This window comes from Thalassophryne amazonica, chromosome 18 (assembly GCF_902500255.1).
Source record: "Thalassophryne amazonica chromosome 18, fThaAma1.1, whole genome shotgun sequence".
In the NCBI taxonomy this organism is placed as follows: Eukaryota; Metazoa; Chordata; class Actinopteri; order Batrachoidiformes; family Batrachoididae; genus Thalassophryne; species Thalassophryne amazonica.
In genome coordinates, this window is record NC_047120.1 from 69583353 (window position 1) to 69693355 (window position 110003).

General features: G+C 41.3%; 6 protein-coding genes across 7 annotated transcripts; all 6 read right to left on the bottom strand.

Annotated features, from left to right (window-relative positions):
• Positions 1–3386: 3386 nt before the first annotated feature.
• On the bottom strand, positions 3387–23059 carry wdr45b (WD repeat domain 45B). 2 transcript variants are annotated; one of them, XM_034193171.1, is made up of 10 exons: positions 22863–23059; positions 19623–19718; positions 18953–19054; positions 10357–10444; positions 9999–10093; positions 9633–9823; positions 9445–9530; positions 4173–4274; positions 3938–4059; positions 3387–3706 (listed from the first exon to the last, which is right to left on the bottom strand). In XM_034193171.1, the coding sequence occupies exons 1-10, from the start codon at positions 22927–22929 to the stop codon at positions 3600–3602; spliced, it is 1056 nt and encodes a 351-aa protein (XP_034049062.1). In that variant the 5' UTR covers positions 22930–23059; the 3' UTR covers positions 3387–3599. The 2 variants fall into 2 exon arrangements, with proteins under 2 accessions (XP_034049062.1, XP_034049063.1); XM_034193172.1 differs by having other exon boundaries at positions 19644–19718; positions 22863–23058.
• A 2530-nt stretch (positions 23060–25589) lies between these two features.
• Positions 25590–47119, bottom strand: LOC117531064 (zinc finger protein 569-like). The gene is made up of 7 exons (XM_034194089.1): positions 46963–47119; positions 40372–40574; positions 33331–33432; positions 33116–33208; positions 29982–30092; positions 29498–29621; positions 25590–28350 (listed from the first exon to the last, which is right to left on the bottom strand). The coding sequence occupies exons 1-7, from the start codon at positions 46988–46990 to the stop codon at positions 26285–26287; spliced, it is 2727 nt and encodes a 908-aa protein (XP_034049980.1). The 5' UTR covers positions 46991–47119; the 3' UTR covers positions 25590–26284.
• Positions 47120–49084: 1965 nt separating this feature from the next.
• LOC117531351 lies at positions 49085–56765 on the bottom strand. The gene is made up of 7 exons (XM_034194427.1): positions 56354–56765; positions 54709–54911; positions 54061–54162; positions 53775–53867; positions 52866–52977; positions 52666–52780; positions 49085–51068 (listed from the first exon to the last, which is right to left on the bottom strand). The coding sequence occupies exons 5-7, from the start codon at positions 52920–52922 to the stop codon at positions 50449–50451; spliced, it is 792 nt and encodes a 263-aa protein (XP_034050318.1). The 5' UTR covers positions 52923–52977; positions 53775–53867; positions 54061–54162; positions 54709–54911; positions 56354–56765; the 3' UTR covers positions 49085–50448.
• Positions 56766–57674: 909 nt separating this feature from the next.
• kdelr2b (KDEL endoplasmic reticulum protein retention receptor 2b) lies at positions 57675–66918 on the bottom strand. Its single transcript, XM_034194182.1, is given in 6 exon segments — positions 57675–58370; positions 58499–58751; positions 61307–61465; positions 61659–61759; positions 66622–66642; positions 66645–66918. Coding segments are annotated over 6 exon segments (636 nt in total). The 5' UTR covers positions 66712–66918; the 3' UTR covers positions 57675–58335.
• A 3964-nt stretch (positions 66919–70882) lies between these two features.
• On the bottom strand, positions 70883–77752 carry mettl9 (methyltransferase like 9). Its single transcript, XM_034193877.1, is given in 9 exon segments — positions 70883–71724; positions 71726–71769; positions 71860–71920; positions 71923–71976; positions 71978–72027; positions 72030–72046; positions 73276–73485; positions 73558–73748; positions 77576–77752. Coding segments are annotated over 9 exon segments (987 nt in total). The 3' UTR covers positions 70883–71541.
• Positions 77753–84616: 6864 nt separating this feature from the next.
• Positions 84617–97916, bottom strand: LOC117530918 (sulfotransferase 2B1-like). Its single transcript, XM_034193878.1, has 6 exons — positions 97473–97916; positions 92248–92459; positions 88677–88803; positions 87329–87423; positions 86773–86953; positions 84617–85782 (listed from the first exon to the last, which is right to left on the bottom strand). Exons 1-6 carry the CDS (start codon positions 97609–97611, stop codon positions 85673–85675), a joined length of 864 nt encoding a protein of 287 aa, XP_034049769.1. The 5' UTR covers positions 97612–97916; the 3' UTR covers positions 84617–85672.
• Between the last annotated feature and the right edge of the window lie 12087 nt (positions 97917–110003).

A 110003-nucleotide genomic window follows, 5' to 3' on the forward strand; every position in this document is an offset into this window, starting at 1 on the left:
GCGGAGTTTGGAGGAGAATAAATGCCACTCAAAGCGTAGCTGTTATGACAGTTGTCGTAAAGCGGGACTGGGTGGTTGCTACGGTGACACTGTGTGGCTCCTGTGCAAAGCTTAGCTAAACGTAGCATGTGAACGTTCAAGTTTTTAAAAGAAGAATTTTGCAGCATGTCTGTGTCACGGATTGACATCAGACAGAGCGAAGAGGGCGAGAAAGACGGTTTGAAAAATTTTGAAAAATTCTGATAAGGACAAGAATCCGTGGAATTGTTGGTGGCTTCATGAACACACCTGAAAGATAAACGGGAAAAGTGAACTGGTAAGACTTTTTTTCTCTCTGGAAAATAAACATTGTGCTGTTCAAACAGGATTTCAGAAAAGATTGTGCTTTTTTTTTCGTTCATTAATCTAGACTTTCACTGAAAAAAAAGGACTGGCTTTGAATGAATTTACGCTACATGAATTTACACAAGGGCAGCACGGTGGCTTAGTGGTTAGCACTGTTGCCTCACAGCGAGAAGGTCGTGGGTTCAATTCCCGTGGCCTTCCTCCGGGTGCTCCGGTTTCCTCCCACTTCCAAAGACTTGCGCGTTAGGTGGATTGGAATCTTTAAATTGTCCGTAGGTGTATGTGTGTGTGTGTCTGTTTGTTTGTGGCCCTGCGACAGACTGGCGTCCTGTCCTTGGCGTCCTGTCCTGGGTGTACCCCGCCTCGCGGTAGAAGATGACTGACTGAATTTACACAACAATGTAAATTAGTCTTTATTAATGTAGACTTTTTTCATTGGACAAAAGACATTGTGGCTTTGAGTGGATTTACAGGAATTTACACAAGAATGTGTGGATTTTTAAAATATTCTACAATCTTTAGCTGTGGTTTTTGACATGGTTTAACAGTCTTTTCAGTCTTCATGAATTTCACGTAGTTTATTTGTTAATGCATAATTTGGTTTACAATAAAAAGGAAAATCAAAGCAGGTCCAACTTCCACATCATATTCTGTTATTTCAACATGATCATTGCTGTATGAAAATGTATCAGTAAATGAAAATTTAATTTGGTTTCTGGGGCCCCACAATTTTCATTTCACAGCCCTGGAGATCTGAACACGTCATTTTTGAACCGTTCACTAATACTGACACCAAAGTTACACTGGTGACTAAAGCGTATTTTACACCAAAATGTGGTCAAGGTTGTTTAAAGCGGCATTTCTCCTTTAATTCGAGTTGTCTTACGTTTCTCCAGTGATTTTTTTTTTTTTTTTTTTTTTTTTTTAAACAAGCAGGAACTGCGGATTAAATAACCTCTTAAGTTTGCTGTTTGAGTGACACACCAGTTACACAACTTTAGATGAATACATCTAAAGTTATCTTGGTTGAACTCAAACTGAAAGCACATCTCTACAACTTGATAGAAATTAATTAAAATATAAAACCCGGTTTCTTGATGAAGTGGTGCAGAGAAGGATTTTCTTAAAAAGAGGACCTGAATGTTCAGCTACAATTTGCCAGAAAGTACATTGATGAAAACCTAGATTTGATGTTTTGGTGAAAGAAACTTTTGTATTTCTTCATAATTGATGTAAATAAAGTCCAAGACATATTCAGTCACTTGGAAATATTTCCATTCTTTGACTTGTCTGAAGAAAATGGGTTTTAGAGATTTGCTTTGAGTTTGAGGAAGATAAGTTTTTATTCTTTGGTTTTTGTATTTCTGTGAAATGGCAAACAAATTAAAATGTGTGAAATACCAAGTGTTCTAATACTTTTGGAGGGCACAGTATCCTAATCTTATGAGTGCAAAATGTGGTATTATACTGTTTTGAGCATATGTTGTTGGTCTTTAAATCCATCATTCAGCCATCTTTTAGCTTATGGTATGAAATTCTCGTGGTTTACTCTGTCTTAGGGTCAGTCTGGTCATTTCCATTTTTGACTTAAGGTCTCAGCTTCTCAAAATGAAGAAACTGATTCAGACCTTTTAGGATTTGAAGCTGCTCAGGCAAAGATCATAGACGTTAAACCTACGTCTGTAGACATAATGGCAGAAAAATTATTTCCTATTGTTGAACATGGTCTGACAACACAGAAAGGACCGGGTGGGAAGGGAGCCCACATCCTTCTTCCTGTGAGGCAGCAGTGCTAACCGCTCAACACCCTACCCCTCTGCCTAAATTTCAGAATCTCTGAAAACTTGTTTTTTCTTCCTGAAAATCAGCATTATGACCAGAACATTTTTAATACACAACAAAAATATAAACAACACTTCAGATTTTGCTCACATTTTGTATGAGATGAACTCAAAGATCTAAAACTTTTTCCACATACACAATATCACCATTTCCCTCAAATATTGTTCACAAACCAGTCTAAATCTGTGATAGTGAGCACTTCTCCTTTGCTGAGATAATCCATCCCACCTCACAGGTGTGCCATATCAAGATGCTGATTAGACACCATGATTAGTGCACAGGTGTGCCTTAGACTGCCCACAATAAAAGGCCACTCTGAAAGGTGCAGTTTTATCACACAGCACAATGCCACAGATGTCGCAAGATTTGAGGGAGCGTGCAATTGGCATGCTGACAGCAGGAATGTCAACCAGAGCTGTTGCTCGTGTATTGAATGTTCATTTCTCTACCATAAGCCGTCTCCAAAGGCGTTTCAGAGAATTTGGCAGTACATCCAACCAGCATCACAACTGCAGACCACGTGTGCGGGGGGAGGGCAGAAGGAAATGTTATCAAAAAAAAAAAAAAAAAAAAGTTTTCTAAATTAAAACAAACAGCCTATAAAATAATTGAAAGGTTTTCAGAATTGTGTTAAACTGGGAAAAGTAAACAGGAAGTACAGACAAAAATCAGTTTAGATAATTTGATATAGTTTATGTGACCTCATTACATATTTTCTGAAATCTCATCCTGAGCGGGTCTTTGACTCCTTTCTTTTCGGGCGCAAACATTGAACTCAAAACTCTTAAAGTGAAAAGAATATTGCACAAAGCAGAAAAAACAAAACTGGTATGATTCTGTACATCAATTTCAAGCTTCAGTCTTCTGTAGTGGGGGGGAGGGGGGTCCTTTTCCATTTATTTATTTGGTCAAAATCACTTATTTAAAAAAAAAAAAAAGGGAGAAGACGGCTGCTCTTCTTGGTTTAGGGATTTTGTCAGACTGGGGGCGGTGCTAGTTTGTTGTTACTTTCAAGTAAACAAAAATAAGATGTGGTTCTGATCCAGGATTATCTGAGCAAACACTGAATATGGTTTTAAAGTACAAAATACACATGTATCCATGATGACACGACTGTGGTTCAGAGACACTGCGACATGTTAAATGGTGTTAGTAAAGGGAAAAAAAAAAACGTGAAAAAGCAAAATCAGTGTGATGAAAAAAAAAAAATTCCTTTGTAAATTCCACTGAAAATGACATCTTCAGCAGACGAACTCTCCGTCTTCACGATGCGCAGGAAGTTGGTGCTGCGACGTTTCACTGTGCTTCTTCACTCGTCCGACGCTCTGAAAGAGTCCGTCCAGGCAAAATGAAATGCAGCGCGGAACCCAAAAACAAAAAAAGTCATGACAAGTCTGTACAGGGGTCAAAGGTTATATTTTGTCATCTGTCATCTCCAGGAACTGGGCGTAGACGTCTCTGGAACACTCCCCTTTCTGGTTGAACAGGAACTTGTAGTAGCTGCCGTCGGCACAAATGGCTGCAAAGAAAACAAGAGTCATCAGGAGAAGACACACAACACCCCCGCGTCCCTACAAATCTGTAATCGACTGCTATCTGGGGATCACCCAAGTACACCCTAATACTAAACATGAATGGTTCTTATTAGGATTATTGCGAATAAAAATTCTGAAATTGTTTGTAATGACAAAGAAAACCATCACTGTCCAAATAGTTAAGGACCTGGGTGACAGTGCGAGAATGATGGTACCTATGACGGCGTTGGGTTCCGTTCCAAAGGCACAGACACAAGGTGATCCTGACGGGACCTGGAACTTGGAAAAGCTCCACTTGGAGCTGAAGTATTTGGGAAGAAAGCTGGCAGACGCCAAGCTGCAGAGGACAAACGAGAAGGAGGTGGCAAAGGAATGAGAGAGTTTCTTCATCTAATGTGTACCCCCCACCCAAAAAAAAAAAAAAAAAACCAACTTTAAAATGTGACTCACCTTGACTGTTTGTTCCTTTTGGGGTCTTCTGCTGCAAAGATGTGCACCGTCCCATGATCACTGGACACGCAGATGAGGGACGCGTCCTGGTTGAAATTGATGCTATATGTGACACGGGGGGGGGGGGGGGGGGGGGGAGGAGACCAACTCTTTAATAAACCATAAAACTACCCCCTGCAAACTCCAACGCGGATTGACTCTAGAGTGCCACCGGAGCAACAATAAAAAATTAGAAATTATTAAGAAATTAATATAGTTTTTTCCATATTTAGAAAAACAAAACATAAAACAGCAGACTGGTGAACACCAGAATAAACCACAGGCTGTACTGGGTGAAAGTCCTGTCATAATGCAGGGGATGTGTTTAAGGAAGAAGAAGAAAAAGAAAAGAAAAATAAATTATTTATATACAGTGCATCAGCGCTTCACTTTTCCCACATTGTTATGTTACAGTCTTACTCCAACAGTGCATAAAAACAAATTCAAAAGCTGATAATGCAGAAAAAAAAAAATGCAATTTATACTCTGGAAAATCCAGTATATAACAATTTCAGCTCTGCAGGACAAACAGGTGACTTCTGGTGAATTTTTAAAGTGTAATATGATTTTTCATATTAAAAAAAAATGAAAAACAAAACTCTTTTTCAAACATTTCACATACAGAAGTACTTTGAATAGTTAAAGAAAAATATTTATTTATTAACCTTTATTTAACCAGGACATCATTGTGAAGTTTGGTGGCTACTGATAACTTGAGGCAATTTTTTATATTACACACTTTGTTTTTATGTACAAAACATTGGCACAGACTCATAATTCAATGTATTTATTTCACACCAAATCACAACAGAGGTCTCCCCAAGGTGCTTCACAAGAGCAACTGAACTGAGTGAAATTTTAAAAGAGTTAATTTCTGCTTTAACCCTCTGGGAGTGGAATGAAGCGCCCTCACATTAAAAGTCACATGACCTAATTAAGTGGATGTAGCACAAAATCTGCTCCACTCAGTGTCTGTCTGAATATGTGTTGAAAGTGGAGACTTCAACCTCCACAGCACTTTTTAAATTTTGTTAAAAGGCCAAGTATAACTTGAATTATGATTAATAATTTATGCATGTTTTTTGGGGGATAATATTCTCATATTTGCTGCGCGTTTTCCAGACAGCCGCAGCAGAAATGACCGATTTCCTACACATTCTGCTGCAGGAGGGAGAGGTGTTACAATTGGTGGAAAACTCAAGAAGAAAAAAAAATTTTTTCTTTATCACTGGTGGTTTCAAATTGCGGTTTCATGCAGAGCGAAAAGGAAGTAATCAGTTTTGAAAGCTGTGTTATTCGCCGTGCTTGGAGTGTGTGTGGTGTAGTTATTATTTTTTTTTATTTAGTGCCTCAAAATACAACCCCTGGCAAAGATTATGGAATCACCGGCCTTGGAGGATGTTCATGCAGTTGTTTAATTTTGTAGAAAAAAAACAGATCACAGACATGACACAAATCTAAAGTCAATTCAAATGGCAACTTTCTGGCTTTAAGAAACATTATAAGAAATCAAGGAAAAAAATTGTGGCAGTCAGTAACAGTTACTTTTTTTAGACCAAGCAGAGGGAAAAAAAAAATATGGAATCACTCAATTCTGAGGGAAAAAAATTATGGAATCATGAAAAACAAAAGAACGCTCCAACACATCACTAGTATTTTGTTGCACCACCTCTGGCTTTTATAACAGCTTGCAGTCTCTGAGGCATGGACTTAATGAGTGACAAACAGTACTCTTCATCAATCTGGCTCCAACTTTCTCTGATTGCTGTTGCCAGATCAGCTTTGCAGGTTGGAGCCTTGTCATGGACCATTTTCTTCAACTTCCACCAAACATTTTCAATTGGATTAAGATCCGGACTATTTGCAGGCCATGACATTGACCCTTTGTGTCTTTTTGCAAGGAATGTTTTCACAGTTTTTGCTCTATGGCAAGATGCATTATCATCTTGAAAAATGATTTCATCATCCTCAAACATCCTTTCAATTGATGGGAAAAGAAAAGTGTCCAAAATATCAACGTAAACTTGTGCATTTATTGATGATGTAATGACAGCCATCTCCCCAGTGCCTTTACCTGACATGCAGCCCCATATCATCAATGACTGTGGAAATTTACATGTTCTCTTCAGGCAGTCATCTTTATAAATCTCATTGGAACAGCACCAAACAAAAGCTTCAGCATCATCACCTTGCCCAATGCAGATTCGAGATTCATCACTGAATATGACTTTCATCCAGTCATCCACAGTCCAGGATTGCTTTTCCTTAGCCCATTGTAACCTTGTTTTTTTCTGTTTAGGTGTTGATGGCTTTCGTTTAGCTTTTCTGTATGTAAATCCCATTTCCTTTAGGCGGTTTCTTACAGTTCGGTCACAGACGTTGACTCCAGTTTCCTCCCATTCGTTCCTCATTTGTTTTGTTGTGCATTTTCGATTTTTGAGACATATTGCTTTAAGTTTTCTGTCGTGACGCTTTGATGTCTTCCTTGGTCTACCAGTATGTTTGCCTTTAACAACCTTCCCATGTTTGTATTTGGTCCAGAGTTTAGACACAGCTGACTGTGAACAACCAACATCTTTTGCAACATTGCGTGATGATTTACCCTCTTTTAAGAGTTTGATAATCCTGTTTCTTAAAGCCAGAAAGTTGCCATTTGAAATGACTAGTTTTGTGTCATGTCTGTGATCTGCTTTTTTTTCTACAAAATTAAACAACTGAATGAACATCCGCCGAGGCCGGTGATTCCATAATTTTTGCCAGGGGTTGTAATCAGGTGTCTGCAACAGAGTGTCAAGTCTCTCTCTTTTTTGAGCTACAACCAAGAACAGAAGAGAACATGTAAATTTCCACAGTCATTGATGATATGGGGCTGCATGTCAGGTAAAGGCACTGGGGAGATGGCTGTCATTACATCATCAATAAATGCACAAGTTTACGTTGATATTTTGGACACTTTTCTTTTCCCATCAATTGAAAGGATGTTTGGGGATGATGAAATCATTTTTCAAGATGATAATGCATTTTGCCATAGAGCAAAAACTGTGAAAACATTCCTTGCAAAAAGACACATAGGGTCAATGTCATGGCCTGCAAATAGTCCGGATCTTAATCCAATTGAAAATGTTTGGTGGAAGTTGAAGAAAATGGTCCATGACAAGGCTCCAACCTGCAAAGCTGAAAAGGCAACAGCAATCAGAGAAGGTTGGAGCCAGATTGATGAAGAGTACTGTTTGTCACTCATTAAGTCCATGCCTCAGAGACTGCAAGCTGTTATAAAAGTCAGAGGTGGTGCAACAAAATACTAGTGATGTGTTGGAGCTTTCTTTTGTTTTTCATGATTCCATAATGTTTTCCTCAGAATTGAGTGATTCCATATTTTTTTCCTCTGCTTGGTCTAAAAAAGTAACCGTTACTGACTGCCACAATTTTTTTTCCTGATTTCTTAGTGTTTCTTAAAGCCAGAAAGTTGCCATTTGAAATTACTTTAGTTTTGTGTCATGTCTGTGATCTGCTTTTTTTCCTACAAAATTAAACAACTAAATGAACATCCTCCGAGGAGGGTGATTTCATAATTTTTGCCAGGGGTTGTACATAAAGACGATATCAGCACGGAGCGCGTCATCTGAGTGTGATCCAGAGTGTGATCAATCTGAGAATGAAGTGGACTTATTCTGGTCTGGACGAACCAGAGCAGGTGGATTCACCAATCTGTGCGCACAGATTTGCACAGTGAATCAGACTGCGCGCTTCTCTTCCATCTTCTCCAGGACTCATACGTTTTTGCTCCAGCGCAAGAGTCCTGGAGTTATTTATGCTACATTTTTACATATATTTTTGAAGTTTCCAATCTATACATTCTAAGTTACGAAAATGGTTCATTAAATATTTCTGGTTTTCAGAGTAAAAAAAAACTAACTTTTTTTCTGATTCAAAATGAATGCTTCGGGGTGAATTTAGGGTCACTGTTTTAATGCAGTATGTCAGAATGAAAGAAAAACTGTTAAGTCACAAGGTGAGGTTGTGCTGAAAAAAATGGCACAAACAAGGCAAAGTAAACATTTTTTTAAGGTAAATTATGAAGGTAAAACCAAAAGTAGTCAAAAACACCCAAAAATAGCCAAGACTCCAGAGGGTTAAAGAGAACGTTTGTGCATTTTTGATCACATTGGATTAAATGTATATTAATTTTGAAACATGCAGAGTGATGGACTTGAGATTAGAACACATGTACCAGTGGGCCAATGTTCTGACAGAATTGAGAGGCTGTACAGGGGGTCAGCTTGTTCATTTTGAGGGGGTTGATTTTTGATAGTTTTGGTGTAAGAAGTCACACCCACTTTAGTCAAGATTATCAAAAATGTAAAGATTGACTCACATGACCTAAGATCATGCACGTTAAATTTCTTGCAGAAATGATCACTTTTCCATTTGTGCCCCCCCCCCAGGCATTCCCCCAAGTGAACAACTGGTACCAGATTTCATGTTTGGGTGATTCTTTAACTACGGGCACTATTGGCCTTGTAAATGTAATTTCCACCACACCATTGCCTTATAATATAAAGCGCCTTGGGGCAACTGTTTGTTGTGATTTGGCGCTATATACATGTGCTCTTATGTCACTGTTTATCTCCATAGGAACTACCCAAACAATCTTTCATACAAACTGTTTAAAGGGACATTACAGTGTTGTGGTGGAAATTACGGCAATAGTGTGGGACAACTACATTTTGTTTAAAAAAAAATCACAACAGTTGTATGACATTGAATACCCCAATTATGTTTTGATTATTTTACTGATATTTTATTCAGAGATATTTTAAAACATTAGAAAAAACGTTTCTTTCTTCATTCATTTTTATCATTGAAGATCAAAAGTCTGGGTGTGGGACAAGCACAAAACGGCGTATATTTGCATATAATGATGCTGAAAAAAGGTGAAAAAGTCATCATAGACTACTAGAACAAATTTCTTAACACACTTTCACTGTAAAGATAACTATAAAAGTGTGAAATTTCCCCTTTTTTCTGTTTTTCATACAATATGATCAAAGGACATAAGTGCACGTAGTCTAAGAATCACCCGTTCATGTCTTCGTTATGTTCATTAGTGTTACTGATTTCCTGTTGGAAACCTTCAGGATGTTCTCCTTTACAACATGCTCACTAAACATCACAGCCTCATCATTTAAACACAAACCTTAGCAAGCAGACCAGTGGGTTCTGAAACACTCACCAGTAAATGTTGGCACCTTGAGAGCCTCGTCGCAGCTCCTGTATGAGCTGACCCGTCGAGGTGTCGAATATTCTAATGAGAGTCCCCTAATGAGAAACGGCGGATTTCAGATGCAATGTAGCAACATCCAAAACAAAGAAACTAATGGCAGAATAATTAGTTATCAGCTGAGCCCAGGCGTAACGTACTTTCTCTGAGGCAGTGGCTATCCTCGTTCCCTGCAAGTTTAGAGCGATGCAGCACAGCGCCCCCTCGTGGGCAGGTATGTCAACGGGCGGCTTCTCTGTGTTGGCAAGGTCCACGATCTGCACATGGCCAGAATGAGTCCCAGGGAATGCTAAGAGAGAGTTGTTGCTGTTGGGGCACAGCACACACAGCCCTGTGAAGGAAGAGGTCAAAGTTCAAGAGCCTTACAGACAGAAAACCAACATACAAAAACTGAAAAACATTTTGAGAAACCAGGTGGACGGATAACGATTATTTTACGATTTAACCAGCTTAGTGTGAACGATCTGAGGGGACACTCCACACTGTGTGCGCACTGACTGACTGACCTTTTGGGTTGTAGCACGTCTCAAACACGTGCAGCTGATGTGGGTTGTGAGTAAAAGTGAACACTTTGATCATGGAGTCCAGAACCACCACGATCCTGAGCACAAAGGAGAACCAGGAGACTAAAGTCCAAGCCCAGTAACGTCTGACATGTTCAGTGATTAAAAAAAAAGGAAGGGGGGGAGCTATGTCTGTACCTGAAGAGGGTGCTCTAACTGCAGCACATTACACAACACTTGCTGGGCAACAAATGTAAATGAAAATCACACAACAGGCTAGTATGTGAAAGATGTTTTAAATTCTGCTCCCCTCCAACATTATTATTATTATTATTATTTTTTTTTTTAAATGGACACACACCTGTCACGTCGCAGCTTCACCGCTTTGACTTCGGTGGAGAATTCAATCTCAATAACAGTCTTCTTCTTCAGATCGTCCCAAATCATGACTGCAAAGAACAGAACAAAAAGGTGATCACATCTGTGACAACAACACAGGCTCCGGGCAGTTTGTGGCTTGTGTGATCTTCATAAACCACAGACACCCAATCTGGGGCCCGTGGGCCATTTCTGGCCCACCTGTTGCATCCACCATGGATATTGAGAAGTTCTCTGCAAATTAAGAAATTACCATCAAGCCATAAAAATACATCTGTGTACATAATGAAAAGAACCAACATTTATTTGGACCAATGGCCCAAAATCCAGATTAATTTATGGACCTTTAAAGGAAATAATCTTGGGACTGATGCAGATGTTGACAGTCACACACAAGTGCAGCAGGTGAAAAGAGCGCTAGACATAAATCAAAACTAAACAGTGTCAAAAACGCTATTAAAAACAAGAATGTAAAGATCCCAGCTGGGCTCGATTATGAAGAACTTTTGAGAAGCAAAAACAGAATTAAGTTTATGGCTGCACCAAAAAAAAAAAAAAAAAGTTAACATATGAACTGAAACTAAGCTATGGAACAGAAGTGTGGACCTGATGACTTTCACACCACAAAGTCACAACATGCACAAGCCAAGAAGTGGCCCTTGCAAACCCAACACAATCAACGAGTCAGCACTGCTGTCGGGAAGAGTCATTTACATTCACAGCATACAGTGGTCCAGATGTGAGGCAGAAATCCAGAAAAGGACAGCAGATGTGGCTTATGGTTTTGATTTATAAACCAAATTAATCCAGATATTTTATTTACATTAATGTCAACTGTCATTTGTACTAGACCCCGACAGATATATCGGCCAGCCGATATAAGCCCTTTTCAAAGTACTCACTATTGGCCAAAATTTGCCAATTGAACGCCGATAATTTCTCATAAACAAAACAGTTACTGAAATAATGTTTGTGTCGGCAATGTAAAATGTCCTTGCACCATTTGTCCAGCAGATGGAGCTCTGACCCCATTTAACTGAGAGCTGCTTACACCCCTGCTTAAATGTGTTCATCACCGGCCCCCATAGTTCGCCATCACACTGCACTAATCAGTTGACAAAAGCATACAAGTAAGTTTATAAGGATGTTGTTTGTAATAACTTTGTGATTACATTCACCCCACATTTCTCCCATTTCAGTTCAACTCAGTTTGATTAACTCAGTTTATGTAGTAATGTGTCAAATGTGCTTCACTCAATCAATCAATTTTTTTTATATAGCGCCAAATCACAACAAACAGTTGCCCCAAGGCGCTTTATATTGTAAGGCAAGGCCATACAATAATTATGTAAAACCCCAACGGTCAAAACGACCCCCTGTGAGCAAGCACTTGGCTACAGTGGGAAGGAAAAACTCCCTTTTAACAGGAAGAAACCTCCAGCAGAACCAGGCTCAGGGAGGGGCAGTCTTCTGCTGGGACTGGTTGGGGCTGAGGGAGAGAACCAGGAAAAAGACATGCTGTGGAGGGGAGCAGAGATCGATCACTAATGATTAAATGCAGAGTGGTGCATACAGAGCAAAAAGAGAAAGAAACAGTGCGTCATGGGAACCCCCCAGCAGTCTACGTCTATAGCAGCATAACTAAGGGATGGTTCAGGGTCACCTGATCCAGCCCTAACTATAAGCTTTAGCAAAAAGGAAAGTTTTAAGCCTAATCTTAAAAGTAGAGAGCGTGTCTGTCTCCCTGATCTGAATTGGGAGCTGGTTCCACAGGAGAGGAGCCTGAAAGCTGAAGGCTCTGCCTCCCATTCTACTCTTACAAACCCTAGGAACTACAAGTAAGCCTGCAGTCTGAGAGCGAAGCGCTCTATTGGGGTGATATGGTACTACGAGGTCCCTAAGATAAGATGGGACCTGATTATTCAAAACCTTATAAGTAAGAAGAAGAATTTTAAATTCTATTCTAGAATTAACAGGAAGCCAATGAAGAGAGGCCAATATGGGTGAGATATGCTCTCTCCTTCTAGTCCCCGTCAGTACTCTAGCTGCAGCATTTTGAATTAACTGAAGGCTTTTTAGGGAACTTTTAGGACAACCTGATAATAATGAATTACAATAGTCCAGCCTAGAGGAAATAAATGCATGAATTAGTTTTTCAGCATCACTCTGAGACAAGACCTTTCTGATTTTAGAGATATTGCGTAAATGCAAAAAAGCAGTCCTACATATTTGTTTAATATGCGCTTTGAATGACATATCCTGATCAAAAATGACTCCAAGATTTCTCACAGTATTACTAGAGGTCAGGGTAATGCCATCCAGAGTAAGGATCTGGTTAGACACCATGTTTCTAAGATTTGTGGGGCCAAGTACAATAACTTCAGTTTTATCTGAGTTTAAAAGCAGGAAATTAGAGGTCATCCATGTCTTTATGTCTGTACGACAATCCTGCAGTTTAGCTAATTGGTGTGTGTCCTCTGGCTTCATGGATAGATAAAGCTGGGTATCAACTGCGTAACAATGAAAATTTAAGCAATACCGTCTAATAATACTGCCTAAGGGAAGCATATATAAAGTGAATAAAATTGGTCCTAGCACAGAACCTTGTGGAACTCCATAATTAACTTTAGTCTGTGAAGAAGATTCCCCATTTACATGAACAAATTGTAATCTATTAGACAAATATGATTCAAACCACCGCAGCGCAGTGCCTTTAATACCTATGGCATGCTCTAATCTCTGTAATAAAATTTTATTGTCAACAGTATCAAAAGCAGCACTGAGGTCTAACAGAACAAGCACAGAGATGAGTCCACTGTCCGAGGCCATAAGAAGATCATTTGTAACCTTCACTAATGCTGTTTCTGTACTATGATGAATTCTAAAACCTGACTGAAACTCTTCAAATAGACCATTCCTCTGCAGATGATCAGTTAGCTGTTTTACAACTACCCTTTCAAGAATTTTTGAGAGAAAAGGAAGGTTGGAGATTGGCCTATAATTAGCTAAGATAGCTGGGTCAAGTGATGGCTTTTTAAGTAATGGTTTAATTACTGCCACCTTAAAAGCCTGTGGTACATAGCCAACTAACAAAGATAGATTGATCATATTTAAGATCGAAGCATTAAATAATGGTAGGGCTTCCTTGAGCAGCCTGGTAGGAATGGGGTCTAATAAACATGTTGATGGTTTGGATGAAGTAACTAATGAAAATAACTCAGACAGAACAATCGGAGAGAAAGAGTCTAACCAAATACCGGCATCACTGAAAGCAGCCAAAGATAACGATACGTCTTTGGGATGGTTATGAGTAATTTTTTCTCTAATAGTTTAAATTTTGTTAGCAAAGAAAGTCATGAAGTCATTACTAGTTAAAGTTAATGGAATACTCAGCTCAATAGAGCTCTGACTCTTTGTCAGCCTGGCTACAGTGCTGAAAAGAAACCTGGGGTTGTTCTTATTTTCTTCAATTAGTGATGAGTAGAAAGATGTCCTAGCTTTACGGAGGGCTTTTTTATAGAGCAACAGACTCTTTTTCCAGGCTAAGTGAAGATCTTCTAAATTAGTGAGACGCCATTTCCTCTCCAACTTACGGGTTATCTGCTTTAAGCTACGAGTTTGTGAGTTATACCACGGAGTCAGACACTTCTGATTTAAAGCTCTCTTTTTCAGAGGAGCTACAGCATCCAAAGTTGTCTTCAATGAGGATGTAAAACTATTGACGAGATACTCTATCTCCCTTACAGAGTTTAGGTAGCTACTCTGCACTGTGTTGTTATATGGCATTAGAGAACATAAGGAATCATATCCTTAAACCTAGTTACAGCGCTTTCTGAAAGACTTCTACTGTAATGAAACTTATTCCCTACTGCTGGGTAGTCCATCAGAGTAAATGTAAATGTTATTAAGAAATGATCAGACAGAAGGGAGTTTTCAGGGAATACTGTTAAGTCTTCTATTTCCATACCATAAGTCAGAACAAGATCTAAGATATGATTAAAGTGGTGGGTGGACTCATTTACTTTTTGAGCAAAGCCAATAGAGTCTAATAATAGATTAAATGCAGTGTTGAGGCTGTCATTCTCAGCATCTGTGTGGATGTTAAAATCGCCCACTATAATTATCTTATCTGAGCTAAGCACTAAGTCAGACAAAAGGTCTGAAAATTCACAGAGAAACTCACAGTAACGACCAGGTGGACGATAGATAATAACAAATAAAACTGGTTTTTGGGACTTCCAATTTGGATGGACAAGACTAAGAGACAAGCTTTCAAATGAATTAAAGCTCTGTCTGGGTTTTTGATTAATTAATAAGCTGGAATGGAAGATTGCTGCTAATCCTCCGCCCCGGCCCGTGCTACGAGCATTCTGACAGTTAGTGTGACTCGGGGGTGTTGACTCATTTAAACTAACATATTCATCCTGCTGTAACCAGGTTTCTGTTAGGCAGAATAAATCAATATGTTGATCAATTATTATATCATTTACCAACAGGGACTTAGAAGAGAGAGACCTAATGTTTAATAGACCACATTTAACTGTTTTAGTCTGTGGTGCAGTTGAAGGTACTATATTATTTTTTCTTTTTGAATTTTTATGCTTAAATAGATTTTTGCTGGTTATTGGTAGTCTGGGAGCAGGCACCGTCTCTACGGGCATGGGGTAATGAGGGGATGGCAGGGGGAGAGAAGCTGCAGAGAGGTGTGTAAGACTACAACTCTGCTTCCTGGTCCCAACCCTGGATAGTCACGGTTTGGAGGATTTAAGAAAATTGGCCAGATTTCTAGAAATGAGAGCTGCTCCATCCAAAGTGGGATGGATGCCGTCTCTCCTAACAAGACCAGGTTTTCCCCAGAAGCTTTGCCAATTATCTATGAAGCCCACCTCATTTTTTGGACACCACTCAGACAGACAGCAATTCAAGGAGAACATGCGGCTAAACATGTCACTCCCGGTCCGATTGGGGAGGGGCCCAGAGAAAACTACAGAGTCCGACATTGTTTTTGCAAAGTTACACACCGATTTAATGTTAATTTTAGTGACCTCCAATTGGCGTAACCGGGTGTCATTACTGCCGACGTGAATTACAATCTTACCAAATTTACGCTTAGCCTTAGCCAGCAGTTTCAAATTTCCTTCAATGTCGCCTGCTCTGGCCCCCGGAAGACAATTGACTATGGTTGCTGGTGTCGCTAACTTCACATTTCTCAAAACAGAGTCGCCAATAACCAGATTTGATCCTCGGCGGGTGTGTCGTTGAGTGGGGAAAAACGGTTAGAAATGTGAACGGGTTGGCGGTGTACACGGGGCTTCTGTTTAGGGCTACGCTTCCTCCTCACAGTCACCCAGTCAGCCTGCTTTCCCGGCTGCTCGGGATCTGCCAGGGGGGAACTAACGGCGGCTAAGCTACCTTGGTCCGCACCGACTACAGGGGCCTGGCTAGCTGTAGAATTTTCCACGGTGCGGAGCCGAGTCTCCAATTCGCCCAGCCTGGCCTCCAAAGCTACGAATAAGCTACACTTATTACAAGTACCGTTACTGCTAAAGGAGGCCGAGGAATAACTAAACATTTCACACCCAGAGCAGAAAAGTGCGGGAGAGACAGGAGAAGCCGCCATGCTAAATCGGCTAAGAGCTAGTAGCTACGCTAAGCTAGCGGATTCCTAAAAACACGCAAAGTGAATAATGTGTAAATAATTTAGAGGTGATTCAGCAGAAGGAGTGCTTTAGTTAAGGCACGTAAAGATTACACTGGGAAACAAATCGTAATCTAGATAACTAGATCAATCTAACTGCGCAGATTAAACAGCTAACAGATACAGAAAAACACCGCTGTGCGAACAGGAAGTGATACAATACCGCAGTGAGAGCCAACCACCAGTAGAGGCAAGCAAGAGGATAGGGAGGATTAGATAGCGTCGGTCACGCTTTTTATTAAGCCCACGTTGTGTAGACCTTATTTCTAGCATGAAAAACTTTTGTTTACTGCTAAGAGGTTGAAACATTCAGATTTATTGGTCGTCTGGAAGGGTTCTGGGAATTACTGCCGTTCGCCATTAACTCTCTGGGGCTGATGCCGTCATATACAATGGCTGGGACCAAGCTTTACTAAATTGTAAATAACTTTTTAATGATATGAGATAGAAACTTAACTTTTCAGCAAAAAAAAAAAAAAAAAAAGTATCTCCGCGGACTTTCGATCCACCTTCTTGGTACTCCTCATAGAAGATGTGTGATGACATGCACAATGTGATTGTCCAATCGGAATTGGTTCTCCGTCACATGGTTTTCCAAAATCCAATCGTAGGGCAGATTTACATCACGTGATATGGCAAAGATCATTTTCAGGGGTGATATCTTACTAGTTGGCCCATTTGAATAGCCCCCTAACTGCTCCAATTACATTTTTGCATTTTTTTGAACTTGAAAATTCTTCTCCGTTATAAAGTTAATCAATATGAAGACAAAGCTTCAGCTTTTAGCTCATACCTTTTTTGTTAAGGGTCCAAAAAAAGAACATTTTATTCATTAAAAAAATATAATAATATCGGCTGATTTATCGGCTATCGGCAAATCAGCCGATTTAGCGATTGTCTGCATTTTTTTCATCCAAATATTGTTATCGGCATCGGCCTCAAAAAAATCCATATCGGTCGGGCTCTAATTTTTACAAAGGGAAAATATAACATCTTTTAATTTTAAAATAATGCGCCAATTCTGAAGGTTTGAACATACACAGATGCCAAAAGGCATTATGGGAAAACGAGCCTCTGCCCATCACTGGTTGGTTGATTTATTTCTATGTACAAACCAACACACACGTTACTGTAATGTGTGTTGGTTTATACAAATAAATGTAAAAACCAACACACATTACTGTAACGTGTGTTGGTTTTTACAAATGTATATTTGTAAAATGTCTTTTTTTCATTTGTAAAAAAAAAAACAAAAAAAAAAGGCATTTGCAAAACTGAAAATTGTGTTTGTTAAGAATGATTCAGCACAATGACCGTGCGATATTTGGGTGGGTGCTATTCACACCGCCATCCAGTAGATGGGTCAAAATGCATAGAACAGTGCCATCTACTACCCAAATATCGCACGCGCTGAATCATACTTAAACACAATTTTCAGTTTTACAAATGCCTTTTTTTTTTACAAATGAAAAAAAGGACATATTTTACAAATACACATTTATTTGTAAAAACCAACACACATTACAGTAACTTGTGTGATGGTTTTTCCATATAATAAACCAACCAATCAGTGATGGGCAGAGGCTCAATGCCTTTTGGCATCTGTGTGTGTTAATGTTCAGAATTAGCACATTATTTTTAAATTAAAAGTTTTGTGTTATATTTTCACTTTGTAGAAATGACAGAGTTGACATTAATGTCAATAAACTATCCGGATCAATTTGGTTTATAAATCAAAACCATAAGTCAAACCTGCTTCGCTTTTCATGACTTCTGCCACACAGCTGGGGTACTGTATGTTGAAGGTAAATTACTTTTTTGTAGCAGCCTGGCAGCCAGGCCCCTTCTGCTGGGGTACAGTTGAACTCAGCTCCTCATAGCTGTAAACCACGTAGCAGACAGGAACCAACATGTATGATTTTAGGGTTTACAAATGTTTTTGACCATTATTAACTATGCCAGCAAAACGTTAGTGGACTAAGTTAGCAGAGTTAAATTTAGCGGAAGCTAATTGGTCCGGTGATGGTTTTTGAAGTTAGCTGAAAAGCTAATCCGCTAACAAAAAAGTTAGCTTTGCTAATTAGCGGAATTGTGCCCACCACTGCATTAGCCAACTACAGTTTTTAGCCTGCTACAGAGGAGGCTAATCTTATTTTAGCCCACAAAACTTCAGTCTCTTACCTCAAAAATACTGGCTATCATGTACCACCACATGATAGAGCAGGAAATGAGGAGAGCCTTGCGGTGGAGCGGGTGTTCCAGGACCGAAATAATCCATTGGAGATGTTTACGTTCGCAGAACTTCAACAGCGATAGCGCTTATGTCTGCCTACAATCCTCTTCCTCATGGACCTCATAGCTCCAGCCATCAACCACCAAACGAGGAGGAACAACGCCCTGCTAGCCCTTATTCAGGATTTGATTGTGCTGAGGTTTTATGCCTGTGGGACCTTTCAGCAGGTTATCAGCGACACCATCCACATCTCCAAATCGACTGTGTGCTGAACTCTGCCATGGTTATACCAGACAACCAACCCGGAACTAAACAAAACTTGCACACATTGGAGGCATTTCTTGGCGACGGCACTCGCGAGGCCGCTTGTGCCCATGAAAATCACCAACTAACATTGGATGGCTAATCTAGAAGTTTAGCCGTCTATGTGAAACTGAGATTAGATGGCTAATGTTGTCGCCTAGCCTTAGTCGACTAAGTACGTTTAGTAGATTAAAAATTCGACTGCATTATGAAACCAATCCCGTGTCCGATTGAATTTCATCTTTGCATTTTGAAGATATGGCCACTGACACATGACCATTACGACAGCCAGTTTCTACTTCGTGGCAAGTGTCAAAGGCTGATGTCTCTGGAGCCGTAACACACCTTTGTTGGTCGGGTACTTGGGTTTCTTTCCTCCTCCCACGAGTGCGAGATAGTTACATCTGAACAGCATCTCCACGTGGCCGACTCCACCCTCCGAAAACTCTAAAAGTCAGAGACAGTAGGGGCTATATTATTGATTTCGACAACAGCTGAAAGCAACAGTGACGTTTTCAGGGAAACAGACAAATCATCTTGTACATTAAAAAAAACCTAAACACTGTTTTGAGACCAGCCTGTCAGTGTTGACAGGCCATCTGATGAGGTCAGACTGTGATGACACTCTTGAACTGACCAGGATAAAAAAAAAAGGGATCTTTTAATTTATCCAGTTTTAAGGCCTTTTTCCCCTCTACAGCAAGCATCAGGTCAGCAGCAGAGACACATTTCATGCCCTCATCAGAAAGAAATACAAAGATGAAAGATGGCACATCATAAACACCTGGCAACAAGTGTCTGTATCAACAATTGATGTTTTTGCGGAGTCGCTGTGAAGGAGGAGGTCATGTGACAAGTCACTTTTTCAGGCTTCTTTTGGAGGAAGTTCCCTTTTATATTCCCATCAGGTGTACCGCTGTCACAGTACTTTGTTCCTGTGAGCAGCAGACCTGACTGGTTTCAGGATCAATATTCCTTGAGGTAAAATGTTTCACAAAAATATAAATGTAAATACCCAACAGAGCTCGTCCTGTACCTTGCTTCTCTTTCTCCTTCAACGGATCAGTATTGTACACACGAAACCCATTCTCCATTCCACACGCAAAGCATCCTGGGGACACAAAAAGGTCAAACAAACAGCAATCAGAAACTGGAAAAGAAATAAACTGCCAACCTTCACTTACATTTCATAAGCCTGGCAGGCCGCCGGGCCAGGAACCCCCACCAGGCCACAAACATTTAGTTAGTAACGCCAATGAAAAATGCAGCCAAACATGTATTAACTTGGATGTGAATAATTTTTTCAGCTCACCTAGAGTTAAAAACGTATATAACTCTTGTGATTCTTAATGTGGTGACCTGAGTGACAGTTTATGGGAAGCAAGTCTGCAGTTCTGCAGTGCAGGAATGAGGGTTACTAAGTGGTTCCCCGTGGGGCCACATAAGGCCCAGTCTCCGTTGTGTGGACATGATTTACCAGGGTGTCTGGAATTCAGCTTTGAAGAAAAAAGTAAAAAGTGGGTGCACATGCACCGTGAGATCTGTCAGTGATAAGTTGGGGGGGGATTCTAACAATAATACACACATGAAATTTTGTTTATACCCAAATATACTGTTTGCACTCAAGCAGTTATTGGTACAGCTAGTGAAACTCAAACTGATTGATCCTTGTCTTTTGGTATTCTTTAAAATGAAAAATACTTGTGCATTGGTCTGTGACAACTCATTTTTCTTCTGTTTTTAAACCACAAATGCAGGACTGTGGAATGAGTACATAAATAGTGGGCACATCCCTTAACTGTAGCTTTAGCATTTGTTAGCGCCTCACATTTTTCTCATTTATCAGTGAGTACCATCGGCCCTGAAAATGGTAAATGGACTGCATTTATATAGTGCTTTTCCATCTGCATCAGACGCTCAAAGCACTTTACACATTCACCCCGATGTCAGGCTGCTGCCATACAAGGTGCCCACTACACACCGGGAGAAACTAGGGGATTAAGGACCTTGCCCAAGGGCCCTTAGTGATTTTCCGGTCAGGCTGGGAAAACAATTCTATTCTAAGAATTCTGAAAAACAATTCTAGGGGAAACACAAACAAACGCATGCAGGCTCATTGACTCATCCTATTCCATCAGCTCCCCCCACTAAGATATGTGAAAAATGTATCACAGGGCTTACAACACACACACACACACACACACACACACACACACACACACACACACACACACACACACACACACACACACACACACACACACACACACACACACACACACACACACACACACACACACTTTATCTTCAAGCTATCAAACTTTGCATTTGGACTGACAAAGTCTAAAATCCAACACCACAAAACTGCTACCATACACAACAAAAAAAATCATTAAGTATAATGAAATTTTTAAAAAGTTTATGAAAGATAAGATTCTTGTCTTAAATTAAACAAAATACTCTTAATAGCAGAATAACATTTTGCTCAGTTGAACTTCAGTCTTGTAACATTACAACATTGTTGCCATTCAGTGAGTGTGTTATTATTACAGTGTGACTTTTTTTTTTTCTTGCACCCCAACAAAGTGTTACTTCAAAAAATTCTAAAACAGAATCACAACGGGGTAAGTGAACTTTTACATTGATCTGAATTTGACGAGGTACATAGTCACACCATTACCAAAACAAGGCCAGTGGCAAAAGTGTTGCAAACCAACACGGTGCATTACCGTCACCAACTCTCTGGGTGTGGAGCATTAATGATTCTGACGTACGCTATATTAATAAGGAATTGTGGAGATGAGGGAGGGTGTCGCAGACCAAACAGTCCTCCACTAAAAATTGGTCTGCCCTGCCTCCACTGCACATGCGTCATTTCAGAGCTCTGAGACAGAGTCTCTTCACCCAAAGCAATCAAATTGATTAATGGGCTTATTAACAATCAGATGACAAGTTAAACCTCTTAAATCATTCTAAAGTCAGTTTTAAGCAGAAACGAGGTGATACTTGGTGACGCTTTGAAAAAAATGATGTACAATGAACGCATCAGCTAGCAGCTCGTGTAGCTGCGGCGCTCTGATCATTCGTCTTTTATGATTAAATAATGCTGAATTTATGTGGAAATGATTGTTGTACAAAGGCTTCAGATATCTGTTGCTGAAATAGATGATGACTGGAGGCAGTTTGAATTAAAAATGACGTGATAATCCATGAACAGCAGCTGATGACGCATGTGTAGTGAAGCCAGGGCGGACGGACAAGGGCTGATTACATTGAACTATATTCTCTTGAATACATACCCCTGTTCAAGGCACGCTCCACGCATGGACAACACACATTTCTTTGAGCTGAAATCTCATTTCCTCAACAAAGCGTGCAACACTCTGTAGGAGCATCGTCCAATTCCCGTGCATCAGCTTTGCAGATCCTCAACTGTCAGTTGCCATCAGCCGTCGTCCCTCCCTGGCTGAGGCATGTGTTCCGAGCGCTGGTCTAGTTATAATTTTCCAATTTAGTCTCACAGTAATGGAGTTTTATCCTTAAGATATTGCTCATTTAATCAAGTGAGAGTTGTTCCGTGATTGTACTTGTATTTCTTTAAATAGGTAGCTATCCTTAGTTTTACATTTGCGACTGTATTCCAATCAGAACATGACAATTTCCACTCGATTTTTAAAGTTCTTCGGCGTAGATTTTATTTGAACAGGGGCGACTTCTTGTTGTACAAAGCACTTAAAAGTTGTGTCATGTGAGTAACTGAGACACAGTAATATTAAGAACAGAGACGGGATCATTTATCAATACGCTTTAACATTTTTATTCTTGTCGAGTCCAGTGAGGCTATCGTTATCTTAGCCGCTACCTAGCTAAACAGTTATTTTAGCACCCTAACGTTGCGTAGTAATTAAAAAACGCCACAGACACTACAGCATTACTGTGACTAATTCACATATTACAGCACAATCTAATGTCATGTTTAATAACTCGCGTCATTTTGCCAGCGTGATCTCAAAAACCAGTATGTCTGCTAACGTAGCTTGCTAACCAGCTAAGTTGCATGGCTAACCTTTCTAGACTGACAAATCATTCCGTCAACATTTAACACTTCCAACCCTGCGAAATACAAGTTTGTTGTGTTGTAATAGTACTGGTTTATTTATTTTGTCCTCAAAAGACCACTTTAGTTGGACTTACCCAAGTTAGCTTAACATGTACGACGCTGCCAGTTCTTAGTTTGGATTAGTACGTTTCTTACCGTGATCCTGATTAAATCCAGCATAAAGGAGGCCGTTCCCGTGCGGATTAGACGGTAGTAAATTCATTATTTGGCCAAATAATGTTAAATGAATCCAAGAAGAGCTGGCCGAAGAGCTGCGCTGCTAACCACCAACAAGCATTTCTTCAAGAGTCTCCACAACCAAAAAAACAAAACAAAAACAGCCTCCACTTCCTGTTCCAGCCTCACGAGCTTCAGCAAATTATGCGCGCGCACACACGCACGCACGCACGCACACCACACACACACACACACACACACACACACACACACACACACACACACACACACACACACACACACACACACACACACACACACACACACACACATTTACTCCTGTGGTTAACACATAATGAAGTTTGTCAGACAGGTTTGTCATCTCCAGCCTTTAAGAGTCCTAAGTAGAGGTGGACGGATCGATCCTAATATTGATACCAACGCTGGTATTGATATTGAACGATCCTCGTGTAAAAAGATCAATACTCAAGCTTTTTTCTCTCCTGCACGCACTGACTGCTGCGCACGCAGATTCATCAGTCTACTTTCTGTCTGTAAGAGCAGCGCTGTGCTGTGTCACATAACACGGAGCTGTGCACCCTTGTATTCTGGTTTGTCAGCTCTCTACCTCAGGAGATTTTAAGTTGTGTTGAGTGATATTTTTTAAACAAAAATGTTTATTGTGTCCTGTGACAGACTGGCATCCTGTCCTGGATGTACCCCGCTTCACGCCCTATGACTGCTGGGATAGGCTCCTCCTCCCGCAACCCTTGATTGGACTAAGCAGTAGAAGATGGATGGATGGATGTTGATTGTGATAAAGTATTTTGTTGTCACGTACAATGTTTGGCAAAATTCTATTGTAGGTCTTTTGGATCCTTTGGCTCTATGAAGCTTAAAATATGAAAAGTATCGGTATCAGCGATACTGGGCCTGTATTTACTTGGTATCAGATCAATACCAAAATTCCAAGTATCACCCACCTCTAGTTCTAAGTCGCGGGTTTTTTACTTTTTTTGGGGGGGGCCCTGTGACTTAAATCAGTTTGTTATTAATGATAATAATAATTACAGTATATCAGACTTTCACAGAAATCAAAGCACTCAACAAAATAAACTCCAATAAAAGAATAAATGCCAATAATATGCATGTATGCATCACTCCGCATTTAATCATTAGTGATCGATCTCTGCCCCCCTCCACAGCATGTCTTTTTCCTGGTTCTTTCCCTCAGCCCCAACCAGTCTCAGCAGAAGACTGCCCCTCCCTGAGCCTGGTTCTGCTGGAGGTTTCTTCCTGTTAAGAGGGAGTTTTTCCTTCCCACTGTTGCCAAGTGCTTGCTCACAGGGGGTCGTTTTGACCGTTGGGGTTTTTCATAATTATTGTATGGCCTTGCCTTACAATATAAAGCGCCTTGGGGCAACTGTTTGTTGTGATTTGGCGCTATATAAAAAAAAAGTTGAGTTGAGTTAATAAGTAGTACACTTCAACAATGCACAAAAATCCCAAACTGAGCTGACAAAAAAGGAGTGACGTACATGGATTTCTCCCCACTGGAGAGGTCTTTCTGTAACAGGTCCGACTTGTATATATGTATTTTTCCTGTAAGAGGTTTGTTTTAACGGGTGCGACTTATACTGCAGTAAGATCATGGGCTTCATGTTCCTGTTTGCATGTCACAGATTTCATGCTGCACAGCTACATTTTGGCCCCTGTGACTGTTGCAAAATGCCGTTAAAACTCCAGTTGGATGATGTCAGTCTGATTAGTGTCTAGAACACATCGGCTTACAGGACTTAGCTCGACGCACTGGCAGGTACTGACACCCCAGTGGCAGATTTTGTATTGTTAAAAGTGACATTATCTGAATGTATTTGCATCAATTGCGCAAACTAATAATGTAGGTTATGCAACATATATGTAAGGTTAATAAAGTTATTAATATATATATATATATATATATACACACACCCTGCCATTTTGTCCGGGGTCACCACAGCGGATAGAGATCTGCACTGATATTTGGCACAAGTTTTACGCCAGATACCCTTTCTGACGGAACTCCAGTGCAACCTGGAGAAACACACAGCCGCTGGTGTTCCAAAGAGGTCTCCTATCCAAGTATTTTTTTTTGTTGTTTTTTAAATATCTTGATCCACACCAACTTTTAATTGTATCATCAAAATGTTTGGGACCTTTTGTTTGAATGTTTACAAAGTTTAGTGTTATAACTTTAGATACACACCAATCCATTTCAGCATTCTATTGCTCAAGATTTCCATGAGTGTGCAAGTTTCAGCTTCCAGACTTCCTGCATTTCAGAGAAAGTCGTTTATTAGGCAGCTAAGACTTTGTGTGTGTTGCTCCCAGTAGCATGCAAAGACCTTTTACAGGTGGCACAATATTTTTTTTTTTTTTTAAATTGTAGAACACTGGCTCTGCCAGTCTGCATTACAGTTTCTGCTGTTGGATCACTGTGTGTTTACATGAAGAAAACCAAACACCCAGAGTGCAAATAATTAAAGTTTGTTTGACAAGTCAGTGTCTCATGCTGCCTGGAAGAACCTGTTTGCTAATGAAGATCCAACATTAAGTTTTTAATTTTTTTTTTTTTTCTCAAATCACACAAATGACGTCAGTGTTGAAACAAAATCACATTCGGAACCAGATGCTCTATTTATTTCAGGGAAAAATGAATCCACAGAGTTTTTTTAATATCATTTATATACATACAAATATGTAGAACTACAATAAACATTTTGTAAAAAATACAAGATACAATGTTATAGTGCACTGTACAATGTCACTGTTCCCAACATTCCTTAAGGGAACCTTCCTTCAGGACACATGCCCTTTCAAAAATGCATTTTTTCTTCAAAAAAAAAAAAAAAAAAAAAACGAACAACTGTTCTGCACATTAGAGACTTTATTAGGGAGCCTTGAAGTAGCTGGTAAACTTGTTCCACATGAGTTCTGCCGGCAAACGTGCACTCAGCTTTACCACAGCACACCTTTTCCGTACGGCGTATAACAGACTGTAGTGACGACAGGTAAACTTTTGGACACAGCACGCCCCGGCTATTGCAGTAAATTGTTTATCTCATACATTATTGCCTGCAATTACAACTGTCATCTACCTGATGACAAACACCAGCTCTTCATGGATAAAAAAAAAATAAATATAAAAAAAAAAATAAATAGTTAAGTCTAAGCACAGTCTGGTCACAAACATCAATGCCTGTAATGTTACATCCTGCATGTTTGAAAAGGGCTTTGGTTTCACATTTCCAAATTGTCATCCGCCCCAACTGTAACGTCAAACGCAGAGAGGTCTTCTTCTGAACTCGGCCAACAGCGGGGCGGTGAACTGAAACCTTCTAAGGGAATAAATATTAACAGATCTATGCATGAACAAGCCTTTTGTGCCTTTTCAGGCCATGGAAGCTTGAAAAACCTTTGCTGCACACAGCACAGACATATGGCCTCTCACCGGTGTGCGTGCGCATATGCAGGGTGAGAAAGCAGGACTGCACAAAGCCCTTTTCACAGATGGTGCACTTAAACGGCCGCTCGCCAGTGTGGTATCGCCGGTGGATCTTCAGCTCGGAAGCAGACCTGAAAGACTTGTCACAGTTGTCGCACTGGAACGGCCGCTCACCCGTGTGAATCAGCGTATGTCGCACCAACGCGTCTTTGCCGAAGAATCCCTTTCCACAGTACTCGCATGGGAAGCGGAAGCCCTTGTGATGGAAGTTGTCGTGTTTCAGGAGGCACCTCCTGGAAGTGAAGGTCTTTCCGCACTGGCTGCAGGCGAACGTCGGGGAGGGTTTCTCGATGACTGGCATGCCGGACTGATGCACACGTTCCACATGTCGGGTTAGAGTCACGCCATGCCTGAACTTCTTGCCGCATTCCCAGCATAGGTACGGATAGGCTTTAGTGTGCTTTTTCTGATGCTCCACCAGATCAGAGTACGACCTGAACCTCTTGGAGCAATGAATGCACTGAAAGGGCTGGTAGCCGGTGTGTTTCCACTCGTGTCTAATGAAACGCTTCAAACTGTGAAAAACCATTTTACAGTAAGTGCAGATGAACGGCTCGGTGGGATTATGAACGTCGAGATAGTGCTTGTGAAGAGATCTAAACACGGGGAAATTCTGCTCGCAACGGTTGCACTGAAAGGGCGTGTGCGACTCCTTATGCATCGCCAACGCTTCGGAGTCACGGACCAGTTTCATACACACCTCACAGTACAGCGGGTTGTGCGTTTGTTTGTGGGACTCCAACGTTGACTTGTACTTGAAGGCCTTGTCGCATTCGTCGCACTTGAAACAGTGCTTGACATCCTCCGGTTTCTCTGGATCAACCTGCTGCTCATTGTAACAAATGTTCCTCAAGTGATACCGAAAAGTCTGTTTGCACTTGAACTCGACGCTGCAGTGAGGACAGTAGAAGGGACCATCCAGCAAACCCTTGTTGCCTTCAGGGCTCAGCTGTTCAGAGTCTTTTGAAGATCCTTTATCTGCAGAGGTGTAATCTGGGTCCTCTGCACTGTCATCTAACGGCATCTCTTCATTGGCTGCCTCATCAGCAATCTCACCGGAAGATAAGTCACCCTCCGCTGATGTCAACTCGTGCTCCTTTGCTTCCTTGTCGCTTGTTGCCTTCTCCAGATTCTGCAACGGACATTTGTGTTGTCTTAAGGAGCGCAGGCTCTTGTAGAACCGCAGACACTCCGGACACTGGTAGGGCAGCTGGACTGAATGCTGTGTCATGTGCTGCAGCAGGAAATCAGCATCGCTCACCACCGTGCCACACTCTTTACATGTTCTGGCTTCGACGTCATTGCTGGTGGAACTCTGTGACCTGAGAAACCTTTTGGGGCCGCTGCTACCGCTACCACCACCCTGCATCTTCACTGACTTCCGCCACTGCGACAGGTATCGCTTCATCTTGAGACCCCGGTTCTTTCGCACCGGTCTGCCCTGCAGGAGGCCGTACTCTGAAGCGGCATGCCGGCCCCTCACTCTGCTTTGCATGTGAAAATCTTCATTCATGGGTTGTTTCCTTTTCCTGCCACGTTTCTTTGGCTTGATCGCCACCCCGTCGATATTGGTCACCTGGCCGTCCTGTCCAATAAGCATCATCCCAGCGCTTTCGTGGTGGTGACTGTCTGCCACTTCACCCTCACTGGCCTCAGCACCTTCAGTGGTCGATGTCACAATCACAGCATCAACTTCTGATTTTATGTCGCTGCCCAGACTAAACTGCTGGTTTTGTGCACATTCCTCAGACTTTCCGGGCACCTTCACGAACATTTCTTTGTTCTCAGACTCCACCTCCATTTCTGTGCAGATTGCATACATGAGGCCACTGTCAGTGTCAGTTTGTTCGCCGACGATCACAACTCTTTCCACAGGAGGGAGACAGAGGGCCGACAGGATGCCACTCTCAACAATGTACGAATCTGAAAACAAAGAAAAATACTTCAACTGGCAAACAGAACTCCTTTCAGATTTTTTAAAAAATAATAATGAGTGCAGCTGATGCAAGTGTTTGCTTTAACAAATGAAATGCATCCCTATAAAGAAGTGGAATCTCATGATGCTTGTTAGGGTCCTTCATGCCTGCATCCCTTTTATTCATGTAATGATACAAACCCACCCAATAACAGAATCAACACGAGCACACAGTCTGCACAAACCCACGGCACCGGGGGCAAACATGATCATCAGATCATTACCAAAGTAGTTATTACACTCAAGATTTATTATTATTATTTCAAAACAAAGTCCACTGCAGTGGCCTTTTCACCCCAAACTCAATAGAGGGTATGCAGTTACATCATCAAACCATGTGCCTTCTGCACTGAAACCAACCATACTAACCACTTGGCCACCACCCCTACTTTTCATACCAAAGTAACTTTCTTGAATGATTGTCATTGTTTTATCATAAATGTAGGAGGATTGTGCGTTTACTGACATTCATTCACACAGCACTGGTTCAGCTTTAACAACTTAATACAACAGCCTCACGGAGCTCAGACAGGCTTAAAACAAACAGATAAAACTGTCTGACTCACTACTTTTGGATTTTAAAACTGTTTGATTCATGTTGTCACAATGTGGACTGTTTCGTTATCCACCTTGTGAGATCCAAAAACGCAGTTCACGATCGAACACAGCTAGATGTCGCTTCGTTTACCATTCAGCATGGTGGGACACTGCTGGCTTCTGCATTTGATGACGTCACGTGCATACCCCTCTATAGTCCTCTTGGGGTCAATATAGCTAACACACACATCAAATCTGTTGAAAATCAGGCAGTTGAAAAAGCAGCAATTGCGCTCACATGACTGTATAAAGATATGAATGCCAGTACCGGCAAGCATTTACTAATAGACGCCAATATTTTCCCATCTAACAGCTTATTGAAGGACTGCACAACAAGAAGTTCAGCTATTTCATTCTGCGTTTATATCAGACATTTCTGATCAGGTTTAGGATGTCAATCATTCTGATTATAAACAGATTGATTGAGGAGCAGGCAAACTTAGCTACTGAATAATTTATATCCTGTGATTGGGGTCATTATGATTCTGAAAATCTCACCGGCATCCTCCAGCTGGCCCACGACCCTTGGAGAGTCCAGCAGCATTTTGAGCTCGTCGGGTTGAGCCACAGTCTCCATGTATTCATTCAGAACAGACGAGGCGTCACTGAGCAGAGAGGCAACCTGACAACAACAACATGAAGCAACAGGCGTTTGAGTCATAAATTCTCCAAACATTAATTTTCCTAATGTACCCAAAGAAGCAGAGGAAAAAAATCCTTTTATTTCTGACATCCAATGGATAAAAGTGCTCTGAAATCAAAACATCTCACCTATAAACACACACACACAAAAGCTCAGAATTAAACTGACATCCAAGTCATGGCAACACTAGTGACATCAAAATATCAGACCTTTAACGTGGCTTTTCCAATATTTTGACTAATTTCAAACAACACTATGGGATCATATTGGAGACAAGTTCACACCACCTGAAAAGTCTAATAAACAGTCTGTTTTTCTGGAGCCACACCTGGAGCATACCTGATGGAGAGTTTGGGTGGGAAACACCTTTTCTAGTCTGGACAGAAACAGCCACATCAGTGTCTGGATGGCTTTGTCATATGTGGGGCCAAAGTCTGCTGGGAAAACATCCTGGAACACAAAAAGGAGAAGAAAGTTCATAAATAGAAGTCTTTCAGAAAGCGCTGTAACTAGGTTTAAGGATATGATTCCTTCTTTATGTTCTCTAATGCCATATACCAACACAGTGCAGAGTAGCTACCTAAACTCTGTAAGGGAGATAGAGTATCTCGTCAATAGTTTTACATCCTCATTGAAGACAACTTTGGATGCTGTAGCTCCTCTGAAAAAGAGAGCTTTAAATCAGAAGTGTCTGACTCCGTGGTATAACTCACAAACTCGTAGCTTAAAGCAGATAACCCGTAAGTTGGAGAGGAAATGGCGTCTCACTAATTTAGAAGATCTTCACTTAGCCTGGAAAAAGAGTCTGTTGCTCTATAAAAAAGCCCTTCGTAAAGCTAGGACATCTTTCTACTCATCACTAATTGAAGAAAATAAGAACAACCCCAGGTTTCTTTTCAGCACTGTAGCCAGGCTGACAAAGAGTCAGAGCTCTATTGAGCTGAGTATTCCATTAACTTTAACTAGTAATGACTTCATGACTTTCTTTGCTAACAAAATTTTAACTATTAGAGAAAAAATTACTCATAACCATCCCAAAGACGTATCGTTATCTTTGGCTGCTTTCAGTGATGCCGGTATTTGGTTAGACTCTTTCTCTCCGATTGTTCTGTCTGAGTTATTCTCATTAGTTACTTCATCCAAACCATCAACATGTTTATTAGACCCCATTCCTACCAGGCTGCTCAAGGAAGCCCTACCATTATTTAATGCTTCGATCTTAAATATGATCAATCTATCTTTGTTAGTTGGCTATGTACCACAGGCTTTTAAGGTGGCAGTAATTAAACCATTACTTAAAAAGCCATCACTTGACCCAGCTATCTTAGCTAATTATAGGCCAATCTCCAACCTTCCTTTTCTCTCAAAAATTCTTGAAAGGGTAGTTGTAAAACAGCTAACTGATCATCTGCAGAGGAATGGTCTATTTGAAGAGTTTCAGTCAGGTTTTAGAATTCATCATAGTACAGAAACAGCATTAGTGAAGGTTACAAATGATCTTCTTATGGCCTCGGACAGTGGACTCATCTCTGTGCTTGTTCTGTTAGATCTCAGTGCTGCTTTTGATACTGTTGACCATAAAATTTTATTACAGAGATTAGAGCATGCCATAGGTATTAAAGGCACTGCGCTGCGGTGGTTTGAATCATATTTGTCTAATAGATTACAATTTGTTCATGTAAATGGGGAATCTTCTTCACAGACTAAAGTTAATTATGGAGTTCCACAAGGTTCTGTGCTAGGACCAATTTATTCACTTTATACATGCTTCCCTTAGGCAGTATTATTAGACGGTATTGCTTAAATTTTCATTGTTACGCAGATGATACCCAGCTTTATCTATCCATGAAGCCAGAGGACACACACCAATTAGCTAAACTGCAGGATTGTCTTACAGACATAAAGACATGGATGACCTCTAATTTCCTGCTTTTAAACTCAGATAAAACTGAAGTTATTGTACTTGGCCCCACAAATCTTAGAAACATGGTGTCTAACCAGATCCTTACTCTGGATGGCATTACCCTGACCTCTAGTAATACTGTGAGAAATCTTGGAGTCATTTTTGATCAGGATATGTCATTCAAAGTGCATATTAAACAAATATGTAGGACTGCTTTTTTGCATTTACGCAATATCTCTAAAATCAGAAAGGTCTTGTCTCAGAGTGATTGCTGAAAAACTAATTCATGCATTTATTTCCTCTAGGCTGGACTATTGTAATTCATTATTATCAGGTTGTCCTAAAAGTTCCCTAAAAAGCCTTCAGTTAATTCAAAATGCTGCAGCTAGAGTACTGACGGGGACTAGAAGGAGAGAGCATATCTCACCCATATTGGCCTCTCTTCATTGGCTTCCTGTTAATTCTAGAATAGAATTTAAATTCTTCTTCTTACTTATAAGGTTTGAATAATCAGGTCCCATCTTATCTTAGGGACCTCGTAGTACCATATTACCCCAATAGAGCGCTTCGCTCTCAGACTGCAGGCTTACTTGTAGTTCCTAGGGTTTGTAAGAGTAGAATGGGAGGCAGAGCCTTCAGCTTTCAGGCTCCTCTCCTGTGGAACCAGCTCCCAATTCAGATCAGGGAGACAGACACCCTCTCTACTTTTAAGATTAGGCTTAAAACTTTCCTTTTTGCTAAAGCTTATAGTTAGGGCTGGATCAGGTGACCCTGAACCATCCCTTAGTTATGCTGCTATAGACGTAGACTGCTGGGGGGTTCCCATGATGCACTGTTCTTTTTCTTTTTGCTCTGTATGCACCACTCTGCATTTAATCATTAGTGATCGATCTCTGCTCCCCTCCACAGCATGTCTTTTTCCTGGTTCTCTCCCTCAGCCCCAACCAGTCCCAGCAGAAGACTGCCCCTCCCTGAGCCTGGTTCTGCTGGAGGTTTCTTCCTGTTAAAAGGGAGTTTTTCCTTCCCACTGTAGCCAAGTGCTTGCTCACAGGGGGTCGTTTTGACCGTTGGGGTTTTACATAATTATTGTATGGCCTTGCCTTACAATATAAAGCGCCTTGGGGCAACTGTTTGTTGTGATTTGGCGCTATATAAAAAAAATTGATTGATTGATTGAAATACAAAACATCGAAATCCCTTAGCTGTCCATACAAATAATCAAGGTTCATGCGGTTTTGTAGAGATGACTTTCTGTGATGATATATCAGGGGTGGGCAACTTGTTCCAGAAAGGGCCAAGCGGGTGCAGATTTTCTTTGCAGCCACTGAGTCCACCAGGTGATTTCACTGATTAATATCACTTTGAGTAGATGGAATCAGTTGCCCACCCCTGAAGCTGGTATGATGGACAGGAAGTGTGTTAAACACAAACATGCCACTCTGCAGGAGGACACTTTAAAAGATGTGCAGTCTACAGCTACAACATCAACTCAGAAACGATTACAAATTAATCAGAACTATGCAAACACACCTGCAGGAAAATGTACAAAACTCACACAGCCAGCGTGTACCTGGAAAAAGTTTTTTCTCTCTTCGGGATCTCTCAGCAGAGTTTGTACAAGGTTCAAAAAATGTGAGTCAGATGCTTCTTGATCTGCATCAGTCTGTAGCAGAAATGTCAGAGGTCATTTTATGACAGTAAAAATCAGTAATAAAATCTGAGCAGCAGACTGAAAAAAAAAAAAAAAAAAAAATACTAAATCCCAATGAATATAAATAATTCTACCTCCACGTTCCACAGAGCTCTGAGGCTCTGCAATCGATCAAGATGAGGTTGAATAATCTGGAGGTTGGCGGTGTCCTCAGAACGACACAGCTCCAGGATCAGCTGGAAGAAAAGATGAAGAAATAAAACAATGTTAGGATTTAATAATAAAATAAAAAAGAAGCTCAGAGCGGGCCATGTCTACTCCTCGTATTCAGTTTGAAACTAAACATGAAGACAGATTTCTCCTGAAACCAATTCCTTTATGTCCATTCATGTTGCGAACGTAAAGAGGTAAAAAAAAAAGAAAAAAAAAGAAGAGCATTTTCAGGTTGCTTCCCCCATGAGATAAGCACATCTGATGCAACTTTGCAATGACTTGACTTGCTAATAAAGGGTGTGGCTGTCTTAAGTACACCTTACATACTGTACTCAGCTTCATGACTTAAAGTTTGTCCAAACTGTCCATGTGTTCATCCCAGGACACTGCTTTTCCACACATCTGAGTAATCAGTGGACATCAGATCCATAAACTACTAAATTGTTAGTTTTCCATCATTTTGAACTGCTCTCCTTTAGTTCAGTGCACTGTCACACATGTAACAGAGCAGTGTTCTCCAAGCACTGGGCCATGGACCAGCACTGGGATGCACAGAAAGAATAAAAAACAGTTTTAAAAAATTCTATTTATTTTATTGACATTACTCTGCAGGGCATTAAATTTTGGAAAAATGATCACCTCCGTCCATGTCTCTATCATGCATTTGGAGCAATCACAGTTTTTACTCATGCAAAGGCAAACCCACAAGCTAACCCGACCAAACAACGAGTAAAATAAAACAAACAGTGCTAGAGAGCTTCTTTGAAAAGGAGGAAAGACGCAATAATGAGACAGCAGAAGACTCCAAAACTGTCAACAACAAAAGCCGGGTCACACACACAGTTGATGTTAAAATTCTAAAATTGCAATCCACAAATAAGAGTTGACAGCAGCTTTGCCATTTTTAAGTCCAGTTTGCAGCAACAGATTAAAATAATAATAATAACGATAGTCAACAGCTGTCTCAGCTCACTCCAATTACTTTTTAGTTTGAAAGAGGAGCATTTGAAATCTTCAAGCCTGGTTGACACTGACTTTGGGGCAGTGGCACAACATTCGGGGAACCCCTGACACAGCATTTCCAAAAAAACCATATTCATTAGTTGTTTTTTTTTTCTCCCCGCCACATAGTGCAGCAGATAACAGAGCAGGGGGGGGGCCCAAGTTCAGTCGAGAGCCACCTTCCTGACACTCTTAGTTGTCTCCCTGCTCCAACACGCCTGAATCCCATGAAAGACTCATTAGCAGACTTTTAATGAGCCTTTCATTGGATTCAGGTGTGTTGGAGCAGGGAGACAACTAAGAGTGCCAGGAAGGTGGCTCCAGAGGACCGAACTTGGCCACCCCTGATATAGAGGAATCCTTAAAATGGTGATACAAATGCCAAAGTTGGCTCAAATACTCCTTAAACGTTAAAAACTGAGTATCCACTTGAATTTTCAATAGGCGGTGGCCGGGTAGGGGTCAATTGAAGAATTACTTTGGGGTCAAAATTTAAAAATGTTCCAATCTTATTGAAATATATACCACATTATTTGTCTGAACATAAATATTCCAAAAAGGTATAATTTGGACTATCTATGACTGAATGTTATGGGGTAAAAACAGCAAGAATGGTGACAAAGGTCAGCTTTAGTTTGTACAGGAGTCAGAAGTTAAAGTGGCTCCAAATATTGTAAAATGTGATGCAAATTATTGGTTGAGGTAACAGGGTTTCAAAAAGGAATAATTTGCACCATGTGTCATGCTTAGTTATCATTTTACAGGCTAACATATGTCACATAGAGTCCTATGGACATCGACATTGTTTGACATTTACTTTGCAAAACAGTCAAAACTATATACAATTATAGACTTTTGATGAGGTGTACCCGTGATTATCCTGACCAGGTCCGCAGAATCACGGGTACACCGAAATTAAAAGTCTATAACTGTTTTATTATATAGGAAACAAGAAAATTGGGAGTTTGTCAAACATACTAAAACTGACAAATCAATCTCAAGTTTCAGCTCTTTATTATTACTGTCATACTGCACCAACAGGTCCAAAATACTTCATGAGCACAATCTCTAAAGCCCCTTTCACACCGGGGCTGCCTCGAGCTTCCTGTGGTGTCATGACGACGCAGGAACATCTGCATCAGGTGCGCGCAGCAGTGGGCAGACAGAAGGTGAGAACACAGCCTGCAGGTTCTCTGCACAGAGGAATCAGAGTGCAGTTTGGCTGCAGACAGACTGTGCACTCTGATTTGTCTTCTAGTTTATATTTGTGCTGAGCTACAGGTCTGCACTCTGAGTTCTGCTGTAGTTTATCTTTCCTACTTTGACCGCGAGATGCGCGTTAGAGCATGACACGGGAGTGGATTTTCACTCCCGTCCCATCCCGCTCCCGTATGTCTCGCGCTGTGATGATCAATCAGGGACTGAATATGTAGTGACGTGGAGATGTCTGGAGTTTGACTGAAGATGTGAACATGTCCTGTATCTGGTAGCAGCCTGTGAGCAGGATTTATGTCTCTTTTGTCCTTTATTTCACAATTATGACAGAGTTTTTGGAGCGAGCAGCAGCACCACAGCAAGCAGCGGAGTTTCTTTCTCTTCTTATTTTACATGCGTGCGCGAGCAAATCGTCTGTGGAGAATATTTTATTAATTAACTACACAGATGTATAATAAAGCAAATGGTGACTGGTTTCTAAACACAATTATGACAGAGTTTTTTTTTTGAGAAAGAGCAAGGAGCAGCCCTGCAGCAAGCAGTGGAGTTTCTTTCTTTCTTCTTTTTTGTACGTGTGCGCGCGAGCGAATCGTCTGTGGAGAATATTTATTAATTAACTACACAGATGTATAATAAAGCAAATGGTGACTGGTTTCTAAACACAATTACGACAGAGTTTTTTTTTAGAAAGAGCAAGGAGCAGCCCTGCAGCAAGCAGTGGAGTTTCTTTCTTTCTTCTTTTTTGTACGTGCGCGTGCGAGCGAATTGTCTGTGGAGAATATTTTATTAATTAACTACACAGATGTATAATAAAACAAATGGTGACTGGTTTCTAAACACAATTATGACAGAGTTTTTTGGTGGAAGAGCGAGCTGCAGCAAGCAGCGGGGTTTCTTTTTTTGTTTGTTTTTATTGTTTACCTTTGAGAAATTGGTGAGAACTGAAATTATTAATCAAGTAGGTGCCAACTTGGACCCTATGCAATTTGCCTATAGGCCAAATAGAGGGGGTCGAGGATGCCACAGTCACTTAATGAACTTACTTTTCAGACACCTTAAAGGGAAAGGTGCACATGCCAGACTTTTATTCATTGACTTTTCTTCTGCTTTTAACACAATTCAGCCCCACATTTTAGCCTCAAGACTTTTAGAACATTTTAATCTAAGTTGCAATCTTGTGGGCTGGATTCTGAGCTTCCTCACTAACAGGACACAAAAAGTTAGAGTAAATGGGGTCTTGTCTGATCAGACCCAGTCCTCCACCGGGACACCACAAGGTAGTGCTATCTCTCCACTTTTGTATATTTTATACACTGATCTCTGCAGAAGTTGGAGGGATAGGAGAACTATTCTTAAGTATGCAGATGACACTGTTATTGTCAGCTTGCTACAGGACAGTGAGGTTGGCCACGGTCCTGTTGTTGATGATTTCTTGGATTGGTGTGAGAAGTCTTTTCTACAGATGAATGTATTGAAGACTAAAGATATGGGCATTGACTTTAGGAAGGGTGTCCACAAACATGGAGTAACTCTCCTAAAAGGTCAGGCTGTAGAAACTGTGAGCACCTATAAATATCTGGGTACTGTTATTGATGACAAACTCACTTTTGAGTCAAATTGTGAAGTGGTGTGTAAAAAAGGTCACCAGTGCTTGTTCTGTTTTAGAAAACTGGCATCCTTTCACATTGACAAATCACTGTTAACTATGTTTTATCGTTGTTATATCGAATCTGTTTTATCTTTTTGTTTGGTGTCATGGTTTGGAAATTTGTCAGTTAAAAACAAAAACAGTCTGAATCAGATTGTAAAATGGGCAGGCAAAATTATTGGAGGAGAGTCACAGCTGTATCCAACCTCTCTGTACATGAGGCAGGTCCAGAGATTGGTTGAGGCAGTTCTAAAGGACGCCTCACATCCTCTTTTTGAGCAGTTTGAACTGCTCCCTTCAGGATGGAGGTATAAAGCTCCTTTCTGCAGAACTAAGCACTACAAGAGCACTTTTATTCCTGCTGCTATTAGTGTTCTTAACAGATGACTTTGAAAGTATATTTAATTAATTTATCTGCTATTTTGCATTGAGATGGCACACGCTTTGTGACTTTCTTCTGGGTGCAATGCTATTGGCCTGTACTTGCACTGCTCATTGTATTTTATATTTTTATTTTATTATACTTATGGTATTTTTTTATCGGTATTTATGTGTTATGTGATTGTTATGAATGGAGTGACTCACTGCCAAACCAAATTTACCTTTTGGTACAAATAAGTAACCTTGACCTTGACATGTGCGCGCGTGAACGGGACAGTTGGTCCTCAAGTTGGGTCCTGCAGAGGCGGAAGGACCGCTGAAAGCAGCCGTCATCCAGACACAGCTCCTGGAGCAAATAATGATACTCTCTGTATTGGGAGCTTTTCACAACAACTCACTCCGTGTGATCAAGGTCCGTCATGTTAACTTGACGGACAACCGGAGCCGGTGAGCGGAATGGAAGCTCCTCCTATTTGATGACGCACCGGGGCGAATTTTCGCAGCAAAAGCAGAGTGACACACCGGGCGAAGGAGGCGCGCCCGTCGCCACGCGACCCCTGCGAATTTGTAGCATCTGATCGCGCCCGGTGTGAACGCGTTTTGGTTGTTTTAAATAGATGAAAATCATCATCTATTTTTGGCATTCCCGCTCCTGCCTGCTCCCGTTCATTTTTATTCCCGTCCCATCCCAATCACGGGATTGATAAAATTTTGACTCCCATCCCGCAGGAATCACGTGACCCACGGGAATTCCCGAAAAATGTCATCCTCTAATGCGCGGGAGAGATGCGCATGAACAAACTGTCTGTGAGAATGTGGAGATGTCTGGAGTTATACTTGATGTGGACATGTCCTGTCAATCAGTCTGTGAGCAGGACTTTTATGGACTGTATTTAAACACATTTGTGAGAGAAGACCGAGCCGCTGCAGCCAGCAGCATTTTTTTTTTCTGTGCCCTTAGTTTTTACTGCATTGTGTACACGGCGTAGTCATGACGACGCACAACACAACTTGAAGCGGGCCAAAGTAGGCGTTGTATCGCGTTATCTGATTGGTCGTTATCGATAGAAGGCGTCGCTCGATTGGCTAGCACTACGCTGCACGCGAGTAGGGCTGTCACAATTATTACAATATTCGTCAATCGATTATTTTTCATATTTGCGATTATTTTTCATATTCGCAATTACCGTGAATTATTTATTTTATCCACAAAGCATAAAACAACTCAGAATCTGACGTCATTGTGCTGCAGCCTCGCTCTCGTCTTAAGGCGGGACAATAACATGGAGGCTGAAGAGCGATCTGTCCTGCCGTTTGGATAAGACGGCCGATTAAAATAGTGGCCATCTTCTTCAAAAGCCGTCTAAAATGCGGAGCTGTCGGTGTGTGTGTCTGTGTGCGCGCGCACACGGAGTCAACAGGCTGCATACTGGGAGGGAGGGGGTGCGTGAGGGAGATTACTGAATGCAGGCGCGACATGTCACAGTCTGAGAACCATCAGTGCGCGCGGAACAGAGAGAGGATTTTAACCCGAGTGAACAAGTAAAAAAAAAAAAACAAAAAAAACAAAACGTGAAGCTGCTTTTACTTCTCTCTGAACTCTCTAAAGGTGTGATTCTGCCGTTACCGTCCTGTTCACACCATGTGCGCGTCGTATGCTGAATTTATGAAATCATGAGATGAAATAAACGGTCAAATAGCTTTAAAAACATATTTAAAAAATGAGAATATATGAATGAACTGAGCCACAAAAAACAAAAACCCCTGACATGGAGAAGCTGTGGTGATGTTCAGATGCACAGATCACAAAAAGCAGGTGAGAACTCTGAACTTTAACAGCTGTTATTTTCCAAAGGTATTTATTTGTTCAATCTTGAGCTTAATGCAGTGTTTAAGCACAAAATGTGACTGATGAGGAGAAACAATTTCAGAAATGCAACAGAAACAACCACAAATCGAAAAAGTTGGAACTGTATGTAAAATGAAGATAAAAATAAAAATGTTGCACCATTCCCAGTTTCTCCACTCACAGAAGCCAAACATTCTTCCAGAGTTGTGTAATTATACTACAATAGTAGAATATAAAGGGGAAAAAAAAATAGACAATATATTCGTCAATCGCAATTATTTGTCTGACAATTAATCGTCTCCAGAAATTCCTAATCGTGACAGCCCTACACACGAGGTGTACTCTGCTTTACCAGCCGTCAACTCGGCATGTGGTACAGCTCAGAAAGTGGCGAATGGGACAATCAGAAGTTGGCAAAATCACGTACCATATAATAACTCTATTCCTATTAGTTAATAGTTTGCACCACTTTTTTTTTTACCAAAATTGGAGCAACTTTAACTTCTGACCCCTGTACAAACTGAAATTGACCTTTGTCACCATTCTTAATGTTTTTACCCCATTAACATTCAATCATAGATAGTCCAAACTATACCTTTTTGGAATCTTTGTGATCAGACACATAAAGTAGTATAGCTTTCAATATGACTAGAACATTTTTAAATTGTGACCTGTGTATAATTCTTCAACTGACCCCTACCTGGCCGCATATTGAAAATTCAAGTGGATACTCAGTTTTTTTCAAAAGACTCATGTCTAAGGATTATGTGTGCCAATGTTGGTGCTTGTTTCCAGAAATGAACAATTGTTACAGTTATCTATTCCACTAACAGGTCTGAACACAAAAGGCCTCCTACTTTTCCTTACCCGCGCTCTGAGGCCCAAAACGAGCTCAGCCCTCTGCCTCACAGATAAGAGTTGAGGAATGATCTCTGTGACCATGAAGACAAACTCCTCCAGCAGCCCATAATCCAACACGATTTTCTCCACAACAGTCTGCCAGATGGCAGCAGAAACCAGGCGAATTGGGGAGACCAGCAGCCGCAGACAGGAGAGAGGAAGAGAAGAACCTGAACACACACACACAAGTTTTTTAGCCTCCTCTTTTTTGATCAACATTGCCAAAACAGATCTGATACAGATCTTGCACGGGATGCCCATCCTGACACTCCACATTAGATAAAAAATGGGCACACCAAACTATCTGACATAATTCAAAGAAATTCCATCTGCTGGAATGTAATGTTTGGAAGCTTGTCCAAATCTGTGCTCAGGAGGATAGATTCCATTTGCTGCCTTTATTTTCCCTTCATACTTTTCCTTAGCATCCTTGTTCAACTTGTTTGGGTATAGAATCTTGCAATTGTTCTCATGGTCTGAAAGTCCTTCAGGTGCCTTTTGGCAAACTCCAGGCGGGCTGCCACGTGACTTTTACCGAGGAGCGGCTTCTGCCTGGCAGACATGGGGCAATTACATTGAAACTGTAATAATTATTAATTATTTTTTTTTTGCAATTCTATGATTACAGTTGGAAAGATAGATTACAATTACATTATGATTATATTTCAACAATTACAATTAAATTACAATTACTAACAAAAGAATAAAGTCAATTTCTTCTTAAATATGTTTATTGACAGAAATGCATCAACTTCTTATTGTGTTTCCTAAACAGTCGTTCCTGCAAACATGCACCAAGTGACACTGGACAGATGCCCCACTGAAGCAGAGGTAGGTGGAACTGTCCTAATGCCTAATGTCCTAATGCCAGAAAAGATTTGAAAATTACAAGTTCTTTTTGCATTTCTCAAACATGTCTCTTGAAGGCTGTATCAATTTGCAAGTGTGGCGAGGCCAGACTTACCAAGATGGGAAGTTTTATCTGGTGAGGCTTCCAGTAGACAAGAATGTCTAAAGGCCACCTGACACTTGCACGACTTTGATGCACGCACTGTGTCCTGCAGGAGAGTAAACTCGCCGTTAAATGGTGTAGACTGAACATGAGAGGGATGCCAGAACGCGCAATAGCGCAAAGAGAATTTTGAAATGTTCAAAAAAATCTTTCATGCATAAATGCCATTTATGAAATGTGAAGTGGTAGTGAACGCTGCACACCAACGCTATGTGCAGCTCGTCGAGTAAAGAAGTGAACAGTGTGAGTGGTTGCATCAGCGCACCGCATTACAGTGCAACTCGTCTGAATGATTATAACGAGATGTTAAATCTCTCGTAAACATACTTTTACAGCTGCATACAAGAAGGAACCTCGTTCAGCGCGCACACGAGCAAAGCATGCATCTGGAGTGCTCCTCTGTGATTCCGGAAGTGATTAGAGCATTTTTCAACAGCTAACTCAGACAGAAAATGATTAATCTGCTACAAAATAATTATTTTATGCACACAGCATTTAGCACACAATGCAGGGCAGCCAGTGGAACAAAGCAGGTGGGATCATCACGAAGTGCATGCAAGTGCGCGGATCAAAGTCGTGCAAGTGTCAGGGCACATTAAGGATCAGGGCTGCAGAGGCTCACTAAGAAAGCAGGACTTTCTAACAAAGAAATTCTCTTCGTGCATGTCTGCCCTTTGTTTTGGCTATTGATAAGGGGAGGTGATGTTCTCGTGGTTAAGCGCTGGGCTTGAGACCAGAGGATCCTCGGTTCAAATCCCATCTTGACCAGAAAATCACTAAGGGCCCTTGGAAAAGGTCCTTAAGCCCCTAGTTGCTCCTGGTGTGTAGTGAGCACCTTGTATGGCAGCAACCTGACATCAGGGTGAATGTGAGGCATTATTGTAAAGCGCTTTGAGCGTCTGATGCAGATGGAAAAGTGCTGTATAAATGCAGTCCATTTACCATAAGAAAATGTTCCATCAATTCATAGTCAAAGCAGTTGTGAGGGATGCTTGGAGGGGCATTTGTTTTATTGTTCTGGACAGGTGTTAATGTTCATAAATGTAAAGATGCCCTGACACTTGCACCACTTTGATCCGTGTACTTGCACAAGCTCTGCCGTGCAGGAGAGTAAACTCGCCTCAAACTCATCATAAGCCATTGAAAACGGTGCAGTTTTGTGCACGTGTGCAAAGAAAATTTTGAAATGTTCAAAATCTTCATCACGCATTAATTATGTGAGCTTCAAGTGAACATTGCGCAAACAATTCAAAAACACTGCGCGAGTGCGAGTGATTATGTAGGACTGCTTTTTTGCATTTACACAATATCTAAAATTAGAAAGGTCTTGTCTCAGAGTGATGCTGAAAAACTAATTCATGCATTTATTTCCTCTAGGCTGGACTATTGTAATTCATTATTATCAGGTTGTCCTAAAAGTTCCCTGAAAAGCCTTCAGTTAATTCAAAATGCTGCAGCTAAAGTACTGACAGGGACTAGAAGGAGAGAGCATATCTCACCCATATTGGCTTCTCTTTCATTGGCTTCCTGTTAATTCTAGAATAGAATTTAAAATTCTTCTTCTTACTTATAAGGTTTTGAATAATCAGGTCCCATCTTATCTTAAGGACCTCATAGTACCATATCACCCCAATAGAGTGCTTCGCTCTCAGACTGCAGGCTTACTTGTAGTTCCTAGGGTTTGTAAGAGTAGAATGGGAGGCAGAGCCTTCAGCTTTCAGGCTCCTCTCCTGTGGAACCAGCTCCCACTTCAGATCAGGGAGACAGACACCCTCTCTACTTTTAAGATTAGGCTTAAAACTTTCCTTTTTGCTGAAGCTTATAGTTAGGGCTGGATCAGGTGACCCTGAACCATCCCTTAGTTATGCTGCTATAGACTTAGACTGCTGGGGGGTTCCCATGATGCACTGAGTGTTTCTTTCTCTTTTTGCTCTGTATGCACCACTCTGCATTTAATCATTAGTGATTGATCTCTGCTCTCTTCCACAGCATGTCTTTTTCCTGATTCTCTCCCTCAGCCCCAACCAGTCCCAGAGGAATGGTCTATTTGAAGAGTTTCAGTCAGGTTTTAGAATTCATCATAGTACAGAAACAGCATTAGTGAAGGTTACAAATGATCTTCTTATGGCCTCAGACAGTGGACTCATCTCTGTGCTTGTCCTGTTAGACCTCAGTACTGCCCCTCCCTGAGCCTGGTTCTGCTGGAGGTTTCTTCCTGTTAAAAGGGAGTTTTTCCTTCCCACTGTCGCCAAGTGCTTGCTCACAGGGGGTCGTTTTGACCGTTGGGGTTTTTCTGTAATTATTGTATGGCTTTTGCCTTACAATATAAAGCACCTTGGGGCAACTGTTTGTTGTGATTTGGCGCTATATAAATAAAATTGATTTGATTTGATTGCGTCAGCGCATCGCATCAGAGTGCAGCTCACCTGAACAATTATAACGAGATGTTAAATCTATCATAAACATACTTTTTCAGCTACTCACAAGAAGGAAAGAATATGCAACTTTTTTACCAAGCTAATTATAATATAAACATTACAAATAATTACCTTTTTACACTGTTCCGAATGCGTTCACCACCTCATTAAGCGCACGTGCACGAGAGAGACAGAGAAAAGCAGCAGCTAGAGCAGTCCTCTGTGATTCTGGAAGCGATTAGAGGTGTTTTCAACAGCCAACTCAGAGAGAAAATGATTAATTTGCTACAAAAAAATTATTTTATATACACAGTGTCCAGTGCACCACGCAGGGCATCCAGTGGAACAAAGCTGGGAACACAGCGGGTGGAGATTGTCACGACGAAGTGCGTGCAAGTGCGCGAATCTAAGTCGTACAAGTGTCAGAGCACCTTAAGATACTCATATGTTTTTAAGTTGGAGGCTACATGCATTCCTATTACGATGATAATCAGAGCTTATAGTCGGTCTGCCATGCACTATTGTGTGACCAGTGAAATGTCACACAATCAACTTGCATACTGTTGGTACTAATGGAAAGGAAATCCTCTCAACAAATTTGTTGTTGAACTATTTAAGATAATCAATTTTATTTTAGCGTAACCTTGACATAATTCTCACAATTCCATTTTTTTCTCCAAAGATTACAATTAAATTAATTCAGGGAGGCGATGGTCTTGTGGTTAAATGTTGGACTTCAGACCATAGGATCCTCGCATCAAAACCCAACCAGACAGGAAAATCACCAAGGGCTCAATTCTATACTAGGGTCCTTATTCACGCAGTTGCTTCCAGTGTGTAGTGAGTGCCTTGCATGTCAGCAAGTGTATTTGTGTGAATGGGTGAATGTGAGGCATCATTGTAAAGCGCTTGGAGCTTCTGATGCAGATGTTTCTGTGTAGGTGCTATATAAATGCAGTCTATTTACTAGTTTTACCCATTTTGGAATAAGGCTGTTAACATAAAATGTGGAAAAAGTGAAGTGCTGTGAATACCTTCTGGATGCACTGAACCTAAAACACTGAAAGGAAAAAAAAAACCCTCACTATGCAAGCCTGGGATCATTTCAGAATAAAATATACGAGGACAATTACTTCTGCATTAATGTGTTTATCCCTTTAATGTTGCAGCAGCAACATGTGGAACTAACTATTATCAGCAATAGGCTGCTCCTCCCAGAAGTAGGACCAGCATTACCAAGAACTCCTTTGTCCCACAAGTCATCGAGCTGTACAACTCAGAACTCGGGGAGAGGAGTAGCAGGAGGCGAGGATAGGGAGGACAGGATGAGATGAGAGTGGGATAGAGTATGCTGTATAAAGCTCTGTCATTACAGTGCAATCTTTTTGTTTATTCAGTTTGTACTGTTTTAGCATTTTTTTATTTTAACTGTTCTTATTGATGCTGTGCTACAAACAGAATATTAATTTACCTGAGAGACCTTGCCCAAGGTTCTAACTATCTTTGTGGTTTTTTTTTTTGCACATACACTGCTGTTTGGCTTTTTCTTTTCATCGCTGAGCAAAAAGGTCTTATTGATAACACTTATTTTATTTTGTATTATTCATATTAATCCACAAAGTAACCAATAACTAAAGTTGTCAGACAACTGCAGTTAAGTAAATGGAGTACAATACTAGGGTTCATAGTGAAGTCACCCCAATGAGAACTCACCCCAGGTAAAGTCATCCCAGTCGGGGTGAACTCACCCCACTCTCGTACCGCAATATTTCAATTCTGATATGCTCATGTAATAAATTATTTATACACACCAGTGGCATAATATACTGTTCTTACTCAAGTTTTGTTACCAAGATGATGTTTTTAGGTAGAAGAATGTAATTGCCAGGTAAAAAGCCCACTGATGGGAGAAGCAGGGAGCGCTGCCCAGGCCTATACATCACACTGGCAGGTCCCAAATTTTAAACTAGTCATTCTTAATTATAAAAAAAAAAAAAAAAAGCATGGATAGCTGGAGTGGTGTGACTTCACTGAAAAAAGTGGGAGGACTTCCCTTGGACTGGGGCGACTTAACCTAGGGCGGGTTCTGTATAGTGACTTCTCTCGCTACCCAAAACTTGCCTCTAAGATAAACAGTGCACAAGTATAAAGTAGCAGAACATACAAGTATACACAAATACCTGAAATACTGTGCTTTGGTAAAGGACAAGAATAAATGCACTTAGTTCCCACCAAAAAAATACACAGAGGAAAACAATGTAGTCAATGTTGCCAGGTCCACCCTTTTCCTGTGGAATTGGGTTACTTTTGAAGCGTTTCCTGGTGTAAAACTACTGTATGCAAATTATACGGTTGCCCGTTGAGTGTTTTCAAGACCGTCCTTTTTTTGTTATAATATTGGCCTATTTTCGTTTTGGGGTGGGGGGAGGTGGGGGGCGCTGTTGTTGAGTCGGTTTTTATCAAAGAAACCTGGCAACCCTTCTTGTGGTTAACGTACGATGACTGTGTTGGCTCTCAGTTGTCCAGGTGGTTTCCATAGTAGAGAAGCTTGAATCTTCGACTGGACTGGGTTGCTTGACGCGAGGACGTTTCGCTTCAAATCGCAGAAGCTTCCTCAGCTAAAACTCTTGTTCTGCTGGTCTGACTTCTGTCTTGACTCTTGTAAAGAAGAATAATCAAGAAGTCACAATGTGACTTCTTGATTATTCTTCTTTGTCACATTGTGACGCCTTGATTATTCTTCTTTACAAGAGTCAAGACAGAAGTCAGACCAGCAGAACAAGAGTTTTAGCTGAGGAAGCTTCTGCGATTTGAAGCGAAACGTCCTCGCGTCAAGCAACCCAGTCCAGTCGAAGATTCAAGCTTCTCTACTAACTTACGATGACGTTAAGGCTAAGCTAACGTTAACGCGCATCCTGAAACTTCACGCTTTTCAGTTCAAAATCGTGCAGTTAGCTACGCAAAGTCCATTATAGAACATGGGGATATGTCCCTACGGGTCAATAAGGCCTTTGAAATGTGTCAGGTTGTGGATTATTTTATTATTAATAAACAAAATCAGTTATACTCCCCGCGCGCGCAACACGGTGCGGCCTAAGCTAATAAACCACAAAATGCTCCAACACTTACCAGGTAACTGTGAAACACATCCGTCCATCGTTTTAATAATCAATTCGTTTTATTTACAGTGCGGGAAAAATAAGAAAAAAAATAACTCGATCAAAGTCAGACGTATATATTTAAGTTTACATCTCAGAGAGCAACTGGACGGACGATGTCTTCTTCCCACAAATTACAGGCGACTCATGTGCGGGAAAGCAAATTTACGCGCATTACTGCCACCGCATGGACGGGAGGCTGGATTTAAACGTCAAAAATTTACGACGGATTTATATGTAATTTTCTGTGGACAAAATTATTCAAAATCTGCTGGAAGGATTTCCTTCAAACGTGGTACGAATATTCATTTAATATAAATGTAGAAGTGATAGTCATGCAGTCAAAAACATGTTTACTTACACATTTCCATCGTGGGGTGTAGAGACCACAGGGTATGCGTCACCCCTCTATGTCTTTCATTTAATTTTATTGCACATTGATTGAATTTAATTTCACAAAATTTTCCTTTTAGTCTGGATGTTTGAAGATTACTTTAGTGTTTTTGCCATTATGTCTTCATTTGACCCAAATTGCTGTCTAATGTGTCCAAATCTGATCCTTGCTGCTGTATCTTCCCCTTTTGTTCCCATTTTCTCTGAATACTGTTTATATTCTGCTTCTTACTGCGTATATTTTTCTCCCCCCCTCAACCATTTCTTCCCTTCTATTAAGATTTAAAAAATATTACAAATGGATTTAATTTCTGTGAACTAATAAAAAAATTCTTTATTGCAGAATTGAAATAAAAGCCAATTACTACCTTTGACACATATATCTGAACAGCAAAAAGATCAGAGTATGATTGTGTGTGTTGTTCTTGCTGTAGGGGCTGGTGAGGTTCAACCTGACCTCAACCTTTGTTGTGATTTGGCGTTGTGTAAATTAAATGAATTTACATGATTCTTGTACATTTATTGTTCATAAAAATAAAACAATAGAATGGGAAATAATTACATATAATTTTAAACTGTTTTTGAATATTAACAGATATAAAACATTCTAAAAGACGTTGAGCACAGCAGTAATAAGATTTACTGTAATCCTCTTACTAATGCAGTTTGATGGACACATTAGCAGTAATAGAGATTTAATTTCATAAGATTTTCTGCTACAGATGTTCTAAAGCTTTAATATAATTACTGGTAAACAAATTGCTGATTCAGTCATTTATCTGCTCTACGCCAGAGAAGATGCAGACAGAAACAAGTTTTCTGAGCGATTTTTCCACATAAATGTCCACCAGGTGGAGATATTGCTCCATTTCAAGAAAACCTTGATCACAGGCTGCTGTGGGATGATGATGATGAACCTGTTGCTTATAGTAGTAGATGTAAAGAAGCATTCCAAGATCATTTACTGCCGACAACAGCTCACACATACCTCTGTCACAATTAGAGATAAATCTTTGCAGGATTATGGAAAAAAACTACACCAATTTTTTTTTTTCAAAAGTTGTTGAAAAGTCAGAGTACAGACCAAAGAAGAAAGCATTAACCTTTGGAGCTGATTTTAACATTTTGAGAGAGGACATTGCAGGGAGTTTAATAACTGGAAAACAAAGAACTTTAAAGTTGAATTTATTAAGTTTTTCCTCAGTGTCAGATGTTTGCACTTCAACACCCAGTGGACATGTTTGTTTACATGCTTTTTATTTTTAATACAGAGACTGAGAAACGATCCAGTTTGAGGTGTTAGCACTCAAGTTTGAAAGTGGATAATTTTGGACTTTTAGTCATATAAGGGAACCAGGGATGGTGGATAAACAGTTAAGCACACTTGTTTGCACTGTGGAAGGTTCCCAGGCTCACGTCCACCTCTACTCCATGTAATGTGGAGTTGTGTCAGGAAAAGCATCCAGCATAAAACTTGTGCCTATTTGACATGTAGCTCCACCTTAGACCTGCTGTGGTGCCCCTGCATGGAGAAACAAGGGAGCAGCTGAAGGGACTTCTTTTTTCAAATCAGGCAATCCAAAAAAATTGACATTGTCCTCTGGGAAATCACACCTTGCTTTTTTTTAAATTATAATTTTTCCCCCATTTTCATTAGTTTCAAATTAATGAAATACAAAACATTCAATAACAAACAATAATACAGACCTTAAAAAAGACATTTTATTCTGACTCTACATCACACACAGCAAGTCACCAAGATTAGCTACTAATAAAACACACACCATGTAAAATGTTGCTCAAATGTACATTTTCGTTACTTACATTTTCTAAATGAATGCACAAGTCTTTTGTGTCTTCTCATGCTGTGGAGCCACAGGAAGGCTTTTCCACAGATGTGGCACACGTACGGCATCTCACCCGAGTGCACTCTCACGTGCAGTCTGAGCAAACATCTGTATATAAAACCCTTCCCACAGACGTCACACCTAAATGGGCGCTCAGCGTTATGGTGCCACCTTGCATGTTTCTTCGCTTCTGTAGTTGTCCGGAATTTTTTGCCACATTCGGGCATCACGCACTGGAAAGGTCTCTCTCCAGTGTGGATCAGTTTGTGGCGCCCAATCGACGATGCCGACAGCATCTTGCCACAGTACGTGCACGGGTGGCGGAACAGCTGGTTGTAGTGTTTGGTCCTCTGGTGTTTTTTCAGAGATCCTTTCTCCTTGAAGGATTTCTCGCACTCAGAGCAGGAAAACTTCTTCTCATCGCGATACTTGCCATGGATGAAGTTCAAATGCCGTAACAGTTGGAATTTTGGGAGAAGGCCTTCCCGCATTCAGCGCAAAGGTACGGTTTCTCTTTGGTGTGAACTCTTTGATGGGAAATGAGATCATTGTCACCCCTGAATCGCTCGCCGCACTGAGCACACCGGAACGGCCGATTGCCCGTGTGCTTCCACTCATGTCCGATAAACATTTGCAGTTTGGTGAAACTTTTCGGACAGTGGTTGCACTTAAAGGGCCTGCTGACTTCATGGATGTTCTCGTAATGTTTCCGCAGGGGTTTAAAAACACTGAAGCTTGCCTCGCAGCGGGTGCACTGAAACAAAGTGTGACAAGCTTTGTGCCTGGCTAATGTCGCTGCGTCTCGCAGCACTTTCCGACAGACGCTACAGTACAGTTCGTTGTGGGTGCGTCTGTGTGAATCCAGTGACACTTTGTACCTGAAGGCCTTCTCGCATTGTCACACTTGTGAAGGTTCCTGGCTTCCTCCGGCTTCTCTGGATCGACCTGCATCTGGTGTATTCAAAGCAACTTCTTTTCAATGCAACCTGAGAGAGTTTAAGAGTTTGAATCTGCTGTCGCAGCGAGGGCAAGTGTAGTCGTCGTGGGGAAAGTGGATCTTCATGTGCTTGGTCACATTCTTCACCTGCTCCTTGCAGATGCAGCACAAACCCCTCAGGGTCTGAGGCTTTTTCCGAGGCATCAGGTTGACGTTTGAAGAGTTCTCCGCTCTGTCGGCTGACCCGTCTTTAACTTTGAAACAATCTGGGATGGAAAACTCACTTTAGACAACTTGCCTTTTCGGAACTGCGACCAGGTGAAACACAGTCGTCATCCGAGTGGTTCGACGACAAGTCGTTTTCACCGCCATCCACGTGGTAAGACCACAAATCATCGTCGCTGCAAGAGTCGATCGGTGCTAACTCATTGTACTCACTGTTTTCAGACACCTCTGGAGGAACAGAACTGTCATCAGTCACACCTGATGTCTGAAGATCACGTTTCTGTTCCACAATCATCACTTGTGTCTTTGAGCTGCTCTTATGACAAACAGGTTGAGACGGTGCCAACGAGGGAAGCCTGTTGAGCTGAACTTGGCATTCTTTCAAAGGATGAAATGCCTCATCGAGCTGATCTGTAACTTCACCAAGAAAGATCTGCGTCCCGTCCTCTCCTTGAATACAGACGATTTTGTCCACCGTTATTTCTCGTTCTGGATCCTCTTTGATTCTGTCCACTTGCAGCTGTTCCGTGTTGGCTGTTTGCAACAACTGGATTTCTGATGCACATAAAGTCGCACCGCGCGAGAAGCCGACTGATGACTGCGTTGTCACGGTCATCTTTTTCCCTGAGGGAAGCTTAAGAGCTGAAATAATGCAGTCGCTGTGCAATGAGCCATCTGAAAAAAGAAAAAAAAAAATAGTGTGAAAAATAAATTACTAAAAGAACAAATTTAGACAAAGATGCTTAAAAAAACAAACAAGGTTCATTTTAATTAACTATTACTTCATACTCCCATCAGAGGGTCCAGGACACTCCACGTAAAATTCTGCATGACGTGGAGGCGGGCCGATCCACGAGCACGGCCAATACCGTGCACATCGGAATGCCAGTTTTGATAAAATGTTTACTTTCGTCACAAATAACTCACCACATTCCATCCAATTTCTGTCCTTTCTCATTCATTAAATGTATTCCATGTAATTTAATTTAATTCAGATGGGCCAACTTTATTTAAAAAGGGGTGGGCTGATGCTTGGCCCTGGGCCCTCTGACAGGCAAATAAGGCATTTTAATTTGTCAGAAAAGAAAAAACAGTCAAAATTACAGCTCCAGAGTCTCAGTAACAACAACAACAGCAGCAATACAATATTATTGTAATTTGAAAGTGAAATATAGTCATTCATATTTTGGTTGTGAGAAGCCTCCAGAAGATATAATTTCATTCATTTATTTATCTACTGACCGATAGTAAGTCCCTTCGGCTGCTCCCTTGTTTGCACTCGGGGTCGCCACAGCAAATCCAAGGTGGATCTGCATGTTGAATTGGCACAGGTTTTACGCCAGATACCCTTCCTGACGTAACTCCACATTATATGGAGAAATGTAGCAGGGGTGGGATTTGAACCCGGGGCCTTCTGAACCAAGCGCATTAACGACTTGGCCACCAAGAAATAAAAAATTTTCCTCAGGGGAGACCCCTCGATCAAGCCCTGTGACGCTTGAATTATTTTAAAATTTTTTTTCCACAACAATAAGTTATGCTTGTCAGGAGAAATTCTGTCCTTCAGGCAAACATCCGTATCTTAAAACTCAAGAATCGTAAAAATCTCAAAATCACAATTTTTTAGACATTAATACTGGAAGGTCAAAGCCGTGCTTGACTAAAAATTACATATTTCTGACATTTATAAGTTCCTTTTTGTTTTACTGATTTTGGGTTTCACAAGAAGGAAATGTACCAGAAGCCCTGAAATGCTGACATTGCCCATCAGATGGCAACAAAAGCTTGCTCAAATGTGCCGCAAGGTCTCGATTGTTAATTCCTTGGAGAAGTTAAATTTTTGGTAAAAATAAGATGAGCTAGCTGAGCTGACAGACCTCCCCCTACTCCCAAAATCAACTTAAGAGTTGTCTCCCTGAACTTATGGACAACTTACTTGTATTCATATGATCTAAACTAAATTACTTGGCAAGCTTATATGTACACTGGCACATTTACTGTCCCAAACTGTCACCCCCCCCCCCCCCCCCCCCAAAAAAAAAACCACGACCACCACAAATACACTTCCATCCTGTGGGGAAAAGTATTATGATTCCACCTCACATTTTCTGCTGTTACTCCGACCCTTTTTGATGAAAAGTTGTTGAAAGCTTAGTTATTAATTTTCCAAAATAATGTAAATGTCAAACATCCAGCTGCATAGTTGGACTGCAGTTCAAACATTTCCTTATCATGTGGGTGTACAGATACTTTTTGATCTCAGTAGAAATACCTTTGTGACCAAGTTTTCCTTTTTGATACTGCAGCAACGTTCTGAGATCCTTCGACTGAGACATAGGCTCCAAACATTCCTCCAGAACACACGACATGTCAAACTTGGAAGCAATCTGCAAGAATTGGGAAGTAAAAGTTTTCTGAATGGGAAAAGAAGCACTCCAGCATTTCTCGTGATCAGTGTTTTCCTTTATTTACCTGTTGGAAACTCGGAATAGGAAGAAACATTTCAAATCTGGACAGAAAGAGACACATCAGGTGTGAAGAGCCTCCGTCATACGTAGGACCAAATTCTTTCAAGGAAAACGTTCTGAAAAACAAGAAGAAAATTATGGGATGTTTCTGAAAATGAGCAGCAACAAGGTCGTGGGAGGAGGAGGAGAAGTCGTAAGTCCTATAGACCCTGACACCCATTAGAATCTACAGCTTCCCCTGGTTGGGTCTCCAGTCTGACACAGGTTACTTCCACAGCCCAGGCTGGTACCCGTAGCTGGTTGGACTGGGACAACGTAGTTGAGCTGTCTCTTCTAAGAACACAGACAAGGTAGTGTGGCTGGGAATGGAACCCAGGTCTACATGTTGATAGTCCAAATCCTATCCCATTGAGCACTTGGGCTTTGAAGTTACTGAGGAATAGAAACGTTGAACAACTCCAAGACACAAGAACAGCCCACATAAGGAACATGTTTCAAAACACTTTGCATTGGCATCAAGGTCGGTATCCTGCTGGTTTCACCAGAATACATTTGACTGTCTCAGGCTGATTAAATATGAGGCAGTGTTCCCCCTATAACAGTACATGCCTGCTGGGCTGCCAGGCCAAAGAGAAAAAGAACACTGACAAAATAATGCAAATATCTGAAACCAATAATCATCTGCTGCACCCGCAGCACTGAGGCTGTTCAACCAAATGACAGGTAAAAGTTCAGAGCTCCAGTTTTTTCCTGTTCTATCAGATTCCATGTGACTCAAACACCTTTCAATAACATTTTGTATATTTGCCAACTCACGTTAAAGTTATTTCCACAGGAAAACAACTAAACAATATAAAATATTAGCATTTGGTACGTCAATAAAAGACATGCAGATTACACAGCCAAAATTTACCTGGAAAAAGTTTTCTTTCTCGTCAGGATCTTTCAGCAGATTTCGTACAAGGTCCAAAAATTTTGAGTCAGATGATGTTTCATCTGGATCCGCCTGCAACAAAACAAGTCACTCTTAGAGTTAATTTAATTAAAGAAAAAAGTAATATAGCAACAAATGACTCATACAGAGAGGGAGAGAAAGAGAAAAGCCAAACACTAACACACAATGAACCAAACAGGATATCAACAAGTGTAAAAACCCCAAAGGAAACCATTAGCGCATCTTGGTTCTGGTTTAGACCTACCTCCTTGTTCCACAGAGACATGAGGTCCAGCATACGATCAAGATGAGGCTGAATAATCTGGAGGTTGGCAGTGTCCTCAGAGCGACACAGCTCCAGGATCAGCTGTTAATAGAAACAAAAAAAGCGGATTCATGACAAAATTTGGCCTCTCAGATTCTGCCCAGAAGGCACAGTTTGCACAAAGGTCAAATGTGGAGAGGGATGTGGCTTTGTGCTGTCTGTGGAGACCTGACAGATGAGGTGTAGTTGTGTTGTGGTGCCAACTGTCCAAACATTCAACAAGCAAAGTTCCCAACATGCCACAACCAGGATTAAAGCTCCGTCCATCCCCCTGTTGTTAGGATCTGAATACATCAGGATGTTTTGTGTGTCAAAGTGCAAGTATAAAACCCACCTCAGGCCATCAATCTGGATCTCCACTTTGGTCCTCCTGGGTGTTCCTCAGTCTTTATTGAATAAAATGTGGGACCCATTTTACTGCTCAATCGGTGTCTCATGGCCTGTTATTTAACCACAGCACCATGACAATCTACACACCATCTATCAACACACCTTAAAATTAAAGTAATATTTCCAGAAAAAAAAAACGGCCTTTAAAATCTGACCGCCACTTTCTGGTACCATAAAGGTTCTCCTGGTGATCCTCACCCGTGCTCTGAGACCCAGAATGAGCTCAGCCCTCTGCCTGCTGGAGAGAAGTTCAGGAACCATCTCTGTGACCACGAAGACAAACTCCTCCAGCGAACCGTAATCCAGCACCACTTTCTGCTGGATTGTCTGCCAGATAGCGGCAGAGACTAGACGAATCGGTGAGACCAGAAGGCGGAGACAGGAGAGGGGAAGACGGGAACCTGAGAGTGAGCAGGTAATAATAATAAAAATATATTAAAAACATCAGAAGTATAATGGACACATGACATAACATGGAGACTACAGTGCCATTCATTAAAAATGGAGCATTTGTATATTTGAAGTGAAGCAGAGCATCAATATATTTCTGAAACATGCCACCACACTGTAAAGACTGTAAAAAAGCAGCAGGGCTGGTAAAAAAAAAAAAAAAAAAAGGGGGGCTGTTCTTCTAAAAAAAAAAAAAAAAAAAAAAAAAAAATCATAATTTTTTTTCCTATTTAAATAGACTTGTATTCATTTAAATCAACTTTTTTCATTTTTATTTATTTCACTCTTCTAAATGAGTCTATACAAATAATATCATTAGTTATTGACATGTTAAAACATAAAGGTGCACATACAAGATGTACAAGTACCATTAATTAATGGTACTGATTTCATATTTTAGTGATGTTTTATATATATATATATATATATATATATTATAATATATATATATGCGTGTACGGCTGTATCCGCTGTGGCGACCCCGGACAAAGAACCGGTGTTCTGTTGAGATGAGGTGCGTCGTCCGAGATGAGGTTCCTCGTGTAACTGCACATGTGCGCACTGAACATTACTTGACAAAGTTTGCTTATTTTGATGGGCAAGTAAATGTATAAATTGTTCATCCGAACCGTAGTACTGTATAAAAGCTACTCACTATAAATGATAAGTATTTTTACCTGGAGTTAGCTTATTTCAACAGGCAAATATACATATAACATACATTTATGCTCCTAACATAAAATACAGAAAATGTTTTACTTACTAGGCTATAATACACTGAATACAATTAATAAAAAAAACTGAGAAAAAACTAAATGCACAGCTGCACGTCAAGCGAGTTACATCATCACCACATGTGCAGTTGTGCGAGGCACCTCATCTCGACAGGTGACGTCTTCAAGTCCGGGGTAAAGCGATGTGCGCCTGCGCAGTACCTGCAACGCACCTCACCTCGACGTTCACCTCATCTTGACGGGACACACCGGGAGCAGCCGAATGAACCGACAATATATATATATATATTTTTTTATTTTTTTAATCAAAAATTATATATATTATTTTGGATTTTTTTTTACAGTGATTAAATCAGCCGATTTAATCATACCAGTCCTGAGAAGCAGGGCAGCACCAACTCATTATTTTCAAATTCGTATAATTGATTATTTTCTCAAACAACTGATTGGTTGTTATGGCAAATAAAAATGTCAGAAAACGATTTAAAAAACTAGGAAAGTGTGGCGAACTAAAGAGACTATCGTTCTCGTTCACTGAAAACTTCGTTCAGAAAGACCCGATCGTTCACGACGACCAGCAGAGCGGCTAAGCTAACGTTTTGTCAGAAACCAGAACGCGAGATGTTCAGGAGTTTCTGTGGGTCTCTTCAACCACTCACCAGCGCGTCGGTCAGTCGGCTGCTGGTGTGTTTGACTCCTATCCAGCTGTTTGGAGCGTTTCCGGAGCTTCTTCTGGCTCTTCTCCGCGGCTCAGCAGCACCACGCGGTGTTGGTTCTTAATGTCGGTGTAAGTTCGCTGTAGATCCTCCTCGGAATGATATCGACACTTTGCATATTCTGCAGGCAGCAGTAGTTGAATTTACTTCGTTGAAATTGAGTCCAAACTGCACTTCGCTTTCTCCTGGACATGTTTGCGCTCTAAAGTTACGTGTCACAGTCAAACCCGTCCGCTCGAATCGTTCGTTTGTCTAAAAAGGTTCCGAACTGAATGAAACAAACCGGAATATCTCATATCCGTCAGCGGCGAGAAATAAAGGTTTTTCCGAATTAAATGCTTACGAAAAGTGCTTCAATGCTTAATTTCATCTGTAAGCATCCCTTGCAGAAGGAAAGGAGATGAAGTCCTACAATTCCTTCCGGTACTTCGCAGGCGATGTCACAATAAAATCCCGCTCTAAAGCGCTTTAAAAACAATGTTTTTCAGTTTTATTTCAGAATTTTAATTTTACTTATGTCAAAATCTCGTTGAAAATATGAGGGAAAAGTGGGCGTGGTAACCTCATAGCATGCAAATGCACATCTGCTAATTTTCAAAATAAGGTTTAGTTTACAGGTGGTCATGTACAAGGGTTCAAATCTACGAAGCAACCTGCATACAACAGGAAAAGAGACAAATTTGAAACTTAAAATGTATTTGTGAAAAGTGAGGGAGAGCCAGTGAGGCGCTACTGAGGTGACACAGGCTGCCACGTCACAAACTTTTAGCAACAGCACTCAGACCAGTTTTCTTTACATTTTTAATTTATTTTTTGGTGGCAATACCTGCAAAAAAAAAAAAAAAAAAAAAAAAAGACTCAAAGGAGGGAAAGAAAAAAATGCTTAGCATGAAAACAGAAAATACCATTTGGAATATTTAGGATTTGTGCCACAGTATTTGTAGGACTGTGTTCATCCAAAGATTATTTTCTAACATTATTTGCACTTATATAAAACTATGCAGTTACAGACAATTCTACAGCCTCTGTTGGAAAGTGTAGATAAAAAATAAATACATCTGCACCTAAAATAAAATGAAACCTGGTAACTCTGGCAATAACTCAGTTCAGCGCATCACCTTTAAATCTGCTGGTTTCAAACATGGAACAGAAACTGTTTGAATGAACAGTGACCAATAATTAATATACAAGTGATTTGCTGCCATCCCTCCGCCGTGACTGACATCAAGTGCAATAGTCTGTTCAATTGAGCACAATTTGATTAGACAGCTTTTCCTTATGTCATCTATATAAATTTTATACTCCAACAAGGCTGGGAACACTTTAAAGATGGGAATGCACAAGGTGTCAACCAGACAATGAAACATGAACATTTGCTCACCAAAATTAGACAAAAGTCTACAAATTTAATTCAAGAAAAGGGAAAAAAAAAGCACATTTATTATTTAGATTGTGAATACTCTTACAAACTGTTGTGTCAATAATATCCTGCCACAAAAAGTCCGCTTCGGTATCGTACAACACCAAATTAGAAGCAATTTTACATCCTCTGCTCTTTTTCATTAATGTGTCAAATCTTCAGGATGCACATTTTGATGTAGAAAACTTTTCTTGCTTTTTCCCCCCTCTTCCTTTATACAGCATAGTAATAATAATTAAAACAAACAAAAAAACTTTAAGGCAAGATGCATCAAACAGAAATCTGAAGGCCTTGGACAAGCCTCTGCAGATGTTCTGAGGTTTGGACCAGAAGAAGGTGCAGCAAGCAGGTCTCACTCGCTCTCTGTCTCAGGCATCTTACACTGGCAGAGTGTGGAGGAGGAGGAGGCGGTGTTGGTGGGGAGTGAGGGGGTCAAGGTTTCCACTGTTGCGCCTCCTCCCCTCAGTTTCCCCGTACTCGAGTTTGCAAAAATCCTCAGTGGCACTTAAGCAGGCAGACTCAGTTTCTTTCCTTTCAGTACTGTAGAGAGACAAGACGTTTAAAACCAGTCATGAGAGCGAGGACGTGGGACTTGTGTCACATACTGCAATACTGGATACTTGCTCATTAATATATAGAAGCACCTTCATGAGATGAAACAGACTCACCTTTTGTTACATACAAATAGAAGAAGTCGCAGTAGAGGATGGTCTGTACCACCCCGGCCACGATGGCAATCATGTCAAAAAATCCCTCAAAGTAGAACCTCCATATCCAGTTGATGAGGTAGAGGGCTCTGTAGAGTCCCAGGAAGAACAGGTAGTGGGTGGTGATGGTCTCTGCTTCGCCGGTCTTGCTGATCATGAAAAGCTGAGGCAGGATGGCCACCGACTCCAAGTAGATGGAGAACGTCCACAGGATCTGAACCAATGACAAAAATGAGATGAGCTCGCTGACATGTCTTTAAAAAAAAAAAAAAAAAAAAAATCACCTGTCGTACATATTACACATTGGGCCTCATGTATCAACGTCGCGTACGGCGATATTTGAGCGTATATGGGGTGTACACCAAAACGGCTGCGCTACTTGGCATTTATCAATGTGGTTGTTGGCGTATGCTGCGCTGAAAATATACACCAGGTTGAGAGGTGGTGTAAATTATACACCAAAAAGAACCAGCACTGGAATCCACATAAAAATGAAAATGATCAACATGATAAACAGTGCCATTATACAAATCAATGCATATGTTACATAAATAACACTTTCCTGATTATACTACATAATAATTAATACAAATCCCGCTTTTGCGGGATTGTTGGTCTATGGAGCACGATCCGTGGCCACAGCGCTGACCGCAAAGAAAGCACTGCTCGCCTTTTTCTCCAGACTTCGAGCCTGGAGCCAGAGCAGCGCTGAGCCTAACTTTATGTGGAGTCATTGTTTTAGACAATGAAATTGATAATAACTGTAGTTTCGTCATTCCCTTCGCCCGTGCTGCAATCAGGTTTTGTTTTCTCCATTCGTTTGTTAACATAAAATAAATAAAGAAATAAATTTAAAAAATAAAGAAATCTGAAAAATAAGGTGTGTCTTATTGAGCTAGCAAATATCCACATGTCAAGAATTATTGACGTGAAAAGAGAATAACACTTTTTTGATTATACTACAAAACAATTAATATGACGGCCGCTTTTGACGCTCTATTGGCACGCGTCGTGATTGGTGAAGTTCGTTTTCTTTGCCGTCTTCCTGGCTTCCATGTCGTGAAATGAGGGTGTGTCTGAAGTGGAGTCTGAATATTTATGGGCGTGTTCATTATAATTACGATTGTTTGCACCCGCCGCATTTATCAAGGTCACGTCAGGCGTACGGCGGAAATAGGCAGGTGCACACTGCTTGATAGATGTCACGGCAACTTTGGTGTACTTCAAATTTACATCGGAAATTTGAAGATACTGACAGGCTGTATTTAATAAATAAATAACAAGTGCTCTGACAGCACAATATCCCCCGCTAGCAAACCCTGCTTTGGTACAAGTGCTTGCTACATTCTGATAAGATTTCAAGGTATATGATAGTTGATTTCAGAATGCAGACACCAGCTCATGAAACTGACAGTGTCTAGGTTTGTTAATCAAGGTCATAACTCTGCCAAAGTGTGTCACTCTTGTACAATATGAAAATATGCATATGACCAACCAGTAACAAGGAATTGCACCAAGTTTCATAAAATTCCTCCTAAAAAAGGTGAGGGGAGTTATTTCAGAAGGCTTACACCCTTTTGGGACAGATGGACAGAAATCATCATGACATATCAAACTCAACGACAGTTGATAGTAAATTGGGCAGAACTGACAGCAGGTAACACCACTAATTCTACAGTATCATTGTGATTCACAATCATTTACTTTAAAAGGTGATATAACTGACATTTTAAAACCTTATAAAATAGAACCCAACTATTTTCTATGTAAAGATGTAGTCGCTTAATTGAGTCCTGCACAAAGAATGAAGCAACACTCCCTCTGTGTGTGCTGTAATATAAGCTTTTCTGTTCCTTATTCTTATAGCAGAACAGTGCGCATTTAGTGGACGCAGGCTCTGCCCTTTAAAACTAGCATTTCCCCGTATATTTACACAAACAGCAATGCCCGCCCACAAAGCACCATGCACGCAAGATGGCAGATAACAGTGACGTCACATCCTTCCTGTCTCTGATATCACTTGTTATTCCAGTTTACTTGATATGAATCCACAATATTGCCATGATGTTGTGAATTTCATCTACAGAATTGTTCCTTCAAGTCTCCAAGTGAGCGGGACATAAAATTCCAGGCATGAGAATTCCCTATATGTGGATAACAGGAAACCTGCCACAATTACAAGGAATTGCAACTTTCTGGTGCTGGATGAGACAGCCATTTTTATAGGTCATCATAGCCCATCAGCATAACGGTAGCAATAATCTTGTAGCATGTCTTCTCAAATGGCCACACTTGGACAACGTTGCAGTAACGACTGTTACGGATAAGCTGACTGACCAAAACCTAATTCCATTTGATAAAGCACCAGTAGAACATTACAGGAGTCCCCCCCCCCCCCCCCCCCCCCCATCACCTGCAGAGCCACAGGGGAATTATTCCACATTTGTTTATTTAGTCATCTAATCAGTTTGAATTTAAAACCAGAACCAGAAGACTGTTTACAGGACGACACTTCACGCAATTAACAAGCAGCTGAAGTAAAACATTACAACAAGTATCTCCAGATGATTTATATCTGGTATCAGATCAATAATATCTTCTATTTAGCTGTCAGACTCGGTATCAGACTGAAGCTGCAGGACACGTCTGATCACAACACTGGGACATACGTATGTGGATTTCAGGACTCAATAGGGGCCTGGTTTACATGCATATGAGTATCAGGTCTGAGTGGAATTATCAGAATGCCCTTTTTGCTGAATCTCTGACCTCCAGGGGAGAGAAGTCATGGTTAACCAGAAAAGCCAGACCGCCAACAGGAACCACCAGGAACTCCACTCTGAACGTGTCATGGTTTCCATCGTATGTGGCCTTGAACTTTGCATAGATCAAGTACACAGTGGCGTAAGCACATCCAATGTAGATAATCTGAAAGACAAAGACACACACACACAAAGTGAAACCCTTTTAGCTCAACACAAACACATCCAGCAGCTTGCTTCACAACTTCTAACCTTTTAGTAAATTGAGGTGTGTCAGTACTCATTAAGTCTGAACAATGTGTCTTTACTGCATGCTCAAATAACACTGCAGGAGGTGGAACAAAGTCCGAGAGCTTCACCTTCATGATGGTGTTGTAGACGGAAATGAAGGAAGTGAGCAGGTCCAGGTAGCGAGTGGTGAACACCAAAGCAAACAGAACCTGACTCTTTCCAGAAATACCTGAAGGACAACAAGAGAGACAACCGACATTTATTTTATTAAAATAAACAAAAAATGTTCGTATTAAATGTGGGGACATTAAAAGTTAGAATTCATTCACAAAACACAACCTGACATATAAACTACATTCACAACCAGAGAGCTTTGTGTGTGTGTGTGTGTGTGTGTGTGTGTGTGTGTGTGTGTGTGTGTGTGTGTGTGTGTGTGTGTGTGTGTGTGTTATCCCATCAATTGAAAGGATGTTTGGGGATGATGAAATCATTTATCAAGATGATAATGCATCTTGCCATAGAGCAAAAACTGTGAAAACATTCCTTGCAAAAAGACACATAGGGTCAATGTCATGGCCTGCAAACAGTCCGGATCTTAATCCAATTGAAAATCTTTGGTGGAAGTTGAAGAAAATGGTCCATGACAAGGCTCCAACCTGCAAAGCTGATCTGGCAACAGCAATCAGAGAAAGTTGGAGCCAGATTGATGAAGAGTACTGTTTGTCACTCATTAAGTCCATGCCTCAGAGACTGCAAGCTGTTAAAAAAGCCAGAGGTGGTGCAACAAAATACTAGTGATGTGTTGGAGCGTTCTTTTGTTTTTCATGATTCCATAATTTTTTCCTTAGAATTGAGTGATTCCATATTTTTTTCCCTCTGCTTGGTCTAAAAAAGTAAATGTTACTGACTGCCACAATTTTTTTTCCTGATTTCTTATAGTGTTTCTTAAAGCCAGAAAGTTGCTATTTGAAATGACTTTAGTTTTGTGTCATGTCTGTGATCTGCTTTTCTTCTACAAAATTAAACAACTGAATGAACATCCTCCGAGGCCGGTGATTCCATAATTTTTGCCAGGGGATGCATCTTCTGTTTATTCCATTAGTTCTTGTGGCTAATCCATCAACAGATAAAGCACCGCAACCAGACTGGAAAAAAAAAACAATTAACTGGGAATTGAAATTAATCAGTTACAGACCTTGAATAATGCACCGTTTTAACTTGCAAACCGGTGATTTCCTTGTTATACAGTCTCATTTATTTTTAAGACTGTGTAATATTACAAAATCCTGCAGCTCATCAAGCAATTGGCAGAGTAATTCAGCTGAGTGCCGCTCCACAGGACCATCGTGGGTACCCACATACTGTGAGGGCTTTCCGGACAAGTTGTTGTTCTTTAGCCCTGTCTGGAAGCCCTCACAGTATGTGGGTACCCACGATGGTCCCTGGACAAAGTGCAGAAGTCCCAGAGAACAAAGAGACCAGATAGACAGGAGATGGAGACAAGAAGAAGAGGAGTGTCTCTCCCTTATTTAGCAGGAGTAGGGGAAAAACTACAGAGGATCTTCAGACAGCACAAAATCCCAGTTTACTTTAAACCGGTTAACACCTTGAGACAGAAATTAGTTCACCCTAAGGACAGGATCCCTAGTTACAAACAGAGTAATGTAGTGTACTCTATCAGATGTCAGGAAAACTGTAACGAACACTACATAGGTGAGACTAAGCAACCTTTACACAAAAGGCTATACCAGCACCGCAGAGAGAGCTCCAGTGGACCTCAGTCTGCAGTTCATCTCCACCTTAAAGACACTAACCACATTTGAGGACAAGGAAGTTAAAACATTAGCCAGAGAGAAGAAATGGTTGGAGAGGGTCAAGGAGGCATTCTTTGTGAAATGTTTGAAACCCAGCCTTAACCAGGGAGGGGGTCTGAGACACGCTTTATCCCCTGTTTACAATGGGGTACTCAGGTCAAAGGAGTTTCAGTCTTTTGTTCATGGCAATGAGTCATTCACGTCATCAGCAGAGTCGTCAAGGGAGCCATCAGGAGAGGGACAGCTGCCCTGTCATTAGGAGGGTGCTAACTAGAGCACAATAGGTGCTAATTAGAGCTATTGTTTAGTCACTAGCCTATAGCAATCTGCCTCTCGGTAGGAGGGGTCTGGTTAGGTTTAAAACTCCAGCTTTTGTGACTTCTTGATTATTCTTCTCTACAAGAGTCAAGACAGAAGTCAGACCACCAGAGCAAGAATTTTAGCTGAGGAAGCTTCTGTGATTTGAAGCGAAACGTCCTTGCGTCAAGCAACCCAGTCCAGTCGAAGATTCAAGCTTCTCTACTATCTTTTCCAGATCATTTTCACAGAACATTGTTTATCTCTGCTGTGCAGAATTTGTCATTGCTTTTTGGCACTTGGTTTCTGACTGATAACTGGAAGGCAAACAGGCATAAAACTGGAACCTCCATCCAATTTTGGTGGTGTAGGTAAATCCATAACAGAAAAAAGACTGGCTGAGGCACTTTTGATTAAGAAGATATAATGAAAAATATATATATTTAAATAGGATTTTCCATGTTAAATTTAAATGGCCACAAAATCTTTAATCTGGATCAGATCTGGATCAAACTTTGTCAGTCGATAAAGAATACCATCCTACGTAACACTCTCAAATATGAAAGAAACTTGATCTGTTTTGACAAAGTTCTGCATTTTTGGATATTTGTTCAATGTTAAAGGATAGGAATTTTCGCGGCACAAATCCCTGACTTTGACCTTCAGGGATTCAGCTAAGAAATATAATTAAAAACTCCCAGCAGTGCTGACTCAGTACTGTGACGGGATTTAAAACCAGAATGAAACAACTCCAGGGTGTCCTGATGATTTCAAAATGAACTCAAATCCCTGACTTTGACCTTTCCTACTTTGACCTTCAAAATTGAATCAGTTGTTGCCTATCAGGATATGAATCTACAGTAAAAACGTCATAAGGGTATATGGAAAAACTGTGGGTTCCAGGCTGTTCACAAACAAACGGGGGTGAAAGCCTCAAATTTTATTGGCGAAGGTAATAAATTAATTAATTAATTAAAAATGCCCCACATACAACCAAAATATCCTCCCTGAAAGGGTATTTTTGGAATTAAACTTTGATAAACCAGCAGGATTGTTAGGTTCATCTTACAGAACAATATCAGAACTCTCTCTCAGCAACGGCGCTGCACCATCATGCAGATTTTCAAATTTAGTGTGTTCCCTGTTTTCAGGGCAATGTCTTATTTTTTGCATTGTTACAAGTTTCTGCACTTTCTCAGACTATAAGCATTGGCTTGCCAGCAAAATCCTCAGTCAGTGGAGGGCCTGAATGTGCATGTGAACGCAGCCTGTGAAAAATTGGGCTGTGGAGTGCAGCTTCTCTGCAGCAGCCACACTGATGAATCCGCTGTTCACCCTGTTGATAAATAGATGAAAACTCTGATCAAATCCAAATAAAGTCTTTTTTTCCTGAGTAGTTGAACTTCCTTCGCTGAAGTGTGCATCCTGTTGCTTCTCTGCAAAGTGGAGAGTAGCCAGTGGAACCAACATAACAATACATAGGACTTATGTTATTTGAAGTGGCTATGGATACAGTACCATATTCAGTGAATTCGTACAGGATCCATAAGTTATTGTGAAATAAAGTGGGCCATCATCATGTTGGAGCTGTACCAGAGACAACTGACAAATTTCGAGCTTAAAAATTTGGTTTGGGTTGAGGTTCAGGTTTGCATGAACCGTGACGCTGGGTAGGTTAAATAGCAAAGGGTGCAGTGCGAATGGCAATTCACAGTTGCATATGGCACCATATCAACAGCAATGGCCTGTTATATTTTGGTTTTGATATTTGCTTGATGAACATTTCCTGTTTCTTTTAAGAATCATTCTCCATCTAAAGCTGTCCATCATCTACTTCCATGGATTTATAGCCAAACTCATATCACCTAACAACTCGTAGCACTTTCACAAGCCATTTCCACGATAAGGAATTAAAGTATTTCCAAATGTCATCTTCCAAAACAAGGCCTTCTTATGTGATTAACAGTTTTCTTCAGGCTCTGATAATGAATCCGGGTGAAAGGATGCAACAGGAAAGATTAAAAGACTATTTACTCGGTGTGCTGCCAGCAGGTCTGCTTCACATGATGCAAACGTTAATTTTTGTTCATTTAGAAAAATGTACAACATAAATGAAAATACAGGATCTAACAGCTTTCTTCCAGTTCACAGGGATTTGTTTAGGATGGAAATGAGAGACATTAACAGTGTCAGGTTTGGACAGAAACATTAAAATGCCTGTCGGGTTACCAGCTTTGCCTGGTTAGCTAATCAGAGATTTGTTGATTTTCCCCATTTTTACTACTGTAATATCATATCTTTGGGTTTTTGAAAAGGCAACTTTGGACTGTTGGCAGATGACATTCACAACATTTAACAGGCAGCTGTTCACTGAGCATCGATTTACTAATGGTTTGCATACAGATCGTCCACTTTAATCTGCAGGTGACTGTTTTGGCAGTGATATTACCCCAACCTTTGATCAGAGCAACACTGAGGTTCCAGGGTTCAAATACATGACAGTAACAATAAACAGGATTCCCTTCTGATTTTCTGCATCTCCACTTGCAAACTGTCAATTTATGAGAGCTGTTAGCTGCCACGTCAGAGTTCACACACACTGAGCTGACGTTTCACACACAAACCACAAAGAGATCAAAGTGAAAGAAGCTCAGTTTCTGATAAGAAGTGAAAAGTCAAAAATAAAAAGAGACTTAAAACTGCTGTGACCATCTGCAGGGGACCTGATCTGCACACACAGACTTCACTTCTACTAATTCAGACTGTGTTATTTTTACCAGGTTATAAAGAGAATATAAAGTCCCAGCAGCAGGAGAAAAACCTCACGACTTGCTGAGGTTGGCAGCTAACGCTAGCCAGGCAGCTAGCTAACGTTAACATAGAACTAGCTCCACCAGAAGTTCCACAGCATACCTGGACACATCCAGGAGCAAGACAAAGAACAAAATAAACTTTACTTTGCTATAAGTCGTCCACTAACCGGCGCAGGACCTCGTTTTCATATTTTTAGCAGCAGGATGATGATGGCTGCTAGGTGGGAGAGGTCGCCGGTTAGCCTGAAAATGTTCATGTTTACGGGCTCTCCTGCAAAAGCAGATCCGCTCACAAGTCGGCAAACAGCTCGCTCGTCTCCGGCGAGTGTCGATTGATGCTCCAGCGGCGTCCAGTGGCACCGTGACCACGGAATTTGCCTGATTCTGGGATCAGAAAATCGGAAAATGGCGAGTAAGCGCGACGTGGCTTGGGGACGTGGCCAAGACAACAGCGCCCAATGCAGGCCGGGAAACGCACATCGATTCAGCCAATCAGAGCCCACGGAGCTCTGATTTACATAATTTATGTGGGCTCGTGCTGCGTTCAGGTTTATGGAAAGGAATGTAAATTCGAGGTTTCACTTTCAGCTCCGTTAAATGACCACAGAACAAGAAAAGTCCGCCAGTTTTTAGTAGGGAATGGAAAAAGAGTAACGTTTAGAATTAAGATATGATTTAATATTTAGAAACTGCGATCTGTACTGTCTAATACGTATGTGTTCAAGTGCAATATCTGTTCTTCTTGTGGGCTTACGCCACCATCCATCAGTCAGTCGTAAAAAGGGTGGACTGTCCCCTCTGGGTCAGGGGAGAGTTTTTGCCCCAAGTGGAGCAGGTCCAAGTATATCAGGGGCTCGTTCACGACTGGGAGTAATTTGGAGCAGGACGGATTGGGCCGGTGTCTGATGTTTTACCGATGCTGTACCAAACCGTAAGTAGCTGAGCCACAAGACAATACTCTTGACTTACCAGTCGATTTACGCTCTATCCTCCACTATGGTCATGAACTTTGGGTAATGACAGAAAGAATAAGGTAGTAAGATACAATTAATGGAAATGAAATTCCTCGGTTGGGTGTCTGGGCTTACAATCCTGGACAGGGTGAACAGAATCTCGACTATCTGGGAGGGACTTTGAGTAGAGCCACTGCTCCTTCACATTGAAAGGAGCCAGTTGAGGCGGTTTGGGCATCTGGTGAGGATGCCCCCTGTTGGTCACCCTAGGGAGGTGATCCAGGCACATCCAACTGGGACGAGGACCCATGGAAGATCCAGGACACACTGAGGGATTATATTTCCCAGATGGCTTGGGAAAGTCTCACAATCCTCCAAGAAGAGTTAGAGAACTTGGCCGTGGACAGGGTAGCTTCTTCTGTTGCCACCAAGACCCGAACCCAGACAAATGGCAGGGAATGAATGACTGAATGTTGTACACTTGATCTCAACACCAGACACTGTTACAGCAGAAGTGCAAAGTACCATTTTTGGTTACAGCTGTTCGACTTCATAGATTTGTTTTAGGTGCAAGTGTCACCACTGAAAGCCAAATATCGCCCAGATATACACCCACCAGCCACTTTATTAGGTGCACCTTGCTAGTACTGGTGTTGTGGTCTGATAAGCGTCCCCCGCCCCACCCCGCCTTCACTGTGTATGCATTATGTCAGTCCATCAGCAGCGGTTCAACAATTATCATGTCATTTCTGCTTCAAACTGCACTCCAGTCATCATTTATCTCAGTGACAGATATCTGAAGCTTTTGTACAATTATTTCCACATAAATTCAGCATTATTTCATCATAAAACAAAGGGACCGATTAGACTGTGACACTACCGCATTTGAGTCTGACTCTCTACACCCAAATCAAAGGGAATAATGTGATTATTACCCATCACATGGCAAAGCAAAACCTCTTAAATCATTCTAAAGTGCAGTTTAGAATAGCAGAAAAAAGACTACATTATTCCCCCCCCCACACACACACACACACACACACACATACAAAATTTAACAGACCTTAAAGCTACAGGGCCTTTCAAATCTCACAAAACTAAGAAAATCAGCTTCTACTGAAATCCAAGCTTTATAATGTGGGTTTATTTTTGTAACATGCTGCAAAATTACAGCTCATTTTAATGAAGAAAACATTGATCTGGGGGGAAATTCCATAGTGAATATTGTCTTTTCCTTCATCGCCATCATGCAAAGTAACTACATGAGGAAGCACATGTGCATACGTGAGGTTTTAAGATTATTTGTGACTCCTTTTTACATTAACACCCATAAGATTTCTTAGAAATCCCCTCCAAATACCAAATGTTGGTCATACCATGTGATCCCTTGAATTTCCCCCCTCAGGGGTTGAAATTTTTAATTGTTTCCAGTCAACATGAATTTTGATCATAATGGCAATATATTATGAATCACTTATCTAAATGCTAAGGAATAATATTATGGTGGCGTTAAAGAAAATTGCTTTTATGACTTAAATCTTAAAAAAAAAACAAAAAAAAAAACAGTGGCACTATACCTTTAAATTTCCTGCTCTGGATGCATATCAGGAGCTTCTGACAAATTTATCAGTTGAGCACATAAAATTATTAATGTCAAGAACAAGTTCAAAGACATTTGGATTTTATTTATTTATTTTGTTTTATTTTAAAATGGTAGTGTCATCCTTAATACAAAAAAAAAACCTAGTTGATTTTTGACACATTTTAATCAGAATATTGTGCAATAAGTTCCTACCTTGGTAATTACGATAATTAAAAGTATAATCAGATCATCAAAATAAAAGGTCACGTGTGACTGATTAAACCTACTAATTACATTAAAACACCAACATCATGAAAATTCAACAATGATTCAACACTATTCAAATAAATCATTAAAAATAACATTAAGACAATATTTTAGATAAACACCAGAGTCCCGTCAAAAACACTGATCTGTGATATTTCAGTAACAACAAACTGCTTGTTTTTTGTTTTTGGCTTAAAAAGAAATCGGCTGGTGGTTGTAGGAGCTTCCATCAGTACCTGAGCTTACGAGATGTTTACAAGTGAAGACTCTCAACAGAACTTCGAGTCCAGAAAAGAAATTGAAACTCAACTGATTACTATCTGAACTCAGTTCTTAAACATTTTAACTTTCAATAGATCTTATGACACTTTGTCATTCCGGTGCAAAGTTGGTGTGAGGTAATGCATGCTGGCAAACTGGTAGAACTTTCAATGCAAACCAGACATCCTAATACTTTTACCCAGAAATAAAACAGGAATTTTTCTCTCTCTCTCTCTGTGCTGTGTTCTGAAATATAGGGTAAACTGTGTTCAAAAGGTGAAAAAGAAGTCAGCAGGCTACCACCACCCCACCCACTGGCCCAAATTGGACACAATCTATCTGCAATAACATGCCCACGCAGACCCTTACAATGTTCTCTGTAACTTGTAATTAGCCATCATGCTTTACATGGTGCTCTGCAATTACTCATTCTTCTCTCCTCTCTTTCACCTCATCTCCCTCTCTGACTGCTGACTATAAGATTTGGCCAACATAAGGTCGCTGACACGAAGTTGCTGGATGTTTCGCTTCAAATCGCAGAAGCTTCCTCAGCTAAAATTCTTGCTCTGGCAGTCTGACTTCTGTCTTGACCCTTGTAGAGAAGAACAAACAGAAGCCACAAAAGCTGGAGTTTTAAACCTAACCAGACCCCTCCTACCAAGAGGCAGACTGCCATTGGCTAGTGACTAAACAATTGCTTTAATTAGCACCTATTGTGCTCTAGTTAGCATCCTCTTAATGACGGGGTAGCTGTCCCTCCTAACAATGGGACTGACACCTCTCCTGACGCATCTCCTGATGACGTGAATGACTCATTACCATGAACAAAAGACTGAAACTGCTTTGACCTGAGTACCCCATTGTAAACAGGGGACAAAGTGTGTCTCAGACCCCCTCCCTGGTTAAGGCTGGGTTTCATCTGTTTCACATACAATGCCTCCTTCACCCCTCTCTCAAACCATTTCTTCTCTGTGGCTAAGATTTTAGCTTCCTTCTTCCTTCCTTCCTTTCTTCTCTACAAGGGTCAAGACAGAAGTCAGACTACCAGAGCAAGAATTTTAGCTGAGGAAGCGTCTGCAGCGTCCAGTCGGAACATACTAGCTTCCTTACTATGGAAACCACCTGGACAACTGAGAGCCTTCACAGAAAATTGAAGCCAATCCAAACTACAGAATATAAACTGAAGATGTAAATCATTGCATCAATAGCTGCTATAACAGATTTGAATAACTATGCAGAGTAGCATAGCTTAATCTTGTGTAAGGTCAGAGCAAGATATTTACAGCAACAAGTTTCATCAGGAAACCATAAAACCCTTGCGGCATTATCACATCCACAAGGTTTCAAATACTCCTCCCACTTTTGCCCACAATTAAACCTGAAACATGGCCAATGTCGAACCTTGACCAAGGTCTTAGAAAGGTGATCTGTGGCAAATTTCACCTTAATATGTGAAGTTTTTTTCAAGATATTGCACACAGACATTGAGACTAAGCCTCCCCGCTGGCCACATTTGAAATGCCTCCAAAGTCAAACTTAAAAGACGTCTTAGTGACGTGAAGTGTATCAAGCTTAACCTTGTTGAACAAAGTCTTCAGGAAGATACCACGTACATGTCAACCGAGACCTGCTTGTCCTTACATATATGCGCACACACTAACATTTAGTACTCTAGAAAGACACCAGTTGTACCACATATCTCTGCCAAGGCCCTAAATACCAAACCCCACCATGGTAAAACTTGTGCCAATTCAACATGCAGATCCACCTTGGATTTGCTGTGGCGACCCCAAGTGCAAACAAGGGAGCAGCCGAAGGGACTTACTTTTACCATGATAAAATATTAAGGCTCTGCCCCTTTGTCAAGAATCTACAAGTCAAATGCAATCCTTCACACATATTATGAAAATAGGTTCCTTTCTTTCAAGTCATGTTACAAACATACACACTAGGTTGAAAGCATAACCTCCTGGATGAAGACATTCTGCGGGTTTCTTTCTGCAATATGCACGAATCTTTAACCATTAAGTCGACTCCCCTAAATTATCTGACGCCTTGAGAACAAAAACTGCATCATCCAGGACGTAGTAGTCTTGATACATGTCGCCTTCGCAGAGGTATGGCAACCGCGTCACAGCCTCTACCTCAAACCCCGCCTGACGGAAAACCTCATTGGACAGATTGGTCACTTGCTCCTCCCACGTCTTTTCCTTTTACGTACAGGCGCTCCTTCGGGCACTGCACCGTCCCTCCTGTAAACAATTCCACACCAAGCATACATGAACCTTGTCAATAAGACTGACAGTGTGTCTGACGGCATGAGGCGAGGTGTTGATACTGACCGACTTCCACATAAGGCTGGAAGGGAAGCACTGCGGCCAGGAATGAGGCGCCCTGTGGTGGGAAACTAGCGATTGCTTGATGTCCCGCAAGAGATTCAGAGGATGATCGCAGCGGTCCCAACAGATTCAGGCAGCTGATGACATCATATTGGAAGCCTGTATGCTGCACTCATCTATTCCCAGCAGTCTGAACACAGCAGTAGGACACAGATAGTCATTAAAACTCATCATCAGCAGTGATGTCACACTTGTCTAGAAGTGGTGGCTTAAAGGGCAGAGACGCCACCTCCCAACTGAAGGGCTATGAACTTCATTTTTGTAGCAGACAGCCAATCGTTTCATCCTCATTATGGGGCTCTTGTGCAGGGCAAGCTGCTCCTGATGTGCATTAAGCATCTTCTGATACCAGTGAGTGTGCAGCATCACTGTAAAGTGTTTAGAGCATCTGTTAGAAAAGATTTTCTTTTATTACTGCAACAGACTGGCATCCTATCCAGGGTAGACCCCGCCTCTTACCCAGTGACTGCTGTGATAGGCAACACAAGGATCTAATTAACTGGTTTCCACAACCCTACCCAACACCCACTCCATGCAAGCATTGAACAGTGTAAGAGCCAGAGCATATCCTGAGGAACACCAGTCTTCACTGGGAAAACTCAGCGCCTCTGTGTATAGACTGGTTATGATCTCCAGTAAATTATTGGGGATTTCACAAAATTTCAGGATGTCCCAGAGACCAGTGCGGACAACTGAACTGCTCACTTTGTGAAAATCAACACAGACTACAAAGAAAACTGTCGACATTCACAATTTGTCCCTCAGGCCATCAGACTGTACAACTACTCGCTCGGGGAGGAGTAACAGGAAGACAAGAGGACGGGAACGAGCGGAACAGTAGTAGCCAGTAAACCAGTAGCAAGCAGTATTTCTGGTATTTATATTTATATTTGGAAATTGTTTTTTACTTTCACTTTTGATACTCTGTGTGCTTCTTACCCTGTGTGCTGCTATACAATGCTGCTGGAACCTCCACTTCACTGAGGGAGTCTTCCCAAGGCATTAATAAAGTCTAATCTAATCTAAAACGTGTGTTCTGTGAGTACTCTCAGGATCAGAACGTGGTTGATGGTTGATTTCTTGGGCATACACCCAGAATGTAACTGAATCAGATTAAGAATAATCCTTGCAAACACTTTACTCGGAATAGAGAGCAGCCGACACCCCTAAAGTTGTAATAATCCCAAGTAAATTCAGTGGGGTAAAATAAAAGTGTGACATGAGGGTTAATAAAAAGGCTTTTTATGCCATCCATGACACAAGAAGATGAGGATTTCTAATGTTTAGGCGTTTCAGAGCCTTGCTCCACTGTGAGCTCGTTTAAGAAGAAGGAAAAAGACGACACAGAAACCTACTCACTTGTAACCCCGCCTCTGGAGATGCCATTTCATTGGCAGCGACACCTCAGTGACGTGAACCTCTTTGAAGTGGACGGCCATCACCTCAGTGATGCCCCCGTCCCCAGCCCCAAGGTCCAGCAGTCTCTCTGCCCGCCACTCCGGCCCGATCCGCATCAGCCGCTGGAAGTGCTCTGCAGAAAACACAAACATAGAGCCGCGACCCAACAACCTAAGAAAGACAGAGAACACATGAGTGAACCCTGCAGAAAAAAGCAGAGGCAAGCTCATCTGATTAACTCACCCGTTGATGAAGGTGCGTGAGACCAGAGGGCTGAGGACTGTTGACATAAAAGAGTGGTACAACTGGGTTAACAACCAGCTGGACTTCTCTATGCTCCGTTTGAGAAAAGCTTGGTGTCCGAGTCCAAATGACTCTGGACATACAGGGGGTCGAACTGTTTCTCCAAGCAGGTCAGGACAACACAGGTACCACTGGAACACCAACAGAAGGAAAAGTATCACAGCAAATCACATTTAAACAAGATAACAGGAAGGTCATGATTTCCCAGACTGGTTCAGAACACAGAGAGAATCTCTTCTCAGGAGGAAAGTGATGACAGCAGATTGTAGGAAAAATGTTTCTCTCCGTGTTCTGCTGCACATCATTTATTTTTAGCATGCACAAACACCACGAGCACCAGTTATGTGCACACCTGCTTATATAGACCCTAAGACCCATTGGTTGAGGTGCTTATCCATGTAGCAGATCAGAGTGACTCCCCCTGGATGGGATGCCAGTTCAAACACAGGTTACTACCCCAGCAAGACCGGTACTTATTTACAGCAGGGGGACTGGGACGATGCAGGTATGTGTTTTATCCATGGACACAGTCAGGTTCGCGTGACCGGGAATCAAATTCAGGCTTACATCTCGATAATCCATCTCCTTATCTCCATGAGCTACCCGGTCTACTAAAAACATTTTCATTTACTTTCACTTCAATGAGAGAAGCCATGAAACCATCTTCTCTAAATAAATGTCACAAACCATAATGCTGTGTGTTCCAGAAATGCATGATGAATAAATAAATACTAAAGAACATGGAAACAAAGAAGGGCGGCCTGAAGAATGGGTTCAGATGCTTTCCTCTTTTCGCCCTCCTGACAAATATTCAGGTCATTTAGAAAAATATGACTTGAATATGAGGAGGGGAGAAAAAAACCTGACTGCATGTTGGAAATTCAAACCAGTGGTCAGAATATGACAGCAGACACTCCAGCCAGCCCCCACAACCACAGACACCCAACCGACAGATTACATTTTGCAGCAACTGTGGCAGGCCGGTCCCACATCGGCCTATACGGCCACACCAGGAGCTACAACTCAACAACTTGATGGATGAGCTCGAGCCTTGAAACCATGATCTTACAGGCTCGGACTGAGCCAACACTGGTCAGAACATTTTGATGTCCAGTATGGATGCGCTCCTTGGTCTCATTTTGGAGGAACGAAGAAAGAATAAAAGTTTCTCACCCACGTTAGTGACTACATGAAGAAACATCTATTCTGCCACTGATAGTGCAGCGGATAACTGAAAAAATGCTTCAACTGGTGATGCAAGCACCAATTTGGCACACGTACACCTTAGACATTACTCTTTAAAAATGCCGAGTGGCCACATGAACTTTCGATAGGGGGCCAAGTAGGGGTCAATTGAAGAATTACACAGGGGTCAAATGAAAACAGGCCTCCAATCATATTGAAAGGTATTCCATATTATTTGTCTGATCATAAAGATTCCAAAAAGGTATAGTTTTGACTATCTGTGAATGAATGTTCTGGAGTTATGGGGTAAAAACTGTAAGAATGGTGACAAAGGTCAATTTCAATTTGTACAGGGGTCAAAAGTAAACTTGCTCCAATTTTGGTTAAAGGTGATGCAAATATTAGCTGAGTGAATATGGTTTTAAAAAAGAATAGTTTGCATCATGTATCATGCTTAGTTATGTTACAGGGTAGCATATGTCACGTGTCATAGAATACAATGGATGTCGACATTGTTTAAACTTTACTTTGCAAACCAAGCACTCAACAGTCAAAACTATTCCATGTATTAATCTTATTAGCTCAACCAGTAATTGCACACTTTTTACCAAATTGGAGCAACTTTAACTTTTGACCCTGTACAAACTGAAATTGACCTCAGTGTTTTTGCTGTTTTTACCCCATAATTCCCTAACATTCATTCACAGATAGTCCAAACTATACCTTTTTGGAATCTTTATGATCAGACAAATAATATGGAATAACCTTCAATATGACTGGAGCATCTTTTAATTTTGACCCCTGTGTAATTCTTCAATTAACCCCTACTGGCCGCCTATTGAAAGTTCATGTGGCCACTCTGCATTTTAAAAGAGTAATGTCTAAGGAGCACGTGTGCCAAATTTGGTGCTTGCATCACTATTTGAAGGATCCCTCAGTAAATATTCAGTTATCTGCTGCACTGGGTCAGTAAAGCAGAATCTGGGTTAGATTCAACAGACTGAGTCACAGCTGTCACCACTCATTTATGGAGGTGGATGAGCTCTAAAGGACCAGAACAAACAGGACACACAAAGGTTCTGACTCAGATCTGCTCCTTCTTAAACATGAGCTGGATACGTGAACGATGTCCCAAGAGGTTTTTAATCAAATTTATATCTATGTTTGCACATTTATTGCGATGGTAAGTCCTGAAGGTTAGCAGGATCCCTCAAAATATACTTTCAGTCGATCTCCATAAACCTGGCCAGTCATCAGTCTCATCTATTTTGATTTAATGTTGGTGTTGATCAGGATCATATGCGGATTCTGGATTGTTGGATCCATTTCTCCTAACTCGCACGGTGACACTGAAACCTGCCAATCATATATTTTACACAACACATTATTAACATGTGAACGCTCATACAAACAAAGACACTGAAATATAAATTCAGCCAGTGGTGGCGCTCATGAGAACTGGCTGCTTTGTGAAAAATAAGCTGGCAAACATGGAATAATACTGCTGATCCCATGCAGAGTTCCGGGACTGTTGCTCTCTAAGCACCCTTTGGATTTTAGTAATCTGTGGTCCTGTACATGACCTGAAGACCACATCAACAGTCTGTCATAGTCTGGTGCCTGTTTACAGCTGGGTGGACTGGGACAATGCAGACAAAACATCGTGTCCAAGCACACAGGCAGGTTGGTTCTGGAAGTCCAGCTCCTGTTCTAACAGTTTTTATGTACCAAAAGCATCCATCCATAAGAAGGAGTTTGCAGACGCACACTGGCACTCAGCATCCAAACATTTTTTCTTAGAAAAATAGTTAAAAAAACAAAATAAAAAAGTCAAGTCTAGGAGCATGAACTGGGTGATGCAACTCGCCACATCCACAACATCACAGAACCGCCTTGGGTCTTGGAGGGCAGGCAGACTACTGGTTCAGTTCCACAACTCTAAAATAACTACCTACCTGGTGCAAAAAAAAACAAAAACATAAATTTGAGTCAGATTTCAGATTTAAATTTATTTGTCACATGCAACTGTACAGTACAAAGGCAGTGAAATGTTGGTGTGACCTGCCCAAATTGTGCAAAAACAAATGAACTGTACGCAGGGAATGATGGGACCCTGAAAGACTCTATCCAGTAGAGGTGGGCGATACCGGGAATTTTGGTATTGATCCGATACCAAGTAAATACAGGCCCAGTATCGCTGATATTGATACAAAAGACCTAGGATAGAATTTCACCAAACATTGTATGTGACAACAAAATACTTTATTATCACAATCAACATTTTTGTTTAAAAAAAAAAAATCACTCACCACAACTTAAAACAAAATCTCGTGAGGTAGAGGGCTGACAAACCACAATACAAGGGTGCGTTGCTCCGTGCTGTGTGACACAGTGCAGCGCTGCTCTTACATACAGAGAGTAGACTTTGATGAATCTGCGTGCGCAGCAGTCAGTGTATACGGGAGAGGAAAAAAAAGGTTGAGTATTGATCTTTTTACACGAGGATCGTTCAATATCAATACCAGCGTTGGTATCGATATTATCAATATTAGGATCAATCCGCCCACTTCTAATATCCAGAACTGATGAAGCTCTTCTGGATCAAGGAACTGAATAAGTCCAGGTGACTTGACTTAACCTACTGTAGACCTTCACCAGGTCTAGATGACCTGACAACCAGCTGGAAACCTTCACCTAGTACAGCTGACCTGGATGAACACCTGAGTCTGCCAGATGTTTGATCAGATGTGTTCCAGGGTCTGGATCTACTCACCTCCTGGGTCTCGACCCCGGCAGTTTCTGCGTCGTTCACCATGTTGCTGAGCAGGGATCGAACCACCGGACTCCGGACGTACTTGCCGGTCCACATCTTCCTGACGGACAGCAGAAAGGCGACGTAACCGCAGACCCAGGCCACAAAGACCAGAGTCCGGATCTGCAGGTGACACATAACGAGTCCCGAGTCAGAGTCCGGACAGGAAGCAGCGAGTCTCTGAGTCAAACACACAAACCTGAAAAGCTGAGGGTGGGGCGGCTTTACACGGAAATCTGCTAACTACATCTTAATCCCGTCATCCTAATCTGTCTATTTACCTTTTAACAGAAAAACAGTTTCCGGGACAAAAAAACACACCACACAGACAACAACATCATCATCATCATCATCAGCTTCTTCTTCTTCTTTCCGGCAGACTAGGCACGGCTAGTGCATTGCTGCCCCCCACTGTCAGAATGTACACCTAGAAAACACAATGAATTATCTGCCCTACACTTTATTATAATACCCAGTGCTCTTCAGAAAGGTTATGACTGCCATTGCCCTCTCTTTAGGGGAAGCTCCTTGACCTAGAATGGTCCTTAGGGAAAAGGTGTTAATTCCCAATTATGTTCTTCTAATCTCGCATTACCAGCTGGCAAACCGAATATTTGGCGCATTAGCTCCACCGCCTGAGCTGGAGGATTAAACCCAGACTCGACCTGGACAGATGCCAGTTTGTTGTCACAGACTCAGAGATTTGATGTTTGTGATTTGTGACATTAAAAAAAAATACAGAGCTTGAAGGTCTGAACGTGAAGGAAACCATCTTCAGCGACAGTCAGCAGGAAATCCAAGAAACCTTCATGTACTCTGCAGTGATGGAAAAATGCAGAACATACACGTATGTTGATATGTCGGTGATATATACGAGGTCTGTGAGAAAAGTAACGGACCTTATTATTTTTTTCAAAAACTATATGGATTTGAATCACGTGTGATTACATCAGACATGCTTGAACCCTCGTGGGCATGTGAGAGTTTTTTTCACGCCAGTCGGTTACGTCATTCGCCTGTGGGCAGTCTTTGAGTGAGGAGTCGCCCACCCTCTCGTCGATTTTTTCATTGTTTAGGAATGGCTCAGAGACTGCTGCTTTGTTTGATCAAAATTTTTTCAAAAACTGTAAGGCACAACTGAGTGGACACCATTCGATAAATTCAGCTGGTTTTCGGTGAAAATTTTAACGGCTGATGAGAGATTTTGGAGTTTTACTGTCGCCGTAAGGACGGCCCACAGCGCCTGACGGCGATCTGCGCTCTGAGGCAGCGTCGTCTCACTGTTTCAAGCTGAAACCTTCCTAATTTCAGGCTCTGTGGACCCAAGATGTCGTGAGATAACAGAGAACTTTCAGAAGAATTCGGGATCAGGAGTTTATCCAGACATTCCACTGTTAAGGAGATTTTGTAATGAAAGAATGTGCGGGCAGATTCGCATGTCAGGCCGGACCCAACCGCGGGGGGGTCGCCACAGGAAAAACACCTCCGTTGGAAACCTTAACGGACAAGTTGGAACATGCCCAGCTGTTAAACAATTTCTCAGATACTCACTTGTTGAAAGCCATCAAAAGCTGCCTGAATTTACAAATGGTTTTCAACACGGAGGTGTTTTCCTGTGCGGCGCGAACGGATTTGGGGCGTCGTCATGGACCCGACTCGGCAAATTCGTCCGCACGTTCTTTTATTACAAAATCTCCTTTAACAGTGGAATGTCCGCATAAACTCCTCATGCCGGCCTCTTCTGAAACTTCTCTGTTCTCTGATGACGTCCTGGGTGAACAGAGCTTTAAATTAGGATGTTTTCAGCTCGAAACAGCCAGACGGACGCCACCTCCGACCGCGCCGATCCGCTTTGTGGGCTGTGCTTAAAGCAAAAGAAACTCCGCAATCTCTCATCAGCCGTTAAACTTTTCACCGAAACCAGCTGAATTTCTCGAATAGTGTCCACACGGATATCCCTCACCGTCCTGAAAAAAATTTGATAAAGCAACGCGCGCCGTCTCCCTGCAGCTTCTCAGACAAAGAGATTCTGACGGGGGGGGTCCACACCTCACTCAAAGCCTGCCCACAGGCGAATGACGTCACCGACAGGCATGACAATCTCACGCATGCGCACGAGGGTTCAAGCTTGTCTGACGTATAAACATATGAATCAAATCCATTTATTTTTTGAAAAAAATAAAAAGGACCGCTTTTTTATCACAGACCTCATATATATACTTCAGAATTGAGCCAACTTGGCACACATATACTTTGACATCTGTGAAATGACTTAGGCTATTGAGTACTTTAGTAGTAGTAGTAGAAGTAGTACTAGCAGTAGTAGTTTTAGTTAAGGGGGGAGACACTTCTGTGCTACATCATCATCAGCAAGTGTGCTAGAAGGTTGGTGTCATACATTTCTCTTCTCTTTTCTTTGAATTTTTTCCTATCAGTGGTAGCAGCAGCCGTCTCTTCTTGAGGCAGCTTTAGTTGTGCCCTAACAGTTCCCTAGAATCCGGGACAGGTGGGAGGTGATAGCTTTGTTGATGAAGATAGAGTTTTTATTTCAGTCTCAGAGGTGAGTTATCAGCTCATGGTCAAAATAAAAGTGGAAATATTCCCCGAGTTATAACTGTCCTTTTCTTAAATATATTTACACCTGTTACTATTGCAAATTACAAAAGATGTGCACAAGTGCGTGCGCACATGCACAGAATAAAATCAGACAGGTTTTTTTTTTTTGTAAGTCATTAATATTACTGCTGTTTTATAATTCTGGAAAAGGAAGCTTTGTGGACAATTCACAAACAGTATTTGGTCAGAACTGCATTCTTTCAGTGATGTCTGGAGGATTCCTTCAAGTACATTCCCCCCCCAAAGATCAATGATATTAACCTGCACGCGTATACAGAGAGGTCAAAGGAGAACAGTCACTGAGTGGGACTCTGGTGAAGGTTGGTGGGACAAGTCTCACAGTCCAGAGCATCGTACAGGATGGTCACTATCTGTTTTCTGCTCTTTGTTCTTCAGCAGGGAGCTTCTTATCTTCTTTAGCTCCATCGCTGCGCACCTGGATGACATCCACCAGGTGCTGCAGTAAGGCCAGTTTGTCTCCTTCTGCCACATTAGAGTTCTGCATTCTTGGATGTTTTGTGGCATCCTGATGAAGAGATGAAACTGAGGAGCTTTCAGATGGTGACAGAGAAATCTTAGAGTCTGGGAAAGTTCTGCGTGGTCTGTTTCGCTGTCGGTGGCGTCCCAGTGTGTAGGGGACTGTTCCAGCTGAGGTACACTTATCAATTATTGATTATTCTGAAGTGGACATGTTCTTAAGAACCTCGCCGTCACACAATAAAATTCCAGGCAAAGATATTTCTCAATATAACTCCTTCTTCCGGCTGCTCCCATTAGGGGGTTGGCACAGCAGACCAGTCGTTTCCATCTCACCCTGTCCTCTGTATCTTCCTGTCTCACCAACCACCTGCATGTCCTCCCTCAGCACATCCATAAACCTCCTCTTTGGCCTCCTCCTGTCTGGTGGCTCCATCCTCAGCATCCTTATACATGCAATGCTAAAATACTCCCTTGGCAATATGAACATAAAAATAGGAACAAAGTGTGACTTTTTGGCCTCTTAAAATAGGTCAAGGTTAGCCATCTTTGAACTTGTCCAAGGTCTGTGTCCCAAGAATGTTCCCTGTGAATTGAAGATGATGAACACAGACAGACGGATGCAAAATCTTCACAAGACTCGATGGCCATATTTTGGGCCTCTGGAAAAAAAATCTAAACGTTTTTCATGTCAATCCACAAGCTAGGACAAATTTTGCTTTGAAAGATGGACACTGTAATACACAAATACTGCATTTTCATTTGTATATCTTTGTATATCCCAGAAATATTGTTTCCTACAAGTTATTAATGTAGTGTTGTTAAGATACTTTTTTTTTAGTAGGTGGCACCAAATGCCGGTGAAATGAGTGCACCTCCCTGTAACTAGCTTACTGTGCTGCATGATGAATAGACACAGGGACTGACCTGAGAGCACCTCAAATATTGAGTAAATTAACCAGAAACTGTGGAGAAGCTATGATGCAAATTTTAAGCTCATGTTGATAAAAGGATGAGTCATCAAACAACTCTCAAGCAGCAAAGAAATACAGCCTGAGAGCATATAATTCCAGAACATTTTAAGCCCCAAAAGGCAGTTTTAAGAATAGTAGCAAAAAATGTAGCTTTAAAAATAGAGGGTTTTTTTTAGTACGTGGTTGACAAATTAAATGATGGGCTGCACAATGTGCTTTTATTAGCATTATTTTAAAATAAAAGCATTTTATTGATTAAAAAAGAAGACTTGGACTTCAGGCACATTTTTTACAAAAATATGTCTTGAAAAAGGTGGCTGTCTTATAATAGTAAATAAATTAAGTAATTCTGTAAAACTTGAGAGTGTAAGTATTTGATGCTGTTCCCATTATGGAGTTTTAAACCCTTTCACATTTGGGATGAAACTTGTGAATCCTCTCAAGGTTACATTTTGGTGGAACGTGTGACCACAAGATGGAACGACTGAGTTTTTCCCCGACAAAAAAAAACTACTGGTAGTTAAAAACCGGGCTCATATTGGTGTGTATAAATTTAAAAAGAAATAAACAAAACAAAAACTTAATATCATGTTAATAATTAAGCAAATCCATTTTTCAAATGCAGATTGTACCAGAAAAGATGAATGAAATAAACTTGTGATTTGACCATACGATTTGACCATTGACTCGTACGTATGATTTTATGCTGCTTTACAGTACAACTGAGAAAAATACATGATTGAAAGTGTAAACACGGGTAAACAGATTTTCATGTCCAGTGTGGAACTGCTCCTTAGTCTCATTTTGGAGGAATGAAGAAATGAAAGCTTCTTGCCCACATTAGTGACCACTTGGAGAAACATCTAATCTGCATCTAAAGGTTACTGGAGCAGAATCTGGGCGAGATTAAACAGACTGAGTCACAGCTGTCACCATTCATTTATCTAATGGACCAGAACACACAGAATACATAAAGTTCATGACTCAGATCTGCTGCTTTTCAACCATGAGCTGATGTGGATATTATCAGAGGGATTTTTTTTTTTTTTATTTGGACGGAATTTGCACATTTGTTAGGACTGTTAATCCTGATAATCTAATAAAACCATGTGATTTCAAACAAGTGAAAAACAATGTCACCCTTTGTCATCGCTCCGTGTAGAACAGCTTCAGAGTCCTGTTTATCTTGGAGAAGTGCAGATCCACTTCTAAAAACGGTTAAATTAAGTTGTATTTTTGGACACTGTTTTGTACTGTGTGGGTTACACACACATACCCACATATACAACCCCTGGCAAAAATTATGGAATCACCGGCCTCAGAGGATGTTCATTCAGTTGTTTAATTTTGTAGAAAAAAAGCAGATCACAGACATGACACAAAACTAAAGTCATTTCAAATGGCAACTTTCTGGCTTTAAGAAACACTATAAGAAATCAAGAAAAAAGATTGTGGCAGTCAGTAATGGTTAGTTTTTTAGACCAAGCAGAGGAAAAAAAATATGGACTCACTCAATTCTGAGGAAAAAATTATGGAATCACCCTGTAAATTTTCATCCTCAAAACTAACACCTGCATCAAATCAGATCTGCTCATTGACATTGACCCTGTGCCATGACATTGACCCTATGTGTCTTTTTGCAAAGAATGTTTTCGCAGTTTTTGCTCTATGGCAAGATGCATTATCATCTTGAAAAATGATTTCATCATCCCCAAACATCCTTTCAATTGTCCAAAATATCAACGTAAACTTGTGCATTTATTGATGATGTAATGACAGCCATCTCCCCAGTGCCTTTACCTGACATGCAGCCCCATATCATCAATGACTGTGGAAATTTACATGTTCTCTTCAGGCAGTCATCTTATAAATCTCATTGGAACGGCACCAAACAAAAGTTCCAGCATCATCACCTTGCCCAATGCAGATTCGAGATTCATCACTGAATATGACTTTCATCCAGTCATCCACAGTCCACGATTGCTTTTCTTTAGCCCATTGTAACCTTGTTTTTTTTCTGTTTAGGTGTTAATGATGGCTTTCGTTTAGCTTTTCTGTATGTAAATCCCATTTTCTTTAAGCGGTTTCTTACAGTTCGGTCACAGACGTTGACTCCAGTTTCCTCCCATTCGTTCCTCATTTGTTTTGTTGTGCATTTTTCGATTTTTGAGACATATTGCTTTAAGTTTTCTGTCTTGACGCTTTGATGTCTTCCTTGGTCTACCAGTATGTTTGCCTTTAACAACCTTCTCATGTTGTTGTATTTGGTCCAGAGTTTAGACACAGCTGACTGTGAACAACCAACATCTTTTGCAACATTGCATGATGATTTACCCTCTTTGTTTCAATTGACATATCTCGTGTTGGAGCCATGATTCATGTCAGTCCACTTGGTGCAACAGCTCTCCAAGGTGTGTTCACTCCTTTTTAGATGCAGACTAACGAGCAGATCTGATATGATGCAGGTGTTAGTTTTGGGGATGAAAATTTACAGGGTGATTCCATAATTTTTTCCTCAGAATTGAGTGATTCCATATTTTTTTCCTCTGCTTGGTCTAAAAAAGTAACCGTTACTGACTGCCACAATCTTTTTTCTTGATTTCTTATGGTGTTTCTTAAAGCCAGATAGTTGCCATTTGAAATGACTTTAGTTTTGTGTCATGTTTGTGATCTGCTTTTTTTCTACAAAATTAAACAACTGAATGAACATCCTCCGAGGCCGGTGATTCCATAATTTTTGCCAGGGGTTGTATATATATATATATATATACATATATACATATATATATGTGTGTGTGTGAAATGACTTAGGCTATTGAGTACTTTAATAGTAGTAGTAGTAGTAGTACCAGCAGTAGTAGTTTTAGTTACGTGTGTGCTAAATCATCCATCATCAGCTAACTTTGTATAATTAAAAAAAAAAAAAAAAAAAAAATCAAATAATAATAATGACTTTATTTCAGACTCTAGAGTACATATATACATGATACGTACATAGGTCCATATGTGGGCAGTTACACAGTGACACTAGTTTGTGTGCATGAATTCTTGCAGGACTTTGACTTGGAAACGTTTTCTGTGTCTAAAGTTGACGCTCTGACAGTTTTTACTGTCTTGTGGATGTTGGCTGCTGTATTTTTTTATTTCTTCTTTTGTATTTTAATTTATCCTTTTGATTATTAATGTGTTGGCTGCAGAAACAAGTTGCCCTTTTGGGACTAATAATCTGAATCTGAGAAAAAAATTGCATCAATGTTTTTACATTAAACTACTTTTATTCACTTTCAATAACAAAGTGTTATTAGATAAAAACTGTACATTTTTACACTTAGTGCTCACAGTGATGAATATATAAAAGATATATTTGCTGCATATTTGCTCCAGACATCTTAGAATTTTGACAGTTAGAGATGAGATGGTTTTGCAGAGTGGAAAACAAAAAAATCATTATACCACCAACATCAAATGTGCAGTTTTTCTTTCACCTAGAAATAAATCCATTATCAAGACACAAAACTAATTTAACTCATGACGGGTACATCACAAAATCGCTTAATGATGATTGCATGGTAAGGAAATATTTGTAAAAACCCCAAGAAATACATTAACTTATAAATTATCTTCAAAGAAAATTTGTAGTTTTATTAAAAGAGGTCATGCATGTGGCTTATTTTGACAGTGTTTTTATTATATATAGTAGCACAATCCCCATGAACAAATCTACTCTAATCTAGGAGAAACTTTCTAAAATAAAAATCCTGGAAGTACATATTTTCCTAAATTTAATAATGAAGCAGCTCAGTATTTCATTAGGTTTCATTAGTCATAGTATTTATGACATATGAGTTTATTTTTGTTCTCTGGCCATCCAGCAAGATTAATTTGTATTCTTTGATTAAAATAATGGAAGCATCTCCCAGTGGAATGGAACATATGATTGACAGGTCCTTGCCCCCTTGGCCACGCCCCCTCCCTTGTGATAACTCATGGTTTAATTCCATAAAAATTTATATTTGACATCATTCATTTTCTCGTTGTAAACAGCATCAAAGAACTCAGCTTCTGTAACAGTGAGCTGGTTTTTCCAGTCACCAGCAATTCCTGAAACACAGCAACAGAACAATAACAGGAAAAAAAATTAATTCAGCTTGGAAACATTTTTGAATAGTTATGCTGATTAGAAACAGATCACCAGCATTAGTTATTCATCAATTAATTAATATTTCAGTGTGTTTGACTGGATTATCTCAGTGTTAATTTGACTGTTTTTACAAAAGCATCTTTAAAAAATTAGAATATAGTGGAAAAAGTTCAATATTTTTTGTCAGGTATTTAAGCCGCAATGATCAAAATAAGAAAAAAGTTTGAAACATTTAAGTTTATATATAATGAGTCAAGAATATAAAAAAAATCACTTTCTGAAATACCTGAGGGAAAAAAAAATCATTTTTTCCTATAGTCCAACTTTTTTAGATGCACTTGCACACTGAATAAAAAAGTTCTGCATAAAATAAGCTAAGCTAAACTAAGATAAGATAATCCTTTAATAGTCCCACAGTGGGGAAATTCAGTCGCAGAACAATAGTGCAAGCATGCAAAATAAGGTCAAAGAAAAATAATTACCAAATATGGAAGTCAAGTTCTGTACGGAACAACAATATATACAGTAGAATAGAGTACAGTATATACAAGCAGAAGGAATGTTCCGTAATATCGTACGAGTGTTCATGTGATGTTGTACATGAGTGTAGAAGTATTATTACACAGAATGTGTAGTACTGTTGCAAATGGCTGAAAAATTGTTACTATAATGATATTAATGATCTGAGTGGTCTACTGGGAACAGTGCTGGTTGTGGAGTCTGACAGCAGCAGGAAGGACCTGCGGTGTCACTCCTTCACCACTTTGAGTGGAGCAGCTCACTGAAGGAGCTTTCCAGTGCAGTCAGGGTGTCACTCATGGGGTGGGAGGTGTTCTCCAGCAGGGCTGACAGCTTAGCCATCATCCTCCTTTCTCCCAGCTCCTGCACTGAGTCCAGGGGACTTCCCAGGACGGAGCTGGCCTTCCTAATCACTTTGTCAAGAATCTCACCTTTCCTGAGAAACTCTGACTTGGTTTGGTCCATGAGCTCAGGTGGAACAAGAGAGTAGTTAGACATCTTGTTCTGTTTCATGTTCTTGAACTCACATCGGGTCACTATCTTCTCGATCACCTCAGCATCCAGAGACTTGTCCAAAAACTGGGCAATTCTCCATATGGAGTCCTTCAGGTCCTGCAGCACAGAAGAACAAATCTCTGCAAATTTCCGTTCTGCTTTTTTTCCTGTTCTATCATTTCAGAGTAAACGTTGGTTTTTATTAAAACAAAAAACAAAGCATGACAAGAAAAATTTACTTCATTATGATCTCATGACATCATCCCACTGGGATGCGACAACGTGCACCTGAGCAGGCGCCCGTCAACCCGATCTGATTTTCTGCTGTAATACTAACGAAAGACTGCAACATAGCACAACCATATGAGAAGTTTAACAAAGATCAAATACAAACTCATTTATTTGGATTTCCGTCATTATTTATTTCCGTCATCCCAGTGCTGGAGTCGGGGGGGGCTTGCAATACCACGTGTGTTTGTTTTCAAAACTCACCAAAATCATTTCTTCATAGGAGATGTAGAAGATTCGTTCTTTATCCTGAGCACTCAGCCAACTCTTCATGTGATCGAACCAGGAGCCAAACATAACTAAGACAGAAAAAAAAAAAACACCACAGGTTTCTTGCACTGCTGCACTGAGACTCCAGTTCAGAGAAAATATATAAAGTGCCAAATCAAAAGAGCTGCCATCTCAAACCACCACACAGACCTGGCAACAATGTCGAGGAAAAGCTCAGTTTTAAACAGAAGAAACCTCCAACAGACCAGACTCAATGTGGTGGCCATCTGCTACTCTAGAATTCAGACTGTGTTTAAAGCTTGAGGGTTACCCACATTTCATTAAACTGACCAAATTTAGTTTCTCCTGAAATCCAAGCATTATGAAGTCAGTTTATTTTTGAGACATCTTGTAAAATTATAGTTCATTTTAATGAAGCAAACATATTTATCTGGAGGGAATTCCATAAGGAATATTTCTTTTTAACACCATTTGCAGGAGGGTGTGTGTGTGTGTGTGTGTGTGTGTGCCTGCCTGAGCCTTTGAAAAGATCGGAAGTTACACTGATGTGATGTTTGTGAGATGTCTTGTAAATCACTCCAGAGGTGTTATCAGGTTAGAAAAACAGCATTTTTAGTTTTAAAATTGTTTATATCTCACCAGTGTTTACATAATATATAAGAAACCTAGATTTCTGCAGAAACGCCGCAGTTTCAGAGCGTTTTCCATAATATTGGACAAGGACCCCAAGACAGATGAACCAGGATGTGTCACTGTGCCTCTCTACTCTGATTGGCTGCCACCGTGTGCCTCTCTACTCTGATTGGCTGCCACCATGTGCTTCTCATAATGCTTGAAGCAGGTCTGGGGAAGCTCCCATGTGATCTGTGACATCACTGTCGGTCTCAACTGTTGCTGCTGTCAGTAGTTCAAGGCTCTCTGTTCTTTAGAAATTTTTCCCTTCAGAAGAAGCTTTTACTATTTTTTCCTAGACAATGCGAATTTAGATTATTTGATTTTCCTTTTGAAAATGTGATTTAATGATTTTTTTTAATGGTTTCTATTGTGGCCACACCCAACATTTTCAACATGTTCCATGCATTTAGTAATTTACCAAAACTGTCCATTTTAAAGTAGAAGTGATGTTGTTGCTGAAGCCATTTGATTTGATTATTTTTAATTTTCTGCAGCACATTAAAACACTGAATCTGTACAAACTATAATCAAACTAATGGAGTATGACACGTCCCTGTGGCTGTCCATAAAATCAGATTAAATCAAATCTTACAGTCAGTTCCAGACAGTGACGATATGAATTTTAGCACATAAAATCAAACACAACCTTTTCCTTCAAGAAACTTATGGAGGAACTCGCTCTGTGGACCCGGACGGACCAGGAAGCTCGCCATCCTGTGGTAGTGAAAGTAAGACGTAAAAACGTCTTTGGGGTTCCTCATGACATAAACAACCTGAAATAAAGAAATCATTAAATTATGTTAAAAATGAAAAGAAGAATACATATATTACATATATTTTTTTAATTATGCCTTGACAAGAAGCTTTGAATTTTTAATGCAGAATTCCCTCAGATGTCCCTGGAGTCATTCTGTCACTTTAAGCCATTCATCGTGATCAGTGTTTTAGAATGTTCGGAATGAGTTCATGATGAAATAAGGCTGAAGAGCAGTTTCATCGTCTCATACTTTCACCACTTTTTGTGTTCCGCTTTAGTTTTCTGCACCGGCGCAGTCTGTCCCTCTGTCTGATAATGTTATTGCTTCAGCTACTGTGAACATCCATCTGGTTTCTCTCTCTGTGTGTGCAATCTTCTGGTGTCACATGTGTATTCACACACCTGTCAACTGTTAGTAATCACGCACCTGTCTCTGGTCAGACATCGTTACTCACAGCAAAGCAAATCTCATTTTTCTTTCTGTCTTTGTAGGAATTGCTGTAAGTCAAATCCAAGACAAGTCCTCATGTTCTCATCCCATGCCAGGCCTTCACCTCACAAACCCTTCATGTTACACCGCATTTTCTTGTTTCATTGGTCAAGTCCTCGTGTCACACAGAGTCTACACACTACATCCCATTACATCAACACATCACATCAAGTTAAGCCTTCACACAAAGTCAGTTCTTTTGCACTATGCCACTGCATGTGCCCTGGTAAAAATTTACTTCTTCATGTTTGAGAGTAAAGGTCCACATTACAGCAGTTCTCCTCACAATGACAGGTCAATGCTCTGCCACATTATGGTGAGGAAACAGTTTATCAGTTCTTCAGTAGTTCTGCCGACCAACAGACAGACTTTCATGAGGGGGAGTCTAAACCCAAAACACGTAACAACCTCCCGGACTGAAAGGTATCCAAATTACAACCCTTGGCAATAATTATGGACTCACCGGCCTCGGAGGATGTTCATTCAGTTGTTTAATTTTGTAGAAAAAAAAAGCAGATCACAGACATGACACAAAACTAAAGTCATTTCAAATGTCAACTTTCTGGCTTTAAGAAACACTATAAGAAATCAGGAAAAATAATTGTGACAGTCAGTAACTGTTACTTTTTTAGACCAAGCAGAGGGAAAAAAATATGGAATCACTCAATTCTGAGGAATAAATTATGGAATCACCCCATAAATTTTCATCCCCAAAACTAACACCTGCATCAAATCAGATCTGCTCGTTAGTCTGCATCTAAAAAGGAGTGATCACACCTTGGAGAGCTGTTGCACCAAGTGGACTGACATGAATCATGGCTCCAAAACGAGAGATGTCAATTGAAACAAAGGAGAGGATTATCAAACTCTTAAAAGAGGGTAAATCATCACGCAATGTTGCAAAAGATGTTGGTTTTCACAGTCAGCTGTGTCTAAACTCTGGACCAAATACAAACAACATGGGAAGGCTGTTAAAGGCAAACATACTGGTAGACCAAGGAAGACATCAAAGCGTCAAGGCAGAAAACTTAAAGCAATATGTCTCAAAAATCGAAAATGCACAACAAAACAAATGAGGAACGAATGGGAGGAAACTGGAGTCAACGTCTGTGACTGAACTGTAAGAAACCGCCTAAAGGAAATGGGATTTACATACAGAAAAGCTAAACGAAAGCCATCATTAACACCTAAACAGAAAAAAACAAGGTTACAATGGGCTAAGGAAAAGCAATCGTGGACTGTGGATGACTGGATGAAAGTCATATTTAGTGATGAATCTCGAATCTGCATTGGGCAAAGTGATGATGCTGGAACTTTTGTTTGGTGCCGTTCCAATGAGATTTATAAAGATGACTGCCTGAAGAGAACATGTAAATTTCCACAGTCATTGATGATATGGGGCTGCATGTCAGGTAAAGGCACTGGGGAGATGGCTGTCATTACATCTGTTGTGAAAGTGTCGTGACACGGACCCACAACAGGGGGCGTTAATGAACGGACAATGGATAAGCCAAAAAGTAATAATTTAATGTTGTGAATCACACAACGATGTACAGACAATAACAATACAGTGACTGTCAATCATACACCAGGTGAAGTGTGGGCAGGCTCGACGATAGAAGACGCCTGGCGAGAGAAAAGCCGGATCCACACAGCTTCCACCGCCAACGGAGCTGAAGAACACCGGAGCCGCCAAGCCCTGCACCCCAGGTGGCCGCTGTCTTCAGCAGTCAGACCCGGTACTGCTGGCAGAGAACAGAGACAGTCCAGATGAGTGTGAGGTCGCACACTCAGTAATCCCACAGTCTGTATTCAGTAAAGGAGGGAGAACCTCCACCTCCAATCACACACTCGTGCAGCTCCTGAGTTAACCACTTATCTGAGTGGGGTGTGAGGCGAAGCCGTCGCAGTCCACACCAAACGCCAACTCCGCAGATAAGGCACATCACAGGAAAACGGCTGCAAAAAGAGATCAGACTAATACTCAAAGTTTAAGTCAGCAGAGAAAATTACCTGATTGGTAGTTGATTTCTCGGCGGGGAGGTGGAGTTGCAGTCCGGCCTTTATGGTGGTGGTGATGAGTAGTGGATGAGTGACAGCTGGTACGGATGATGAGTGACAGCTGTCACTCCTGGTCGCTCCGACGCCCTCTCGTGCTTGAAGCCCGCACTTCAAGCAGGGCGCCATCTTGTGGTGGTGGGCCAGCAGTACCTCCTCTTCAGCGGCCCACACAACAACATCATCAATAAATGCACAAGTTTACGTTGATATTTTGGACACTTTTCTTATCCCATCAATTGAAAGGATGTTTGGGGATGATGAAATCATTTATCAAGATGATAATGCATCTTGCCATAGAGCAAAAACTGTGAAAACATTCCTTGCAAAAAGACACATAGGGTCAATGTCATGGCCTGCAAATAGTCCGGATCTTAATCCAATTGAAAATCTTTGGTGGAAGTTGAAGAAAATGGTCAATGACAAGGCTCCAACCTCCAAAGCTGATCTGGCAACAGCAATCAGAGAAAGTTGGAGCCAGATTGATGAAGAGTACTGTTTGTCACTCATTAAGTCCATGCCTCAGAGACTGCAAGCTGTTATAAAAGCCAGAGGTGGTGCAACAAAATACTAGTGATGTGTTGGAGCGTTCTTTTGTTTTTCATGATTCCATAAATTTTTCCTCAGAATTGAGTGATTCCATATTTTTTTCCCTCCGCTTGGTCTAAAAAAGTAACCGTTACTGACTGCCACAATTTTTTTTCCTGATTTCTTATAGTGTTTCTTAAAGCCAGAAAGTTGCCATTTGAAATGACTTTAGTTTTGTGTCATGTCTGTGATCTGCTTTTTTTCTACAAAATTAAACAACTGAATGAACGTCCTCCGAGGCCGGTGATTCCATAATTTTTGCCAGGGGTTGTAATATTCCATAGGAATGACTATAGTCCATAAGGACTCCAAGGTGTCACTTACCTTTGGCTTAGCCTGGAAGAATGATGACGGCATCATGTTGTAATGGAAGTGTGAGGCAAACACGCGTGGAGATGGCCTTTGTTCCAGGTTAAGAGTGCATGCAATGGATTCCTCCAGCCAGGGAACCCGGTCCCAGTTAGGAAGAATCTCAACAGAGGCTGGATCTCCATCACTCTGGATCAGAGGGATGATCTCCTTCATCCATGTTGTACCTGAATGTAGGACAGCAGAATTTACCCTACATTACTCCGTCTCCTCATATTCAGGGATCTTTCAGTGATATAGCCTATTATGCTGTTGTGTGGGTCAGCCCAGTTTCTCAAATCAAAAGTCATGTTGCGTTGATGGTGATGTTTTTGGCCTAAACTTGGAGTGAAGTGAGTGCCAGCCAGTAGGGAAGGGAGGAAGTCATGCGCTCAGGCACGGTCCAAGGCACCTGTGCCTTGTATGAGTACACCCTTATAGGTTTACATTTTCCCCCCAAAATTTCATTGAAATCTGTTGATGGTTTATTGCACGATCCTACTGACAACCAAAATGTACTTACCTCAGAACAAAACTAAAGGCAAAATGTGTCCCTTGATTTGGATTTGCACCAAAATATAATTAACATGTTGTTGTTCTGATGTCTACATGTTCAACAAATGTCAGGGAAATCTGTTGATGTCTTATTGAGTTATACTGCTGACAACCTGAGCATCATGGGAATCCATCAGTGGTGAGAAAGATCACCTCTTGATTGATTCCCGGACTGGATGGTGGTCGGGGAGAAAATTTACTGCCAAGTTTGATCTAGAAACACCTGTATGTATCAGGCTGGATGGTCAGGAATTGCTGGGCACAAATACATGGCACAAACAAACAGCTCTGGTTTGTAGAAGGCTTTACTGTAGTGGGTTACAGAGGTCGGTACACGAGCAGACAGTCAAAGAAAAGCAGCAGCACAAAAATCATCAGACAAAAGGCATGGTCGATGCAACAGGCTGGAGGTCAGGAACACACAAGGAGGCAGGCGGGACTATGGAACACAGGAACAGAGCTGGAATGAAGGCACAAGGCACGACAATCTGGCGAGGAGCAATCACACTCAGTGAGCTTATATAACCCCAGGTGATAATCAGCAAATCAGGAACAGGTGTGCATGGAAAGCACCAGAACAAGGGCGTGGCCAGAGAGAGGGAAACACCCATCATCAAGAACCATCTGTCTCTCTCTCTCTGTCTCTCTCAATGTTGCTCACCCCTCACCCTGCTTCTCATGGCCTTCCCCACCCCAGTTATAGCTCTATGAACTGATCACACTGTGGTCCAAGTGTGTGGTGAGACAATCAGACACATGACGGACTCTCTGAACCGTGCGATCGGGTTTCATGTGCCCTGATGTGCAGCAGACCTTCCCGCCGTGGTGAATAGTGAAACACTGATCCAAAAATCAGTGTTTTTGGATACGACTGTTTAGATCCCTACTGCTGGTCCAGATGAGGCCGGAATTTATACTCACATTTACACTGTAGTGGCTTGATAAAATGTTACATCATCAGTCCTCCTAATGGTTTAGATGTTGTATCGGTCATTATGTTTATTACAGTTGTGACACCGCATTCACAAGCAGTCTATATGGGGTGTTACAGCCATGATAACATAATATTACAGATACATTTTCTAATACATGAGGTGGACTGACAATGGATCTTTAATATCATGCTGATTATGGACGTACCACCACGTTCAGCTGTGCGCTGCTCTGCCACTCAGAGACGCATCGACTCACAGCGACACAGTGTTTTTGGTTTGATTGCGCAATGCTCATGTATAGATCACAAAATTAATGCGTGCCACAGACATTGTACATTACAATATTTCCTTTGTGCACCCCAAACGCCATGGACTGGTGGAGCTGTCCGGCAGCTCTGTGCCGCATTCGGCACATGCCGGCAGTTGATGTGCGTGACCATGGCGAATGTCTCTTGAGCACGATCAGACTGTTCCGAATGCTGTTTTGCCGCTGTGAGAAGAAATTCAGAACTAAAATGTGCTATTTATTATGAATTTTGGCGTGCTGAATTCAAATATGACAATAACAATGGCTAAATGGCTCCTGTTTCCAAGATATACAAGGTTTTTCATTTTGCGTCTACATAATTATATAGTGTTAACAGTAGAGTAACACTTTAAAAATCAGCAAAAGGGTTATATATTAATCCTTAGTACCACAGTAGCAGCATTTTTTAAAACTACAGCCAATCAATAGTTTTAAACATTTTCATTCTCCGTGGCCCAAAATAAGTAAAGTTTGACTATCTTTATTTCAGAAGCATTTTGGCTGTAGACCAGTGTAACTGGAGCCAAAACCTCATTTGTTTCGTAAATGCAAATTGCACATATGTACAGAGTCAGTGTTAATCTGCCTGTTTCTTTTACAAAATAAACTCAATCAATGATATTTAATGGCTATGGGGCCATTATTGTAGCAAAAGTATTTGCAAATATAATGCAATCTGCATTTAATGAAATGAATGAGGTTTTGGCTCCGACAACTAGAAGTGGGCGGATCGATCCTAATATTGATAATATTGATACCAACGTTGGTATTGCTATTGAACGATCCTCGTGTAAAAAGATTGATACTCAAGCTTTTTTCTCTCCTGCACACACTGACTGCTGCGCATGCAGATTCATCAAAGTCTACTCTCTGTCTGTAAGAGCAGTGCTCTTTCTTTCTTCATTTATACTTTCTTTATTTAATTTTCACTTAATGTTTTTATTTTGTTTAAAGCCAGAAGTGCACTGAAGGGAGGAAATTCCTTATTCTTTGTATGATTTTCTTGTATTGTTCGACTTGGAAAAAAAAAAAAAAGAACAAGTTTGAAACTGTTTACAATATTTGTTGTGGTGTGTTAGTTTTTCTCTATTGTGGTTTGTCAGCTGTCTAACCTCAGAAGATTGTTTTAATTTGCTTTAAGTTCTATTTGTTTACACTCTTTATTTAAGAAACAACATAGAGAAGTGCACTGAAGGGAAGAAATTCCTTATTTTTTGTATTATTTTATTGTATTGTTTGACTTGAAAAACAGAATAAGTTTGAAACTGTTCACAGTATTTGTTGTCATGTGTTAATTTTGTTGTATTGTGGTTTGGCAGCCCTCTAACTCAGGAGATTTTGTTTTAAGTTGTGTTGAGTGATATTTTTTTAAACAAAAATGTTGACTGTGATAATAAAGTATTTTGTTGTCACGTACAATGTTTGGTGAAATTCTATCCTAGATCTTTTTGATCCTTTGGATCTATGAAGCTTAATTATGAAAAAGTATCGGTATCGATATCGGTGATACTGGGCCTGTATTTACTTGGTATCGGATCAATACCAAAATTCCCAGTATCGCCCACCTCTACCGACAACAGTTCATTTATAGATACTACATGCAAAATAAACTGTGTGAATCCCTGTCTGTGATTGGTGGATGGTCTCAGGGGCGGAAACAAAACTGTGCACAGCATAAATGACACACTGTTGCATCGTTGCCTTGGAAAATTGTCTCATCTTTTTCAGCCCGACATTTGTCTTTTGGACAATTATGGGGCCATTATTGTAGGAAAAGTATTTGGAAATGTGTATTTTAATCTCTTTGAGGGACCAGCCAGGTTTAAAATGACAGCGATGAGGACGGACCTGAGAGTTATCAAAAATAAAAATAAAAAAGAAAGAAAAAGAAATCCTGGAACATATAGCACCTCGCAGTTTCATGGATTTTTTTAGTCCAATTTTGCATGCTTTTTAAAATTTTATTTATTTATTTATTTTTTTACAGCGCATTGTGCTCTGCGTCCTCATCAAGCAGGCCGGTGTTCTGTCGAGATGACAGGACACCTGTTGCGGCACCGTGAAGGGAGAGTAAGCACATTGTGTTCTGTGTGTCTGTTTATAAGAATCTTCTCGCCCAGAAGAAAAAAGAGCGCCAACAACTACCCATAACTGTGTTCTTCACTCGGAAAAAGACACCTGCAGCGAGGTGCGAGTGGAAAAAGGCGTGACAGCGGAGCGGCGCCAGGACGAAGAGGCGCGATCAGAGGAACTGTGAAATACTGGTCAGTCACTATTAATAATTTTTTATGTGTCCAACCTCGTAGGTTGATTGTTAAAATTTAATTTGTTAGTTCTAAAAGCCATCATAATTATTTATAGGAAAATGTTCTATTTTTATTTCTCAAACAAATGTTTGGGCCTGAAAACAGGTTTGTCTTATTTTTCTACTAAGGTTTGAACTTTGAGAGTGTTTACACACAAGAGAAAAGTGAGAAAATGTTAATGCCTGTTTGAGAAAAGTGTATAAAGTGTGTAGTGAGGGGTTTTACAGCCTTAAAACGTCTATAATAATTGTAAAAAATAACGCTGTCTACTTTGCGGATTTTGCCTATTGCGGGCTATTTTTAGAACGTAACTCCCACGATAAACGAGGGACCACTATATATCTACATGAAAGGTTTATCTTTGACCCGTTGTGTGACTGTCATGCCCAGTTGCGCTGTGTTTGCACTTGTGATGGAGGGCTGTATGTGGGGTTAATCTACTGTCTCGTGTCGTTTCTCAGATCAGTTGTTGGTTTGGTTTTGTGGTATGCAGGAGATCACTTGACCGAGGGTCTATACGTTCAAATAATAATTAAAAACATACTGTCATCACTCTTTACTCTTACTCAGTCAGTCTCTTACAACAGTGTAGCCTAAATACACGAGCTTTCTAGGAGCGCACCCAATTGATTACGCACACTCAGAGGCACGTACCCTCCGGTGCACACTTTTTTTGTGGGGGGGGGGGGGGGGGGGGGGACCACGCACCCTTAATATTTTTTTCTGGCGCCTGGCCTGGATGAGGATGTCATTGGTTCTTGCGCCCTCTGGTGGAGGCACACAGACAAGTCTCCACACACACAAATCGCTGCACAGATCCAGAACTGTAGCAAAAGTCACGTGTAAGAACACATCCAATCGAGTGGCCCGATTTTCACACACACGCGAATACACACGCACAGATCAAAACACGCATTTGCAAACACTTTTGGTACAATGGCCCCAAAACTTTAATCGCTTTTCAAGGATCAAATGAAGGACTGAAACATGGCTGAGGGTTAAACCTCGACCGAACACCCGCTGTTTGAGTCCGAAACATCTTAAATCAGATACACACATTTATTTCTCCAGATACTTCAACGGTAGAATGATACTAACCAGACTTTGGGTACGTGGCGATGACGACGTCGTCTGGCCGAAAGGAAAACTCCTCGAAGTATTTCAGGCCCTGTGGAGAGTGCGCGATTGTGGGGACATAAAGGCCCTTGTAGACTGTGTACAGCTCGGCCTCAGTCATGGTGCAAAGCAGCACAAAGTCAACAACAACAACCTCAGATAGTTTTCTGCTGACTGTGTTCTTTGGCTGGTCTTTCTTACACTTTGTCCTCTGCAGCCTGCAGCGAGAAGAGAACCAGCCCGATCTTGCTGAGATTTACTGCAATACACTGTTCATAGTCCGATGTGGCTGATAAAGGCAGTACCTTTCCCACATTAAGGCGGATCCAGCGAATTCACAACAAAAGAAAAGCATCAATTCAACAACAGGAACATTTTGCAAAACTGCACCACACAGTGAAAGAACACAAAAAAAGGTTTCTGCCCGGAGGACTTTGATTTCTGCTGTTCAGTGCTCTGCTGTCACTCACAATTCCACGCCCCTCTCAATCGAAGCCACGCCCTCCCACACAGAACGGGGCCAAAAGTTTGAAACTGAAAAAATAAGATCTGAAAGTGAAAAAAAGATCTGAAGGTGAAAAAAAGAAATATAAACGAAAATAAATTATTTGATCAAAATAATTACAGAGCTGAATCAAAAATATATTTAAACTTAAAAATATATATCTTAAACTTATTTTTATTTTGAGAATACTTTTTAAATGATTATACAATTCAAGAACAAACACTGAATTTTCAGTTTCAAAATTTATTTTTTCAATCTTTTTTTATTTTCAGATTACAAAACTTTTGGCCTGGATTTAGCTCCATGCACTACTGGCCTTCTTTCAGTATGTCAAGTGCAGAACAAGGCATAAGAACATTCTTGATAAGTACTATGGCAATATTAAAAATGTCTATATCACCAAAGCCAGAGCACCACTGGGCAACTCAGACCATAATGTGATCCATCTACTCCCTACAGACTGGTCTGAGTTTAAGAGGAGCAAGCCTGAAATAAAAACTGTGAAGAAGTGGACTTATGATAAACAAGAGGAGCTGCTTCCTCTGGACAGATTGGGAGACCTTTTTTGAGGAAGCAAATGTGAACATGGCTCCAGAGGCCATTACAGACCACATCTCTGTCTGTATTGACTCCATTATTCCTCAAGTAACTGTCAAAAAGTATCTTAAGAACAAAGCACGCCTGGGGAGAAAGAGGGCGGCTTTTAAAGCAGGAGACTCCTCAAGTGTGAGAGCAGCCCAGAAAGATCTGAATCACCAACTGAAGGCTGCCAGGAGTCGGTACCTGGAGCTGACCGAGCAGTAGGGTTGCAACAAACAATTATTTGGATCATCGATGAATCGATGGGGTTTCGACACGATTAATCGGATTAGCGGGGGAAATTTTTTAAAATGTGCCAGGGAAACAATTTTTCTTTCCATCCATCACTTTATTTAACAACAGAACATTATTTGAAAACTTAAAATACTTGAAAATCAACAAGTCGTCAAATGTCCCCTGGCTGTTGAAATATAAAATAATAAAGAATAAAACAGTTTATAATAAAGAACAAAAATAATTATTTCAAATGACATTGCTTTATCAAAGTTGCCATAAAACAACATTGAAACATATAAATGTTATAAAATATATGGTGAAAAAAGAGGTATTTTTGTTGCTGCAAACGAGCAATTAGCATAACCAATTAACCATAAAACCTAAATCAATGTGCAACATTCTCTGTATAACTTGTAAACTATGTGGTCATTTCACAATGACACATGTGACTCATGTCTCTTTCTCTAAAATTGTATTGTAGCATTATTAGTTATTATTACTATTATTATTGTTGCTATTATTATTAATATATAAAATAAATTTAAAAATATTATAATTTGTAATAAATTTGACTCTTTTATGACAACAAACGCTGAGCCATTAATTATTATACAGAAAACAAATGCACAAACATGCTGAAATGCCAGCAGCTTAATGCTAACTTTAACATTGAAAATGCCATAGACTGTTACGGGGTGTAGTTTAGTTGACAAACTCTTATTATGATAGGCACTGACCCCGGATGTTAGGACACTGTAAGCTGGAACAATTTACACAGACTGGCTATGCTACTTACCTGAGTGTGCGTCTTTCTCTATAATATATAGCCAAGCTATTGCCAGAACATGGTGTCAGAAGTTAGTGACTTCACAGCTTCGTAACCTACATATTCGCCATGTCACAAGAAGCGAATGGTTATGGTGGGTCAGCAGAACCCGCGCAACAACAGCAGCACGTCGCCGAGCCAGACATAGCCGGCAACTTTCCAGACATGGCCGCCAATATTCCCCCGCCATCACCGTTGTGCTTTACTGCTGACTGGAGTGCAAACTGGGAAACATTCCGGGCAGAGTTTGAGGATTATTCGCTTGTCACGGGGCTGTCTGGCAGACCGAAGAATGTGCAAGCAGCTATGCTACGGACCGTGATGGGAAGTGAGTGCAGAGACATTTACCGTCATAATTTAAATCTTACCGCTGCTCAGCAGGATGATCCTGTATCCATAATGAATGCTCTGGAAGGATACTTCAAACCCGCCAAGAACGTAATTTATGAGCGATACATGTTTGTGCGTTGCAAGCAGGAAGACGGGGAAAGTATAGACACTTTTATTACCAGGCTGAAAGAGAAAGCTGCAACATGCGAGTATGGGCAGTTGAAGGATGAAATGATTCGTGATAAAATTGTACTGGGCATTTCAGACGAAGGCACGCGGTGCAGATTGCTTAAGGAAAAGACTTTAACACTTGTCAGTGCCATCGAGATGTGCCGCGCAGCAGAGCAGACAGACATTCGAATGAAAATGATAGTGTCACTGACTCCACGCCGCACGCGGACGCTGTCCACGCGGTTGCCAAGCAACGGTTCAGGCCGAACAAATTGAAACAGAGCGATTCTCCCCCTCCAGTCGCATAGACAGAGATGTGCAAATACTGCGGCTACACACACCGAAAGGGCAGGCAGCATTGTGCAGCATTCGGGAAGGTATGCAAATCATGTGGCACACAAAATCACTTTGCAAAGATGTGCATGAAGAGTAAAAGAAACGACAAGAAGCTGCACTGTGTAGAGGAGTTATCTGATTCAGAGACAATGAGGGTGACATATACATGCATGAGTCAATTGGAGCAGTGCAGGCAAAAGCGAAAAAATGGTTTATTACACTGCAAATAAATCAGAAGTCACAGCAGTGCCAGCTTGATTCAGGGGCCACTTGTGATGTAATGAGCTACAAAGACAAAATGAAGCTGGCACCTTATACAGCACTGAAGCCCAGTAATACAAGACTAAAGCTGTATTCTTGGAGACATGTTAACATCCATGGGCGTCTTTGATACTGAGAGTGTGATCAAAGGCGAGACTCATCACGCATTCAAAGCTGTCAAGACAAGTCAAAAGCCCTTGCTGTCAGGCTCCACTTGCGAGCGCCTCAGACTCATCAAGTTCATGATCCCTGCAGATGTGCACACAGTGGAGCACACCAACTCCAAGGCTCTTACCAAGGAACAATTGATCCAACAATATGGGCATGTGTTCAACTCACCGATAGAATCTGTGCCTGGGATAGTTCTTTTTGAGTTGGACCCAACCGTCGCCCCTGTCCAATGTGCGCCCCGCAATGTCCCCATAGCAATGAAAGTGGACGTGAAAGCCTTGCTGGACCAGTACCAAGCAGATGGACACATCGCAGATGTCAATGAACCGACTGATTGGATCAGTAATATGGTCATTGTGAAAAAGCCAGGCAAACTGAGGATCTGCTTGGACCCAAAATTCTTGAATAAAGCCCTGAAACGCTCACACTACATCATGCCCAGGAACCGGTTGTAGGAACAGAACGTCCATCAAGATGGCGCCAGTGGTGCGCACGGCGAAACGTCTCTCTGCCCTACTTGGACTATTTATTGTTTTATTACATGTATGGATCCAGAGCGCTACAGCTGTAATTGTATATGATCGCCAATCACTTCTAAATATTTGAACATCATATGAGGCACTTTTTAATCATGGCTTGAAACAGCATGATTCCACAAACTGTCCTCCCCTCGCATTTATTCCGGCGTGCCTACGAAGGCTCTCCTGGGCATGTCCCCGAAAAAGACGCTCCAGGAGAAGGGGAAAGAGAGGCGGCGTCCTTGTTCGGGTAAGGGCCTACCCGAGAGCTCGTGGTGGTGATTTTTCATCCTTGTCGGGGCGAGCAGCAGAAGCCCGTATGCGGTGGATCACTCCATTGGCCCCGGATAGATGCGGCCCCATGGATCACCTGCATCTGCCCGTGTGTTGGTTCCTCCCTCGGCAGTCGAGAGCTGGCAAGGGGGTGTGGACTGGGGAAACAGCCGCGTGGTCGCCCGTGCTCAAACTCCTCGCATCGAGCACACCGCACTCCGTTTGGCGCTGTTAAACTGCCGGTCGGTCACCAACAAAACCTTCCTTCTTAACGACTTTTTTGCCTCTAAAAAACTGGATTTTATGTTCCTGACGGAGACATGGCTGCAAGTGGGTGAGTGCTCGGCCTTCTCTGAACTTCTTCCGCCGGGCTGCACATATTTTAGTGCACCTCGTAATTCTGGAAAAGGTGGAGGGCTTGCAACAGTTTTTAAATCCAGCCTTCACTGCTGTAGCTCTCCTTCTGAACTCTTCTCGAGTTTTGAAATACAACTGTTAAAACTCCATACAAACCCACTTGTCCTTTGTGCGCTCATTTATCGCCCCCCTACGTTCAACAAGCACTTTATACAAGAGTTTTCAGATTTCCTGGCTGGAATTGTAACCACCACTGACTGTTTGTTGATTGTGGGTGATTTTAATATTCATATTTGTTGTGAGAATAAGCCTCTGGTCAAGGACTTTTTTAATGTGATTGACTCTTTTAATCTTACGCAGTGGGTTAGTGGTCCCACGCATGAAAAGGGGCATACATTAGATCTTATTCTTTCTTTTGGCCTCAATGTTCAAGTCGAGGAGATATGTGACTGTCAGATCTCGGATCATCTGCCGAATTTATTCAACTTAGCTCTTCCAGGCTCAGTGGAAAAACGGGACCTCTCTGTGTGCACAAAGCACGCGTTAAACTCACAGTCTGTGGAGCAATTTACAAGTGCGTTTCTGGCCACTGTGCCCTCCTCACTTCATGACCCGAGTGCTTTGAACTGTGAGGAGCTTCTTATTTTATTTCATTTTGTCTGCACAGAAGTGCTAGACTCTGTTGCGCCACTTGTGACCAAGCGCTCCAGATCTGCGTCGGAGACGTGGCACAATGAGACTACTCGTGCGCGCAGATGCAAATGCAGGCGCGCGGAGCGTAAATGGAAGAAGGACCATTTGCATGTTTCTCTGGGAATATTTCGAGACTGTCTTGTGGATTACCAGGAAGCTGTTAAGTCAGCAAAAGCCCAGTTTGTGTCAGATTTTATTGCAAATAACACTCACAGGCCTCAGGTCCTTTTTAATGTACTGAATCGTCTGATTAACTCAGAATCTAAATCTGGTCTTGTGCTGTCTGACTCACTGTGCGACAGCTTTTTGTCATTCTTTGTTGAAAAAGTGTCACAAATCAGGGCTTCGATCTCAGTGTTTCACTCTAATGATTTTAATTTAAACACTGAGTGCACTTCGGCCTTTGTTGAGTTTCAGCCTCTAACTTTAACTGAATTGCTCAAAGTGGTTCAGCAATTAAGACCTTCCAATTGTCTTTTTGATTCTGTTCCTGCACGATTTTTAAAAAGTGTTATTTCTGTCCTTGGGCCATACATTTTAAATGTTATGAATGTTTCTCTTTTATCTGGTTGTGTTCCAGGAGTTTTAAAACATGCTGTAGTTCAGCCTCTCCTCAAAAAGCCTACCTTGGATCCTAATATTCTTGCCAATTATAGGCCCGTTTCAAAGTTGCCATTTTTAGCTAAAATCCTTGAGAAAATTGTCTATGATCAGTTTCAGTCTCATTTGGATTCTAATGGCATTTTTGAAAAATTCCAGTCTGACTTCAAATCACTTCGTAGTACTGAAACAGCACTGTTGAAGGTTTTTAATGATCTCCTTTTAATTGTTGACTCTGGTTGCTCTGGGATTTTAGTTTTGCTGGATTTGACAGCAGCCTTTGACACGGTTGATCACTGTATTTTACTGTCCCGTCTGGAGTATTATGCAGGTTTTAAAGGCACAGCACTGGAGTGGTTTAGGTCTTATCTTAGAGACCGTAGTTTCTCTGTGCACCTTGGGCCACACCAGTCCAGCTCAGCACCCTTAAATTATGGTGTTCCACAAGGCTCTGTTTTGGGTCCCGCCCTTTTTTCACTGTATATGCTGCCACTTGGCACCATATTCAGAAAATACAACTTGGCCTTTCATTTTTATGCTGATGACCTGCAAATCTATCTGCCACTTAAGCTCCCATCAAATTCTCTGACTATTTTGGTAAATTGTCTGCAGGAAGTGAAAACTTGGTTGGCTCAAAACTTTCTAATTCTCAATGAGAATAAAACTGAAATAGTTTTGGCCCTGCATGGTCATCTGGTTCATATGATGTGCTTGGTCCTTTGTCTTCCTGTGTGCATGATTCTGTCAGAAATTTGGGGGTTATTTTTGACAGCTCCTTCAAAATGGACAAGCAAATTAATTCTGTGGTAAATGTTATGTGTCGGACGCAGCTCGGAGAACCGACCAGCGTTTGAAGGACCCAGTATGAAATAAGCAGAGCACGGTACAAAGGATAACTGAATTTAATACATAACAGTGATACAAAACAACAAAAGAGTGTGCGGTCTGGCATGGTGGTGATACGGTGCGCTCCCAGCAGCGCTAACGGTCCGGAGCCAGAAGACGTTCGGACCCAAGGACCCCGACGACACCCCCCAGGTGGCCGCAACAAACCGAGTCTGTGAAAGAAGGAACCATTATGTGAGTCCACATTCTACACAAAGAGAGATGCCACCATGTTCCAATCCATATAGATGCACCACAGCTGTGAGTCCTGACGAGCCGCAGGTGATCAGGGTGAGGTCCTGATAACCTCAGCAACACAGCCACTCAGTCCCAAATGCAAGCCACCTGGAAGGAAAACCAAAAGACAGAAACAAAAAGGCAGCCAGGCCCCCCCAGCCATACAACAGTAAAGGCCAGTTTCTACCAACTTAGAATTTTGAGAAAAGTGAAGGCTTACCTCCCAGCGTGTGATTTTGAGCAAGTTATTCATTTGCTTATAACATCTCGTTTAGATTATTGTAACTCACTCTATTGTGGACTGGACCAGTTGTCTCTAAAGCGTCTGCAGCAGGTTCAGAACGCTGCTGCACGACTGCTCACAGGGATGAGGAAACGAGAGCACATCACCCCGTGTTAGCCTCGCTCCACTGGCTCCCAGTCTCATTTAAGATTGATTTTAAGATCCTGTTGCTTGTGTTCAAGTGTTTAAATGGTTTGGCTCCCAAATACCTCTCTGAGCTTTTGACTCCTTATGTTCCGGTCAGATCAGTGAGGTCAGAAAGACAGCTTTTATTAAATGTGCCCAGATCTCGATTAAAAACTCGAGGTGATCGGGTGATCTGGAACAGTTTGCCTATGCACATCAGAGCTGCTCCATCTCTAGAGTCTTTTAAATCTGTTCTTAAGACTCATTTTTATGCTTTGGCTTTTAATACAATTTAAGCTGTGTGTGCCTGGTTTTATGTGTTTTTGTATATTTTGGAATTTTAATGCTCTGTTTTGGTGGTATGGTTTTTGATATTGTTTTTACTGTGAAGCACTTTGGGCAGCTGCTGTTGTTGTAAATGTACTATATAAATAAAATTGACATTGACATTGACATTGCCCACGCTTGAGGATGTCTTATACAAGTTGCCAACGGCCAGGCTTTTCAGCTTAGTGGATGCCAAGCATGCGTTCCTGCAGTGTAAGCTGGATGACGAGAGCAGCCTCATGACCACATTCTGGATCCCCTGGGGCAGGAAGCGCTGGCTGAAGCTACCTTTTGGGGTCTCGGTGGCCCCAGAGGTCTACCAGGGCAAGCAACATGAGCTTCTAGCAGGGCTAAAAGGGGTTGAACCCATTGCTGATGACATTGTAGTCGTGGGTTGTGGAGACACAGACGAGGAAGCAGAGAGAGACCATGATGCGAACCTGTGGGCAGTGATGGAGCGCTGCAGGGAGGTGAAACTCTGACTAAGCCTGACAAAACTGCAGTTCAAGTTGACAGAAGTCCGTTTCCATGGTCATATTCTGTCAGCCACTGGGTTAAAGCCTGACCCTGAAAAGGTGAAGGCCATTGTGGACATGCCTAACCCAGAGGACGCGAAAGGTGTGCAACGTCTCATAGGTTTTGCCAACTACCTAGCGAAGTTCATGCCACACCTGTCGGCTGTCTGCGAACCACTGCGGCACTTGCTAGACAAAGACACCCCATGGCACTGGCTCCCCAAGCATGATGCAGCAGTGTCCGAGCTAAAGTCCCTAGCCTCATCCATGCCGGTGTTACGCTACTATGACGGCCTGTCACGGTGCAGAGCGACTCCAGCCAGAGCGGACTTGGGTGCTGCCTCGTGCAGGAAGGCCAGCCCATCGCTTTCGCATCCAGAGCACTCACCCCTACAGAGAGAAATTACGCCCAGATTGAAAAAGAGTGTCTCAGCATTGTGTTTGTTTGTCATGGGTTCCACCATTACCTGTATGGGCGTGACCTTGTCACAGTTGAGACCGACCACAAGCCTCTGATATCCATATTTAGCAAGCCTCTTCTGAGTGCACCAAAGAGACTCCAGAGCATGCTTTTGACACTGCAAAACTACAACCTGAGAATTGTCTACAAACCCGGGGTAGAGATGTTCATCAGTGACACATTCAGCAGGGCAACGACCAAGTGCTCAGGCCTCAGCACGGTCTACACACGTCAGGACATCTGTTCACTGCAGCGAGAACAGGACGATGCACAGCACATTAACCAGGCAGAGTACTTGAATGTGAGAGATCAGCGACTTGAACAGATTAGGCGACACACTGATAGGGATGAATGCTTGCAGTCTCTCAAGTCCACTGTGCTTGCAGGTTGGCCAGAGGCAAAAGAAATCACACCACACTGCATTCATGAATACTGGCCTTTTCGAGATGAGATCAGCGTGCAGAACGGCATCCTTTTCCGGGGCCAAAAGATCATCATACCAAAGTCCATGCGTCCAGCGATGCTTACCCGCATACACTCCAGCCATATTAGAGGTGATGCCTGCTACAGACAAGCTAAAGAGACACTTTACTGGCTCAATATGCAGGCAGAAATCAAGGACTATGTTAGTGCATGCTCAACCTGCAATGAATATGCTCACAAACAGCAGAAAGAATCCATGCTCTCACATGAGCTATCCACACGGCCGTGGCAAATCGTCAGCATGGACTTGTTTACCCACAGACAAAAGGACTACCTGCTCATCGTTGACCATTATTCAGATTTTTGGGAGATTGAGCTCCTTCCAGACCTGTTGGTAGACACAGTCATCAAGTGCTGCAAGTCCCAATTTGCTCATCATGGCCAGCCAGACAAGGTCATCACAGACAATGGCCCGCAGTTTGGCTCCCTGTTCAAGTGATTTGCCCTCGAGTGGGAGTTTGACCATGCGACCTCCTCACCAAGGCACCCAAAAGCAAATGGAAAGGCTGAGTCGGCGGTTAAAATAGCAAAAAACCTTCTTCACAGAGCAGCACGAGATGGGGTAGACCCCTGGAAAGCCATCTTGCACTGGAGAAACACACCTACAGAGAACATGGACAGCAGTCCCGCACAACGCCTCATGTCCAGGAGGCTCAAAACCTCCATTCCTGTGACAAACAAACTTCTCAAGCCAAGTGTGACGTTGGGCGTCACAGAGAAGTTGCACCATCATCGTCAGATTGCAAATCACTTTTATAACCCCACCGCGAAAGACTTACCTGAGCTGGAGATTGGTGAGTCGATTAGAATGAAGCCCATGCCAAGCGATGAGTCGGGTTACTGGAGACTGGGAACCTGTCTCCGACAGGTTGCACCACGCTCCTACCTGGTGGATGTCGAAGGTACCCTATACCGGCGCAATAGAGTGGACCTGAGAGTGGCAGAGCCCACCTCCTCAGCAGCCATAGACACCCATGAGCCCACATACACATCAGCACCTGAAGTACAACGCTCAGGGCCCCACACGCCAGGGGTTGTGTCCAGCCCTGCCATGCCGGATCCTGTTGCTTCCCCAGAACTTGGGAAGCAGCTTCCGTCCCACATCGGCACATACACTAGGGCTGGGAGGCTGTCAAAACCGCCTCAGAGACTGAATCTGTGAGCTGCATGCTCAAGCACTTGAAAAAAAAAAATTCAAAGGGGAGGGGGATGACCAATGATATGTTTTCATCTTTAATGTAGCAATATGCAATATGTTTGATAATATGTTTTATATATAATATGTTTTGAGGTTTTGTTTGCTACAGTTCAGTTCCTCATATGTTAAAGGTTAAAAGTTAATCACCCGGCAAACAGGTTTGTTTATTCACTTAAGACTAGTTAAACCTCCACTATGCTCAGGTGTTTCTTTATGCATTGAGATCTTCTTGTTTTGTAAAGGAGGATGTTACGGGGTGTAGTTTAGTTGACAGACTCTTATTATGATAGGCACTGACCCCGGATGTTAGGACACTGTACGCTGGAACAATTTACACAGACTGGCTATGCTACTTACCTGAGTGTGCATCTTTCTCTATAATATATAGCCAAGCTATTGCCAGAACATAGACATGCTAACACGTTAGCATCGGCGTTAGCATAACATACATCTATCAACTGTTTCAGAAGACCATAACAGGTCAGTTTAACATAAAAAGGTAAATATTCCTCACAGACATGTACACTTTAGGGTTTTAGTGGAGAAAAATTAAGATAAAGCGAAATAAAACAAATGAAACCAACAAAGCAGCAGCTCGAAGCACTCCTTCATTGGTTCAAGATTCAAAGCAAAGGTCAGTTGATTATATGGAAGAAACAAAACTTTTGCGGTAAAACAAAGTTATTTAGCAACTAATCGATGACTAAATTAGTTGACAACTATTTTAATAATCTATTTTAATCGATTAACTCGATTAGTTGTTTCAGCTCTACTTAGCAGCACTGGACTGCATCTAATACAAAGAAGTTGTGGGATTCAATCAGGCACCTGACGAATATGGACACAAAAAGTAAACCACTGATGGCCCAAAATGAAGCACCACGGGCCAATGAACTGAAGAATTTTTATATGCGTTTTAATACGGACAATGTTAATGAATGTATGATTTTAGAGAATGTTATGTGTGATGTAAACTCAGACACAATTTTAATTGATTCACAGGCTGTTACCAAAACCTTTAAAGCCATTAAGATGAAGAAAGCTACTGGTCCAGATAATATGTCAGCATTTCTGCTGAAAACATTTGCGGAAGAACTCACTCCTGTTTGGCAGAAGTTATTCCAGCTGTCAGACACTCATACTGTGTCAGTACTGTGGAACAAATCCATCATTACCCCAGTTCCTAAAAAGACAAGCCCGCAGGAGGACAGTAATTATAGAGCAGTAGCTCTGACCTCTAATGTGTTCAAGTGTTTTGAGAGACTTGTGTTAGAGAGACTGTGTGTACAGATGCAGCACCACTAGTGGACAGGCACCAGTTTGACTAGACAAAAAATCAACACAAGTGATACAGTCCTAACACTCACTCATCTCATTCAAAAACATCCTGCAGCATATGACAGACTACATTTTTAACGAATTCAGCTCTGCTTTTAATTTAATACGGCCACACATCCTTCTGAATAAGTTAGTCCAGGCAAAGGTGAACCCATTTCTCATCAGATGGTACCATTCTTTTCTGACCCAAAGACCTCAACAGGTAAAGTTTAACTCGGCCCTGTCAGACACAGCCATATGCAGCACTGGCGGCCCCAGGAGTGGGCAACTTGTTCCAGAAAGGGTCAAGAGGGTGCAGGTTTTCTTTGCAGCCACTGACTCCCCCAGGTGATTTCACTGATTAATATCACTTTGAGCAGATGGAATCAGTTAATCAGTGAAATCACCTGGTGGAGTCAGTGGCTGCAAAGAAAACCTGCACCCTCTTGGCCCTTTCTGGAACAAGTTGCCCACCCCGTTCAGTACCAATGACTGTGTCTGTTTACAATCAAATCAACACATTCTGAAATTTTCAGATGATACTATCTTGCTCAGTTTGTTGAAAAAGGCAAAAAACTCAAGTCTCCACAGAGCTGCTGCTGAAGATCTTGTATCCTGGTGTGATGAACACAAACTGATCATCAGTCCAACTAAGACTTGAAATGGTGATTGACCCCAGAGCAGGAGTAGATCTCGGACCTGTTATCATCCATGACCATGCCATAGAGCAAGTGAGCTCCTTTAAATATTTATGGAGCGTGACCTGAGCTGGCACACACAGGTCACCACAGTCTGCAGCAGAACACACCAGCGCCTTCACTTCCT

Bases quoted from the DNA above. Each gene is read 5' to 3' on its own strand.
- wdr45b (XM_034193171.1), bottom strand. From the start codon at position 22,929: ATGAATTTACTACCGTCTAATCCGCACGGGAACGGCCTCCTTTATGCT. The intron at 19,719-22,862 runs GTAAGAAACGTA...TTGTGTCCCCAG, and splicing joins TGGATTTAATCAGGATCACG to GATGCTTTGCGTGTGGAATG. The intron at 3,707-3,937 runs GTACCATCATTC...TTTTCTTTGCAG, and splicing joins GGAACCCAACGCCGTCATAG to CCATTTGTGCCGACGGCAGC.
- LOC117531064 (XM_034194089.1), bottom strand. From the start codon at position 46,990: ATGGACGGATGTGTTTCACAGTTACCTG. The intron at 33,433-40,371 runs GTAAGGAAAAGT...CTTTTCTTCCAG, and splicing joins TTTTGGGCCTCAGAGCGCGG to CTGATCCTGGAGCTGTGTCG. The intron at 33,209-33,330 runs GTAGAATTATTT...TTTCTGCTACAG, and splicing joins GAGCTCTGTGGAACGTGGAG to ACTGATGCAGATCAAGAAGC.
- LOC117531351 (XM_034194427.1), bottom strand. From the start codon at position 52,922: ATGTGTCTCTTTCTGTCCAGATTTGAAATGTTTCTTCCTATTCCGAGT. The intron at 52,781-52,865 runs GTAAATAAAGGA...CAATTCTTGCAG, and splicing joins CTATTCCGAGTTTCCAACAG to ATTGCTTCCAAGTTTGACAT. The intron at 51,069-52,665 runs GTATTTCTACTG...TTCTTTTTTCAG, and splicing joins AGGAAAACTTGGTCACAAAG to ATGGCTCATTGCACAGCGAC.
- LOC117530918 (XM_034193878.1), bottom strand. From the start codon at position 97,611: ATGACTGAGGCCGAGCTGTACACAGTCTACAAGGGCCTTTATGTCCCC. The intron at 86,954-87,328 runs GTGAGTTTTGAA...TCTGTGCTGCAG, and splicing joins CCTATGAAGAAATGATTTTG to GACCTGAAGGACTCCATATG. The intron at 85,783-86,772 runs GTGAGATTCTTG...GCTGTGTTTCAG, and splicing joins GTCAGAGTTTCTCAGGAAAG to GAATTGCTGGTGACTGGAAA.